This window comes from Triturus cristatus, chromosome 1_2 (assembly GCF_964204655.1).
Source record: "Triturus cristatus chromosome 1_2, aTriCri1.1, whole genome shotgun sequence".
NCBI lineage: Eukaryota > Metazoa > Chordata > Amphibia > Caudata > Salamandridae > Triturus > Triturus cristatus.
This window is the reverse complement of record NC_140580.1, coordinates 351,333,041-351,477,219: the sequence shown is the minus strand read 5'-3', so window position 1 is coordinate 351,477,219 and position 144,179 is coordinate 351,333,041. Positions and strand designations below refer to the sequence as shown.

Here is a 144,179-nt window from a genome sequence, read left to right as displayed (position 1 = left end):
CTCTTCGGTGATCTTGCTCCAGTTTCTAAGTTGGAGGCGTGGCGTAGGTTTGTGTGCAGTGAGTTTAGAGAAGGAGAAGTAGACGCAGTGGTGCTCTGTCCAGAGAGGTTCCATGGTGTGGCTGAAGCGGATGTTTGTGTGCAGTGAGTTTAGAGAAGGAGAAGTGGATGCAGTGGTGCTCTGTCGAGAGAGGTTCCGTGGTGTGGCTGAAGTGGATGTTGTTTCCTTCAGCGAAGATGGGGTCGAGAGGTGTCCCGCCGTGTGGATGCGGGTGGAGATGAGTTGCTTGAGGTCGATGTTGGCAACGTTGTCTTGGAGCGCGGTGGAAAGCAGGTCGCTGAGGTTGTCTAGGTGGAAATTAAGGTCTCCGAGCAGTACGTTGTCCGTGAAGGCAAGGCGCGGGGTGCGATGTAGTCTGAGATGTTGTTGGTGAAGGAGGAGCGGGTTTCGGGTGGTCTGTAGGTGAGTGTTCCGCAGAGTGTCGTTCTGGAGTTGGGCTGGATCTGGAAATGATGTGTTCCATGGTGGTCGAGGTGTTGTTTTAGATGGAGGTTGTCAGTCGGAGGGAGCTTATGTGGACTATGGCAGGCCTCCTCCGGGGCGGTTTGGACGGTCATTCCTCAGGATCTTGTACCCGCCGGGATGGTGGTTGCGATGTTGGGAGCGGAGCTGGCAGCTGTCTTTCCTCAAGATCTTTTACCTATCTGGGATGCTGGTTGCAACGTCGGGAGCGCAGCTGGCGTTGGTCCAGGTATCAGTGAGGAAGGCAACGTTGGGTGAGAGAGTGTTAAGGAGGTCCCAAACTTCTACTGCGTGTCTGTGCAGGGAGTGTACATTGAGGAGGATGCAGCTCAAGGGGTTTGGGTGCACTGGCGTCCGGTGATTTGACGGTAGTTGTCTGGGTCCGGAGGTGGGTAAAGGTGCGTCGGCAGTGTCGGCAGAGGAACAGGCCTTGGGAGTTGCTCGGTGTTGAGAGCTGGCAGTAGTTGTTGCGTCCAGGATTGAGTGCGTGGAGAGTGCTGGAGTCATAGCGGCGGGTGTCGGAGGACTTTGACGCGCCAGCGGCATGACCCCCCTTAAATAGGGGTCTGGGGAGAAAGAGCAGTTGGGAGGTGGGAGCGGAAACAGGGAGGGAGGGGCTGCGGGGGCAGCAGCGGCGGGAAAACAGCGAGAACGGAGGCAAAACAGAAAAGGGATAAAAAGCAGAAAAAGAGCAAAAAAGGCAAAAGACAGAAAAGACAGGCAACAGAAGTAAGGAACAGAAAAGGCTGGCAAACGCAGAGCGGACCAGCAGAAGAGCAGGCTCTTCCACCGGACCATCAGGGATGAGGTGCAGGCAGGAGCCTGTGGGTGGAGGAGGGCCTCGAAAATCTACCTGGAACCAGAAAGGTGCTGGGGGCAGAGCCTCAACCACGGAGCTGCGTGAGGGGAGAGTAGTTTCCCTGACCAGGAGGTCAGAGATCTTGCTCGCCCTGTCTCGCAGCGGCCGCCATTAAGTAAGACTCGGGGGAGGGAGAGCAGCTGGGAGGCGGGAGCGGGAACACGAAGGAGTGGAGGGGTCGCGGGGGCAGCAGCGGCTGGAAAGCAGCGAGAACGGAGGCAAAACAGAAAAAGGGAAAAAAAGCAGAAAAAAGGCGAAGAAGCCAAAAGAGAAAACATAAAGACAGAAAAGACAGGCAACAGGAGTAAGGAACGGAAAAGGCTGGCAAACATGGAGCAGACCAGCAGAAGAGCAGGCTCTTCCACCAGCCCACCAGGGATGAGGCGCAAGCAGGACCCTGCGGGTGGAGGAGTGCCTCGAACACCTACCTGGAACCAGAAAGTCGCTGGGGGCAGAGCCTCGACCACAGAGCTGTGCGAGGGGAGAGCAGTTTACTTGACCAGGAGGCCAAAGGTCTTGCACCCCCTGTCGTGCAGCGGCCGCCATTAAGTAGGGGTCAGGGGGAGGGAGAGCAGCTGGGAGGCGGGAGCGGGAACACGCAGGGGGGTAGGAGCCGCAAGCTTGAACAGCGGCAGCACAGTGGACAATGCCAGGACAGACCTTGCAATGGACATTTTACTTTACGTTAAAAAAAACCCTACAAATTCACACAAAAAAAAACCAAAGGTAAAAGTGACGTTATAGCTTGGAATTGTAAGACTATCTAACTTTATAGTAAAAAAACCTTAGAAATTCACTGAAAAAACAAAGGTTAAAGGGATGTTATAGTTAGATGAAAATGTCATGTAAAACATACCATTTGAAACTTACAAAACCACTGTAATTCACCAGTTATAGTTATCTCAAAAAACTATACCTTGGACCCTAAAGTACCTATAACTTGGGCCCTCGCCATGCACTGCTTTTATCCTTGCATATTAAATCACGCATGACATGTTCATTGACTACATTTATACCATCTCTAATCACATCTCAAATGACATCATTGTTAATAATACTGTACATGGGGCACAAGTTATAGTTACTTTAGGTTATGAGTTATAGCTATATGAGATAGGCTTGGGAGAGAGAGAGTCTTGCGATAGCGCCAGTTTAAAAATGGAGTGTTCTAATTTGCCCAGGGAGATTTTTTCCCTTGGGCCGATTCGCTCTGCGGGAGTCAGTGGGAGCAAGTGCTCTGATTGGATGCCATTAACATCGGAAACATGTTGGCAGCCATTACAGGATAACTTAGTCCCCTGTCTTGAACTTTAAAAAAAAAAGTGAAATAAGGGGCAGGCAAGGGAGACCCTGCACCCCTAGGCCCTTGGAGGGGACCCAGAAGCACCTCCCCCAGGGGCACATTTTTTGGGGAGAATGGCAATTTTTTGTAGAGATCCCGCCAGACTCCGGAGGGATTGGGGGAAAAAATGATGGTCTTTAATTAAAGGGAGTGGAGCACGCAGACCCTCCCTGAGCTGTTTGCGGCCCCAGGGTCCAATTTATTAATAAGGGGAGGGGGGCACAAGGCCCCCCAGACCTTTGATTAACAAAAAGGTCCCTAGGATATGGGGTCCCCAGAACCGAATAAGGATCGAGGAGAGGGGCCATGTGGCTTCCCTCCCCTTTAATTTAAAAAAGTGGCTCTGCTGGATGGGTCCCAAGGGCCTGACACAGCTCGGGGAGGGGGCACATGGCCCACATCCCCTTTATTTGTAGTTATGGCCTTGGGGGATGGGATCCTCAGGGCCTGGCAAGACTCTGGGAGGGAGGGCTATGCGTCCCCATCCCCTTTAATTTTAGTAGTGGCCCTGGTGGATGGGGACCCCGGGCCTAACCAGGCTCAGTGAGTGGGCCCTGCAGTCCCCTCACCTTTATTTTAAGTTATGGTCCTGGGGGGATGTGGTCCCCAGTTCCTAATGAGGCTTGGAGAGGCAGGCCACATGGCCCACCTCTCCATTAATTTAAAAAGAACTGCCCTGACACTAGGGCTCATGTTAGCGAAGAGGATTATAGCGCAGCTATGAGGAGCCTTGCAGCCACCTAGAGTCGAAGCATGGAAAAAAGATCTAGACTGGTGCATGTTCAGGGAAAAGACGGTTTATGTGGCCCGGAGCTGTCCCAAGAAGTGGTCTCGGATATTGAGTCCGTGGAACAGTTATCGAGGGGACATCTGCACCCCCCGCTGTGGGCTGACTAGGAGGAAGCCCCTACCCCATAAAATTGTCTCCATTTTGTGCTGTTGCATGAATCTACTAGAACCTGTACCTGCTATAAAGAGTAAACTGTCTCCTATGTTTAATTTACTGTATGTCGATGAATAGGTTTAATAAAAATAAAAAAAGAACTGCCCTGGGGAATGGGGTTCCCAAGGCCTAACGAGGCTCAGAGATGGGGGCCACGAGGAGAATGGGTTCCCAAAGGTCTAATAAGTGGGCCACTTGCCCCCCTTCAGCTTTGAAAATAAAGGCCCTGGGGATAGGGTCCTCTGGGCCTAAAACGGCTCAGGAAGGATAGCTCCCCTCCCATTTAAAAAAAAAAAAAAAAAACCTGAGGATGAGGTCCCCAGGGCCAAACAAGGCTAACAGATCCCCTTTAAAAAAACATAAGGCCCTGTGGCCAACCCCTAGAGGCAGGGGGTTAGCTTTATGTATGGTAATAAAATATTACTTTACGTAAAAAAAAAACGAGAATTTCACTGAAAAAACAAAGGTTAAAGTAACATTATAGTTAGGTATGACAAAAAAAACCTTTGAAATTCACTGACAGAACCCAAAGGTTAAAGTAAAATTATAGTTAGGTGAATATGTCAGTGACAATGTTAACTTTTTTCTTTTTTTTAAACACCGAACTTCACCAATTAAAGTTTGCAGAGCTCATTATAATGTGCACCCCTGCCATGCACTGCTTATGACCTCACATATGACATCACTCATTACATGTTCTATGACATTATTTATGACTTCACTCATGACATCATGGATAACATCACTGATGACATCATCCAATGAGCCTTTTAGCTGGTTTTATAGTTTACGTAGTGGTGGGTAACTACCATAATGCTTTTCTACCAAACTTGTACAGCCTGTGTCCAGCTACTCAGTATAACTGTTTATAAAATATATGTGCTCCTAATGCACCATAGGTGTTTAGAGGTATTGAACATGGTATGAATCTTTGTACAGAAGAGTAACTCTGTGTGGAGTTGTTAGTTGCATATAACACTGGCTTGCTTTACCTATGGGGGTTGTATGTATGATAGCAGTAAGGATGCTTCATATTGTTCTGAGCTATTTTGCACTTACTTTCATAGCTCTAATGGTATACCTGTTCAAAGAGCAATGTGGGGGGCATGGTCTGGCCACGTAGGAAGATGGCCACCTAACTGAAGAAACATTGTTTCAATACACTTCTGCCAGGCCCAGCAGTAATTTATGTTCTCTGGGTTAAGGTTAAGCTTTTTTTCAACTTCTTCAGTGAAATAAGAAACATTGCTTCAACACACGGCTGCCGGGCCCAGTAATAATTTATGTTCCCTGGAGCATGTGTGACTTGTATTCCTGCTGACTCCTCTGCTAAATGGACTAAGAATGGAACAATGTGAACCTGGATATAAGAAACAATCTTTATTTATGAAAAAAGGCAGCTTTACTTTTTGCTAAAAGTAATCGGTGTACAGACATGTGTTAAAAAAGGAAGTGAGTTGATAGCACATTATATTCACTGCTTACCTGCTAATTGGGCTACAAGTGTTGCAGGCATCAGTCCGGATGTAATATTCCCGGTCTCATATTTTATACATGAGGAATGACGACTCCACTTGAGGCTTAACATAATCAAAGTGCAGAACTGTGCAATCTGCATTTTTTTTCTCTCACATGAGGATTGTTACTGAAAGAAAGTGAGGGAAATCATTGTTGCAGTGATTTTTCCAGCATTCCCTGAATAGTTTAATGCTGTCTGCATGTACATCAATATGCATCAATGCTATTCATATAGCGCAAACTCCTCATTTCTTTTTCTCCTCACAACTTAAGTCTTTACAATATTCCATTTAGACATATGTCTATCAGCTTAGGAGCTCATTTTTGTTGGTCGTGCTTTTCATGCTCTACCACAATATTCAAATGATATCATCAATATTTATACGCAACCTATTTCTCTCATGATAATTTTCATTAAAATAAGGAGATTTTTCAGCTGCGGGTTTACTGGTTGCTTACTCTACTAATCTACATAAAACTGCTGCGATATTTTCCTCAATGCTTTTTGACTCCAATAGCACTTGATTATATCTTGCTTTGTTGAAGCTGGCTCATATGTCATTTAAGTGCTAATTCATTTAATATTCTGATAATTATTTATTTATTCACAAATGAAGATTACTCATCTTGGTGCCTTACATTCGCTCTACTTGAAGGGTTGTTTGTCTGCAGTTTTAAATGTTCCCCGACATTTGAATTTAGAAGTGAATGTCTAATAACAAGAGTGGAAACAAACCTTCTCATTCACTTTTATTTGCGGATGTATTAAAACAACCACGCAAGATGTCTGGGAAAAACTCCACTGCATCAACTTCTAATAAGGCACATAATACTTCCTCGGCGGTATCCAATGCTGCCATGGATCGTCTTTTCCAAGAAATTTCAACAATCAGCTGTCGGCTAACAGACATGGATATAAACATTTCATCTCTTACCTCAGAAACTAAATCAATACGAGCTGACATAGCACTATTCCATGCTAAAACGGAGGGTCTTGATCAACGTTTGACAATTGTTGAAAATAAAATCGCTTCAACGCAGTCTAGAGATAAAGAACTTCTTTTTTTGCAAAGTAAGTTAGTGGATTTAGAAGACCGCAGCAGAAGAGACAATATTTGTTTTTTTGGATTTCCAGAAAAAATTGAAGGCCAGAATACCAGAGCCTTTTTGTGTGATGTACTCCCTAAATTAGTTGGCATTCAGTTCGATCCACCACTTGAGGTCCAGAGAGCACATCGATTAGGTCCTCCACGGCATGGTAAACACACACGTCCAAGACCCCTTATTGCTTGTTTCCTAAGGCATAAGCAAGTTCGACAACTACTGATAGCAGCACGTACTCAGGGTTCCTACTCTTATGACGGTTATGAAATACGATTGGCAGCTGATTTTTCCTGTGACACCAATGAAAGAAGGAAAGCGTTTCTCTCCATGAGACCTCAATTGAGGAAATTGGACATTAAGTATGGTTTGTTTGATCCAGCACGCTTTCGAGTCTCTAAGAATGGGGACACCAGAGACTTCTACAATCCAGATGACTTACAACGTTTTTTGGTTGACATGATATCTCAAGACATGGACACGCAGTCTGCTCCTACCCCTGCTCCTTCTCGGAATCCTCAAACTATTCCCACATCTGTGGACGACATGCGTCGCAATCTACATGAATCCCGTCAAAGAGGCAGAGAATTTGAAACGGTCTATTCGCAGTCAAGATGATACATCTTCCGCCTTAAATACTGTCTCCACCTTAACTCAGGAACAACGTCGAGATAAGTCCCGTTCTCCTCTAAAGTCTGCCTCTAATAATAAATAATTTTGATGTCATGGCTCCTATATAACTTATTAAGCCATAGGTTGCAGCTACTTTTGCTTATGTCTCTCTAATTGACAGATATAGATGAACTCTGTGCTCTTTTACTGCTTAAATTCTCTTGTCCTTTTGGAATGTTCTATTTATTTTCCTGTATTCATGAATAGATAGTCACAACTCCGTAGCATTTTACATATATTAGTCATCAAAATGTCTCAGTATTAACTTTTCACGCTTATCTTTTATTAGGGCTATTATTTAGGTTATGGATTTTGATTATTCACTACTATTATATTGCTTGATGATGTCCTTTATAGGTTATTAGTGCATGATTTATCTATCACATGCAATATAGTTATTTTATCTATGATGTTGACTATTTGACCTATTCTTAGATATTTATATATTTCAAATCATATATCTTTATCAATATTTAGTTTACTATGACTTAAATCTTCTAATATATTTCCAAAATGTTATATTATATATGTTATGCTCTCTTAATATGCTATCTTTTAAAGGGCAGTTTTATATCTCTTCATATTCCTTACCAGCTTAGTTCATATTTTTTATTGTTACTTTTCTAGCTTCTCATATCAATGTTATTGGCCACTTTAAATTGCTTTTTTTTCTTCTTCTTTTTTCTCTCTTTAAATGTTCTATCCCTGGATTTTCCTTATTAATGGAGTCCCAGCCCAGAGCGGTGCTCTAGTGCGCCCAGACCTGCGGTTAAAAGTCTATTGTTATTCTATTATACTCTTTCTATTGTTCTTTTGTAGTCTATAAATCTTTCTTTATTTGCTTTCTATACTTTATCTTTATTTATCTTTCTTATTGGTGGGTGTTTTCCTTTCCTCTTCTATACCCATTTCCATCACATCTTTTTGCAAGTCTCTCTTTTTTTTTAATTTTTGTTTTTTTTAAATTTTATTTATTTATTTTTATTTCTAACATGGTCCTTGCTCATGATTTATGTGCTATATCCTGGAATGTCAATGGATTAACACACTATATCAAACGGAAGAAGGTTCTTTCCTATTTACAATCTAAAAAGGTGGTTGTGGCTCTTCTTCAAGAGACTCGTCTGAATACACTCGAGTCTGAAAAACTTCGTAGAGATTGGGTGGGTAAAGTTATCCACAGTAGTATCAGCAATGGGACTTCTTCAGAAGCAGGCCCTTCTCGAAAATGTGGGGTGCAATCCTTTTCAGAAAAACATTACCAGTTTGTGTAGTTAGAACATGGGAAGACTCACAAGGCAGATATGTTTTTGCAAAAATGTGCATTGGTAATATTCATTTATGTGTGGGTTCAGTTTATGCTCCTACTGGTGCTAAAAAAAGATTTCTTTCTACGTTTGAATTGTTTGCTGTCGGAGATTGATGCCTCACAATACATCATCGGAGGCGATTGGAACCTGGTGAGAGATCCAGTTTTGGACAAAACTGGACCTCTTGATAAGAATAATGCTGCGGACAGAGCCCTTATGAATGATATCATTGCAGACAACGGCCTTATAGATCATTGGCGCTTATCACACCCAACTGATTTTGAATATACATTCACATCTCCCTCCCATGGCACCTTATTGAGATTGGATTACTTTTTAATTTCTCAGAGAACGGTCCAATCGATCCAAGATTCTTGTATTTTGGAGGCATCCATCTCTGATCATTCTCTGGTCCTCTTGTGTCTACAGACTGGGACACCCAAACCAGGTTGTAAACCCTGGAGAATGAACATCCAACGTCATAAAACACCCCTTGGTAAAAAAGAATTGCAAGAACATCTTCATGATTATCTCACATTTAATCAAAATTCAGTGGATTCTCACAGGGTCATATGGGCTGCTGCTAAAGCTGATATTCGTGGTAGACTTATGCGAGATGCAGCCCAGTTCAACAAACAAAATATTGCTAAACAAAATCAATTGGAACAGGACATTACCAATTTCACACGTTTATATACTAAAATCCCTACTTTGCAAAATCAAAAATTACTGGAACAATCACGCACGGCATTAAATTCTCTTTTCACCTCTAAGGCAGAATATGCCTTACAAAAAATGAAAGGGAGGGATTATGAACAGGGTGAAAAAGCGGGTAGACTTCTAGCAGCACAATTGAAGCAAAGAGAGGTTGCTATGGCTATCCCTGCTTTACAATCCTCTAAGGGTTCCATGTTAACATGTCCTCAGGATATTGCTAATGAATTTGCCACATACTATAAATCTTTATACACTCCAGACGCCCATATAGATCAGGGTAAAATGTTGTCTTTTTTAAATGGATTAGAATTTCCCATCTCTTTCTGATGAAGATAGATCCATACTGGATGAAGACATTAGTAAAGAAGAGATTTCTCACGCTATCCTTAAAATTCCTTATCACAAAGCACCAGGAGAGGATGGTTTTCCAGCAGAATTTTATCACTGATCCGGAGATAAAATTATAGACCGTTTGCATGTGGCATTTCAAGAAGCCGAATGTACTTCCAACTTAGGTTATATATCTAATAGCAGTTTTACCAAAACTAGGAAAAGATCCACTTCTTTGTAGCAGTTATCGTCCCATTTCACTTCTTAACTGTGACATTAAAATTTTAGCTAGTATTCTTGCTTCTCGTCTGCGAGTTATTCCCTCTCTCATTCATAATACTCAGGTGGGCTTTGTACCTGGTCGATCTTCCAGAAATCATTTACGCTCCCTAGCTCACACTCTGCATACTGCTAAATCTTTGCAGGATGATGCTTTGGCATTATCATTAGACGCGGAAAAGGCATTTGATAGAGTGGAGTGGGATTATTTATTCCTAATCTTAGAAAAATTTGGTTTGGGAGAACAATTTATAAGAAAGATTAAATTATTATATGAACAACCCACTGCACTGCTCAATTGTGGAGTATTTACTTCTGATACTTTTACTATACAGCGAGGCACCCACCAGGGATGCCCCCTCTCCCCGCTTATATTTTTATTAGCCATTGAACCTTTAGCGGACGCTATTCGGCAATCTTCCAATGTGGTTGGTATTTCCTTACCGGTGGGTGAATCTAATCTTTATCTATATGCGGATGATATACTGCTCACTATTACTGATTTAAATAGATCTTTACCATCATTACTTCAAATTTTAGAGGAATTTTCTTCTTTTTCTTGGTATAAAATAAATTCGGATAAGAGTGAAGCACTTCCCATTTCAGATGGCACCTCAAGGGATGTGATACAGGGATATCCATTTCATTGGCAACCTTCTCGGTTAAAATATTTAGGTATCTTGGTAAATAAGGGATTGGACGCCATGGTATCAGATAATTTAGGGCCTTTAATCATTCAGATGCAACGAGATTTTGATAAATGGAAAGCGCTGGGTCTGTCTTTATGGGGTAGAGTTCAAACGGTGAAGATGGATACGTTACCGCACTTTCTTTATATTCTTGGTATGCTTCCTCTTCATGTTCCCTTATCCACATTGCGCCTTATAGATTCCAAAATTAAATCTTTCATATGGGGTTCTATTAAACCTCGTCTGGCTATACATAAATTAAATGTTCATCATTCCTATGGTGGTCTCAGTCTTCCCTCCATTGAACATTATACCATTGCCTTGCATTTATCTCAGCTCTCATACATGCTCCAAGATAATTTAAATACACCACATTGGGTCCATGTTGAGCGTCATCTTCTCTCTGCAACAAATGGTCTTGCAGTTTTATATGGATCTTGTCAGGTTGCAGAACTCCTCAGGATCCGGGCGATGATATAGGGGTCCACCTCCAGATCTCCCCGGACTCCAACCAAAGGTTACAGAGCCCAGAGGGGATCAGGCGAGGGAAAGGATGGGGGGAAGGGTCAGCAGGGACAAGATTCTGAAAAGACAAAACATAACCAATATTGACAACAGATAACAGTCTACTCTCTTTAGGTCTCACTAGTGCCGGTGATTACTAAAGGTATTGAGGGCGTAGACCTCACATCCCGTGATAACACCCACAATCATTCACCATACCAGACTCCTTTCAATGTATCGGATGGAGCCCTCCTGCTATTCAGTTACGGATCTTACATCAGACCCACGTAGTGAGTGAGTATCTCCTCGCTTACTGCGAAAAGATTAAAGACAACCAACAGTTGGCTTCCACGGTGAGAGCACCGCCGCCTGGAGACCCTACGTAGTAGCGCTCCTTCACCTGGTGATTATCAACACGCTAAGTTCTGGTGTAGTCTTCCCTACCTAGAGAAACTCTACCCCGCCCAATGTCTCGCTCTCCTATAGATGTGTATGGCTCCACGCTTTGGCAGACAAGGTGAGTCCCTTCGAATTGAGACCCCCAGTGATCGCGCTCCCCCAGCGCGGCTGTATCAGTTTTCTCCTCCGAGCTGGAAACATGAGTCACGCTTCTCTCAGCGCGGTTCTGTGGGTTAAGCTCCTATGGTCTGAAAATGAAAGCTCGCTCCTCCGAGCGTGGTCGCAACTTAGATAAGCTCCTCCGAGCTGCAAACATAAGTAGCGCTTCTCTCAGCGCGGTTCTGGGTGTTCAGCTCTAATGGGCTGAAAATGAAAGCTCGCTCCTCCGAGCGTGGTCACAACTTAGATAAGCTCCTCCGAGCTGGAAGTAAACTGGCACTCTATTCAGCGCGATGCAAAAAAGGCTCTACCGAGCCTAAGCTAATGTCACACAGGGACGGCTGTTCTCGAGGTCTGCGAGGCGCGGGCAGTTGAGCTCGTCAGTCTTCGGTAGCCGCGACTCCTCCACTGACGCTCCCCGCCTGGGCGCCTTGCTCCGAGGGACTGGGAAAGTGGATTCCTGCGGTCCGTCAGCCTCTGTGGTTTACTCTCTCTTCCCGCCGGGTCGCCAAGCTCCGAACGGCAGTAAAGGGATTCAGGGTTTCAAAATATTGCACGCCTTCTGCTGTGCGTGACGTCTTTTTATGAACGCCCACTTCCGGGTTCCGGGGTTTCTGGGACTTGTAGTGTTTACACGCAAGGTAGGCGCCTTGGATCCCGTATCCTCACAGTAGGTCACCTCCCCAAGCGCCTCCTAGATCCAGGCTTCTCCGGATGGCGCTCGTAGAACCTCCTCACCGCTGCCGGGGCGCGCACCGCATCAGCGGGCTTCCATGAATCCTCCTCAGCCGAGTAGCCCTTCCAGGATATCAGGAACCATAACTTGCCCCAACGATAGCGTGCGTCACGGATGCTTTTCACCTCGTATTCAAAACCCCCATCCACCCACACCGGCGGCGCGGCTGTTCTGCTTGGGTTTTCGGATCAGATAGAACCCGCTCATCAGAGCCTCACTAACCCAGCCAGAACGTTACCCCCTCCCTAGAACCTATTTACAATCCTGCAACCACATATATCTATCACCTAAGGACAGGGGATTCCTACTATACATACCAAGACCTCTTACAATCGGCGGCCTCGCGATCCCATACGGATCCAGACCTCTCTGCCCATACGACAGTATCACAAGTGGCGGCCTCGCGGTCCCATACGAACCCAGACCTCTCTACCCAGACGGCAGTCTCAGCACAATCGGCGGCCTCGCGATCCCATACGGATCCAGACCTCTCTGCCCATACGACAGTATCACAAGTGGCGGCCTCGCGATCCCACCCGGATCCAGACCTCTCTGCCCATACGACAGTATCACAAGTGGCGGCCTCGCGGTCCCATACGAACCCAGACCTCTCTGCCCAGACGGCAGTCTCAGCACAATCGGCGGCCTCGCGATCCCCTACGAATCCAGACCTCTCTGCCCATACGACAGTATCACAAGTGGCGGCCTCGCGATCCTATACGAATCCAGACCTCTCTGCCCATACGACAGTATCACAAGTGGCGGCCTCGCGGTCCCATACGAACCCAGACCTCTCTACCCAGACGGCAGTCTCAGTACAATCGGCGGCCTCGCGATCCCCTACGAATCCAGACCTCTCTGCCCATACGACAGTATCACAAGTAGCGGCCTCGCGGTCCCATACGAACCCAGACCTCTCTGCCCAGACGGCAGTCTCAGCACAATCGGCGGCCTCGCGATCCCCTACGAATCCAGACCTCTCTGCCCATACGACAGTATCACAAGTGGCGGCCTCGCGATCCTATACGAATCCAGACCTCTCTACCTAGACGGCAGTCTCATACGACAGTTCATCCTATGATTACCATAACATACAAAAAGGGAATCAGTCTCACTATTCATCAGATCACACAAGGATTGCCAGTTCGAGCATAGCCTGTTCTCAGGTTCGAGGGGCTCCTCTTTCCCTTATTCAGTTACCACTTACCTGATCAGGGTTAACATCTGTTCATGTAGCCGCAGCTGACTAGAAGAATAGGCTACCCTCTTATACAAGAACACGCAGCACATGTTGGTTCACTACAAACTGGATACTTTATTACTCATTACATACACAATCACATAACATTACGATATAACACATAACCTGCAAAGAAAAGTGAAAGATTAAGTTGTACACTCTAATAAGAAAGGGTCGACATCACCTTAGTTGTATGTAGCCTGCACTCAGTAGTCATCTAGGTTCCCTTCTCGTCTGTGCCTCGGCTCGCCTGGAATCACCCTTCTCCGAGTCACTGGGACCTCTTCCTTATCGGCCACTCTCTCCTCTCTGGCTATTCTGCTAGGAAAGCATCTGTCTCTTGGTTCTTCTCCGCCCTCAAGATGGCGTCTGTCTTCCCTGGAATAAGTAGTAGCTTTACTGCTAACGGCTAGATGCCGCCTACGGACTGAACTTGTAACTGCCTCAGACTTTCACTAATATAGAGGTGCGTTTCCTCATGGAAAATTCCGGCCCGTAACCTGCCGCCCACCAAATTCTTGTACCTCCCCGTACCAAGGACACATTCCCAGCCGGCCGGCCTGATGTAGTGTCTTCGGCATGAAGAAAAATACAATCCTTCGATAAGGGCCGGCCTGAACCGGTTCTCTCCAAGTGAATAACACCTCATAACTAAAACATTACATTTGACCTAGAAGCATCCCAAGCTGCCGGAGCAGAAAGAAAGATGGAGTCTCTCCCGTTTGAGGCCTACCAGGCCTGAATTCAACACAGCTCCATGAAATACCCTCACTACAGGACAGATTATCCCTAATACTAACGAATCTATCCCCTAGGCTATGTGTGCAAGCCCTGATCTATGGGGAAGAGCACAGAATCATGTCGAAGTGCCTAGTAAATAGGCTCCATTCACTACTCTAACCCTTAGACTTGAATGATAAGAGACTGAAGTCACATTCCATCATGGTGCCTCACAAGAAGGCCGGGAAAATCGAGCAGAACAGCGGCTCTTCTGGAGGCCGTCATCGCTGGCTTCAGCAAACTGCAATGAAAAACGGGGTAAATTCGCAGCGAACACGGCAGCTTGAGTTTGTACGCCACCGGATTTATCCTCCGTACAATCTGGTACGGTCCAATGAAACGAGGGTGGAACAAACTACGCAGCTTAAACCTGATGTGTCGGGTGGACAGCCACACTCGATCACCCACTTCATACGTCGGTCCAGATCTTCTCTTCCGATCTTCCCATGTCTTATATTTCCGTTTAGCCGCCCTCAAAGCCCTTCGAGTTTGCTTGTGAAGCACTTGCAACTCCCGCAGCCTGGACTGGACAGCCGGTTGGTCCCCCAAGTCCTCTGGCAGGGACACTGGTAGAGTTGTCGCTTCATACCCAAAATTGGCCTTAAATGGGGACACCCCAATTGAGCTATGCCAAGCCCCGTTGTAAGCCAATTCGGCCATCCACAGCAGTGACCCATGACTTCTGCGACTGTGACACGTAAGACCTCAGGTATTGCTTTAATGTTTGGTTTAGGCGCTCGGTCTGGCCATCAGTCTGCGGATGAAAGCTGGTGGAAGTAGCGGACTCGATCCGTAGCGCCTTACACCAAGTTTTCCAGAAACTGGCCACGAATTGGGGGCCCCTGTCTGACACAATCACATCTGGCAAACCGTGAAGACGTACCACGTTAGTTAAAAACAACTGCGCCGTCAGTCCAGCCGTGGGTAGGTTGTGGCATGGGATAAAATGACCCATCTTGGTCAGGCTGTCCACCACGACTAGAATCGCGGAATGTCCTCCATCCCCCGGTAATCCGGTAATAAAGTCCAAGCTAATATTCCGCCATGGTCGGTGCGGTGTGGGTAACGGGAGCAATTTCCCTTTTCGTTTCCCTCTTTCGCTCTTGTTCCTGGCGCATACTTCACAGGCCGTAACCCATAAACAGATGTCTTTGAACAACGTTTCCCACCAGAAATGCCTGGACACTGCCTCCGTCGTCTTTCGTATACCTGGGTGACCAGCCAATGGGGAGACATGGCACCATTGAAAAGCCTTGGTTCTGAGTGCCTTTGTTGGAAGGAACAGCCGTTGTCTGTGAAAAGGAAGCCCTTTTTTGAGGCTACGTTCTGGAGCCGTTCAGATCCAGTCTTTCCACTTCTCGGCAGAGCGGCTAGCTCATATTTCATCCAAAAACTCCTCGGCTCTCAAGACACAGATCACTTTCGCCGGATCGATGATGGCTAGAGGTGCTGACGTTACACTCCCTTCTGTCATGCTCTGTCTAGACAAGGTGTCTGCCTTCCGATTCTCTGTGCCGGGCCTGAAAGTAATGCTGAAGTCGTATTCTGCGAAAAAGAGTGTCCATCTCATTTGTCTCGGCGTTAAATGACGCGCTGTCTTCATGTACAACAAATTCCGATGATCGGAGTATACCAGTACGGGATGTTGGGCCCCCCACAGGTACTGGCGCCATTCTTGGAATGCCTTCTTTATTGACAGGAGTTCTTTTTCAGCAATTGTGTAATTACACTCTGCGGTGTCCAATTTTTTCGATAGATATGCCACTGGGTGCAGCCTGCCTGTGTCTTTATCTCTTTGGGACAGCACTGCCCCTATCGCTTCTTCTGACGCGTCCGCTTCCACGATGAACTGGACATCTGCCTGCGGATGTCTTAGAATCGGAGCCGTCGTGAACTTGGATTTTAACGCCTCAAAGGCAGCCGTAGCTTCCGTAGTCCACTGGAAGGGTACTCCTTTGCGTAGCAGTCGTGTTATGGGTACCGCCATTAAGGAGAAATCCTGTATAAACCTGCGGTAATAATTTGAAAATCCTAAAAAACACTGCACCTCTCTCACTGACCGTGGAGTGGGCCAGTCATGAACCGCCTGTACCTTTCTTTCCGACATACTCAACCCTTCAGGTGTCAACATTACTCCCAGAAATTCCACAGTGGTTACCCCAAACTCGCACTTGCTGAGTTTACAGTACAATCGATTGGCCCTTAGTTTCTCCAAAACCAACATAACATGCCTGGTGTGCTCTCCCACCTCCGCTGAGTAAATCAAAATGTCATCTATGTAGACTACTACACACATGTCCATATACTCTCTTAGTACTTCGTTTAAAAAATACTGGAACGCCGCCGGGGCGTTACAAAGCCCAAACGGCATCACCAAATACTCATATAAACCAAACCGGGTCTTAAATGCCGTTTTCCACTCGTCCCCCTGTCTGACCCTTACTAAATGGTAAGCTCCACGGAGGTCTAGACGAGTGTATATTACTGCCTCCCGTACTTGATCGAGCAGGACACTAATCAGTGGCAACGGATACCTGTTTCTCACGGTGTTTTTATTTAGTTGTCTATAATCGCAACACGCTCTCAATTCTCCGTTAGCTTTTGCTATAAAAAAGAGCGGAGAGGCCGCAGGGGAACGGGAAGGCCTAATGAACCCTAGCGCCAGATACCTGTCTAGATACTCCCGTAGATGGCGTGTTTCAGGATCGGATAATGCATACACCCTACAAGAGGGGATGATCGCCCCGTCTACCAGGTCTATACGGCAATCAAAAGGCCTATGCGGGGGAAGCCGTTCCGCCTGAGTTTTGTTAAAAACATCAGCATATCCCGCATAGACCTCCGGTAACTCCACATCTTTTTCTGCTGCCGTAGCCAGGCGGAATGGACCCGCGAGAGCCAAGGCCTGTGATTGATGTGCGCGCATGCATTGTTCGGCACACCCCCTCGACAAAAATCTGACAGTACGTTCATGCCAATTCACCATGGGATTGTGGCGTACAAACCAGGGCATCCCCAAGATCACTTCGTATTGAGGTGCGGCTATGATGTTGAACTCTATCACTTCCTGGTGTTGGCGGTCACCATCCCGTATTGTCATTTTTAGGTTCCCAGTGTGGAGAGTGATCCTTCCCGATTTTAGTGGTTCGCCGTCCACCGCCAGAACCTCCTCTGGAGCTTCCCTCGGTACTGCTTCAATAGATAGTAAACTAACCAGCCCGCTATCTATGAAGTTCCCCGTTGCTCCTGAGTCCAACATTACTAGCACCTGGTGCTCTTGTGCCCCCTCTTCCAATCCAGCTGGTAACACTATATGGGCTTCAGTGGCTGTAGACCTAGTATTGGCAACAGAAGGTATCCTCCACACTGTATTCTCCGGTGGCGAAGGCGAGACAAGCTCTGAGGGGCTTGTTCCCTTTACCAGGGTGGATACGGCGGCCTTCTTACCTCTATATTGTGCCACTGAATTTCGAGGCTTGGAAGGGCATTCACGCACAAAATGCCCCCTTTTTCCACAGTACATACAGAGCCCCAAAGTGCGTCGGCTTTCTCTTTCAGCCTTGGATAAGGGGGCTCTCACGGCCCCTACCTCCATAGGTTCGTTGGCCGACGAAACCAGGTTGGGTTCTCTCCGTGTGTACCTTGCCGTCACCCCGCTCCCCTTATACCTGTCTCCCCCTCTTTCAGCCAAACGACCGTCTAAGCGCAACACCAAATTCATCAGCGCCGCGCAGGTTGTGGGTTGGGGATCTATCTGCGCCACTACATCTTTTAAATCTTCACAAAGCCCTTGATAAAACAAGGACATTCTTTTTTCCTCCGGCCAGGCTGCCTCCGCAACTAACCGATTGAATGACGTGAGGTACGTCACCAAGTCACTCTTTCCTTGTCTCAAAGAGAGCAGCTCCTTGTCGGTACTGAAGGTGGTCGTTCGTCTGTCGAACACTCCTTCAAACGCGGCGCGAAAGGCGTCCCAGTCCGACAGGACCGCGTCATTGTTCCTAACCAAAGGAACTGCCCATGAAGCTGCGTCTCCCACTAAGAGATGGCAAAAGCTACTCGAGAATGGTTCGAGGGAAAAGACAAAGGTTTACATGAAAAATGTAACATCACCTGAGTAAGGAAGATCTGGATCTTTTGTGGGTCTCCCGCATATCTCTCTGGACTAGCCAAAGGGATAGGCGGTGGCACCGTTACATGTATCTGTTGCCCAATAGGTGACGCCACATCAAAGGGATTACGGGTCATCCTATCTATCCTCTCTCTCAAGGTTGCCGTCTCCAAGCGCTATGCCACCAGTTCCTGCTGTATCAAAGCCAGGGCCTGTACTACCTCCTCTAAAGAAGCCATGCTCTATACCCCCCCAGACCGGGAGGAGCACCTAACGTGGGTGCGATATTCTGTCAGGTTGCAGAACTCCTCAGGATCCGGGCGATGATATAGGGGTCCACCTCCAGATCTCCCCGGACTCCAACCAAAGGTTACAGAGCCCAGAGAGGATCAGGCGAGGGAAAGGATGGGGGGAAGGGTCAGCAGGGACAAGATTCTGAAAAGACAAAACATAACCAATATTGACAACAGATAACAGTCTACTCTCTTTAGGTCTCACTAGTACCGGTGATTACTAAAGGTATTGAGGGCGTAGACCTCACATCCCGTGATAACACCCACAATCATTCACCATACCAGACTCCTTCCAATGTGTCGGATGGAGCCCTCCTGCTATTCAGTTACGGATCTTACATCAGACCCACGTAGTGAGTGAGTATCTCCTCGCTTACTGCGAAAGGATTAAAGACAACCAACAGTTGGCTTCCACGGTGAGAGCACCGCCGCCTGGAGACCCTACGTAGTAGCGCTCCTTCACCTGGTGAGTATCAACACGCTAAGTTCTGGTGTAGTCTTCCCTAGCTAGAGAAACTCTACCCCGCCCAATGTCTCGCTCTCCTATGGATGCGTATGGCTCCACGCTTTGGCAGACAAGATGAGTCCCTTCGAACTGAGACCCCCAGTGATCGCGCTCCCCCAGCGCGGCTGTATCAGTTAGCTCCTCCGAGCTGGAAACATGAGTCGCGCTTCTCTCAGCGCGGTTCTATGGGTTAAGCTCCTATGGTCTGAAAATGAAAGCTCGCTCCTCCGAGCGTGGTCACAACTTAGATAAGCTCCTCCGAGCTGCAAACATAAGTAGCGCTTCTCTCAGCGCGGTTCTGGGTGTTCAGCTCTAATGGGCTGAAAATGAAAGCTCGCTCCTCCGAACGTGGTCACAACTTAGATGAGCTCCTCTGAGCTGGAAGTAAACTGGCACTCTATTCAGCGCGATGCGAAAAAGGCTCTACCGAGCCTAAGCTAATGTCACACAGGGACGGCTGTTCTCGAGGTCTACGAGGTGCGGGCAGTTGAGCTCGTCCGAGCTCCGATACCTCTCACCTGCTTCCTCTTCGGTAGCCGCGACTCCTCCACTGACGCTCCCCACCTGGGCGCCTTGCTCCGAGGGACGGGGAAAGTGGATTCCTGCAGTCCGTCAGCCTCTGTGGTTTACTCTCTCTTCCCGCCGGGTCGCCAAGCTCCGAACGGCGGTAAAGGGATTCAGGGTTTCAGGGTTGCAAAATATCGCATGCCTTCTGCCATGCGTGACGTCTTTTTATGGACGCCCACTTCCGGGTTCCGGGGTTGCTGGGACTTGTAATGTTTACACGCTAGGTAGGCGCCTTGGATCCCGTATCCTCACAGATCCGGTTCAAGCCAAATAGATCCACGTAACCCCCTAATTTGTCATTTCAGGTCTCTACACAACAATTACATCTCAATTATTTTCACACCCATTATCCTGCGATCTCCGACATAAATGGCAAACACGTATACAGACTTCTTTTTCAGATATGGAATGGATGAATATACTAGATGGTTTGGATAAGGGAGCTCGAGAAGCTCGTTTAAAGTTTTGCTTATTTAAAATTCTACATGACTGGCATTGGTCTCCGGTTAGATTATATAAGGCAGGCTTGTTACCGCATTCCAATTGTTGGAGATGTAATGCTTCTGGATGTGATATTGTTCATATTCTTTGCACGTGTCCATTGGTTAAACATTATTGGTCTTACATAGGTCTGACCTTACATAAGTCTATCTCACTGCATTTACCCCTTTCCACAGCTAATATTATATTACATGATTTCAGAAATGTTCCCACTCTTTCTAAACCACAATCTCGTTTCCTACATACCGAGCTTGCAACTGCTAAAATCTGTATATTAAGACAATGGAAATCTTCCACTCCACCATCTCAAGAGTCCTGGTTATCTGCTATGATTCAAAATGCTTCGCATGAAAGGATTATATATAATAATCAAGATCAACTAGTTATTTTCACAGATATGGAATCCTTTTTTACTTTCTTAACATGTTTGTATTTGTTATCATCTAGTTTTTAAAACTTGATTGTATATGCTTTTTCACTCTTTTTTTTTTATATATTGTTTTATATATGTATTGTCCTAGATAGCATAATATTAAATATTGTTCTATATATGGATTTACTTTTTAATTTCTATCATATGACCCTTACCCTTATTACTTGTATTTAAGTTTTCTTGTTTTTGTTTAATGATTCTGAAATGCTAATAAAAAATGTCAACACAAAAAACAAAGAGCAATGTGTACAAAAGAAGCTTGTATGATGTCATCAGTGATGTCATCAATGTTGTAATTTGAAATGTTATCAGTGATGTTATAAATTATGTCATAGAACATGTCACGATTGATATATGTGAGGTCATAAGCAGTGCTTGGTGACGGCGCAAGTTTTTAGTGAGCTCTGTCAATTAGAACTGGTAAATTTCTGTGGTTTTTTTGTTCAATACGGTATTGTTGTCACTGACATATTCACCTAATTATAACATTACTTTAACCTTTGATTTATTTCAGTGAATGTCTATTCATGGATAGATAGATGGATGGATGGATAGATAGATAGATAGATAGATAGATAGATAGATAGATAGATAGATAATGTATTGTTCTTTTTAATTACAAGATAACCTGATAGCAGACAGTCAAGCCTCTCAGTCCGTCCAAAGAGATTCTTGCAATAATCATTATAATGCAAATCTTCTACTCCTACGTTTTGTCAATTGGGGTAACCAACACGAGATCTTTCCCTACAAAGGTAAACTGGTAGAATTCATGTAACAAAATACCTGACTGCATATTTAAATAGTGCAAAAACAATTCACCCTTTAAAGGCCCATTGGCTTTAATGTATGTGATACATAGCAAATAAATCAGGACATCTCTCTTAGTCATACCTTTTCATGATGAACAGATCAGACCAGACCAATGGCATCAAAAATACCTTTTTCTAGTGAACCAATTAGGCCAGTAGCAATTGGCCTGTTACCATTGGCTTGTCAAAATAACCAACTCCGGCCTATTTAATCTTAATCGTTCTCTCTCACAAGGTAACCATCAGGCAAAAATTAATATTATTACAAAATTACAGTTATCAAAGTCAAATACTATGTCTCATAAGAGGGGCTAATAAGGATTCTCACAGTGCAAATCTTCTATCCCCACGATTTGTCAGAAGGGTTTTGTCTACTCTGGTTATCTGAGAGATTCCTGGTAACACGATACGTACCTACCTGTAAGCTTTAATACAGAGTAATAACAATACCCTTAAATGCCCATTGCCAGATGCTTTTCACAATTTTTATGTCAAGCCTAATGCTTTTATTGTAAAGTTTCATGATAATCAGGCCTTTAACCTTTATCAGTAACTTTTCACCATAACCAACTCAGAACTACTGTGTGGGGTATCCTGTGATAAAATTACAAATATGCACAAAATTACAGCTGCAAAACAATATAAAATATCTTTTAAGAGTGCCCAATGTGGATCATCAGCTTTTCAGTGTAAGTACACAATTTCATCCCTATCAAATCCTGTACTTAGGGGCACAAACATGTTGTTGGGGCCTCAGTCCTTCTTTCAGAAGTGCTCCAAGCTCTTTTTGTTCATCACATAAAGTCTGAGACAGATACTATGTCAACCCAGACCTTGAAATGCTTGTAGGTTGGTGTAGCCCTGAGCATTCCATACTGCTCTCAAACCTGCAATTGCACTTTGGAGTCTAAAGTTAATGATGGAAATGGAAGGGGAGGAAAAAACACCGTAAATGATCTACTAATCTAAGACACTTTAACAGTATTACAGTGCCAAGTGAGTGCTCTTGAAAGGTCAGGCTCCATTCCACTCTAAGCCTAACAAAACAGTCACAGCTTCATGGAGTGGAGGCATTTTTTCTGTGAAAGAACACAACTTCTGCCCGATCAAAAACATGTACTCCTGGCTACCAACATGTGGGCAGAGCCAAAGCCCCTCTCTGTAGTACTCCTGAAACCTCTTTTTAGGTTGATCACATAGGGTCGGGCAACAGCTGTGTTGCCAAGACAGACCCAATAACTGTGTACTGCTAACCTGTTCTCTCGAAGCCTTTCCTGCCTTGATGTGTTGATTGTTTTTAGGATCAGCCCACTATAACTGATTGACCCAAAAAACATAACCACAAAAATATAGTGTGTCCTTGAGGAATTACCACTTTTTCTAATACAAGGTAAGGCCATACCCGGACGTGTCACAGATTCTCCTTGAGGTGGGTATGTTGATCATGTATGTTGGTGGCGTAGGTTAAGATGTCACTGATGTTCATGAATGTGCCCGAACCGACAAGCCCTTCTCATATCAAGTTTTGAAAGTCTTCTGTTGCCAGTGATATCCTAAAGTCTAAATATATGACAGGACTTCCAGGGGGTTTTATAAAATTAACAATTTACTGTTTTCATGGAGCATTAGTTGGTGATATTCAGATCAAGTTTAGAGAACCATTTGCACCTTTCGGGTCAGCCATCATTCCTTCATTGTCAGTGATGTGGCCTTCATTTTTGTTAGTTTTACTTGCGAGGCCACTTATCCATGCTAATTTGCATAGCGCCTTGGCTGATTGGGTTTGGTTGTTGTTACCATGATATTTAGTTGTTAAACGGACCTTCTTGGGTCTGAGGGCGAATGGCTTGAGAGTTCTGTCAATGTGAGGTCTTACTCGTTTGGCTTTCAGGTATCCTAAGATGTTTGTAAATGCTCAGAATGTCATCAGTCTTGAATGTTTGTGCATTCATGGTGAAATGTTATCAGGTTCAGATCTTCTGGGGTGTAGATGCCTCTCTGTGTGTTGGTACTGCACCCAGGATCTGGAATGGCATCCCCAAATCCAACAGGTCTGCCCCAATTCTTCAATTTAGGAAAGAGCTGCAGACACACCTCTTTAAAAAGAATTGCATCATAATGCTACAAAAATCTACTTTCACTCTTAGAAATGAGCTACCCCTCTAATCACACTTTGACTGTGCCTTTGCCTTGGACCCTTTACGGTGATTCACTGCCTTTCGGCTAGGTGTGCACTTTGTAAATACAGTGCTTAATCTGTAAAAAAAAACATAAGCGCCAGGGCCCTTGTCATGAGGCCACTGTAGCCGTTGCCAGTGCTGCCAATGACAATATCAATACAACTGCTAACCATCACACTCCTACAAGTATGACAATTCTGACATCCCAGGCACCCAACACTATAAGAATGGCTTAGTTGGCATGTATTAGTCCCTTTTAATATATATTGAATGAATAAACTACTGTTGTTGTGCTCATTTTTAAATTAGTCAGGCAACCCCACCATGTGGCAGGCAGTTATAAGTGCCAATGTTGACATTTAAGTGCCAGTGCCGAGCACCGGAAACCACCAGCTCAAATTAAGCACTGTAATATCAGATACATACATGAAGAACTTTGTGTAGACACTGTCAACTCCATGGACTAACTGTTGAATGAAGGTGCCAGCCAGGATAAGTGGTTTTAGCTTTTCGGATGTATATTTCTTTTGTTTGGGTTTGTCCAGTTTGGGATGTGGCCTCAAGTCTTTGAATTGTTCACAATCCATGAAATGTATTGATGCTCCCGTATTACTAAGTGGTATTAGTTTGACCCACTGATGCCTTTTCGATGTGCCAATTTGGGGGATTGGAATTTTGTTCTAATAATATGATTAGGAAGATATCTTCCTCTTCAATTTTACCAGGATTATCTGCAGACTGGAGGCCTGCAGACAAAATGTGTGTGCTGTTGAGCTGAGAGACAGTCTTTTAATTTTTTTGATATTGTCAGTGTCTCTTTTCATCACCAATGTGGCATCCTGCAGGGGAGAGGCATGCCAAATAGTTCTCATGCTCATATGACAGTTACAGTTTTCCTTGGGCTGGTTAATGAGTGTGCATGGAAAGCACGGGTTCCACACATCTATTTTTTCATTTTCCAGTCTGAGTCGCATTGCCCTCTGTCCTGAGGGCTTGACTAGGAGGATTTGGTATGGCATTCCACAGTCACTTATCTACCTGCAAGCAATTTTTTGATAGATGGGCTTGCAACGGTGGAAACACCCTGCACCATCACCTACCAGAGCCTGCCATACTGGCCATCATTAGGGTTTTCTTACATACCACACTCATCTCCCTATGGTCTGAGAAAAATATGATCACATCACCCCCAACCTGATGGGAATCCACTGGCTCCCCTTGCCAGTTTACACCATTTTCAAAACCAGGAGCACCATTTACAAAAGTCATCATGACCTCCACCTTGCTAATCTGAGGAAGAGGTGTGGCGCCGTGGCCAGGGCGACTGACTCCGGAATCTGGGGATCACGGTTCGATCTCCGGTGGCAGATTAGCCCAGCACCATGTGACTCTGGGCAATAGCTTGCTTAATCTTCCCGACGTTCCCCAGCGCCTAGAGACCTGGGTGATTGTTCGCGCTTTACAAATGTGGATTATTATAATTATTATAATCTAGCTGACAAGATCTCGGGTGGCTGTCGGCAGAGCGTCAGCGAGGACACCACCAGAAGGGAGAAAAAAAGGGTAAAAAAGAAAAAACAGGGGACTAGGTGCTATCTTTATTCGGTTTAAAACAAGTCAACCATAAAAGACAATGAAAACATACTAAAATCATTAAGACCACAGTTACAAATCAAGATCAATATAACAATAAACACACAATAATTCCATTTCAGGGTGCTGCTAAAAGCAATGCAGACGTGCAAACAACCTTTAGGACCATTAAATCAGTCTAAAATCATTGAATTTCTCACTTTATTGCACAATTTAGAAAGCGCGCCACAGGAAAACTAATTCTGAGATCAGTCAACATCTGCATATGCAACAAGGCATGCCAGGATCGGTTTCAAATAGCGTTTACGTACAGACAGAGAAAAAGGACATATAAGGACAATGTGCATTGTATCTTGAGCTGAGCAACCATCGCACTGGCAAGGAATATCAAGTTTATTGTTTGCCAAGCCCTTGGGGACACGTAACAAATGTTGTGTTGGGTGAAACCAGAAACGAGTGAGCAGGAAATACTGGTTGATAGACAGCCCATGGGTGAGATAAGGCTCCAATGAGAGCGAAGATATAAGATCTCACCGAAAACATAGTCAAAGCTCTAAATTCTCTAGCTTCAGATTTTAATGCCATCAATGCCTCCCTTACCTAAATATTGTTAGCCTTAGTTATAGTTTCTTGGTAGCTGAAAAGGTCAGAGCGTCCAAGTTTGTGAAACCACTCCTTGACATAATTGAGCCATGGGATTCTGCTGGCATAGTCAAGGTTTAGACAATCTTTGACAGTGACTGTATTGAGCTCAAGGTCCTTTTTGATCCAAACAGAAAACCACAGGGACAAAGGGTAAACCTGACTTAGATCAGAAACACAGCCAACGGCTAACTCTTCGTGGACATTAAAAGAAGACATGCAACGAGGTAGTAAAAGTAAACACTTAAAAAAAAAACGATTCTCCTTTGATTAGCGTTAGAAGACAAACCTTTTTAAGAAGTCTTGCAGTGGTTTTTGACTTTGCTTCTAAAATCGGCCAAAGGTGCATGCCTGCAATGTTGAAAATATATCAAGCTAAATATCTCACTATTGCAACATATGGCTCTGAGATCTCGGTGTACACAAATGTATTACCTAATTTATGCTCCTAAGATCTGAAGCAACATCCCTGTATCCACCAGAACCACCTCAACCCTAATATACTTCAGGAAAGTATCAAGATGCAGTAGCAGACTCAAACCAGCTACCTCACTGATCACCTGTTGACAGTATCCTTGTCTTTGCCCCTGTATATAATGTTCCTAGACTATTGACTAGGTTTGCGCTATACAAATACCACATGCATACATATTCAGGAGTCCACCTTTGAGACGGGTTTGTGGCAGTTCCTGACTATTTGTAATCCTTCAGCAGGAATGCTGGGCGAAGTTTGGAATCTCCTGTCAGGGGAGACTCGGAGAAAAGGCACAAAGACAGAAAGCCTTCCCGACTGAACCACCTCTTAATCTGTGGACGGTAATACTTTGTGGAAGAATAACGCAGGAAGGTTCCCCTACACTATAGGGGAACACCCTGTCTCCTAACCTCCACACTGTAGAGTCAGGCCAATTACTGAGGACTACAGAAAGAATTTGGAGAAGCCCTGCAATGCACAACCCTGTCTGGGGTGTTCTCCAACCCTCTATCTTAAGTTCTACTCCAGTACAGGGAATCCAAATGGATTCCTGTGTGGAACCAGCCACATGTACCACGCACACTCCACACACAAACTAGTGCACACGCATGGAGTGCACAGACATGTGTCTCATTCACGTCCCACAAGGACGGACGGAAGGACCTATTGCAGGGGACTGGCAGATCAATCTGTACTATACTAGCCAGATGTGCCGAAACATGTATTGGCTTTTTCTCTTAATCTAGAAACTCTGTAAATACTGTAAACATAATCAAAACAGAGAAATACAAACGAGTAATAAAGAATCTCCATCAAAACAATTAGCTACACCATTTATATTCTTTGAACGCCGCACATGAATAAGTAGGATAGTGTCGATTTTCCTGTGACCCGCAATAGCCTATGATCAATTTATACTGTAAAAGTGCTGACTTCTCTTTTGTCCACATCCTCTCCTTTGCTACATAGTTAGCATCCTCTCAAGAGAATAAGGTCTTAGCAATGCACAGGACTGTCGACGTACTGATTAATAGGATTTCTCTTACAGCAGGGCATTGAAGGCAAGTAGCAGGAGCCATGGGCCTTCTTCTATTTCAAGGATTATAATGGATTTCAGTCTAAGTTCTCTCCGGAGATTGTCAGGATAGTTGAACAAGCAACTCATCAACATGAGGGATGCATGTAAAGTTCCACCAATGTCCAGTGCCCATACTTGATAAGGATTTGGAAATTGGCACCAAGAGACTCTGGAGGGCCCGTGCATAATTTAATGTGCTTCTACAAACATACGGTTGGTAGTGCACAGATAACTCTCGAGTGGTATTCCACTGTCCTACACAATAGCATCAACTTTCTCGCACTTCTCACCTTATAAGTAGTTAGTCATGGGATGCACAATGGACGCTGCACAGTCTGTGTTTTGGAAAGCTCTTGCATGAAAGTCCATGAATGATACCCTCCAGAATCACTGCAATCGTGATAAAGGAAGCAATACTGACAATTTGTGGCTGGGTAGACCTCCTTTTATACCCGGGCAACCAAAATTGATCGCTAAATGCTGGGAGTTGTACTTCTCCCTTCAGATCTTGCATCAGGCATTACATGCTGCCATAGCACCATCTCCCCTCTCCAGCTAACACTGCTGCCATTGGGGGACCAGCAAGTACTTCTTTCTATAAGTGCATGGTTTATGTGCTTCCTTAGCCCCTATAGCCACAACTTGAGCTGAGCATGTAGCACTGCGGGTCCATTGGTTGGTGCGGTGGCCATGAGTTCATGGTTGAGGATGACAGCGCACTTGATACTATCTTCTCATCTAAGATCCTTGCACACTCTACGGTTGAGAGGGAAACAAGAGCAGAAATTAGCCACCAGACATGGAGTGTGGATATCGGATACGCGCTCCCAGAAATCTTCCTCTAGTCATAAGAATTTCAAGAAATGTGAAACCAAAAATATTCACAAACGCAAATGGGATTTCAAGTTTTTGGCTGTGTCATACTCTGGATCTGGGGGACTAGCCTGGGAGGCACATGAACTGAATTAATGATCATGGAAGATTAGAAATACAGTTTATAGCTGACTGAACTGATGTGGGTCTGAACTGTCCACCATACAAATGATGGATGGATCCTGTTGCATGGATGAAAGGTTAAATTCTTGGTGTAAAGCCACGAGTTGGCATGGAGATGGCAAACCTAGCCTGGAAATCATTCACAATCAGCAAATTTCTAGTAAGCCGATTTTGATATTGCTTTGTTGTCCCTAGAACACAAGCATCTTGGAAAAAGCTTGACAGAAGGCAAGATGCAGTGATCTTTGCCATCAAATCCTAAAAATACAAAATGCTAAATAGAGCAAAAATCTGTCTGAGGAATCTGTTCACGCCACTTGCAGTAGCAAATCTGAGGCATCTTGGCCTCTACAGAGTCTTACTTTGTTAAGCTTTCTTCCTCCTTGGATCCTGTACTGACTCAATATGCACTTTGGCCGCCTGAGGATCAGTTGTCTTGTTTTCGAATTAGTTGTTGACTGGGATAGATAGGGACCTAGTAAGTGGTTATCTGGTTTAAGATGACGTGACTGCTTCACGTTGTGCTTCTGCATCTGTAATTCACAGTGTTGTTTGTACCCATCTGGGAAGAGTTTGTTAAAGAACGGGTTAGAAGTTGGCGTCAGCAAAGTTTCGTTGATGAAGAGTATGTTTAAATTGTTGATTGCGGCTAGGTCTACCCTGTGTGCTGCATGTTTGATGGCTGATTCATAAACATGAGCAAGAGTGTATGTGGACAGTATAAGTGATTTATTGGTGAATCGTGGAAGGGGATGTGGCTGAAGTTGTATCGCACATCTGTGTATGTTGGTGGTAGTGTCGAAGGACGGCATGCACTATTGAGACGGAAAGGACAAATATACAGCGGATTACCTTAGTGGAGTGGTGCAATGATCCTGAGCTACCATCGTTTCCCAGCACTAACAGGCCAAACAGGAAGTCGTTCTTTAGCACTTTTTGCCCATTTCATGCAATGCTTATGCTAGGATCTGTTGGGCGAAGCAGGTAACTGTGCAACAAATAATTACATCTCTTCTCTAGGCTTTAGAGTAAGACGATGTTTGTTAAAACTTGGTTGGGCTGCGTTTGGGGATGAAGTTGCTTCCTCTCAATACCCTCTAACAGTCAACTCGTTTGGCTGCTGGATGGTCCCCAGGAGACGTGTGATGGTAAAAAAAAAACGTTACTAATGAGCCAATACCTGAATACAATAATTGGAAGTGGTAAAGTAATTTTTAGGAGTATGAAAGTATACCACCACAGCTAAAAGAGTCATCTTTATTGTATCAAAACAAAAAAAAGCGTTAAACACCTACTAAGAATGGGATTACAGAAGATGAAAAAATTGTATTAGACAAAAAAAACGGATATTTGCAGAGACAATATACTTCCCACTCTACCCTAGAACCCACCACAACCACCCCACCCTGTCTGTTCCAGAACTTTGATTAAAATGGTAAATGGACCTTGGCATTGTGGAAAGTAATGAATATTGGGAATATTTAAATAAGAACCGGTTTCAGCACGTATAGATTCTGAAACAAAAACAGCCTATATTATTAATTATTTGTTGTCGGTTTGTTTGATTCTCTGATTGATTTGCATAAGTGGGATAGATATGAACTTGGATTGAAAATAAACCTAATAAAAATAAAGTCTAATTTTGCATGGCGTGATGTTGCGACAACGAAAATCTTTTGCATTGACATCTCTATGCACCACTTTTAAATCATAAGACAATGGTTTATTTGATTTACAGTCTCGATGACGGTCATTCAATAAAGACATGGCAGCATGATTCCAATGCTTGGGACTGTGCACATGTTCATCAAGCAGCATCAACATCTGGTAACGGGATCTTCATTAACAAAGGTTGTTAGGGACATCTTTTCTTCTTGTGTGGATCACAGCTCCGATCACTCGATGGATTTAGGATTTTCTTGTTTAAGACCAGAACAAAGTGAATGCCGCCTCCATGGTGATGTGGAAGTGCCAAAGGTGCTATTGAATGTCTTTATTGTCACATCTGGAGGGGCGATGGACCAGCAGCGCTCACAGCGTTTTCACCCCCGGCAAAATGCACAACATCTCAAACAGGAGGTTGGCACCCATCAACGCAGTGTTACCTAGAATGACAAATCTCATATCACCATAAATGTTGTACATTTTTTTTAGGCTTGTTCACAGTGGTCTACAAACCTTAAATGCTAAAATATGCACAGATTAAACACAAACATTCTTTTGGCAGTGCTTTTCTTAATCCCCTCAAAAAAATTCCATTTTGCTTTGGTCTATGGCTTTTACCATCCTGGATATATTTTAGCTTCTTGGTTAGAGGATTAGCCTCATAAAAGATCAGCACTATTCTTGTAAGCACCTGGATACCCTATTGGGTGAGTAGCCACGCTTAGCCGTGCTTTATAAATCTTGATTGATTGATTTATTGATATTGTTCTTCTGACTGGAAGCACGAAGGACGTAGTGGGCCTTCTTGGGACTTGGTCCTGTTTTCGAAAAGCTTTCATAGATTCTCCAGTTATGTCATGTGACTTAGGTCAGAGCGCATTTCTCTTGGTCCTTGAACTCCCTTCTGCAGCCCCACTCTGTTTGAGCCGTTCACCTACCTTCATGTAAAAATGTAACTCCCTTGCCACTTCCTTCCTCCAGGACGTCCCAACCAATCAGTGTGGGCGTATACCACCTTCTGACCCTTCCCGTATCCGCTCACATGCAATCCACAGTTTCTGCACTCTCCCCTCACCCCTTGCCGTAACCGAAGTTCCCAGCCTCTTATTGTGGTCCTCAATCTCCTTCCTCATACCAAGTCCCTCAACACCCCTTCTGATTTGGTACTACACCGTTTTGCCATTTCTTTCCCTTAATCACCCCACTCTCACAATAACCTTCAAACCTGCTTTGCTCCTATTGGTCCTGCAAATTCACATGGCTTTAAGGGCCAGATGAATCATGCATTTTGCTACTCGCAAATGGGCTGATTCACAGAATTTCTGATGCAGCAAACCCAATTTTGCGATTCAGTAACCTGTTATCGAATTGCAAAATGGGTTTGCCATTCGCTATTTTGGAAGTGGTAGGTTTAGGGCGTCCCTTCGAAATAGTGAATCCTAACGGTATGCATGAATGTTTTGTGACCCGGAATGCGGTTGCAAAACATTCACATTTTACCACCTACTTCAAGTAGGTGGTAACCCATTCTCAGATGGGAAGGGGTCCCCAAGGGACCCGTTCCCCTTTGTGAATGTTTGTAAAATCCTTTTGTAAGAGCAGACAGTGGTCCCACGGACCACTGCCTGCTCTTAAAAAATGAAAAGAAAACTTTTCTTTTTTTTATAAAAAATTATTTCCTTGAAGGAAAACGGGCTGCACTTGGAAAAAAAAGAATTGCCTTATTTAAAAGCAATCACAGAGATGGTGGTCTGCTGAGCCCAGCAGGCCACCATCCCTGTGATTTTTGCGATTCCTAGGTGGTCGCAAATTGCGACCCACCTCATTGAGGTAGGTCATTTGCGATCCCCTAGGAATCGGTAAAAGTTTTAAAAACACTTTCATGCATTCAGTTTTGCTATTTCCTAATTGGGAAACGCAAAGATTCGCAATTTGGAAATCGCAAAACAGGGCCTTCATACATCTGGCCCTGAGTCATGTCTTGTGGACTGCATTTTATGCAACTTAAGGCTTCCTTGCAAAATGCCAAATTAGTTTAGGACGTCAGTCCTAAGTAACCACGGTTAGGCCGTTAGAGGACCAGGAACTCCCTCCCTGCCACCCACTCTAGTTGAAGTTGCACCAAAGGAACAAAGGAGACAAGAGAGCAGGAGCTGCTGAAGATCAGGAAGGCAAGGGTTTTTGGGCATCCTTGCTCAAATAGTTCGTCCCATTTTCCAGGGTTACCTTCCCTAGACCACCTGCTTTGCCACCCAAAACGTCGGAAATGACTGAGGCATTTAACAAAGCCAACGAGCATCCTCGCATCTTCGCATCTCACCACACTGCACCTCACCACCTCATGTCACATCGTTCAAAACTACATCACAGCCCACATGCTACTTTATATAAGAATGTAATAGACAGACATCCTTATAATGCATCACAACATTCCATCAAAACACCGCATCTCACAATACACTGTATCTTACTACATCACAATCCATCCAATGATACACATTACGACACTGCTTATGACCATTTCATGCTACAACAGCCCACATTATAGGACATTACACTATACAATACATTCCATCATTCCACACCGATCAGGCTAGACCACATCAATTAAAACACAATAAGGCATCGCGTAACTCCTCCATAATACTGAACATACCACACCATCTATAATCAACTTGTCCCATAACACAGAACACAAGCTAACACCACATCAAGCAGTCATAGCATACATCATTATACCATAAAGCCTGCCAATTGGATACAAAACCATTGCACTTCACACCATACAACATTTCTCTAAGGCCTGCCATACTGTACACCTCACTATATAGTTAAAGAAAACCTCGCTCAATGTCAATTGCATTCGCCACAAGGCCACCCCAACTGCCAGGGAGCCACGATCCCCGGCAGTGGCACGGCAGACTTGAGGCTGCAATATGCTTGGTGGTGCCGCTGCGGCATCGCAAAGCATACTACAAAATGACTCCACACCAACAGTTTCATGGCGGTGACCCCGCAATGAAACTGCTGGTGATAAGGAAACTAGGGGGGCCCTACAGGGCCTCCTGTTGCTTCGGTACACGGGGGCCATGCAGGGGGGCACATGGTGTGTCCCTCTGTCTGTATGCACCCCCAGCGTCAGGAAGGCATGGACATTACAGTCCATGCCATGCTGGAACGATCTGTGGATTGCCTACGGCGCTGCTTTACTAAGGCTCTCCTATGAGCCATTGAAAGGCAGCGCCGTGGGCTAGCCGCCGCATGACCGCCCGCCGGATCTTCAATTGTAATCCGGCAGGCGGTGTGCGGATGGCTTTTGCGGTCCTGGAGTGGTGCTGCAGCATGGCGGCCAGCTCCAGGACTGCCAAAGTCATAACCAGGCCCTTAGTGTTCACATTATTCAGTGTGCCTTCTAGAAACTTCCACTGAATGGAAATCTACTGAGACACTGACATTATATTGTGTTGGGGGTGGTTTAGCACTTTCTCAACTTTTGTAACTCCCAAAGTGAAACATGCTAAAAACGTGCTAATACTCAGAAGGATGGCTCAAGACTGGATCAGAACATATTTCCTTAGACGCAGTGCTGGTATATCCGCACTGATGAGAGGGGTGGCCTGTCTTGGACACCTGTCATGTTGCTACATTTTTTCATCCATTCAGAAAGCATTTCAGCCTAGAAAAAGAATTTAGTGGCAGATCTAGAGTTTGGTGGAAGATACTCCATCCATCAGGGTGGCAAAGGACATTGTGTTAGCCACTCTCACCGACTACCGCCTTCCAGGTCGACAGATTACGGCTAGCCCAGCAGTGATCTCTGTCCCTTGGCAGGAACTGTTGTCATGGTGGTTCCTCCCAAGGTGCAAAATAATTCTGTGGGTGGCTGCCATCGGTTTTGATGGCCTTTCACACTTTAACAAACGTTTAGTTTTTTAAACTGATAAACAAAAAAACAACTGACTCGCCCGCCCCACACTCGGAGTTTTTTCCCCTGTGTGTGTGTGTGGGGGGGGGGTCATTGTTTTGTTTTTGCGGGGTCTCACCACCAGGTTTTACCTTACAGTGACGCACAGTAAGAAAAGGAGGTCCAATTGTCCACCTTAAGTTAGATCGGACTCTGTCAGGCCCTTCCTCAATGGCCCCGACTCTGGGGGCAGTCGGAGGAAGCTTTGTGGCTACGGAGTCCGTGGAGGCTCCGTTGAGAGAAAGCTGGTGGTCACCGACCCATACTACATACAAATCAGCCCTTTACATACGAGGCACAGATTGGCTGAGCAGTGTTCCATCACATTACGGTTTAAGGAGCTATGACTGAGATCCCAGTCCTGTTCTGCTTGTGCAGGCAGCTTTTGGAGATGAAACACTTCCAAAATGAGTAAATTGTGATAAGATAATAGTCATTTGATGTTTATTGATGACGAATACTTCTCATAAATGTGTCACTTCCCTCCTGTCCTCCTCTCTCTGGTATGTGAGGCTCTGTTTTAGACACATTTTTCCAGGAGAGTTAGTCCCTGTGTTTTGTGGAACAGACAAACTGGAGGATAGTGACAATGCAGAGGCGTGCACATTTAAACCTCACACACGATGTCTAGTTAAATGCTTCTCAGCTCCATGGCTTGGAGCCTTTCTGTTGCTATTTTGCATCCCATGTGAGAGTTGTTGTGTTTTATTTGCCATGTCTTCATTTGATGATATTTCTCAATTTGGAATCAGCTGAAAATTAGGGAAGTAATTTGAAAGTTCAGTGAAACTTTATTTGGGAGTCGTCTATTTTTTCTACCAAGTACTTAATTTTGGATAAGTTGATCTTTGTCACTTATGTATGTTTAGTACACTGCTGTAAATACCTTTGATGGGGGTGAAGTATTATATAGATGGAGTGGAGTGTATGTGTGATTTGGACTTGTCCGTAAGCTTAGCAGGAACTGGGGGAACAGTGTACAATTTTAATGCGCACAGTGCAGTGAAGGGTGTTTTTGGTCAGATGATAGCATGTGTTTAGGTGAAGGTGGTGATACGTTTGTTGATGGCGCAATGAGTTTTTATTGGTGGTGTGCCTTCATATTCCTGGTTGAGATGATATGCTTGCTTAATGGGTGTGGATTGGTGTTTTCTAGGAAGGTTGATGCGTGTACCAGTGATTAGATTTTTCACCTATTTTTATATATATACTGTAATTTTAGTATCATATTTGGTGTGGCTATTAGCTGGATTAGAGGGCATTTTTGAAGGGATGCGGAGTGTATGTTTGGCACGGAGGCCCTAATGGAATAGCTGGAGTCCTTGGTGACGTGGGGTGGGGTGCTGCCAAAAAACACAGCAAAACAAGCAATGACATATTACCCTCAGCCACAGTTGCTGATACGTCAACCAGTGGCACTAGTACCATCTCGGTCGCGTCATGTGGTCTAAATCCTGACCAATGTGCATCAAGATGCAGATGAAGATGTAGAATATTTTGGAACTGAGATGGAACCCATGCTCTCTTTGACCTTTGCCAGCCACGGCAATCCGGCAATAGGAAGCCAAGCTAGCAGGATATCTGGCCTGGTGGTTTCTCCCAACTCTATACCAGCTCATTTTAGCAGTTAAATGTATTGATTTTGCTACCATACTGTTCTGTGCATAAAGTGGGAGGAGGTCTGGGGGAAGAGATGGTCCCGCTAGAAACTCCATGAGAGGCCTTGGTTCTTTTCTGCATACACAACAGGTGCACGAGTCACACTGAGTATGAGTGGGAGTGACTCTTGGCCTACTTATGTGGCAGGTATTTTAAGCACCATAAAATGAAAGTTGGATATGTGGGTGATGAGCTTGGGCTGGAGGAGTGGGTGGGATGTGTAACATTTTGGAAGGTTTGTTATGTGCTTGGGGTAGTATATATTTTTAGCAGGATTAAGTGTAGAGAGTGTGTTGTGTGTTTTTGCTAAAATATGGAGACGGTGTGACATTTGTTCTATGTAATATCTATTTGAGGTGGAGATTGTCTTCATTTTTATGGCGTGTGTATTTTTGGCAACTAATGTATAAATGTTGTGGGAGGTTGTGTGCATGTTTTGCGGGGATGGGAAGTGGTTAGACAAAGTTGTTTTAGGAACCTGTATTATTTGTGGATTTTTGGAGTTGGTAGCGTAATATTCTTGTTAGGGACTAATGTTCCTTTTAAGCTGCTAGGTTGGCAAGTTAGACAGCACTACATTATGCTTGTTACATATGTTGCCCTCATTTTAATCAGTGCAGGTTTTTACTGTATTTGAACAGAACGTTTTCTCAAAAATATTCCATATACTTGTTATTCAATTAATAGTGATTAATACACACTCCACTGTTTACAGATTGTTCATTTAATAGCCGCTTCTGCCTTATTTTGACGAGCGTCATTGCAACATAATGTACTGTTTTGTGCCACACACTTTCTTTTGTCTGCCGCATAACTTTTAAATAAATGCAGCCATATCCTGGGGTTTGTTTGGGGATACCAGGCTTTAGGGCTGGGAGCTTAGACAATGAATTGATCCCAGAGGTTACACAGATTTTATAGACTCCAGCATTGAACGGCCACGCTGTAAAGGACTCGGACTGAGGAGATACTTGTCAGTTTACACATTCAGGCAACCAGTCAGCATAGCTGCCCCCCAGAAAATAAAATATTAACAGTCACCTTGAGCGGCAACACTACGCCACCCAATGTACCTCATTTTGCCTTGTGTCTGACGTACCACTCAGCCGTTGCACAAATGCCCGTTGACAGGAGGCGGCAATAACAGCTGCCTCATTAATATGAATGACTCGTTGCGAACGTCTGCAAATACAAAGATGGGTACCTGCGAGGGACACTAGACCTCCGTCCCTACACCTGCATACATGCTGCCTGGTTATTTGAGAGGCAGACCCTGCCTCTTAAAGGGACATGGGTTGTTTTCAAAATTAAAAGTTGCTCTTCAAGGAATAGTATTTGGGAGCTGCCTCACTCATAGACAACATCCACTTTGGCTCCATTACCACACCCGTTCAAATCAGAGTAACTCATCCATGGCTTGTGAACGCATTTGAAGTCACAGATCTTTGACAAATTTCACGCCATTACAAGCCCCCTTTCATGTAGGCGCTGGGATTGATGGCAAAAGGCACCTTTGGAGTCAACTCTTTAGTCCATTGTGACTCACTGATTTCAATTTGGAAAGCTTGTGATTTTGAGAATCCCAGGTCCTGTGACGCCCACAACAGTTTCGCACATCAGGCAATCGACCAGCAAGCCCCAAACTAGACAGAGTGCAGACCATACTTTGGCTAACAGTGCTATCTGCTTCTAATATGACAGAGCTCCCTTTCTAAACCGGACCTAGAGAGAGGCATTTTTGGACTCACCTGAGGTATCATACATTGGTGCTACTTCCACAAGGTCACAGCCTACAACATTGAGCCCATGGCAGCCACGGATGATCTCCAGTCCCTAGAAAAGAAGAGGCAGGGCTTGTTAAACAATTCATGAACAGACTATATTTTGTCAAGACCTGGGCTTTTTGACAGTGCTGGACCGGTGTGAACTTTCTAACTCTCTCTCTAGCACATTCTCCGCAGGGTGTTCCTCTGGCACCATTTCCGGGACACTAACTAAAACTAGTCATATGACTGCCCTTCCATTCCATGGTAGCCTCTTTTTTCTGTGAGATGTCAGTAACTACCACCTGTGTGCACTGCAATAAGTTGCCACTTGAGGCGTCTCTCCTGCCCTGCCCCGGGATACCATCGAAAGTTCATCCATGCAACTGAAGCATTCATTTCCAAACAGACTCATGGTCCAAGTCACCTCTCTGAATACCATGTCCATCCACATCTCCATGGAAACGTACTAAATGTGTTGGAAATGGGAATATGAACAAAAAAAGGAGAACCTTTTGGGTATAAGTGTATTCCATTATTAATGGTATCTTATGGGATACCATTTTGCCAGAATATGCCCACCTAGCATTTATTAGTCCATTAATTTGTTCAACTGAAGCAAAGTGATCTGTTTGGTCACCATCTGCTATATTGACTGTTGTAAGACTGCTTTGCTCTATGGTTTCACGAAGCAAGTCAACAATTTACAATACTGTTAAAAGCTTCCCGTAACTATTTAGTGGTCACCTGGCTCAGTATGAACTTTCTTACCAGAGTTCTTGCATGGGGTAGTGTCAGGAACCCCACCAGCTCATAACAATCCCTGCTCTAGGAACACGTTATGTGTTACAGTAAGCCCATTATTAACAAGTATAGTGCAAGGCCTGCAATCTCTATGCTTCCAAGCCTGGAACAAGGGTTTTTTAGGGGGATCCCTCCTTACCTGGCTGGGTGTGAGGCCAGCGATCTCTGGAGTCCCCGTTCCAGGAGCGAATGCCGGGTCAAGTCCATCAATGTCAAAGCTGATGTAAACAGGCTTGTCTCCCATCTGTTTCCTCACTTCTCCCATAAGTGGAACCAATGACTTAAGCCAGCAGTCTTCAGCAGGAACTACTCGAAACCCCTGAAGAAAGTGAGGTATGCATTAGTACACCAAAAGACCCCTTGGAGTGCACTAGAGGAGAGATGGGAAACTGGGAAATTGAGCGAAAACACAGGCACCGAAGCAAGGGATTTAGAGAAAGGAGTCATGGATGAGGCAGGGAAAAAACTAGAGGACTTGAGTTGCAAAGAAGACTAACTTGATTGGGATTGAATCTGAGATGGTTTCTTATGGTTTAGAAATGGTATCTGTGTTACTCAAAAGTATTAACGGCTTATGTTACCTGGTCACGGCTGTATTTATAAGGATCTGGTGAATAGCATGAACCTCGGATTCCAATCTGCACTACTCTTTTACAGTCCAAGAGTCTCTCATCCACACAACGTCGGAAGGGTGTCCCATGGTAGATCTTCTCGCCGAGGGCTTTGTCTCCAGTATCCGTGTGAGCATCAACATGCACCAGTCCTACTGGACCATACCTTTAAGCATGAGAGAAGTCATATTAGCCTTAGGCGACACTACTTGTGTACAAGGTCATTGCATAAAACCACATAACATATATCCTCCAAGTAACATACAGTAGGCCACTGGAGAGAGCAGGAAGCTCCAGTTCAAACATTATCGATTTTGGCCACCATCTGAGACCACAACATAATAGGTTACAAGGGCACATATATTTCATATAGAATTTGGTATATAACCGCTTAGCGCAAACTAAGGTGGCACCGTTTAATATAAGTTCAATAGGCTTTCATCAAGCATAGAAATTACCTTTCAGATGAACTAATTCATCAATAAGAAACCCTTCCTATTATAGTATACAAGCTAAATACCATACAGAATCAATGCAAAGTTAAAAAGCTATTAAAAATGTAAACATTTTACAACACACAACTTCATTTAGCAGGTGTTTAGAAATGGGGTTTCTGGTTGGCTAGGGTATACACCTAAGCCAGGCAGAACCCGCCACTCTAGTCAGGGCAAGGGAGTTACACGCTGAAGATAACCCCTTCTCACCCCCTTGGTAGCTTGGCAGAGCAGTCAGGCTTATCCCAGAGGCAATGTGTAAAGTATTTGCGCAACACATTCACACCACAGCGACACACTAGGCACACCACAAAAGAAACTCCACACAAGGTTATATATAAATAGCCTTTGTATTATCCATAAAACACATTAGCAAACCATCATATATATACACTGTGCCAGAATTTACAGGGATTACATAAATCATCAGGCCAATTGGGCCCCTGTCATAATCATTACATCAGAGTATAACATAAATTACTCCCTTTGCAGTATATACTGCAATGTAGCCCCACAGCCTAATCAGGGCCTGAACATGCCTGCCCGAATACCTTCCGGAGAACCAACTGGCCCCCAACACATGTAGGGCACCAAAGTACCGGCACCTTTACTCCAACTCTGCAGGTGCAGCCAGGACATGTGTGGCAACTCTGAATCCGGGCCCCCTACTGGGCTGGCCCCGTGATGTCACTCCAAAATGTCCACAACATCCAGTCAGCGCGCAGCTGCCCGTGACCATGCGGTGCAGCTGCAGCGATATAAAAAAAAGATGTGTGAATTACGTCGGTGCTACGAAAGCACCTGAGCGAGGTCATCCAATGGCCCCTCGGGGTCGGGAAACAACAGTACTGCCCGCTTCCGTGAAAGGGGCACTCCTGTCCCCAAGGCACTCATACGCTTTCACTGTGGCGGTTTCACGGGTCCCATGAGGTTCTGGTGTCTGCACCACGCCTCCACCGGCTGGACTTCAAGCGGAGTCCCCACCGGTCCCGCCTTCTCGCTGAGAATTCCCTTCTGGCCAATGACACGGCGGTTCTTGCTCTTGCCGGCTCCGCCCATGATCAGGCTCCTTCGGCACGGCACAGCAGCGGCGGGACATGGAGCGAAGGTCTCCGTTGGCTTTATCTCCCCCGCCCAGCCTTCTGAGACGCGGTCCTGCTTGGCCCTGCCTACAACCAGGCTCGGTCAAGCAGCTGTTTCCACCTGCCTGACTTCCGGCAGCTAGGTTGCTGGGCAACGCTCTAGGTTCCTTCGGCGCTTGCTCAGTTGACGAGCGCCGCGTTTGGCTTCCGTGAACGGCTTTGACCTCGGGCTACAAAACACAACGTTCATCACACACTGTCGCAAACAAGAGCACCTCTCCATGCTCTTCGTGTCAACCCACGGAAGAAGAAGGGGGAAAATTCTCCCGTCTCTGAACATCGCTCCACATGTACTTCGCCAGGGCAATTAGGAACATAAAGAGCTCAGCCTGTCTCCCTCTGGAAGAGACAAACAGGGAGCAGGCAGCGCTTTTCTTCCAGGCATCCACAAGGCAGAGCTGGGCACAGGCATGCAGGCACGCAGGGCCTCCCAGGAGAGGGCAGGCCCTCAAGCCACCAAGCAGGCAGCCGCTGAGTCCCACAGCGGTTCCTCCTGGCAGAGTGCTCTTCAGATCCAGTTCCCAAGTAAATACAGTTCAGCAGACATGGGGTCACAGCCCCATTACTTATAGTCCTTCAGTCTTTGTTCTCCCCCTGACACAGTTCAAAGTCCAAACCAGTTCCAGGGGCACTTTGTAAGTGCACAACAACCTCCATTGTCAGTGTAAGCCCTGTCCCCAGACACACCACAGGGGAGCAGAGCCATCATTGTGGAAGGCAGGTACAGCCCTATTCATGTAAAGGTGCTACTCCTCCCACCACTCCAAATGCAGGCCAGGCCTATTCAGCCTAGTGCTGACTCACCCAGACTCTCTGGAGCCACTGTACCTCCTCAGCCCCTGTCACTCCAAAGCTAGACAGTCAAAACACATCCGAGCAGAGGACCAAAGACACATAGCAAACAGAAATGCCTACTTCTAAAAGTGGCATTTCTAAAATAGTATTAATAAATCCGCAAACACCACTATGTAGCATTTACCACCACTATTCCAAACATACCAAACGTGATCACTCTACCCCTCTCATGTCGCAAATTACCACTGAAGCATATATCAGGGAATCCCCAATGCATCCCTATGAGAGGGCAGCCTCACAGCGGTGGGAAACCAAATACCTTGTTTGTCACTACCAGGACATGCCACACAGTTAAGGCACATGTCCTACAGTTTACCTACACCTCACCCTGCCCATAGGGCTAGCTAGGGCCTGCCTTAGGCGTGACTGATATGTAGTGAAAGGGGAGTCACAGATGTGGCAACCACTTTATGTGCCACGTCACAGCGGCAGTAAACTGCACACACAGCCCTGCAGTGGCAGAGGGCAGAGGCCTGAGACAGGTTTGAAAGGCCACTTTGGTGGGTGGCGAAAGCAGAGCTGCAAGCTCACCAGTAGCATTTAATTTACTGGCCCTGGGTATATGAGATACCACTGTACAAGGGACTGGCAGGTACATTAAATATGCCAAACAGGTGTAGACCAATCTTACAAAGTTTACCATAGAGAGCACATGCACTTTAGCACTGATCAGCAGTGATAAAGTGCCCAGAGTCATAAAACCACCAACAACAGGTCAGGAAAAATACAGGAGGAAGGCAAAAAGTTCTGGGATGACCCTGCAAAAAGGGCCAAGTCCAACAGGGTTATATAAAATAATTCATTACGTATAAATATTGGTTTTAATAACTTTATTCGCGGTAGGTGTAATGCTGGCCAGAAAAAAATGACGTGGTTAAAATCCTGGATTCCCTGTAAGCATAAAGGGCATGGTCTTTCATTTCTATTAATTTTATACCAAGCTCCCTGATTGGCAACAAAAGACCTGTAAATATTACCTGCCTTGGGCTGTAATGTACTGACCCGTGAACACTGGGTATCTTAGGCACTGAAAGGGAGAATGGCTGTCACTGACAACCAAACAGGAGAATTGAGAGCACTTTGTGACTTAGTTGAGAGAAAGGGACCCAGGCTCAGATTGCCTTTGGTTTTTTTAAGCCATTTATAAAATGTTTATTAATAGTCGTTTGCTGCTGGGAACCAGTAAAGCCCTATATCCTCTAGGACCGCAATTATAAAATAGATGCGTGTGGACCCCAAGTTATTTAGAGTGAAATCTCAATATTTTAAAACAAAGATATCTGGTAGCACATAATACAGAGGTTCTTGTTCAACTGATGCACACATTTTATTCTTGATTGTGGGATGACACCTTTGAGGATCTGGATAGGGTTCAGCCACAAAGTGTTCCAACCATGCTGCTGGTTGACCTAGGGCTGTCTAATGGCTTGTCCTATTGTGAATCCTTTCCATTCTGAGACAGTAGAACTGTGCCCTATTACTACGCGATCAGGACTGCAAAGATCTTCTGGTGTTATGTACCTCTGCAGGCCACCAGAGCACAGTGTTAGACCTCAGGACCTTTCTAGCTTTGGCCCCCAATGAAAAGCCCTTGAGCACTAGCTACACTAGCCCACAAGACACACACTGGTATTATGCCTACTGCTGTGCAGCAAAAAGAGACCCATGGACACTGGTTATCCATGTCCTGCAAAGAAATACGGGAACATTGGCAATCATTGCTCTGTAGAAACCCAGATTTGAGACTGCTAGCTACCAAAGAGTGGGATAAGCACTAGGCAGGGAGGTCCCTCAAGGAGATGCGCAGTAACAATGTATATATCCTGTCCGTCATAAGTGATCCACCAGGTAGAGACCTAAGAACAACCGCTACTGCGATCTGCAGAAATTTCATCGTAGGGCATACTCGCTCTCAACGTCGGTGTTTACCCCGAGGTGATTTCTGCTTTTTTTTTTTACCTATATGGGTGCCCTGCTGTACCCTCACTCCCCTTCGCACCTTACCCACAGGCAGTTTGATACCTAGAATTACAGTGCTGTTGAATTGGGTGCTGCTGTGCAGGCTGCGAAATGTCCCTTGACAAGAATGACGCAGCACAAAACCTGTATACATGGTTCTGCTTGGCAAGAAAGTGAGATCCATGAATACTGCACTGTGAAACAAAAGCAGGAAAATCTTGCACCTCCCACCCCCCAATTAGACAGAATGAGACATTGACTCTCACAGTCCACCAAAAGGGACCACAGAACACATTAGGACTGGTCACTATAAAAGTGTCCCCTTACCACCTCTGCCTACAAAATAGGAACTCTGGAACATTGGACTACGACTAGTCCAATAGGAAGACCTGCCCCGAAAAGTGAGACCCAGAAATACTAAAAAAAGTTTTATGAAAACATGCGTTGCCCTGGCCATCTGTTAGACTCCTGAACATGCAGGACCACTGTCCACCATAAGTGATCCTATGATGAGTACGATAGGAAGCCATCAGACGAATCCAGAGCACTAATTACCACTGGCCACAATCAAGCAAAGCCAGACCACAGCAATCCAGAACACTGACTACCTCTAGGTACCACCATCAAGAGAATCCCCAACACTGACCACCACTAGCCACTCAAAAGACACCAGAACATTATTTATAACTGACCGCCATAAGTGAATCAAAAACATAGGCGGCCACCGGCCAGCTGCATGAAAATCCAGAGCACCAACAACCACTGGCATTGAAAAGGAACTTCACCACAATTAGCAACCGTGAATGGGCATGGGACCGCAGACCACCACTGACCACCGTGAATAAAATCCATAATTCTGAAGACAAATGGCCACAATCTAGAACATCCAGAATACTTACTGAAACTAACCACCAAAGATGGAGATCATAGCTCTGACTGGCCACTGAATAGAGGATTGTCTGTCAAAACTTCAAAGTTTTTACATTGACTTACAGAAATACTTTACCCAAAATATAGACAAGCACGATAATGTCAAGGTAAGAACGCATAGGTAGGAATACATTTACTATTCTTAACTCCACAGCTGCTTACCTTGAAGATTTTTATATTGTCATGGTAAGTAAATGTGGAGTTAAGAACAATAAATCTATACTTATTTATACATTCTTACCAAGACAAAATAGTGGTACTTGATATTATGGATTCAATGTTGTCGTTGAGCTCATTGCCCGCTTGGGCTGTTTTGCATTTATTTACGTATGGTGGCATTGGTTTTTCCATTTTTCTTACTTGTGAGGAATGGGAGTTCCAGATAGGGAAAATGTGTGACCATCACCCTGCCCTAAAGGCGGGGTGAGCACCACTGATAACTGGTGCCCAGTGGCAGACATGCTGCCAGGTTAGAAATCTATGCCAGCTGAGGCTCAGCCAGTGTTAACCTAATATACTTCCTTTAACACCAAATACAGGAGAGGAACTGCAAGTTTGTCAGGCATGAGCATGACTGAGTATCCCTCTAAATCTTACTGAGCTGTTGACCAGCGTCTTGACTTAATATTCTTTTTAGGACCTAATGAATATAAATGCCCACCGTATTCAAGCGGAACCAAGAAAAATAATACTTACTTTTCTGCAACAGCTTGCAGTATGGGATATGTAATGGTGTGATCGCCACCTGCACAAGAGAAAGAGAGTTCATTAGGGAGGGATACTGCTTGCCTGCCTTCAATATTTGGATGACTTCTAATTATTTTTAGCTAAATTCTAGTAAAACATTACTTCTCTTGTTTTCTGTTCAGTCTTGTTCTTTTTTCCCTTTCACCTCTTTATTCTTATATCTGTGAGCCTAGAATCTCGTAAAAGTGTTTGTCTTTCTTTACTCATATTTTCTCTGTCTTCTGTACTTCTCTTCATCAGTTATTCCATTTACTAAAATGGCCCTATCTCTCCAAACGTTTGGCCCTTTACTCATATACTGTTGGCATGATCATTCCTGATCTGAGAGGTGTCAACATTGGGAACAGGAGAACACTTAAGGCTTATTACAATGTTGGTGGATTTTGTGGATTGGGAACTGCCCAACCTTAGGTCGATGGTTCCGACTGCATTATTTGGATGCAGCCACCCATAGGGCGGTCATAAACATAAATCTTTTAATGGAAGCTTGTGCGGCAGGCAGAAAAGTCCGACAGCACAAGCTTCCATTGAAAAATGTATGTTTTCAAACATCCCTGCACTGTGTGGCAGGCAACGAGACGTGCAGGGATGTTTAGTGGGGCAACACAGGTGCCCCCAGGCCCCATTGCAGAGGGCCAGGAGGGAAGGAGGCACTGCTAGGGGCCCTCAATGTCACTTTCCAACAGCCTTTTCATGTCGGAAAGGCCGACATCTAATGTCTATTGGAAACAAACATCATAATCCTAAAGGCGGTGCGTAGTCATAAAGGGCTGCTTGAGCCCACCGGAAAGTGTGGACCGGTCCCTCCGCCTGCTGTCTTCAACTACACGCATTGTAATGCGTCTGTCGGACCGCAGCAGCAGATGGCAGTCAGACTGCAACCGAAGAGCCGTCAGTTACATTCCGACCACCATTGTAATTGGCCTCTTAAATTATTAGGAGTCTTAAGAGTTTGCCATGTTGAGGAAGACAAAAATAGAAACAGGAAGACTTCCATTGACAATCTTTCACATGCATTGCCCTCTAAATCGCTGTCAGACATTCACTACTGTCTCCAGAAATAGTGTGTCAGCCTTATGCAGATAGCTAATTGCATGGCATCTCCAGTAACCCTGCATAAAGTCTTGCAAGGCTCTGTAGCAGCTGATCCTGGTACATCTTCCTGTTACCACTGACCCAGAAGTAATGGCAAGGCCAGGCCTCTTCTCCCGGGCCTGTATGACTCAAAGATTTTGACAAATATTGCTGTTGTTATCGTAAAAACTGGAACCAGGTTGTGCCGCAAACTCACTGATTTGCTAAGTAACTCCTCTTTATGCTGGCACATCCTGGGGGTAGCCTTGTCAAACTGTAAAGACTCACCCATGAAAGACATTGTGGGGTGTAGAATGATCAGGTGCGCCACCACATTTAGCACTCACAATAAATGTAATGTCTGAGGCATGTTATTCTTTTTGCGGAAAGGAACATTGGCGGTTTCAGTTTGAGGGCGCCAGGGCTTCGCCCCCTCTACGTTCACGGTCAAAAAGAAAGCAATGATAAAACTGCTTCTTTAAAAAAAAGTTTGTATACACAGTTGCTTAAACTGGGGGTGCTGTACACTGCCACTTACGTTGCTTGTGTTGACCGCGCTTTCCCTAAACTTGCTCCCCTGGGCAGGCCCAATATCTAGAGTGTTTGCCGGGCTGACAATTTCACAGCCCTGAGGCCTGCGAGGTCATCAGTTCGGCAAATACATAGCAACAAGGACCAGTCGCCACCCCCTGATGATGTGGGAGTAAAGTTAGCTCTGGACGTTTCAAACTCAAGTCCTGTAGCCCCAAGCCTCCACATCAATCAGAGAGTGGATAGCATTCTCATCGCACCCTTTCCCAACTTGTCACAGGGTGGGGTGGAGTATGGCCCACGAGGATGCAGATGGGAAGTAAAGAAATCGAGTCTGCGCAGTTTTTTATCAGGACATTTGTGAGACTCACTGCGCAGACTCAACTTGGAGTGTATGCTTCCCGCGCTTGAGTTAATGCTGGACACCATTTTACCTCCTGTGTGTGTTCAGGCAGACTTGCTGCCAGCTAGCAGACTTGTGACAAAGCTGGAGGTGCGAAGTTCAAGGTGTTGTGCGCTGAAGGCTTGTGTGTCTATGTGAAGGAGTCTGCGAGTCCTCACCTGGCTTGAAGCTTCCCTCCAGTTCACCAGGTGAGGTAAAAAAAAATGCCAGCTGGACTCAGCCCATTTGGTTAGTTGTAATTGGAGGCCCGTTAAATATTAATGGATTCCTGTTTAGTTGCTTGCTTGCTTGATTGATTGATTAATTATGGCCTTCATGCTGTTGGAAGGGTTTTGCAAGACAGCAGCTCTCTTTTTATTGGACAATGTTCGACGTTTGACGAGTTCCTTTGTTGGACTCTACAAAAAAAACATAAGGTCAGTGAGCCCGAGACCGAGGACATAAATACAATGCTTCGCTGGGATAAATGATTGGCCTGGGACGCTCCAAAAAGCAGAATAATGTATTGCACTCAGCGAGGAGTTACAATGGGTGGCTGGGGACATAGTCGTTAGCCATCACAAATCTCTTGAATTCTCAAACAATACATTAGCAACATCTCATGTTGCTAGGATGCGATTGCGATGCCTTCCTCAGCATCATAGACGAACAGTAACAGCTCCGCCATCACTTTGTTTAGTTCAAAGGCTCATAACTGCAGGCACTGTCCCGGTGTCCGTAGACCGGACCAGTGCGCCTAGAATGTAGCTCTTGTGAGCAGCGCTTGCCCTGGTGCGTGGCATATCCCAAATGTGAAGACTGCCCTCAGTCTGTAGAAACTGCCCTCAACCTGTGCGGTCTTGGCGTCGGCAGCGTGTGCTGTTTGACCTTAAAGTGCACAGACTCTTCTCGGTGCCATCGCCTTCTGTCGGCGTGCATGTACTGTCCTCATGTGCAGAATTTGTTGCAGCGTTCAGAACAGGGGCGTAGGATCCACTGGTGCAGCAGGAGCAGTGGCACCGTCACCGGGGCCCATTAGCCTGAGGGCCCCACTGAATCCTGAATAATGATGTATTTACCCTATTCAGTGTTTAGAGGGGCCCTCATGCCAATGGGCCCCGGTGCCACTGCTCCTGCTGCACCAGTGGATCCTACGCCCCTGTTCCGAACGCTGCAACAAATTCTGCACATGACAGTACATGCACGCCGAGGGAAGGCTATGGCACCGATAAGAGGCTGTGTACTCTAAGGACAAAGAACACACAACGTAAAGAGCAGCCTGAGGGGCATTTCCATCCTGGCACCAGACCCCATGACATACTGGCTTCGCCACTGATCAGTGCCTGCTGCGTGTGCGCTTAGTGCTCAGAGGCTTCCTTGGTGTGCATGTGTTCTAAGTGTGCAGAGTGTGTGCTTGGCATAGAGATACTGTCCCGGCATACGGAGGCCGCCCGCAGTGTGCAGATATGGTTCTCAGTGTGACGATGTTGTGCTCGTGCAGGTCTCGCCTTGTTGTGCAAGAGTCTGTACTCTGTAGGCAGAGTCCTCAGTGAGTAGGGAGAGTCTACGTGTTCAGAAGCTGCTCCACAATGCAAAGTTTATACTCAATGAGCCAGCCATGCTTCAGCGTAGATTGTGTGTGCTCTGTGTTGTCGGAGCAGGGGCAGGGAAAGGGCAGTTGAGAGTAGGGCCACGCTGGTGTAAGGACAGTAATAAAGAGTCCTAAAGTAAACCTATCGTGTCTGTCGTCATTAGCGCTGCGAAGACACGACATGTGTGCGCAGCGGGCATGCAGACAACTTGTCCTGCAACATGCCGGAAGGGCGGTGCTAGGTGCTGAGGTCACGGACTCACTTGTATAATTGTGTTTGTCTGAGAACAGATCAGTGTAAGAGAAGGCTGTGTAAACAGCCCCCCCCCCCCCCACACCACTCCCTTGACCATTACTGCGCATTCGTTCTTTGGTCTCATCCATACATGCCAACACTCCCGATTCAGGCGTGAGACTACCGATTTGAAGGCTAGTCTCCCGCCTCCCGATTCCTGCAAGCAAAAACCCGATTCCTCGGGGTTTCAGCTGACAGGGCTTGGTAATGTGTAACGTGCTAATTCTTCCAGCAATAGTCAGAATGGCGATGCAGGGGCTCTAGAAGGGGTGAAAAACCAACAAAGCCCCATTAACAATCGAATGGTCTTTCAAACACCTGTGAAGTACTGGGGGGGGGGGGCGGCTGTGTGTGTGCCCTGAAGCTGTTTCAGCCCGGGCTGACGGGGGAGGGAGGGGGGGGGGTGTATGCACTGACCACAACCTGCCAGGCCAGTGCACGACTCTTGCATCCCCCTCTTTCTCTGCCTGCCATTGCGCTCCATGCTTCTGAAAGGTGATAAAAAAAACACGTGAATTTGCTTTCAAATGTCCGATCCTGCAGCAGCACACTTCCAAAGTCCATACATGACAGAAACCCGCTTGAAGGCCCCATTCTCCCGATTTTTTTAAATTTTTTTTTTTAATCTCCCACTTTGCTGTTCTGAAATGTTGGCATGTATGGTCTCATCCGTGCACATTTGTCTCCTTGTCTCGTGCACATTCCCCTTTCATCATCTAGCTGTGAACAGTGAGCACATGTGAGACTTTCCTCGTTTGCAATGCGGGCCCCTAGGCTTTCGTTCTTTGTCGGACATGGCGGCTCTCTGGCAGGCCACATTTCAGTCCTTCTGAGGTTTTGTGTCTACGTTCATTTTGGACTCAGCTGAGGTCCCTGCATCAGGAGTCACCCGGCATGGATCACATAGTGCCGTTATCGGCAACTTCCCCCACCCACAGTCTGAGCATGCAAGAATAAATAAATACACAAGACAACTTTTGTTTTGGGAAAATATTGCTGCAGGTTTATTCCATACAAAACTATGCAGTATGGTGGGTTATCTTACGGGCGATCCAAGGGCGGGCAGCTGTACCAACTTATGCTGCCCCCGCCTGCCTGATGAGCCAGCACTGTGGGACACCTAGACAGTGCTACACCTTTTGGTGATCCTCTTCTGGATCACGCGACACGTTGGTCTCTTATTACTCACGCCCTTTTCGGGGCAGAGCATAGCAGGGCAAACCCCCGGTTGGTCAGGCCCCCAACCGCCCGAAGGACTAAAGGGGCGCCGCCGCGGTTTTCCAGGAATCTGCCCTGAGGCTCCTGGTCTTTGGCTCTGGCACCCCTACTGTGCCGTGCAGAGATACCCTTACTGTATCAGTCTGCAGCAGAGGTACCCTTACTGTACCAGTCTGCTTCCAGACCACCCTGTAACTCCGCCTGCAACACAAAAGAAAACATTAAAACATTCTTAGTACCTTGTCCACCAGCCCCTCCGCTGGGTATGAGGTGGGGTGGGAGACGGCGTGGCTGGTGCGACAGAGACCGCCAGGAGGGGCGGGGGAGGCATATATACCCTCCCACCACCACGGTGCACCGGATTTGAGACCCATATGGCGCCCTGGTGAGGGGACTCCTACAGGAGCCAACCACTAGAAAGGGGTGAGGTGGTGCCAAATGGCACTAAAGGGCCTCCCATCTGGAATGGCCACCTGCGGGGGTCGTGGACAGCAGCAGATGTAGCAATCTGCACAGGAGCACTTGCTCATTTCGCCCAAAGGCCCAGTCTGGTCATTTTTCATGCAACACAGTGCAGCAAACAGTGTTTCTGCACTGTTGCACAAGGGGGAAAACAGTGCAGCTTCATATCTACTGTAATTGGCCTGCTATCATCCCGTGCTCTGGCAGTCCAACAAGGTCGTCTTGCACAACGTACAGTGTTACACCATGGTGCAAAGGTGAGTGCCTGCTTTCTAGCTTATGATTTGAACTGGAAGCATACCCTTCCAATACACGTTCCAATGCCTAGACAAACTCAGAAGCATCCCACACAATGGCTGTGTCCTGTGCACTGCAACGTACATGCAGTGTTTAATTTGAGAAATAAACACATTTCCCTTGGTTATCGCCTGCTTCAAGTAGGCATTCGTTTTTAACGATCTGGCTATCGTAGTAGGTTGGTCTTTGCATCAAAACCTGTGATCATTAGCCCTGATCCGCCCCGTAAAACCCTCTTGATGCTGATTTGTGTTTTTTGTGCTGACAAAGGGCACTTTTTGGTAAAAAAACACCTTTTGTGCTGTACAGTAAATACCAAGTGCTACTTTGTGTCACTTTGCGCTAGCACAAGGCCTAAGCAAAGCTGTGCCAATTAATTCTGGGGTTGGGCAAGGATGTGGGCTTTGGTCTTAGCAGGCTCAGTTCTTCACAACTCCTCGTGCTGTACTTTAGGTCACTGCACCTGCTTTGAGGCTTTATTTGAGGCAGGGTCTCTACTGACACTTCTTTCTCCCCACTCCAGTGTGCAGCAATGCCTTCTTTCTCATTCCTACTGTACATTTCCTATCCTTGCAACGCACATATCCAGAATTTCTGCCTCTTGTTATTACCTACCGCTACATAGGTGTGCAGAGCGTCTTCCAAATAAATGGCAAACACTATATAAGCCATTGGGGTGTGCCTACATGAAGTACAGTGTTAGTTGTCCTCCTACCTAGAGGCTACTGAATTACAAAGATGGCTCCGAGCCCTTGGAGCAAGACAATCCAGTCAAAGTATATGTCCTCGGGTGTGCCACAGCTCCATGACAACCAGGCTGCAGCCGAACTGTCTCTCCGCTTATTTGGATTGTGACTTCTGGCCAATCGGATGTTGTTCCTAAGCTCTCGCCTCTCCAACAGGGCGCAGAACATTCCTCTATAAAGCTTGTGCTGCTTTGGTCAAGCCATTAGCCGAAGTCAATATTCAAGTGTTACTACCTTCAGGCGAGAGGATGACTTGCTGGAACAGGCTTAATCCAGATTCAGGAAGCACAAGGAATCTTTTCAGTTGCATTAAGTGGATCTGAGTTCAAAACTAGCCGCATGCACTTGGCTTTACAAGGTTTCAACAGGGACAAAGAAAACAGAGTGCTGGACAGGAAGTGAAAAGGGGGAGGCAGCAGCACTGAGCTCTATGGCACTCCCGACAACCTTCGGGGCTAAATATATCCGGGGGACCCAACATGAGTACACTGCCTCATGTACACAAGCACTCTCAGGCACATCACACACAATCCATGGAACACCTCCCTGGCACAGAGAAAAGAAACGCAGCGATTTGCACTGGGTTGCTTTACTTGTGATTTATGAAGTCACTCAAGGCCACGCAAGGTGGCCTTGCGTGGCTTCATAAATCTCTTTTTTGAGTTGCATCACTCTTGCACAATGTTGCGTGGTGCAAGAGCGTTGCTCTGGGGTTGTAAATATGTCCCTGGGTGTTGAAGGGCCAGCACAATAGATATTCTCCTTCTTTAGTGCATCTCAGCTCTGGGCAAATTGATCTTTGTCCTTCTCCACCTCATCTAAAAGATTGATCAATTCAGACTGCAGACCTCCTTACGGCTCTGTATCACCCATCAATGTTAATGCTATACTCAGATCCATGAAGACCTCCTGAAGGCCTGCCATCCATAACATTAAGAGGCATTCTTGATCAACTACCAGCACAATATAGGAGGAACATTTAAGAGGTTAAATGAGGTTTGGATAGGAAAAGAGGAGAGAAATAGAGCAACATGTAGAATAGCAGAGCAAGAGAACCTGCAATAGTCACTGGGGCCCTAGAGGTCCCAAAACCCCTTATTCCATAGGAGCCTGATACCAAGACCAAATCATCAAGAGGTCATGTCATGACTGAATTAGTAGAGGTTTTAGAGTGAAAGGGCACAAACCACTTCTCAAACTGTGCCCCCCCCCCAGGTCACAGAGTGTACTTCCCTATTTCCCAGACATGGGCATTATTCACAGGGCAGTGGCTCACTTGACAGGCCCAGAGCATCTGGAAGACAGCCCCCATGGAACTTCCGCCTGCCCCATCAATCCTACGTAGCAAGTAAGCACTGTGGAAGGATCACTGAACAACATTAATCAGAAAGTATGGGTTATATACAGACTTGCACTTAGCATTAAAATATGACATTATAAGATTATAAGATAAGCATATGTTACATCTGTATTGTGCATTCGTTATAGACAGTGGCATTACTGAAGGTGGTATACTGACATACGGCTTGTGCATAAGTGATATTTAGGTTGATATACAGATAGTGATCTTACCAATAGTGAGTGGGATGCAGTCAGCATCTACAATTTCCTTGTATTTCTGTCGGATCCTCTGGCAGCTGTCTGGCAGATTGTATAGGTTCACATTCACATCCCCAATATCTGCCACCATGAGGGTGTGGTAAGGTGCTGCGCCGGTGCTAGCATTGTGCCTTCTCACCATAGCTGACTCTGCACGGATATGACGGGGACCGAACCTGTAATAGATGGTGAAGCAATTAAACAATGCGCTTGTGACTTAGCATGCCTGACCTCTATCTGTACTGGTACAGTCATCCCTTGGATGGTCTCCTTAGACTAGCCTTCAGGGAGGACTCCTCTCACCTTTGGTGGTTTCTATTGATCCTTCCACTAAATCTGCAATTTGATATCCTTGCATGCTTCTCGCCACAAATTGGACTCACTCATTCAGACCCATCACACCAGGATGGGTTCCTCGGGCGCTCCCCAGCCCACACTGGCTGAGGTCTCCTTAGATGACGTTGCCTCACGTAACTTTTGTAATCAAATATTATTAACAAACACACCAAATGAACTTTCACCCCAAAAACAAAGAACCCTCCCGCTGAAAAAGAAAGATGACCTCTGGTTCTCGATAGAACTTGTAAAGCTAAAACTTGAGCTTTGCCACCTAGAACGTAAATGGTGTGGAGACTATTCTTTGCATTCCAAGCTCGTATAGTCCTCCAAAAACAATAATATTCTCAAATAAAGGAATCAAAGAAAGCTTACTTCTCATCCAAATTGCAGAATGCCTATAATTTTGTAAAATAACTATTCTCAATTATTAGAAGATTAGCACCACCAGGAGATTAGTACTCAAGCACCTCATAGGATATTTTATATTGTTTCCCTTGCACCTAAGTTCACTAGAAATGGTGCATCTCATTAAAATAATCTCAAATAGTCGGCACTCTTGGTCACCGCCAGATCTTATTTCTTCAAAATATATGCATACATTTGTTGGTGGGCTGCTGGGTTACCTTGTTCAGCTCTTTAACTGATCTTTGAGGATTGACCTGCTTACCCATGTCTGGAAGAATATGAATATAAATTGTTTTTTAAAACTACCAACCGTGGACCCCTCTGACACCAATAATTTCAGACCCATTTTCCTTTTACCCTTTTTCTAGACATAATTGGAGTCATACATCTTTCTCCAACTCTAGGACCTTGTGAAATCTAAAGAAATTCTTGATTCTTTTCAAGATTGTTTCATCCCTGGAATCAGTGCTAGAGTTGTAGTGATCTCAGCTTTAGACAATCTTCATAGGTGAATGGATGCAGAGGGACCATGAGGTCTTAGTCCTCCAAGACCTCTCTGCAGCTTTTGACACCACTGACTATAACATCCTATATAACATATTGAAAGATAGCAGTATGAAAGGTCTAGAATTAGCCTGGCTGAAGGACCTTTCAACCTTACGTCAGAAGATGGTTATGCCTCACTCTTTCTTTTCCGAACCAAAAAACATTGAATGGGGCATACCACAAGGTTCAAACTCATCTCCCTTACTCTTCAATATTTACATGAACCTGTTGACCTACCTAATCAGTTTTATCAGATGAATGCAAAGTACTATATGTACGCCAATAACGCTCAGCTAAACTTTGGTATATCCTTTCAAACAAAATTGGTCCACTGCCTCTCTTCGAGTGTATGTCTATAACTGGATGGTGAATCAATACCATCTTTCTGAAACTGAACGCTATCAAAACTGAGATTCTGTCAACCTACCCTAAAATTAGGATACAAGATCTTAATAGGCCTTCTTCTTCTGGTCCTCCTCATATTAATAATTCACATGTAAACAATCTCAGAACCTATATCGATTCAAAGTACAGACTTTATTCTCACATATCCAAAGTGTCCAAAACCTGCTGCTTCCACCTGAAAACCATTAAGAAATGTTTTCCTTTCTTCGATACGGAACTCAGGGCTCTGAGTTTCTGGCTCCAGCTTATTCAAAATGCTGCTGCCAGGTTGCTCTACAGTCTGAAGAAATACAACTCTATTTTCCTTATCTTTACAACATTGCAATGGTTACCAATACAGGAACATATAGGTTTTAAAGTTTTGTCCACTGTGCCTAAAGCTATCTTCACTAATAACCTGGGAATATCCGGTATAAGCCTTCCAGGCAGCTTTGCTTGGAAAATAAAGTTCTCCTGTAAGTTACCAAACGAAGAAGAGCGACTATTAGTGATGGTTGTATGATGTTACAACGCATTCCGTTGCAACGCATGCCTTTACCATGCATGCATTACAACGAGAATGCCATTAGTACGCATAACCTTTACCACGAAAATGCCTTAACCACGCATGCTTTTACAACGTTTTTCGTTGTTAAACCCTGCATGTTAATGGCATTTTCTTGCTAAAGTTTATCTCCGATCCCTTCCCCATTTCCATATACTGCTCCTATTCCCACCCACAAACCCTTCTATTAAACACCACTCCCTTTAACCCTAATATTTTACCCCTTCTCTACACAACACCCTCATCCCTTTTTTTTTTTTTAAATACTAATATCCCCCTTAGCTCTCCTCTCCAAGTTCTTCCGATGTCATGTCGCACGTCGTAAAGAGGAACCGGAAGTGTCTTTCCGGTTCCTCTAACGACGCCGATTTTCTACACATAGCGACTTCAACTGGTGAGGTTTTTGTTTGGGATGGGAGACCCCCCCAACTCCCCTTTTTTTCGCCTGTTTATTTATTTTTGGGGGGAACCCCTCCCAATCCCCCTTACCTTTACCACACATGCCTTTACTACGTATCTCGTAGTAAAGGTATGCGTGGTAAAGGCTATTCGTGGTAACCACGCATGCGTTGTAATGCATGCGTTGTTAATGTTATGCGTGGAAACGGCTGCGTTGTAGTGGGCGTTTCCCATTGGTGATAAATCATGGTCACCAAGACCACATTTTGGAATTCAAATCCTCTGCATTTAAGAACTCAACCATCAGTACTTATTTTATTTTTAGGACAGTAATATCGATCTTTTTTTCAATACCTATCTTATGCCTACTCTTTGCTTTGACAAACCTTCTCCTCTTCATCCACCTTACAGCGGCAAGAAACTTTGGCAATTGTGCGCTAAATAAATATCCACTACCATCACCACACAAGGATGGGTTTCGTTCACACTCGATATGTCTTTTTAAATCCCATTACTTATTAAGTAGGTACCACTAGCCACAGCAGCGGCCCCTCCATTAGGGCAGAAAGGCGCCGCCCCCCCAACCACCACCCACAAATAAAACGATAATAAAACAGGTTTTAAACCCGTTTTATTATCATTTTGTTTTGATCCCCCTGGACCCGCCCCCAGGACTCTGACGAGTCTTGTGGGTGGGTCCAGGGGGATGACACTGTGGTGGGGGAGAGGAGGGCACTCCTTTCACTTCGCATGGCCGGCCAAACCCTCATGCACAGTGAAGCTTTCTTCAGCCCCAGTTGTCTGACTTTTACCATCAAACTTTATATGGGCTAGGCTCCTTTATGCCAACCAATACCTCAGATTTGGCTCCCACAATCCTTATGAATGACTCCTGGAATCCTCTCCTTTGCCAATAAGATGTTTTGCTCCCTAGGCTTCCTCGTCACCTCCAGAATGGGCTCTCTCAGTCCCATAAAATGAAGATTAAAAGGAAATAAATCTCCAGAATGGACGGTTATGCGAGTTTTCCCACATCCCTGAGGGAAAAGAATTTTGAACATCAGGCATTATACTCCTAACCTCATGCATGGGTCAGCTGTGGAAGAACTTAGAAAGCACTGGAAGAAAGGGTGAGATGGTAATATGGGAAGGTCTGCAAGTCCTACCTGGTTATCAGATCTGGATAGCGTTAAGCATATAGAATGTTGTAGGTCACTGTGGACAGCATTGCCTGAATGCTGAACCTCAAAGGGAATCTGATGCATTTTGTAGCAGATGACAGTAATGTTCTGACAGAAGAGGAAAGAATTAGTACCCGACGAGGCACATCATAAACATTCTGAAGCTTTCACAGCAAGCGCCATTTTAGGTTTAACGGGTCCATGCACTCATAAAATAGTGTATGGACACCAACATATTTGGGGGTCGTAAAACAAAATTCAACTTTGCTCTAATAAAAAAACTTTACTTAGGTGATTCCTGGCATCAAATTAAATTCTGATTTTGGGGGAAAGGGGATCAAAAATAAAGAACTCAATTCCTCAAATTTCTTCAATTTCTAAAGTTCGAATTTGGTTCCAAGGACCTGACACACTTAACAATGAGGGAAGGACTTTCTCTGTAGTCTGCGGAGCTATAGCAAGGTCCATGGAGTTTTCACATTTTAAAGAGCGTTCTGAGCTTTTTTTTGGCTAAAAGATCAGGTAATCTTCCGCCACATCAAAATGTTCCGTAAAAAGTGCCTTTCTGGTAACCGTAGACATAGCTGCCATTTTGGCAGGCATTTGGGGTAGCCATGTATGCCACATAATCACATAAATCCATTGGTCCACACCATTGGCCATTGTTTTATCAAAACCTAAACTATCTAATTGCAGTCAGTATCCATTGTTATTGAAGAGAACAACTTTTTCAAGTTAACTACCCTCAATTTAACATTTAATTTTAAATATACATAACAGGCAATTTGTGTAATATGGTCTTATGGTTCTGGTAAGATTTAAAAACAACTCCACTGCAAGTTTGGGTAGGCCATGTTGGCCACAATGTACCAACAGAAACGAAAATCAATAAAATGTGTTAAAAAAAACAAAAAGCCCTTAGCTTTCGGCCTTGTTGTTTATGATGCCTCCAGAACCCCTAGATATAAAATATAACCAAATTAAACAGTTACCCTTTACGTATCCTCTCTCTCTGTCCATATACCACACATACAGATATGTATGTGTTTCCTCGACACATTGCGTGTGGCCTGCCTCTTATCAGCAGAATGGGCCATATTTGTTGTTTGCAATTGGTGGCATTGGCTTGGTTCCTGAGGCTTGTGCTGATCCTAGTCAGTGAACGCCGGGACAATAGTGGCTCTCTGGAGAAGGCCAGACAGTATTGGTAAATGAGTGAGGGATGTCATAGGCTCAGTCACTGAGTCAATGACAGCTGGTCTGCACCAGGACAGCCAGAATGGGGTCAGGGAGTGCAAACCTATGCTGTAAAGGACCGGTGGCCTATGCTGGACAAGAGGAACTGCTTCGGGTTCGGTGTGACATAATATAGGATAAGGCGAATAAGGAGTCCAGTGAACAGAGCACGAGGACGGCTGAGTCCCTCTACCAGGTCAAGGAGCTTACATTAATTATTATATTGTCATTAAGGTTTACAGCCAAAGGTTTTTACAGAGGTATTTTAGAGATTAAAAAGTGAAGTATTTTGTTATTGGCAAAGTGCAGCCATTTTCTTGCACACATTTACCTAGCAGGCACGAGGACAGCATTTAAGGTAGACCCTGCTGTAATAGCTTCGAAACATATGTCATATCGAGACAAATGACATTAGGGGACACGTATGTAGAAGTGTTGGTTCATGCTGCTCTGCTGTTTTGCAGTGGCCATTCCCTCAAAACACTGTGCAATCAATTAAGTTGGTAGCATTTCCCTCTTTTTATTTTGGGTGGAATTGGATCTGACACAATGTGGAATGTCTCCTCAGAAAAGGAAGGAACACCTAGTAGTTGGCAGAGGACTGCCAGCCTATCAGCCTACACCAGTTTGTCACATAAATTAAATGCAAAGTAATGTATCCAGCGCTCAGCTAGTCCTAGGTGTCTCGCCTCCCAGCTCATAGAAAAGACCACACATTTTGAACAAAAAGCTATGTTTTCAATCTTTTATGAAAATGGTGATCGATTCCACTGAGCGGAAATCTTGATGGAGTTTATTACAAGCTAACGGCTCCAGATAGGAAAAAGCGCGCCCTCCTGATTTGGCGGGCGCATCTTGGGTACACTTGCCAGCAGCCTGTTAGAGGAACACAGATTCCTGGTGGGAAGATACAATTTGATTCTGGAGCCCAAGTATCCCGGCCCACTGTAATGAAGCACTTTGTGAACAAGGTCCTAGAGCTTTAAATTGAACCCGCTTCCTCATAGGAAGCAAGTGCATTCTCAAAGGCAGGTTGAGGAGTAAAGGGGCTGTGACCTTCTGGACCACCTGGAGTCTGTTAACCAGGTATCCGGCAAATCCATATACAGGGCATTCGCATAGTCCAACCTAGATGTTACGAGTGCGTGAATAACTGATTTCCTGGCTGAGGAGGAGAGAAAATGCAGATTTTTTTCAAAAGGCGGAGCAGCCCAAAGCAGGAGCCCACCACAAAATGAATTTGTGGTTAGAAGGATGGAAAGTTATCAATTTTGACACTGAGATTTTTGACTCCTCCAACCTGCGGGCCCGGCAGGGGCATCCAGAGGCTGAGGGAGCTGGTGTTAGTGGCACCACTTGTCTGCAAGAGACTGGATGTCATCAGTGACATGGAATATGTTATTTCAAGTTAGTATGCTATGCATGTGCTCATGTATGTATTTATTTAGTTTCTTATTTAACACACATTTTAATAAAGCACTCCTGTCCCAGACAGTTTTAGAGTGCTTTAAAATTGAACAGATATATACACACAGTGGTGACCACAGCGTCTGGATACTATAGATAAGCGATTAGACGTATTCATTCAGACAAAGCCAGAAGTAATGGACTTTTAAGTGATGTCTGGACAATACAATTTTCATCTAATTACAAGCAAGTTCTGACATCAGAATTTTATTTTGGAAGAAAATAAGTCACTTGCTATTAGTTGGGAGATTATACTCTCCCATGTAATTCATAAAACAATATGTCTTTTCCGTCTGGCTAGATATGAAAGCAATGATAAGAAATCAATCAATTGTTAAGAAGTGATGGTGGATAAGTACATGATGGTGTGCGTGTAAGGGTGCACATCAGTGTGTGTCTCTGTATGTTCTGGTCCAGCCATGGCTCGTGCAGGTAAGAGCGTGAGCCGGGTGGCGGGGATTTCGACAGACGTCGAAAAAATAAATAAATAAAAATTAATTTGCCCTCGTCATCTGTCGAATTCCCCCCACCGCCCCCCTCGCTCTTACGTGCACAATCCGCAGCTGTTCTTGTCTGTATGTGTGCATGAGGAGTGGATGTATGCGAGTCTGTCCCTCAGCATGGCAATATCACTCATAGCAGTCACTGTGATCTCACCTACCCATGGATTCTGTTAATCCCCCATAACCATATTGCAGCCAAGTCTGATGTGGCCCGCCTCTCGTGTACTGTTGCTTATTCTTGGGATGGTGGTGTTAATTCTTGTACTATGGTATCCATGAAATTATGAAGCCAACTTCTAGCATAATGCTGATCCTGAAGAAATCTTAGTTCTTCTTGGCATACTGTGGATACACCTGGCAGATCCCATCCAGCTTTGGCATAATGCTGGGCCTAGCACAATGGTGGCAATTCTTTGTATACTGTGGTTATACATGTCATATTAGAGTTCACCCCTGAAATAGTTCCGGGCCAAGCATAATGCTGATTGTGGGCATCCTTGAACCACTTCTGTCATGGCATTATGGGTGCAATTCGAGGCATACTGTTGGCATTAATTCACATGCCTTACTAGTCACGTACAAGTCAAGCTGTTACTAGTGTTGGACTGGGAAACAAAATAGTCTGTGACACCAAATAAAAGCGTACCCCATTAATGAATTGGAGAGCTAAAAAAATAGGCCATGTTTGCACTTTTGGGAAGTTTTGAGCTTGTAAAATCACGCTGCATAAGTCTTTTGCAAGGTATGGAAGACTGAATGGATTTGACTTGCTGCAGGCAATATTTGTTTTAATAGCAGGGAAACCAACAGTAACAAGCATTTGCAATGCAATAGGTCTCGTATTTATGCGAGTTTAAGCTTTTGGCATTGTAGATGACAGCCTTTTATTTATGTTTTGAAAACATAAACAAAAATAAAAGGCATTATCATTTGCAATGTCAATAGCTCAAACTCGCGTAAATGCGAGACCTATTGCATTGCAAATGCTTGATGTAGCATGCCAGCCTGCCTGGGTGGCCTGATCCTATAAATGGCCGTATGGCTGACAGTCTTGTGACTGCATCGCACTTACTGGGGAATAGTACCAGGAGATGGGGAAGATGGATGGGTGGGACGGAGAAGCAATGGCCAAAAAGAAAGGTGAAAGATTCAGCTAGGATGATTTGTTTGAAGAGGGAACCTTAACCCTTACGTCACAGCTGTTAACAGACCTCGAACCCAAGCAGACCATTCACAATTACTCACATTGTAGCCAATGGCGCACTGCTTGTTCAGATTACAGCGAGAGCAGCCGACTTTGAAGCTGGGTACCAGGTTTGAGTCTGGGGGTAGGCTCCGGGCAAATCACTTAGGGCCATATGTAGGTAGGGACACATTTACCACTTCATAAATACCGAATTTTACCGATTCGGTATTTATGAAGTGGTAAATGATATGTAGGTAATTGGTCGGTAAATATTACCGATTCGGAATAATTCGGTAATTACCGAATCGGTATTTACCGATTCGGTAATGAGGCATACCTTCCCATTGATGGGAAGGTATGCCTCATTACCGAATCGGTAAATACCGATTCGGTAATGGGGGGAACACATGCAAGGGTGGCAGGGTGTCACATTGACACCCTGTTGCACCCCTGAGACGGCCATGTGTGCACATGTGGCACACATACATGCCCTAAGGGCATGTATGTCTGCCACATTGCACACTTCTAAGCGCTTTTATAACGCTTAAACACATCCATTCATTATTTACCACCAACTAATAGTTGGTGGTAAATACCGACTCCAAAACACACACACACACACTTCCCCTACATCTCATTTCTGTATTCGGAATTTACCGAATCGGTAAAATTACCGATTCGGTAATTTTACCGATTCGGTAAATTACCGAATGCAGAAATGAGCCCCCTACATCTCAAAAGCCAAAATACCGGTCGGTAACGGTATAATTACCGAAAATCGGCCGTTACCGACCGGTATTCGGCTACCTACATGAGGCCCCCAATCTCCCCATGCCTCAAAAAAGGAGTGTGCCCGTCTGTAATGCAATCGGTGCTCCTGTAAAGAGTTTTGATTCCTGCGGGTCAATTTCGCGCTACACAAAACTGCAAAAAAACAAAATGCTAAGAGTGATTCCACAACTCCCAGAATGCAACATTGCTGGTGGCTATTAACCAGACAAACCTGTCAGCAAACTGGGACGTGTCAAAGCATATGTATGACTCTCACACCCAAAGCCGCTCTTATCAATTGCGAGACATCCATCTACCTTGTGTGTTTTTCTGTTTAAATTCTAGTATTTTTCGATGTAATATCTGCTGTTCGAATTCAAGAGTACTCAGAAAATTTGACTGTCCTAAATACGGGATGGAGTGCTAGAACCAGGTAGTCAAGAAATTACCCGGATTAAACGAGCTTCCCGCGACTGACATGGGAGAAACATTTCTGTATACTGCCGGCTGCATCCTTATGTACAGGATGGTGTCTGGCCCCATGTGATGAGCAGTGTCTCAAGTTTACTAAACTCCTGGGGGAGTGCCACATCCCGACCGTGCTTTTTCTGTGCATTCTGGGAGTCGTAGTCCTATTATAAAATCAGCACCACAAGTACCAGAATGCAAAGAGAAAACTTGGACTGGATGGGCATGAACTTGAAAAACGTGAGCCGCGTACATGTGGGGCAACTTCCCATCAGTGAAGTTTAGGCATGAGCAGAACTGATACGTGCAGGGCCCATTTGTAACGGTCAGAGGACACTACAAATCCCAGCATGCGGAGCACTGTTGCTTATACACCCATTACTAGCTGAATGCTACGAGCCTGGACAAGGGTATCTGTTATAACGCGCATTGCGTAATAATGTTCATTGCATTTTTTTCGTGTTGGGAACCTATATTTCTGTTGCGATACTTCGATATTAGAAAGCATCCTTTTTGCCAGTCTTGTGCTTGTCATATCAGATCCAGCTGCTAATTGTCAGCGTCCCTCAGGGGAAGCTTTAGAAGCTGGGGAACCGGGTTCGAGTCCAAGCACGGAGGCTCAACATTCCGTGATTGTGGTCAAAGCACTTAATCTCTCCCTGCCTAACAAACAAAAATTAATATGTCCGTCTGTAACGCAACTGGAGCTCATGTAAAGCGCTCCGATACCTTCGGTTCAAGTTTGCGCTATAAAAAAACTATTACAAAATAAAAAGCAATCTCTAGGCCCGTGTGAAGACTTTGCCACTGCTGGACCAGGAAGGGCCTCATTCCACTTACAACAATGGGCCGTTTTGTGGAACACACCCTGATATGAGCTGCTAACATCTGTTCTATGTGTCATGATGGCAGGGTGTGGATAGTTAGTGGCTGTTAATGTGTGAGGCTGGTGTTGGAATTTCCTGTGTGCTGTTCATGAGGTGCTTGGAGAGGGCCGAAATTGCTTGCTGCGGTACATGGCCGGGGTGGGGGTGGGGGGTTTAATTCACAGCATCCAGTCCGGCGCTGGTGCATTTTATATGATCTTGGCCTGAGATGGTCTAAATCTAGAGTGTCATGTCTACAAGATTCGCCATTAATATAAAGTAAAACTTACAAATCATGACTCATGGAATCACGTTTTGGAGCATGAAGTTGCTACGCACACATTTATAGAGAAGAACCATAACCTTATTACTCATGAAATGGTAAACAGTTCGAAGACAGGACGGGCACCAGAAGATATTAAAACTCACACTTCCTTTAACCCAGGGTGCTGTGTTTGGGCAGCAATAAGCACAATGTATTTAATAAATAATGCAACTGCAGCATCTTAAAAACAAGCATTGGCCATGCGCCTGAAACTCTGCAATAAAAGTCTGGCTGTTTCACTTGCGAGAGCGAGCAGCGCCAGGAGCGATAATTGCTACCATACGGCGCCGCGTGCTCTCGCAAGTAAATCTCCACATGTGAACGCGTTGCCATTGAAGGCAATGGAACGCGTGCACGTTTTTGGCTGAAAAGCCAAAGCGACAGCTAAAGGTCTTTTTTCCTATGCAGCGCATGCGCGCTGCTAGGCGAGACCTAAAAACCGGCCCAGCAGACCATAAACAGGCCCTCAAGCTGCCAAAAAGCAGCCAACACACTGACCTTTCTGTACCTGCCTGATTGCTCTACAGGGCAGCCCGACCAAGGCTTCTTGAATCTTACCCTGCTAACAGAGTGATGCAAGAGATCTGGACAACATGGAAGCAGCTATTAAAAACATGAATGTAGCTTTGTAAACTCCATGTCTTTTATCAGGCTTTTAATTTCATTATTTTTAAGCTCATTCGCATTTTTACTGAGGCAGTAAGACTGAATAGAACTGTGGCACTGTCGACATAACTTCCAGCTCCAGTGCAGTCTCTGAGCGATGAACATGGTTCAAAGACCATTCAAATACCCACATGCTCAATGCCCTCATTGTTAGACCTGTGGTGTGAAATCTCTCTGTAAAGCTACAGTCATCAATCAATCAATCAATCAATCAATCAATCAATCAATCAATCAATCAATCAGGACATTTGTATAGCGCGCTACTCACCCGCGAGGGTCTCAAGGCGCTGGGAGGGAGGTGCCGCTACTGCTCGAAAAGCCAGGTCTTGAGGTGCTTCCTGAAGGAGAGATGGTCCTGGGTCAGACGAAGGGGGGTGGGGAGGGAGTTCCACGTCTTGGCCGCCAGGTAGGAGAAAGATCTTCCTCCGGTGGTGGTTCTGCAAATCCGTGGGATGATGGCGAGGGCGAGGCTGGCAGAGCGGAGCTGGCGGGTAGGTGTGTAGAACGTGAGGCGGGTATTGAGGTATTCGGGGCCCGCGTCGTAGAGAGCCTTGTGTGCGTGGGTGAGGAGTCTGAAGGTGATCCTCTTCCTGACGGGGAGCCAGTGCAGGTCTCTCAGGTGAGCAGATATGTGGCTGTGTCGGGGAATGTCCAGGATGAGTCGCGCGGCTGCGTTCTGAATGCGCTGGAGTCTTTGCTGTAGTTTGGCGGTGGTCCCAGCATAGAGGGCGTTCCCGTAGTCTAGTCGGCTGGTGACGAGGGCCTGGGTGACTGTCTTCCTGGTTCCAGTGGGGATCCACCGGAAGATCTTTCGGAGCATGCGGAGGGTGTTGAAGCAGGAAGATGTAACGGCGTTGACTTGCTTGGTCATCGTGAGGGAGGAGTCAAGGATGAAACCCAGGTTGCGTGCGTGGTCCGTGGGCTTGGGGGCGGTGCCCAGTGCAGGGGGCCACCAGGAGTCGTCCCAGGTGGAGGGGGATGGTCAGAGGATCAGGACTTCCGTTTTGTCTGAGTTCAGCTTCAGACGGCTGAGCTTCATCCATTCCGCAACGTCTTTCATTTCTTCCTGGAAGCTGGCTCTGGCAGTGGCGGGGTCGTTGGTGAGGGAGAGGATCAGTTGGGTGTCGTCGGCGTAGGAGATGATGTTGAGGTTGTGTTTGTGTGCGATGGCTGCGAGGGAGCTCATGTAGACATTGAAGAGGGTGGGGCTGAGCGAGGATCCTTGGGGTACGCCGCAGATGATCTTGGTGGCCGCTGCGCGGAAGGGCGGGAGACGGACTCTGAGTTCTGTCGGAGAGGAAGGAGGTGATCCATTCCAGGGCCTTCACTTGGATCCCGGCGTGGTGGAGACTGGTGGTCAGGGTGCGATGGCAGACAGTGTTGAATGCGGCAGACAAGTCGAGGAGGATGAGGGCGGCAGTTTCACCGTTGTCGAGCAGGGTCCTGATGTCGTCGGTGGCTGCGATGAGGGCGGTCTTGGTGCTGTGGTTCGCTCGGAATCCGGACTGCGATGGGTCGAGGGAGCCGTTCGTCTCGAGGAAGGTGGTCAGCTGTTTGTTGACTGTTTTCTCGATGACTTTAGCGGGGAAGGGGAAGAGCGAGATGGGACGAAAGTTCTTGAGGTCTGTGGTTTCCACGTTGGGTTTCTTCAGGAGGGCGCTGATCTCTGCATGCTTCCAGCTCTCCAGGAATGTGGGGGATGTGAAGGAGTTGTTAATGATGTCCCGGAGATGGGGTGTGATGATGGAGTCGGCTTTGTTGAAGATGTGGTGTGGGTAGGGGTCGGCTGGGGAGCCGGAGTGGATGGTGTTCATCATGAGGGTGGTGTCTTCCGTGCTGACGGGGTTCCAGGTGCACAGGGTGGTGGTGGGGGGCGTTGGTTCGGTGGCTGGGTATGTAGTCTGAGCGCCGAAGCTGTTGTGTATATCGGCGATCTTTCAGTGGAAGAACGTGGCGAGTGAGTCGCAGAGTTCTTGCGATGAAGTGATGTCGTTGTTGCTGGCGCTGGGGTTGGAGAGCTCTTTGACGATGCTGAAGAGTTCTTTGCTGTTGTGGGTGTTGTTGTCCAGTCGGTCTCTGAATGATGTCCTTTTGGTGGTGCGGATCAGCTGGTGGTGTTTGCGGATGGCATTCTTGAGGGCTGTCATGTTTTCTGTTGACTGGTCGTGGCGCTAGGCTTTTTCGAGGGTACGGCAGGATTTCTTGGAGTCTTTGAGATCGTCGGTGAACCATGAGGCCTTCTTGCTCTCGGGATTGCTTGGAGGGTTCTTCAGTGGTGCAAGGGCGTCGGCGCAGTTGGTGATCCACTGTGTGAGGTTGCGGGCTGCTTCGTTGGGGTCCGTAGTGTTGGTTTTGGCTCAGGGAGGTGGTGAGCTGATCGGTGGTGATCTTGCTCCAGCATCTACGGGGGGCTTGCTGCGGGCGGAGGTGAGTCGTGGTTTTCCTGAAGTTGAAGTGGATGCAGCTGTGATCGGTCCAGTGCAGTTTGGTGGAGTGGCTGAAGGAGATGTGGTTGCTCAAGGAGAAGATGGGGTCAAGCGTGTGGCCCGCGTAGTGGGTGGGGGTGTTGACCAGTTGCTTGAGTCCAAGGTTGGCGAGGTTGTCTAGCAGGGTGGTGGTGTTGTTGTCCTTGTTGTTCTCCAGGTGGAAGTTGAGGTCCCCTAGGAGGATGTAGTCGGAGGAGGCGAGGGCGAGCGGGCTGATGAAGTCTGCGATGGCTTTGCTGAATTGTGTGCGTGGTCCCGGAGGTCTGTAGATGAGAGTCCCTCTGAGGGTGGTCTTGGGGTCGGTGTGTATCTGGAAGTGAAGGAGCTCGGCGGTGGTGAGGGTGTCGTCGGTGTTGGTTGTGATGCGGATGGTGTTTCTGTAGGCAATGGCGATGCCACCTCCGGCTTGGTTGACGCGGTCCCTCCGGGTGATCTTATAGCCGTCCGGGATGGCTATGGCTATGTCAGGGGATGAGGAGGCGTTCATCCAGGTTTCCGTGAGGAAGGCGACTTCTGGCGCTGTTGTGTCAAGGAGGTCCCAGAGTTCGACGGCGTGCTTGTGGACGGAGCGGGTGTTGAGCAGGATGCACTTGAGGTGGTTGTTGTTGGCGCCTGTTCTGGCGGGCTCGGTGCAGGTCCGAAGGCAGGTGAACTTGCAGGCGTGACAGGTGAAGATTCCATGGGTGCGTTTCGGGGTGGCTTGGTAGCAGGCTGGCTGTCGGTCGGTGTTGAGTGCGTGGAGGGCAGCGGCGTCGTTTCTCCGTCGGGTGGGTTGGCTCTGGCGAGGGCCAGGGGTCCTGGCACTGAGCGCGGACCAGGCACGGACGGGCGCAGACGGGCTTGCCTTTGGCGCACTTTTGGTGCGTCTTTGGCGCGCCCGCTGTGCGTGTCCGCCACGCTTCCGCGCGGCGCCCTCCATAAGAGGCGAAGTGGGAGGGAGGAGCAGCTGGGAGGCGTGAGCGGGGCAGCCAATGGGCGAGGGCACAGGGTACAGAAGGAAAAAGGGGGCGGGGTCGCGGGGAGCAGCGGCGGGAAGCGGGAGGGAGGCAGGAAAAAATAATAACAACCAGAAGTGGGAGAAAAATGCGGAGCAACAGAACAGAAGCGCGAAAACAGGTACCAGGGGCACACCAGCGGCAAACCCTAGGCAGCAGCAGCAGCAGTAGGGCAGACACGGGCACCAGGAGGAGCCGTGCGGTGTGGGGAGTGACCCGAGGTCAGGTCACACTCACTGCCGCGCGGCGCCCTCCATAAGAGGCCAAGTGGGAGGGAGGAGCAGCTGGGAGGCGGGAGCGGGGCGGCCAATGGGCGAGGGTACAGGGTACAGAAGGAAAAAGGGGGCGGGTCGCGGGGAGCAGCGGCGGGAAGCGGGGAGCGGGAGGGGGGCAGGAAAAAATAATAACAACCAGAAGTGGGAGAAAAATGCGGAGCAACAGAACAGAAGCGCGAAAACAGGTACCAGGGGCACACCAGCGGCGAACCCTAGGCAGCAGCAGCAGCAGCAGTAGGGCAGACACGGGCACCAGGAGGAGCCGTGCGGCGTGGGGAGTGACCCGAGGTCAGGTCAGATCTAGAACATGAGTTAGGACTGCATGAGAACAGGTTTACTGATCCATTTCTGACACCATCCCACACACCTACGTCAGTGCAACAAACCACAAAACGACATCCTTACAGTATAGTATACCACAAATGCTCCACGAAGACATCAGGAGCCAGATGTACGAAATCGCGTGTTTGCGATTCCATAATAGAGAATTTTAACGATTCGCTATTAGGAAATCACAAACTGCAATGTACAACAGTGTGCTTGACACTGTTAGCTATTCGCAGTGGCTCGCAAATGGACCTGCCTCGTGAATATTCATGAGGCAGGTCGCAATTTGCGACCCATTGTGAATGGCTACAATCACAGGAATGGTGGCCTGCTGGGGTCAGCAGAATACCATATTTGTGATTGCTGTTTAAATAAAACGTTTTAAGAGTAAGCAGCGGTCGTGGGTCCACTGCTTGCTCTTAAAAAATGTTGGTGCCCACCAGGGCCGGACTGGAAACCGAAACCGACCCTGGCAAACTGCTCGGCCAGCTCCCTTGGGGAGAGGTTGGGGATGTGGCCGAGCTGTTTGCCAGGGCCGGTTCCGGACGATTTTGTTACAGGGGGCAGAAATTGCTAGCCCCGGTAACAAAAACGGACCCCCAGGGGCCCAAAACCGGCCCCCACCCTTGCAGCTCACCGGGGAAATGCCCAGTGCTTGCTACGGCCAGTCCGGCCCTGGTGCCCACATTCATAAAGGGGTTGGGGACCCCTTCCCCTTTGCGAATTGGTTACCACCAGCTTAAAGTTGGTGGTAACTGCAATTGTTTTGCGATTGCATTACCGGTCCCAAAACATTCCTACATACCAGTGAGACTCGCTATTAGGAAGGGATGCCCCTTCCTAATAGCAACTCGCAAACCCTATTTTGCGAATTGGCAATAGGTTACGACTTGCAAAATAGGGTTGGTACACGCCAAAAAAGCATTTTACCGATTGTAAATGGCCCGATGGGCTGTTTGCGAGCTGTAAAATGCTTTGCACATCAGTCCCCAGGCAACTGCAGCTGAGAGATTCCACTTAATCCGTCTTCCTGCCTTAAAGGTGTTTGGAAAGAAGCGTTAGTTATCTATAATATATGGTCTCTCACATGGCTACTGGCTTGGCGTATAGGACTATGGCAAACTGATGCTTCAAGGAAGAATCATCGATAGTGAAAAGTCGCTCTGTACCTAGTTGACAACTGTTCTGCACAAAGGTAAGAACATGGTGTTAAAAGCCCACAGGCATAACAATAATTGATATTTTCTCAACAGGAGAATAAAACATTGAGGAACCCCAAGTCAAGGAGCCACCCACATCCGTTAATAAAGCATTGATCCAGCTACTTCTTTGCCTGCTTTTAGTGTTCACCAGTTAGCCAATGTTGCTGTGTAGTTAATACCAAAGTGGTAGGAGGGCTCCATCAATCAGGTAAATTCCCTCAAATCAGACTGGGGCGCTCTCTACGTCAGGGGCATGACGCAGGCCCCTGTGGCAAGGGGGGTGAGTTGTTGGGGGAGAGGTAAACCCTTCAGGGGTTGCGTAGTCCCGTTTTTATATATCTACAAGCAGGGTCGCACTGAGATACATTATAGGCCCAGGCACAAAGTCAAAGTGCCCCCATTAACGAATCTGACAGCTATAAAAAGTGCTAATCGGGACAATTCAGAACTTGTACAGACACGCTGTATAGTTTTTTTGCAAGGTATAGGTGACTGCATACATTGGTCATTGCTGCAGACACTTTTAATGGTAATATCGAGGAAATCCAAACATAAACCTGCACTACCAGACTTTGAAACAGGCAAACAACCAGCCAAGAATCCCTCACATGCACCACCAGATTGCCGTATTAAATAGTTTGAACCTGCCGACATGGTACTGGAGACTCAATGGCCACTCACCACATTCTGCAGGAGGCATCACTGGCCTACATGTCCCGGAATTTATTACAGAGGGGATCAACCCAGCGGCGGCTCCTCCACAATGGTGTAGGAGCATCGCCCCACTGGCTCAGAGCCAGCAGCCGAAAAATAATCGATATTTTATTATCATTTTATTTTTCAGCTGCTGGCTGAGCAAGCGTGTGCAAAAAGGGGCCGGGCCATGGGAAGGGAGAGTAGCACTGAGGTAGGAAGAGGAGTGGCACTTGTGAGCGTCTTGTGTGACTGAACACCTAAGAGCGTAGGGAAGAAGTGTGTGTGTGTATAAAATATTTTGCAATGTAGGGAAATTTCAAAAGAAAATCTAGTGCACCCCAGGTGTTGTCAATCTTAATAAGTGGAGATGTTGCTTGGAAATGCAATAGAGTGATCCTCTGCAAATAAGGAACCAAGAAGATATTGCTGACCTGGAATATTGTGCTGTGCAGAGATTGAAACCAAATCAACCAAAAGTGGCTGTGAAATAAAGTTGAGATTTTGCCCGCAGCTACCACCAATAAAAAAGGTGGTTCTTTTCCAAGAGCTAGTGTCATAAGACTTGAGAAATATATCACTAAAAGAAAAGAGTAACTGCGCCTACTGTAAAAGAAATATGACTCAGGAAGATTGGTGAGCACTAAAAGATCTTCAGAATGACAAGATATCGTCATCAAAGCCTCTGATAAAGGAGGGAACATAGTGATTATGGATACGACCAAATATTACAACGAAATTAGAAGGCAACTGCATAATTCAAGTCACAATGGGAGGCTAGAGGGTGATCCTATGGAAGGGATCATGAAGGTTTTTCATGCAAAATTAAGATTCTGGCATGATAAAGGACTTCTAGAAGATGAAGAACGGCTGCATTTGAGAAAGCACCATCCGAATAAACCTACAATTTATGTGCTACCAAAAGTCTGCAACAGCTTAGAAAACCCTCTGGGTCACCCGATAGTCAGTTCCTGTGGCTCATTGCTGAAAAACGAATCAAGATTTGTGGATATCTTCTTGTTTCCCCATGTGGCCAGTCTCCCATCCTACTTAAGGGATTCCATGGATTTTTTAGGTCTCGCCTAGCAGCGCGCATGCGCTGCGTAGGCAAAAGACCTTTAGCCATCGCTACGGCCAAAATCGTGCACACGTTCCATTGCCTTCAATGGCAACGCGTGCACGTTTGGCGATTTCCTTTCGGGAGCGAGCTTGACACCATATGTTTTTAATTAACTTACAAACACATGGTGCCCCTGCTCGTTCCCGGAAGGGAAACAGGCGCAGGCCTCCTCCTGTCTTCCCTCCCCCTGCTGCCTCCTTCTTTAGCGCGAGCAGACCTTGTTAAACAAAGGAACTTTCAGGGACATCTCGTGTTAGTGATTATCAGCAAAGCAGGAGAGGGTTAAGACCAGTTTTTTTATCCCCTCAAAACTGGATGGTCCCTTAAAGTGTACGTTTTACTTTACGCTACCTCTGGTGGCAGCGACACACTCTACCGCCTCCCAACCTCTGTCCCTGGTGAGGCGGCGCTATCAGCAGATCTGCCCGGCTTAGCTTTCACAGCTTAAGTAAAGGTTGCTATGTACGTTGAAACCCAGCCCTGAAGCAACGCATCTTGTGTTCCCTTACTGAACGGCGTGCAGGACACTCCTGAGCCGTGCCCCACTGTGACCTTCTTTTCCTATTAATGAAAGACGAGGCTGTCGCTGGGAGCTTAGTCTGGCTGCGCGCATGTTGTGTCTGGGGCCTGTAACTGACACTGATATGGCTGCGCTCTCTCTTGCAGCCGGGAGCTGTTGGCTGCAGCAGGGGCGCAACGGCCGCTGCCAGGTGCTCTACCGGACCGAGCTCAGCAAGGAGGAGTGCTGCAAGACCGGGCGGCTGGGCCATGGCAGTGGCACCCTTTCTAAGCATCTGAGACGGGGGTGGGATTGAAGGGTTTTAAGAAAATTGGGGACTTGTAGTGGTGCTGCCAGCAACCCGATCTATCTTTGATGGATTGCATATGGAAAATTAACAACGAACAGACCCCTTTTCATCAGTCCTGGAGTATTTACAGTGCCTGTAAGTCCAAACTGCCTTGCAGTTATCTTCGTGTGAAAAACGTTGGATAATGTTTTTAAGGCGGAGAGCTGCGTCTATCTCAGGTTGCATGTTTCACGCATTTGTAATTTAAACTAGTAGCACTCATCGTTTGGGGACAGGTGGAGGAGAAGGCTGCAGTATACCAGAGGGATTCCAGTGGATATAGTTAGATAGCTTGTTTCACCAAGTAAAGCACAGATATCACAAAATACATATCACCAGCATGGGAAGTACAATTAAAGGTACTTAAGTCGGGTGTTGCCCAAAAAAACTGTTCCAGCAGCACTGGGGGTGTTGGGTGTCCAGGAATCCGAACTGATACCTACTTAAGTACCTTCATTTGTACTTGCCATGCTGGTGCTAACTATATGCAAATGGTGGATACAAAGGGCGTTTGCAAGACCCCACTTTTGAGACTGGGGTGTATATAGCAGATTTATTTTGTAAAAAAAACACTCAAACCCTAAAGCTTCTCTCTGGAGTTCAATAAAAGTGTGACTCAGTGGGGTGTCCACCCAGCCTTGAAGCGACTTTCAGACTTTATAAATGTTCTCTGCAGTAACGTGGTGTTCCTTTCTCGTGCAAGGGTCTGTCTGAGTCCCATTGTCGCTGAAGATGGTAGCGGGGTACGGCGAATCTGCATTTTGCATCCAATACGCAGGCCTTTGGCCCCGCCTGCCGCTCCCGTTCTCCAGGAATCTTTTGTGAGTTGTGAGAATGACTGCAGTTGTTAGGGGCGGGGCGCCTTCACAAGCAGCCTTGCTCATGTATACCCGTCAGCAGCTCACACGTGTCCCCATCGCATTCGCAGGGCCATGGCTGCAGAGCAGCGTTTGTGGTGATGCCGCTGCTAGGAGGAGGCTTCACTGCAGGTTTCCGGCTCGGCTCGGTGATGGATGAGCCTTGTTTGTTGTGAAGTCGCCGATACGTGTGTGCTCCGGCCAGGCAGGTTACTCAGTAGGATGTCAGAGATGATTTAAAATGAACATTCAGGCAGGGCAGATACATCATTCTGTCTACTGCATCCAGTTTTGTGACTGACAAGAAAACCAGCAGAAAAGTAGATGGATGGTTTCTTTAGGATTAGTGACAGCTGCCATCCACACACCAGTCTGCAAGGGCACAGTGCCGACCCTTACCGCTACCACACTCAGTTATTCAGGACATCTTACATAGTGCCAATATCGGCAACAGTTGTCACAAAACACATAAGTACATAAATAAACCACACAACACTATTGTAAGTGGAGAAATATTGCTGCAGGTTTATTAGCATAAACAATATGCAAACATGGTGGGTTATCTTATGGGCGATCCCAGGGCAGGCCAGCCCCTATGCCGCCTGCCCGTCTGATAAGCCTAGAGTCACCATGGCAACGCCAGATGGTGTATACCAACTATTGGGAGGGGCCACCCCTACCATCCGTGGACCCCCAGTCCACTTGCTTCACACGCCCCCGCCCCGTGAGGAGTGGGCGGAGCATACATGGCAGCCCCCGGTTGCTCAGACCCACAACCGCCTGTCGGCTAACGGGGCGCCGTCGTTCTTCCAGGGGACAACGCTAAAACATCCCTGGGTATCCTGGCTTAGCACCCCGCGGTGCTGCTGCATGATGTACCCCTTGGTATGTGCAGACCCTGGATCGCCCTGTAACTCCTCCTGCAACACAAAGTAACATTGTTAGAAGACCTAACCCCCCCTTTGTACCTCCGGACGCTGGGTAAGCGGAGGGGCGGGCAAGGCGAACGAGAGGACAAGAGGGCGAGGAGAGGGCGGGGACAGTATAAATACCCCTGTCTCCTCCCCGCCCGAAGCAGCCATCTGCTGGGGTCTCCCCTGGTGTACCCAGGGACTAGACCTCCCACCCCTGTGCCTTCCTGTGGCACTAAGGCGGCCGCCCTCTTAGGGGGGGGGGCCGCTGCGCAACCCCCCCCCCCCCCCGGGCAGCCTTACATAGTGCCAATATCGGCAACAGTTGTCACAAAACACATAAGTACATAAATAAACCACACAACACTATTGTAAGTGGAGAAATATTGCTGCAGGTTTATTAGCATAAACAATATGCAAACATGGTGGGTTACGGGCGATCCCAGGGCAGGCCAGCCCCTATGCCGCCTGCCCGTCTGATAAGCCTAGAGTCACCATGGCAACGCCAGATGGTGTATACCAACTATTGGGAGGGGCCACCCCTCCCATCCGTGGACCCCCAGTCCACTTGCTTCACACGCCCCCGCCCCGTGAGGGATGGGCAGAGCATACATGGCAGCCCCTGGTTGCTCAGACCCACAACCGCCTGTCGGCTAACGGGGCGCCGTCGTTCTTCCAGGGGACAACGCTAAAACATCCCTGGGTATCCTGGCTTAGCACCCCGCGGTGCTGCTGCATGATGTACCCCTTGGTATGTGCAGACCCTGGATCGCCCTGTAACTCCTCCACAGCCTTGGGAGTGGCCACCGTCACTACCAGGGCCCCCCACCAAGGTAGACCTTTATTACTTACAACCTGCTGCAGCCAAAGCTTCCCCTAGGTCCAGTAGGAAAAGGTCCATGCCTAAACTAGAGAGGTGCACCCCATCTCCCTCCAGGCACCCTGTGGACTTGACGTGTAAAAGACCATGCATGAAGAAGCCAAGACCTCTTTGCTCTGCGCAACTGCGCATGGCTCCCGGTAGGCCTTTTTTCCTACAGCATGCTGATACAGGGCTTCTCCCAGGTCCAGCCAAAACAAGTCTACGCCTAACCGGACCAGCGGCCAGCATGCACCATCAGGACAGGTTCCCCCATCCTTTCTAAACTCCCCCGGGATATTTGACTGAAATGACCTTAAACCTAAACTAGGCGATGGTCCAAAGTTGCCTTTGCATGGCTGAAGAACAATCCCTTTGACAGGACTCTCCTGCCTGGCCGTGCCAATGCGGGAGGGGGTACGAGTTGACAAGCCCGCCTTACTTCCTCTTTCACTCCGTTGGAGTGCGTCCATCGCATTCCATCAGTAACCACCAAATGTGAAGCCTTGCCCTCCCAAAATTCTGCTAGTATACCAGGGAGGGACAGGACAGAGTGACCACAGAGGAGAACCAGCGTGTAAAATTCTTCTCTATTTTGAATACTGGGGAAGACAATTGTTCTCCAGCTAGTTTCTAGCACAAAGTGTCACCCCGGGGAATCCCTTAATCCTATGGACCATCTCGCCCCCGTTGGAAGGCCACTTCCACCACCTGCCTAGCTGCCAGCCAGTGCTGGAGGGTGAGAGAAGTTACCCGGTACAGGTACTCGCATCAATGGTACCTGTTTCGTCGAACTCAAGGACGGGCTACTGAGTGACCAACCAGGCTCCGCCCTTGATCCAGGATCAAAACCAAGCCCCTCCAAGTTCTGCTGCTTCACCTGCCTGTTAACACGAATCCCAGGGCAGACCACCGGCCTATGACCCATGTTTGGCCATGCCTGAGCTAAAACACCTCTGAACAGCATGACAACAGGCTAACCACCAGCATTGCATTCTGAATGTTCCTGACACAGTCAAGAAACATGCGCATAACTAAAGCAACTGGCACCATGCCATAAAAGATCAATTCAGCCTTCTATGAATGCAAAATGTGCTCTGTGGCGATCCGTATTAGTGTTCCCTCCAAACCAGCCGCCCTAACCAGGCAACCCGCACCCTCTTGGCACTGGCACACTCCCGCCCCAGCTGCCCTAGAGTGCCTGGTTGTGTGTGGCCACAACCTACGTTTTATCACTGACGTTATATTGGGGTATGATGACACTCAACTAACTCTACTGCTGAGTGCCCCTTGCACCATCGCAAGTATGTCTTTGCCTACTTAGTGGCTGGATGTAAAGTTAGATGACATTGGCAGCCCAGTCCCGGGCGAACATAGCAGCTTTACAGTTTCTGGTGCTGTAGACCGTACATGTAGCTTGCGAACCGAATGAAATTCCCTTGCTCCTGTTGAGCACGAAACCCACAACAATTTCTCACCATGGTTCAATACCTTAATGCTGCTCATCATTTTCTAGCAGAATGTTGAAAAATCTATGTTCTGCAATGGCACTACTTCGCAGCCTGCACCATTCTGCCAGTGCCGAAAAGACCTTTGTCCTGCTGCCTGGCCTAAGCAATCTTGCCCTGTTCTAGAAGCGCCCGCTTCAGCCCTGGAGCAAACAATTCGCCAGTAACCCCAAACTGGCCCTGATGCGAAACAAACCATGCCAAGGCACACAGGTGTGTGTAATAACTAATAGCAGGTCTAACAGCGTCAACAAGCATCCTCAGCTTACAATAGGCGTGAAGGAGTAGGGGTTTCCAATGAGAATAAGATGACAGCAAATACAGCGGGAGGAGCGGCCAATGACCTGCCCAAAGACTCTTCGAAATCCTCCTACCGAATGATGTGGGAGCTCGCCACCAACCTCTGTCCCAGCCTGCCAACCCCACAAGTATTTGGACCCCTATTGCTCCAAGGATTGGAGGGGGGGAGGAGGGGCAGTCCGGTCTGAAGATGTGTGTAATGGAGGACATGCGTCCTAGAGTACCTATAGTTGGGTTCAAACGAGTACCTGATGTGTTTAATACTAATAACAGTAGTAGCAACTCAATCAGCACAGGGCTAGTTGCCACCCTGTCTTACAACCGTGTGAGACACACAGGGAGATTAACGGAAGGCTAACCCCAGTCCGACACAGAAAAACCCACCACGTGGCTGTGCCCAAAGAAAACACCATCCCACATCAAACCGACCCGATGAAAAGACAACAAGCGCCTAACGCTCTACACCCGCGGATGACCCCGGAAATAACCAATCGTATAACAATCGAGAAAATAACAACGGACATCCTTTCAGCATCTGAAGGCCTAGCCCTTCAGAAGTAACCTGGGAGCCCAACGCCAGGCATCAGAACCGGCCTCGGCACCTGTGGCGTGTGTGATCTTTGCCCACTATTGTGTGAGCCAGGGCCCCCGTTGCATAAATTTTTTTTGATTGCTGAAGCACACGTAAACCACCCTAGCTGTTCCTTGCCGCTAGGTCATCCTACCCTCAGGAGCCCCAAAGAACGACCAGGTAACATTAACACTCACGCAACCTAGGCGTAACTCTTTGCTTAGCCTAGGTGCTGGATGCAAAGTGACACCTCCCCCTGCTCCCGACCATAGTGGTGAAGTGTCCCAGGATTGCTCGGCTAATAAAAAAGACCGACAGAACCGAGGGAGCCCTGCGCAGCTGCACGTGTTTTCCAGAGTAAAACTGGTCTGCAGGGCTACCAAGCATGCTCCGGCACTGGCTATGGCATACAGACCGGCCACCAACACACCGCGCATTTAATAGGTGTTCCAAGTCCACTCGGCCTAATTTGCCAATGAAACAAAGCATTGCAACCAAGCCCCCCAAAACCAGGCCCAGTCCCCCGCTGCGGCAGGAATACTATCAATCAACCTCCCATCTCTCATCATCAGTACTGGCTTGACTATGCCTCTTTGGTGCATAAGATAAATGAGTCATCATCGTGGCTAACAGGCATATCCTCTTGAAAAATGCCTCCGTTCAGGCATGGTAAGGCCGGGTCACCAACACTACTAGCCAAACTTACTAAAGTTTTACACTCCCAAGCCCTTGCAGTGTAAATATTATTTGAATCAGAAGGCACACGGGATACCTACGGGCCCCGAGCCCATCCCGAGAAGAATGTGCATTACCAACAATGAGAGCCGTAGTCATTACTGGTGACCCAGGCAAAGTCAGGCAGATCATTGCTTCCCCAGGTCTATTTACAACATTCACTGCGATACCCAATACGTTAAGGGCATCTGCAATGCATAATCACCAGAATACGATGTTGGGCCGGTGGCGATGAACGACTTACACAAAAGGCTGGTAAAGCAGAACTCTCACAATAGGTCAACCTGCCTGGCCCAACGCCGGCAATAACCGGGAAATCCCACCTCCTTCCTGGACAAGGGACGTTGACGGACACAACAAAACGGGCCCCTCACCCTATGCCATTGACCGACTCGGGCCCACGAGGTAATCTACTGTGGCGGAGGACAACTACCCTCTGAAGGATGCTGTTAACACATAACCCCTTCAGGACATTGCCTCCAAGGTGGCCGACTCACCACGTGCACTCCGAAAGTTTTCAGCCCGGTAGAACTCAAGCAACGTCACCCAATCTCTAAGACAGGCAAGTGCCATGACATGACAATGCACGGGAGGAAGGCAAATCAACCACCGCAAACCCAAACCGCAACAGGGACATATGACCTGTCTACGAAAGCACAGCACATGTGATAAAACAAGTTGTAAAGGCATATTTATTGTCCATTCACCACCAGCACAATAAATTAGAAGAGAGGCACCGTAGACTTAAACAGTTCCTTAATTAAAGGAAAGTGTTGAGACAAAGTCGACGTATAACCCCAAGAGCATCTGGCCATCTTCCACATGCAAGTAGAAGAAGCTGCGCATCAAGTTTGCCAAGCGGTCAGGTGCTTCACTAAAGGTCCCAAAAGAGAAGAGCGAGGCCATGTTTTGTATTTAATTAAGTTCAACATATGGCTCATAGCAGCTCTTGCTGCATATAGACAAAGTTCTTCCCCTACTTCTTTCTTCACTCTCCCAGTATTAAGGACTTTATGGAAGTTTGTACAAGGTTTCCTCTCCAAATATGTTGGATTCTCCCAGGGATCTTAACAATAAGCTATTTACACGAATGCCCGCCATATATCACATTTCACAAAAAACAAGGTGCGCTGGTTCAGGTGGTTCTTGCTACCCAACTCACTGGTACTCGATATATCATCCTCCCAGAGCTGGGGGCTGAGATTACCCCCGGGATTGAAGCATGGGACCCAGAAGTCAGACACTGCTTCCCGATCGTCGGTGATAGTCCCCCACCACCAGACGTGCCAACCTAGTGCCGCCCCCCCACAGTAGCAGGCCTCCAATGAATAACAATCAGCCGCCTCTGCTCTAACCAATGTGATGAATACAGACAAAATGGAGCAAACCCGCCCTGCAGATGTTGGAGCGCAATACGTGCGGACCAGATACCTTACCACAGGAAACGGACAATGAGGTGGCCACGGGGAGGATGCAGGATATGCCCAGAATTACAGGATTGTCTAGAGCGCATTCATGAGCACCGTATTTTCATAACACATTCAGGCACAGGAGCGTAAGGGATATGCCCAAAATAATCGAAATTGAATGCGACCCCGAGGCTCGAACCCTGGACCGGCACCGAAGTCAGCAGTGCGAACTCGACAACAAAACAGGGATCGATTTCAGTCAAAGCCTACACATTGCCCAGCGGGTTCCGGGCTATCCCTCAAATCCCCACCTGTGTGCATGGCAGAGGCCGGTGGCGGTTCACTGTGCGGGGCATCGCGAACCCCCCAAATCCCCACAGAAACTAACAGCTCGCTACAATGCCCGGGGACCGCGTCATCACGCCCCCTTCCTTCATTCCAAGGCCACCCCAGCATGCAAAAGCTGGAGCAGCGGACCGTCTGTGCCAACGCACCCGTGCGTTTCTACCTCCACTCCGGGAGGCCTGGCGACCATGGGAAGACGAGGTAGGCGCCGCCCCGCAGCCCACCGCAAAGCGGACCTCGCAGCGCCCGGCATTCCTACTGTGAAGAAACTTTTAAATGACTCCACAGTCGCAAGGAGCGGGCAGCGTGGCGCAATCTAGCGCAAACTCGACCCGAAGGATAGGGGCGCTGTGCATGAGCACTGTATTCACATTACAAATTCAGTCACGCCAGGCGCTCCACACACCCCCCACTGCCGTGCACCGGGAGGCCCGGCGACCATGGAAAGCTGAAGTAGGCGCCACCCAATACAACGTGGAGCTCTCGGCGCCCAGCATCCCCACTGTAAACACGACCCCAAGTTCACTCAACATAGCCTGGAGCGGGCCACGCGGCGTACCCAGCGCGAACCGACCCGGGGACAGGAGCGCCGTGCATGGGAACAGCACAAACACTACACAATCAGTGATAGCGACAACAAGTGACTTGCCCAGAATATCGGGAAATGCAAACACGACCTCGAGGCTCAATCCCCCGCCTCCCGCAACAAAGTCAGCAGCCATACCTCAGAGCACACGCAAGCCAGCCGCTCCACCCCCTCAGCTTCCGTGCAATGCCCAGCCACCCCGGGAGGCATGGCAACCACGAAGCTGAGGTAAGCGCCGCCCCGCCGTCCACAGCACTGCGGACGGTTCGGCGCCCGGCAACCTCACAGAAATGACCAAACCTGGACGGCTCCACGGTCGAAGGGAGCGGCAACTCGGCGACCAATGCGCGAAACTAGGCCCGAAGTAAAGGAGCGCTGTACGTGAGCCCGCATCCACATTAAAATTCAGTCACGGGGATACTAGGCGACTTGCCCAAGGCTCACCGGGCGGACGCCAACACGAGGCTCGATCTCCGTCACCTGCCCCGAAGCCAGCCGAACGCGCACCTCCCCCCCCCCGGACGCCCAGCGACCAAGGGAGGCCGAGGCAAGCGCCGAGTATACAGCGCCACTCCTACCAGTGTGGGGCGTCCGGACACTCCGCATCGCACACAACTTACGCAGAGCCCATCAATCATATGCGTGTGAATCAGTGTATCGGAAATGCTACCACAGCCCAAAGGACGCAAGGTGTAGGAGTCTCATGTCATCCCCACTGGTAGGCAATATAGTTTAAGGTTGCTTGGTGTGAAGAATCACAAGCTCAGAGAGATTTCTAGCTCATTAACCCTTTTGCAACATTAATCAATGTTCTAATAATGTATGCTTATCGGTGTGCATGCAGTTCTAGATGAACGTTTGTAGCTCACTGTAGAATATCAGGACTCCAAGCTATAAATTGCAAGTAACAAAAGGATGCCTCTTTTGAAAACAGTAACCCGCTGACCCACTTACATCACACGCACTCTGTAATCCACTCGGCACACGCTCATTGCAGCAGGCACATTAACCCTCTGCACGAACTCCACCGAAGTCAAAACCTCAAATATAAAAATCCCGCTCGCTCTCCAGGAAGACAATGAATCACACTCACAAGCTCAGAGTCGAATTCTAGCCACATTAACCCTTTTTGCAACATTAATCAATGTTCTAATAATGTATGCTTTGCGGTGTGCATGCAGTTCTGGATGAACGTTTGTAGCTCACTGTAGAATATCAGGACTCCAAGTTATAAATTGCAAGTAACAAAAGGATGCCTCTTTTGAAAACAGCAACCCGCTGACCCACTTACATCACACGCACTCTGTAATCTACTCGGCACACGTTCTTTGCAGCAGGCACATTAACCCTCTGCATGAACTCCACCGAAGTCAAAACCTCAAATATACAAATCCCGCTCGCTCTCCAGGAAGATAATGAATCACACGAGTTATCTTGACATTTATGTGAGGCCTGGTAATTGCCGCGGAAACAATTCTCTCCCGCAGCACAAGCCGCCTCACACAATATGCCCGAAATCGGACTCGACCAGCGGCACAACGCGATTCAGCCCCGGAGCCGACCAACACCCGTCACACCCGGGGACAGCGCGACAGAAAATTAAAGGAGAGGCTCCGCGCCTCGCAATACGGCACAAACCACGCCGCAACACACTGCCCCCCCCCTCCAAAGGCAGAGGCAGGACATGTCCAGAACCACGTGACGAGCCGACAACGAGACCCGCTCTCGAACCCCACGACCAACACGGAAACACCCGGATCGCCACGCCGGGCCTGGCCAAAGTGGGAGAACCAAGAGTGAGGAAGGCAGAACTCGGCAATGGCCCGCACTCACCGCAAATAAAGCCGGACCCGACGACGACACACCGCAAGGCGAACAAGAGGGCGAGGAGGGGGCGGAGACAGTATAAATACCCCTGTCTCCTCCCCGCCCCCGCCGGAAGCAGCCATCTGCTGGGGTCTCCCCTGGTGTACCCAGGGACTAGACCTCCCAGCTCTGTGCCTTCCTGTGGCACTAAGGCAGCCTTACATTGGTGTTGGTAGAAAGATCCCTAGCCTAGCTTGTGGTGCCTTTGATTGTAGATTCTTATATGAGGTAGTATGTACTTTCCTGCAAGAATGCCTCTTACTTTGTCTGTTATCGTTATGCATCCTTTCTCTCACCCCTTGTTGCCTCAGATTCACGCATAGGTAAAAACAAGGTGAGTTCTCATGTCCGACATCAACACCATCCTTGAAGGCCACATGACAAGCTCTCCCTCCCACTCTCCGCGCTTCCACGGAGCAGTCTACTGCGCATTTAAAGCCCTTCAGCGCCTCATCAAGAGTTAAAGCTGCTGTATACATTTAGTTAAAATACAGCGCAGTGTTTATTTGCTAACAGGCCCAGAAGCTATCCTGAACCATCTGAGACAAACATTGGCAAATAGGCCTACTTTTGTTTCTATACTTTATGCAATGCAAAATATGTTCTGGCAATCGCTTGGTACATTATTCGTATGTGTATTCGTTTGATTCGGTACTACAGAGCAGAACACGTATCCTCTGAGATATGTGGGGTGTGGAACTAAACTTGCCGCAAAGGAGTGCCTGGTAATGTGTTCTTTGAGGACATGGTTGGAGGGTACAAGTTTCAGTTCTGGAAGAGGGTAAAAGTGGAGGGAGGACAGTTATTGCGTGGTATGAAATAAGCCAGATTTCATGAGCGATTGTAATCTGACAAAATGTTGGGTGATTGCCAGTGCTGGGTCCCCAGAGCCTTTCTACAGAAGGTCATGTGCGGAGGGCAAAGGAATGTGAATTCGATAATGGATCTCATCAACTTATTTGAGGCACATTTCATCTGTGATCATTTTTTCTGGTGAAGGCTCAGCCTTTCGGTCGGATTTAGGAGTTGGTTTGACCTGGCGTGAGTTTTTGCTGAAGCCTGTACAGGTGGTACTTCAGCTCCAACATAACCAGGCACCACAACCAGAGCTTTTATCATCTCTGGTCGGTAACTAGTTAGTAGCCCTCTCTTAATCCTGGGAATTGTTTACATTTGGAACTCTGAACCCTCAATCACCAAACTTATTTGGGGGTGAAGTGGCAATTCGAAGCTGGTAGCCATGTACATTTTAATGCAGAGTTTTCTTATTTTTCCTTTTCCTAATGTAAAGGCTAACAAAGGTAAAGAGAAACTTGGAAGTGAAGGATTACTAGATTCAGAAGTGTTGCTGTAACTGGTGTGTTAAGAATTCTGTGCACTAAAACAATAACAGCCTTTGCAGATTGCAAAAGCATTGACAAAGCAAATTGTTTTGGCTTTTTGTTAACTGAAACAATAATATGAAGCGTTAACAAAACGCACAGCATTCTTACAGCCTTGGCAGAAGCAGTGCAAGCAACCTATGCGCCAATTACAGACAGAAGTAGCAGTGCTGGCTTTTATCATATACAGTGAGCAAGTACGCACAAGTAGGACAGTAAAAATGTCCTTCACACTTATACAGATACCCTCTTTGGGTTCAACACTTACAGGTGAAATGCATGCTTCAATTCAAAACCATAGGACAAGTACAGCACTGGCAGCAGCAGTGCAAGCTACTCTGAAACAGGCTGAAAAGGTACGGTAAATGTGCAGTAGAGCCCTATTTAACACACACAAAACTGAAACGCCAATCTTCATAACATAATAAACCTTTGGATGGATAAAGAATATTATAGGGGTCGCCCACAGATCTGCAACTGGTAGTACCACACACACAAGATACTTTCACCTACGGTTACAATCTTTTCCATATACAAAAAAAATAATTGTTTTTTTAGGTCTCGCATAGACAGCTCATTTCCTGTCTCTTTGAGACATATTGTTTACATTATATTGGGCTACAGCCCACCCATAGCTCACCTTTGGTTAGCTTTAGAGTGGCTCTAATTTGCTTCTTTTTGATTTGCTAGGGAATTCATGCGTCATGTTATATGTTGAGTTGGGCCCTCCACTGGAGCAGGGACCAATCACTTGTGTCCTTCCACTGCTCTCCTTTTTGGAGCCACATTTTCCTTTGTTTTCCAGCACTCCATATGAGTGCTTGTGTTATCAGGCAGTATCTCATATCCCGGTCAATGTGCTTCTTTTCCCTCACAACCCACTTCCCCTGCCTGTTACTTCACCCCCTCACCTCTGTTTCATGGCCCCCACCCATGCCCATCCCAGTTTTATATCCCTACACCCGCCCTCTTGTAAGTTTCTTCTTACCACAGCCGCTCGTCTCCGTTTGTTGTTTGTCTTGCCTCACCCCAACACCCCCCCCACCCCCCACCCCCAGCATCTAACAGGCAGCAGCATTCTTGGAATAGCAGTCATCCTTCGCAGCGGAATGTAGAAATGCAAAATCACATTAACAAGTGTATTCTAGTTTGGCTACCACGTTTTTGCTAGTGAAAGGAGAATTTTCTGTGTCTCAACCCTCTATTTCACTTCGCTGTCCTTTAATTCACATTTATCTAGCTGCTGGGCTGTCGTAGCCACCAGCCACCCAGTAGGAACAAGCATTTGCAATGCAATAGGTCTCGCATTTATGCGAATTTGAGCTATTAACATTGCAAATAACAATGCCTTTCATTTTTGTTTTCAAAACATAAATAAAAGGCATTGTCATTTACAATGCCAATAGTTTAAACTTGCATAAATGCGAGAGCTATTGTATTGCAAATGCTTGTTTTAATTGAATCAATGGCATACCTTGGAAAAATTAATACACAATGGTGACAATGCATGTGGTGTCCCTGTACACTTCCATAACACATGAGGATGGTTTAAGAAATTGCAGATATTTCTTACGATCCAGATCACTAAGCTTATTGGAACATACCGAAATGTTGATGGAAATCATGGAATTCTGCTTATCGAGCAATGTATTCCTCTTTGATACTTCCAAAAACAGGGCAGAGAAATGGGCACATCTTTTGCCCCAACATATGCCAATTTGACCATGTGACAGTGGGAAGCAGAGATTGTGTGGAAAGAGGAAAACAGTGAAACACTCAAGAAAGTGATTTTATGGGTCTGCTTTATTGATGACTTGTTTTTAAGCTGGGAAATAGACAAAGAGGAGCTGGTTTTATTTTTTGCAATCTTTGAACAATGCTCAGAAATTGCAATTTACTTCTGAAAAGTGACACTAGAATAAATTACCTGGACAATGAAGTGTACAGAGAAAAGAACAAGATATGTACAAGAATACATATAAAACAGACCTGCTGTAATAGCATTCTGTTTGCAAACAGTGCACATCCAAAGGCACTGAAATGGAGTGTGTCATATGGAGAGTTCTTAAGAGTGAAAAGGAACTGTTCTGATACACATGAATTTGAGATTCAGGGCCAAGAGATGTTCCAAAGATTCAAGAGATAGGGGTATCCAATTTCAGTACAGGAAGATGCACTTAAAAGAGTTAGGTTGAGAAACTGTATATTCCCAAGACATCTAAAAAATCAAGGAAAGAAACAACAATGAGGTACCTAATGGATTTCAACCTGACAGATGGAAGAATCAAAAAGCTGTTAAATAAGAACAGAAGCATCATAAGAAATATGACGATCTAAAACAATGGGTTTCTGGCCACCCCAATATCACATATAAGAAAACAGCTTCGCTTGTAGATATTCTGGTCCAAAGCAATTTTTCTGATTATAAAGCTGATGCTACGAACTGGCTAAAAAAACTGGGCCTTTTTAAATGCCAGAACTGTGAGGTCTGCCAGCATGGGCGTAGCACCACATCGTTAGAATCATCGGATGGTAAGATCAGAAAGATCAAAGAATGGCTAGATTACGAAACAACATATGTGAATTACATATTGGGATGTGAGTGTGGCAAAAAGTATGTTGGCAGCACATCCAACAAGCTAAACCTCCGCATACTCCAGCATTTGAGAGCTATTTTCAACAGAGACTATGGTGAATGACCTAAATATCGATTCCAAAATATAGAATGGACAGAATATCGACTCCAAAATATAGAATGGACAGAATATCGAAAATCAAAATATAGATAGGTCAGAATATTTGGGGTACAAAATATCGATATCCATAATAGAGAATGTAAAAATATAGAATTCCATAATATCGACTTTAAAAATATAGAATCCCATAATATCGATTTTTTTTTTGTGTTTTGTATGGTAGTATATGTGTTAAAATTATGTATTATTTTTGTAATGTATGTTTAATTTTTTTAAACTAATGAATGTTATGTAATTTAATTTTTGCGTAATTTAATTCCGTAGCGGGTTGTAGGTTTATAGGGGAATAGGGTGGGAAGTAATTTAATTATGGTAAATTCAATATTAATTATATTTATATGTTTTGATAATTAATTGATTGAAAATTAATTATTAATTGGTCATTAATTTTTATTAATTGATTATTAATTTATATTAATTGATTAATTGATAATTATGTTAATTTTGATTTTGATTATTAGCAGCGGGTTGTGGGATTATAGGGGAATTGGGTGGGAAGTAATTTAATTGTAATAAAGTAAATATTAATTATTTAATTTATGTGTATTGATAATTATTTGATAATTAATTATTAATTGGTAATTAATTTGTGTTAATGGGTAATTAATTTGTATGAATTGCTAATGAATTTTTATTAATTGCTAAATGATTTTTATTAATTGATTAATTGATAATGTTAATTGTATTTTTTACTATTGTGAGTGGGTTGTGGCTTTATAGGGGAATTGGGTGGGAAGTAAATTAATTGTAATAAAGTAAATATTAATTTATGTGAATTGATAATTAATTGATAATTAATTATTAATTGTAATTAATTTTTATTAATTGGTTATTATTTTTTTAACAATGGTGATTAAGTTTTAATAATTGTAATTAATTTTAATTAACTTTTTATTGGTATTGATAATTAATGTAATCTTATTTGAAAATTAAAGCATTACTTTCTCTACTGTTGCACTCTCAGGAGTGGGAATAGTTTTTTTACCCTCCCTCTATCCAACTCTTTCCCTACTGTTGCAGTCACTGGAGTGGGAATAGTAATTTTTACCCTCCTGCTATCCAACACTTTCCCTACTGTTGCACTCTCTGGAGTGGTAATAGTAATTTTTACCCTCCCGCTATCCAATGCTTTTCCTACTATTGCACTCTTTGGAGTGAGAATAGTAATTTTTCCCCCTACGCTATCCAACTTTTTCCCTACTGTTGCACTATCAGGAGTGGGAATAGTATTTTTTACTCTCCCGCTATCCAACTCTTTCCCTACTGTTGCAGTCACTGGAGTGGGAATAGTAATTTTTACCCTCCCGCTATCCAACACTTTCCTTACTGTTGCACTCACTGGAGTGGGAATAATAATTTTTACCCTCCCGCTATCCAACGCTTTCCCTACTGTTACACTCACTGGAGTGGGAATAGTAATTTTTACCCTCCCGCTATCCAACGCTTTCCCTACTGTTACACTCTTTGGAGTGGGAATCGTAATTTTTCCCCCTACACTGTCCAACGCTTTCCCTACTGTTGCACTCTCTGGAGTGGGAATAGTAATTTTTACCCTCCCGCTATCCAACGCTTTCCCTACTGTTGCACTCTTTGGAGTGGGAATAGTAATTTTTACCCCTACGCTATCCAATGTTTTCCCTGCTTTTGCACTCTGAGGAGTGGGAATTGTATTTTGTATCCTCCCGCTATCCAACTCTTTCCCTACTGTTGCAGTCACTGGAGTGGGATTAGTAATTTTTACCCTCCCGCTATCCCTCACTTTCCCTACTGTTGCACTCACTGGAGTGAGAATAGTAATTTTTACCTTCCCGCTATCCAATGCTTTCCCTACTGTTGCACTCACTGTAGTGGGAATAATAATTTTTACTCTCCCGCTATCCAACGCTTTCCCTACTGTTCCACTAATTCGAGTGAGAATAGTAATTCTTACCCTCCCGCTATACAAAGCTTTCCCTACTGTTACACTCTTTGGAGTGGGAATAGTAATTTTTCCACCTACACTATCCAACGTTTTCCCTACTGTTGCACTGTCTGGAGTGGGAATAGTAATGTTTACCCTCCCGCTATCCAACGCTTTGCTTACTGTTGCACACTTTGGAGTGGGAATAGTAATTTTTACCCCTACGCTATCCAACGTTTTCCCTACTGTTGCACTCACTGGAGTGGGAATAGTCATTTTTATCCCTAAGCTATCCAACGTTATCTCTACTGTTGCACTCATTGGAGTGGGAATCGTAATCTTTCTCTTCCCGTTATACAATGCTTTACGTACTGTTGCACTCTCTGGAGTGGGAATAGTAATTTTTACCCCTACGCTATCCAATGCTTTCCCTACTGTTGGAGTCACTGGAGTGGGAATAGTAATTTTTCCCTTCCTGCTATCCAACGATTTCCCTACTGTTGCACTCTCTGGAGTGGGAATGGTAATTTTTACTCTCCCGCTATTCAATGCTTTCCCTACTGTTCACTCTTTGGACTGGGAATAGTAATGTTTACCCCTACGCTATCCAACGTTTTCCCTACTGTTGCACTCACTGGAGCGGGAATAGTAATTTTTACCCCTACGCTATCCAACGCTTTCCCTACTGTTGCACTCTTTGGAGTGGGAATAGTAATTTTTACCCCTACACTATCCAACGTTTTCCCTACTGTTGCAATTACTGGAGTGGGAATAGTAATTTTTACGCTCTCACTATCCAACAAAATATCTACTTTTTTTTACTTTTTTTTTATTATGTTTACATTTTAAGCTTTTTTCTATTATATTATGTATGTTTTATTTAATTGTTTTTAATATTTAATTAATTTTATATTATTTTTAATACATTCAAAAAATTCGATATTTTGGCTAACTATATTTTAACATTCTATATTTTGGAATCAATATTTTAGTACTTACCTGTTTGTAGATAGGGAGTCGATATTCTGTCCTTCTATATTTTGGTGTCGATATTTTGTGCATTCGATATTGTGTCCCTCGATATTTAGTCACTGAACCAGAGACTCTACCTATGTGATGGCAAAGCATATCTGGGAGGAGCATGGAGAGGATAAAAGTACATTAACTGTTATGGAATCCAACATGTACGTGTCAAACCCAGAGGAGGAGATCAGGAGTTGGCACTGAGGAGATCTAAATCCAAATGGATCATCACAATTGGTACTGAAATGCCATGAATACTCATGCTGAGCTACATGTGCTTTCGTGATGCTATCAACTGTATTTGACTTATGAGGTCCCTGAATGTGCTTCTGTGTGAACCAGTATCAGTCAGCATATGAGATCATGAAATCCACACAAAACTGTATAGGTTCTCTGGCTTTTAACCCATCTCTCAAGAATAGGTATGCAAGCCTGTTACTCCTCCTTGGCCTTTATGCCTGTTTTACTACCCCCTTTTTTCTCACTTCATCACACCTCCTTTTTGTATATACTTCTTTTTTATATACCTCCAATAACATTTTCAGATATCACCTCTCCTGTCTTCTCCTTCCTTTCCTATCGATTTTAAACAACTATTTTATAATAGATGGAGACATATAGGATCTAAGAGTCTTTATCTTTGGGGAAACAGGTAGAGGGAGAGGAGGCACATGAGATATTGGAATAACTGTGAAGATCGGACAGACATGAATGTGCAGGAACTTGTTGATTTATTAACTTGATCCTGCCGGATGGAGAAGTGTTGCAGTGGTTTCCTAGTAATCTAATTGGGATTGGAGGAGATAAGGGAGGTCTTGTAAATCAGCACTTTACTCAAATGCACTTTAAAAGCCTGATGCACCTTGACAGTTTTGATTGTGCTGCACTTTGGAATAGTCATATGATTAGAGAATGTAGGGGAAGGATCATTGATTAACACTTTATTGAACTGCACTTTATGGACTTAAGTGAACTGCAATTTCAAATTGGAAATTTAGAACAATTGTTCAGGGAATGTATTGAGAATAGTGTCCATACATGTTTCTCCAGCAAAACAACATAAAAAGAATGTTGAATGATTAGATGGGTATGATGACATGACCAAGTTTGTCACACAAATAGGACTATATATGCAGTGACGGTGCGTCCATTGGGGCGTTGCCCCACTAATGCCACGGCCCCATCCATCGATCATTTTATTAAATTACAAATTAGAAACACAAATTCTTCTTTCTACTGCTGATGCTTATTCCAATCAGGACTCCTGATTGGAATTAGCGTCAGAAGTAGAACGAGGGACGATGAAGGGAGTGGGACTGTGGCAGCACTCAGGGTTTGAGTGACAGCACACTGGACAGCAATAGTGTGCATGTTCGGTTTTGGGCTGGTCATTTTCACGACCAGCCCGAACATGCGCACTAGCCTTCCCCTTAGGAGAGCGAGGGTTTCTTCATGCCGTAGCACCCGGTCTCCTAATGGGCGGGGAGTATCACTGCTCAAGCCAATCCTGGCGCTGCTGGAGCAGCATCTGGATTGGCTGAGAGGGGTTGCCAGCCACTCCAGTGACGCAGAAGACGTTGAAGGCGCCAATGCGGGACCCCCACAGCAGAGGAGGCGTGGGTCAGGTAAGTTTTCTTACTTTATTTTTAAACCCTCCTCCCCCCCCCCCCAATATTGCGAGCCGCGACTGTATGGACCCCACTCCCCACAATGTTTTCATTTTCAGCAAGACATGTGTTTGCATCTTGAATCTAAGAGTTCCAGTAGCTCAACTGTTAGTTGATTGCATGCTATCTGCAAATAACATCTGAATCCCAAAATATTGATTAGCTTTTGCCAGTTATTTCAGACACGTATTGTAGTGCTGCGTTTGGAGAGGCAGCGGCTAATTAAGGCAGCACTGACATCGTGTTGTTCAAATTGATGGACCGTACTGCTTTAATGTGACTGTCTATTAGGGAGACCCTGTGATACTCAAACAGGCCACTGCTGTGCATTGTGCCTGGTGCTCCTGCCCGGTTCCAGAGGTGGGCTCAGGTTATGTGTGTTACCTCCATGACACCGATTCCAAAAACACACAGTAAAAAGCTATTGGTAGCGAGACAGCGGGACCTAAACAGGGTTCATCCACTTTAATCACGTGGCGGCGACAGCATTGGTTACTCATTTGCACACACCTGCACAGTGAAGCTCATAGAAACATATTTATGTTCCATCATATAGTCTGCAGCATTCAGCTTACGTCTATGAGCTGCAGCGAAAGTCTAATGCTTCCATGCGTGAACGTGCGGAAGAACGATGGGGATATGCACGCGCCGCACTCCCATAACCTCACTGACTGTATGTGACTCAGCAGAGGCCGCAGGCCTGCTCTGTGAAGCAAACATTAAGAGATGGTCACGGCTGAGAGCGCAACAGCAGGGGCTTTACTCCTCACTCGGACCCGATGCAAATCGCCTAACGGGCTCGGAGTGCGAGTCAGCTCTGATCAGGCACTCAAGTCATGCTCACACTCATTAGCTCCCATGACACATATCCGTCGGATGACAGACAAGGGCTCCGATTACCTACACACAACCAAACTACAGATTACATACTTCGGCTCTGGTTACATACACAAGGTCCAATCATGCGCACACCCCCATCGGCTGCAACCACACACAAAACAGCACCAATCTCTCTCTCTCTCTCTCTCTCTCTCTCTCTCTCTCTCACACACACACACACACCACCCCCCCTTGATTATAAGCACAAAGATAAGACTCACAGACAAGGTAAGATGCACTTCAGAACAAGGTACTTAAGCGCAATAGAAGTGCCCCCTCATCGCGCATGGTTCCTGGTTGTCTGTTATGAAGATCTAGGAGCAAGAGGTAACCAGCAGGCAGTACAGGCGGCTTGTTGGTGTATTTTCTACTTGCGGAGAGAGAGGAGAGCAAGCAGCCCTAAAGTAACAGAAGGGAATTTGTTTGTGTGTGTGTGTAAAGGGCATGCGTACACTACAGTATACATTTTCTTGCCTGGTATGTTGGACAGCAGGGTCCTGGGAACGAGAGACTGAGGGAGAGTGGGGGCTTGGAGTTGGAGGAGAGAAAGGTTGAGGGACAGCCGAAACTCAGATGTGAAAGAGAGAGAGCGTGAGGGAGAGCAGAAACTTGAAGGTGGAGAAGGGAGAGAATGAGAGAGAGCAGAGCCTTTGAGTTGGAAAGAGAGACTGAGAGAACGCAGAGCCTTAGAGGTGCAGGAGAGAGAGGCCGAGGGATAGCTGAAACTTGGAGGTGGAGGAGAGAGAGCAGAGGCTTGGAGGTAGAGGAGAGAGAGGCTGAGGGATAGCCAAGACTTTAAGGTGGAGGAGAGAAACGATGAGGTGCTTTATTAACCTTCTTGCTTTCTCAGATTTGCTTATAAATATACCATTTTCCAACAGTTCTTTCAAAATGTTCATAAGGTGGAATCTCCCTTATGCCAGTCGGGCTCGCTTGCTACGTTCGCCACTCATCCCCAACATTTACGCCTCTCCACTTTCAAATGTCACCAGCCGCCACTGATGGATGTGCAAAATTTGTGTAATTTGCTTTTGCATAACTATGCACATTTACGTAAAAATTAGGGGAAATGCCGAGCTAGCATTTGCCGCTATATTTTAGAGAAAAAAGAGTCCTTGAGCCTTCTGATCAAGGAGGCATTCTGTCATTTGCACGAGAGCATGAACCCATGAAAATGAAGGAATGCCTTTGCCCTTGCGCTGGTGCTGTACTACAGTGGGTGCATGGGACATCACGTCATTTGGAGATGCACTGATTGTGTGCCACCTTTAAAAATCGCCACCTCCCGCTATAGTTGGCATCTGACCTCCTTTTCGAGGTCCTTCTCTTTTGCATGTCAAGTGAGGGATTTCTCCCTTGAATCGATTGTCCATCTCTGGTTCACTCTTGATTAGGCTTCTGTTGTTGAATTTTGGATACCCTCTATCCCAGCAACTCTCTCTAGCAGGATACCAGGAAGTCTGGTCCAAGGTACAGGGTTGGAAGGTAGAGAGGCATTTCTGACTGGCAGAAAGACTGTAAACTGGAAGGGGGGACAACTGAGCCCGATGATATGTGTAGATCATGTGACAGCTGTTGAAGTCACAAAAGTAGATGACTGTGACATAAATGCTAGCATGACGTGAATCAAGATTTGATTGGGAGCATCCCGGCATTAATCAGTAGCTAGGGAACGTAAACAGAGTTGATTTCTTCAGCTCTGCGAAGTCTTCAGCTCTGAAAAGAGAAACACACCGGGAACTGTGTTCAATGCGGACATAGTTGGGGAATGACTTCGGGGTTGTGGAGTGTCTTTCACTGTGGGCCCAGGCAGGTCCAATCAGAAGGATCTTGTCCCAAATATCGGGTGTCTCTAGACCTGAATTGCGTTTAATGCCTGAGGGAACCCACCAATTATATTGAAAACCTATATGTGCAAGATATGAGTTGAGTTGCTGTTTAAAAAGTACAATGAACACCCTCAGGCATCTTGGCACTGAAATGGCTAACAACATCAGGAAAAGCTATGAAGATAATCAATAAAATAGATCAGTTTTGAGAGCCTTCTTACACATAAAATGGCCCTCTATTTTACGCAGGTCAAGATGTTGTGCATTCTAAAACGACAATAAAAGAGAAGGAACTTTGAGGGTCATTATGATTTTTTATTTATTTATTTTATTTTATTTAGTGCATTTTTATAAAGCGCGGACATTACCCAAAGGTGTCAGAGCGCTGTACAATAGAGCTAGTTACGTTACAAGAGAAAAGTGGTACAGAATATAACATTACACAGACTAAAAATGAAGGGTACACAAACACAAAGTCCAACACAGCACACAGGGGTGAGGAATGTAGAGGAAAAAATACAAATTTACAACGAAGAGCGAACTTCCAAGAGGGGCCTGAGAATAAAGAGTGCACAAACACAAAATCCAACACAGCACGCAGGGGTGAGGGATGCACAGGAAAAAATAAAAATTTACAATGAAGAGCGAACTTCCAAGAGGGGCCGGAGTATGAAAGTATTAGTTCTGAAAGTGTCTTTGGAAGAGAAGAGTTTTGAGTTCATCTTTGAAAATCCGGGACGAGGAGGTGGCACGGAGCAATGGGGGAAGCGAGTTCCATATTCTCACCGCATTGCCTGAGAAGGATTGTGCCATTGATCTTTCCCTTTTGAAGACGGGGGGCTCAAGCAGAAGCTTTTCCGTATTCCGAGAGGGTCAAGAGCCTCCGGACAGTTTCAATTTATTTGCCAGGTAACGAGGGGAGGACGTGTGCAAGGCTTTGTGTGTGATGCAGGCAGTTTTGTAAATAGATCTTGCCTCAATCGGAAGCCATCGAAGAGAGGACAGGATAGGAGTGATGTGGTCGCTTCGTTTAGACCCTGAAATGTAGCGAGCTGCTGAATGGAGGATGGATTTGAGAGGGGAGAGGTGGGATTTGGGTAGGCCCGTCAGAAGAGAATTGCAATAATCCAGTCTTGAGAGAACCAGCGAGTGTACCAAAGTTTTTAAGTCATTCTCCGGGAAGAACCGACGGATCCCCCATAGAAGGCGCAACTGGTACCGTGCGTTCTTGGCAATAGAGTTGATGTGGGAGATTACGTTGAGTCTTTTGTCAAGAATGACACCTAGAGATTTAGCGCTGTCGACAATGATGGGTTTGTTGTTGAGCAGGTTAAGCTGATCCATTCACGATTGAACAGGAGGAGGTGAGAGAGAGGTCGAAAGGAGGAGGAATTCAGTTTTGGCAGAATTAAGAATGAGTTGGTGAGCTAACATCCAGTTGTGGATGGAGTTGAGAGTAGAGTCGAGTAAAGATAGATCGTGTGCGGAAGACACCTTGAGGTAGATTTGAGTGTCATCCGCATAAAGATGGTAATGGATCCCAGATTTGCTTAGGAGGTTCCCTAATGGTTCCAGGTAGAGATTAAACAGAGTGGGTGCCAGGATAGAGCCTTGAGGGACACCTTGACCTACAGCCAATGGAGATGAAAGACTGTTCGCTATCTTAATCATTTGGGATCTGTCTGAGAGGAAAGAGGCAAACCATTTAAGCACTGTGCCATCCAATCCCATTCTCTGATGAAGAGTGTTGAGGAGGGTGTTGTGATTAACAGTGTTAAAGGCTGCAGAGAGGTCAAGAAGAATCAGAAGACAGGATTCCCCGGAGTCGAGTATATGCAACGCATCATCAATCACTTGCAGCAGGGCTGTTTCAGTGCTGCAATTTTGAAAGAAGCCAGATTGGAAAACATCGAGGAGATTATTGTCCATAATATGTAGGGAAAGTTGTTTCGCAACACATTTTTCAGTGATTTTCAAAAGAAAAGGGAGGTTGGTGATAGGGCGGAAGTTGTTGAGGTCGGTTGCATCAGCGGAGGGTTTTTTTAGAAGAGGGGTAACCTGTCCTGATTTAAGGGCAACAGGGAGGGAGCCTTGACTGAGGAAGAGATTAATTAGCCCGGTCCAGTAAGAGAGAGTATGGGTGTAGAAATCGATGGCGATGATGCTAGGGATGGGGTCAGAGGAGTGGTTGGATGGTTTGGTTTCAAGGATGCATTTGAGGAGGTCATCTTCTGAGATGACGTCAAAGTATTGCCAGGTGACTAAGGATTTCCGCTCCTCAAAGGGGGTGGGATGGGCGACTTGATCCACCAGTGCTTTGACCTTTTCATCAAAGAAAATGGCGAAGTCGGCTGCTTTCTTTGTGGAGTCCTCAGGCTTAGTAGTTAGGGGAGAACAGTTTGGGTTTTTAATGAGGTCAAAGAGTTTTTTGGGTCTGTTTTTGGCTGAGTCAAGGAGGGATCTGAAATGGGATGCTTTTTCATGGAAGATGTGGTTGTGTTATTTGGATCTTTCTGAACGTAGCAGAGAGAGATTGAAGGTAGAAGGAGATTCTAAGGTTTTTCCTGTCATTGTAGAGAGCTTTATTGAACCAAGGTGCTGAGGGGGTGTGTCTTTTCCTTTTGCTTTGGAGTGGAGCGACATTGTCCATTTCAACTGCTAGGACTGAGAGGCACTGAGTGGTGAGGGCGTTGACATCCACGTTAGGGTCAAGTCTAGGAAGTGACCGCATAGCAGAGTCACAAAAAGTGTCAAAGTCAATGTTTTTAGTGTTGCGGAACCAGGTAGTAGCTCTTTTAGGTTGGCCGAGAGTTGTAACGTGCGAAAGATGAAAACGGAAGGGAACGAGGAAGTGGTCAGACCAGTCTACATGGATGGGGGGAGCAGTAGTCAGCAGGTCTGCTTTGGATATAACAAGATCCAGAATTGAGCCCTTGGAATGGGTGGTTTCTGAGCAATGTTGGAAGAGATCGTTGGCTGAGAGAAAGGTGGCAAGCTTGTTGGCAGCCGAGTCTTCCAAAGAGCCCCAATGGAGATTAAAGTCACCCAGGAAGATCTGTTTGTCACTTTGAGAAAATTGGTCACTGATGAAGTCAGTGAGTTCCTCCACAAAGGAAGAGCAGTTACCGGGCGGGTGGTAGATAGCATGGAATCTAAACGGTAAGCCATGATGAATTTGAAGTTCTAGGGGTTGGCATTCGAATGTACGGAAAAGGGTGGTAGGGAAGGCTTTCATTTGAAGAGAATTCCTGAGGATGATAGCGACACTGCTCCCAATTTTGTCTGATCTGTCATTTCTGAGGATAGAGTAGTCAGTGGGTACCAGAAGATCAAACAGAGTATGAGAGGAGTCATTAAACCAGATCTCAGTGAGGAAGAACATCTCAAGATTCTGGAGGGTGATCATGTCAGAAATTTCCAATTTGTGTTTGATTGCAGATCTGCAGTTGTGTAGCAAGCAGTGCAGCTCTGACACATCTGTTTTTGTGATGGGGGTGTTAGGGCTGTTAAGGTAGATAGGGATAAGATTCTTGAATGAGGTTGCCCGGTAAGGGGGAGGCTGGTAGGTTCTGACAGAGGCGATGGTCTGAATAGTGCACTGCGTAGAGTTAATGGGAGATGAAGGTAGAGGGGGAGTGACGCTGGTGGTCTTGTAGCTGGCTAATAAGTTGGAGATATCTGTAGAGGACAGACTGTGGTTTGCTTTATTGGGGCACGGGAGCACAGAACTCCTCGGGAGGGTATTAGGGAAGGGGGACATCTTAGCGCTTAACAGTGAGATTGACGCTACGAGCTGGGAAATGGAAGAGATGAGAGAATCAAGTTTATTTTCTAGAGAGAGGAGAGCTGAGCACGGAGTGTTGGGTGGTTTGATGGAAAAGGGTGGGAGTGTGGAGGGAGAGGGGGGACAGGTGGGGGAACGGGATAAGGGATGATGGTGGTGAACCCGCCACCGACAGGCTGTCGGTGGCAGGTTCACCACCATCGTGAGGCCATTTTACGCCCGCCATATTATGATGGTGCGCGGTACCGTGGCGGTCAGAAACACCACCTCCATGTATCCGTGCTGCGAGGACCTCAGCATGTGATGCATGCCTGCGGTGCCTAGCAGTCACCGCTAGTCAGATTACGCTGCTGGCTCCCCACCAGCCTTTCCATGGCAGTTCACCCACCATGGAAAGGCTGGCAGGGATGGCCTATAGGGGCCCGTTGCGGGCCCCCCTTGTGCAGGGGCAGTTGTTTTTTGCACTTGGGGGCACCGATGGTGTCACCCTACATTTCCTTGCACCATGTTACAGGCACCGCGTGGTGCCTGCCACGTAGTACAGGGAAAACAAAACCTGCCTTTTTTTCTATTGCGGCGGGAGCTGCAGCCAGCAGCACCCACCGCAATGCAAAAATTGCCTTTAGCAGCTGCCGCGGTGGTGGCCGCATTGTAATATAATATGTGGGTCCGCCGCATTAGATGCGGGCGGTCTCTATGCCTGGGACAATGGCAGATGGACTGATTCTGTCCGCCATCGTAATCAGGTCCTTGGTTACAGGCCACAGTGCTATATTCTGAATTCCTTGAAGTTTGTAAATAGCTGATTCAGGAAGGCCAATGTAACAAGCATTGGTATAGTTACATCTAGAAAAGATGGTAGCATTAGCAACACAAGATTTCATTTGCCAAGAATAAAAGGAAGGTTTTTCTTTCATATCTTCATTTGGAGGTAAAAGGACGTCACAATTGCAACAGCAAGATGTGGAAAGTGGAAATGTTGTCAGTGTAATCTTGGCTTACGTAATTCAGTACTGTCACATGGGTAATCCTAGTGCCTACACCTAGTTTCAAACTCATCTGGCTAGCATCTTATAACTGGTGCTCTTTAAGCTGTTTCGAAAGGTAGGAAGCCAGAACTTCTCACCAATTTTATTGACTGCTGGTAGTTAGCTTCTGCCCTGAGACCCAAGTTTGACATCCTTAAAAGGAGTTTCATGACCCCATTCTCCCACCCACTAATGACAGAGACAGATGAAAACAGGTGTTAAGGATAAAGGAAAAAGCATGTGTAACATTTTGTAATACTGATTGGACATATGTCTTCTGGGGTACCTGACTTTAGTCAGGTAAACAAGGAGTAAACCTTATTTCCTTAACCACAGAGGATACAGTTATACGAGTGACAAAAAAGGGCGAAGGCTTGTAGTTACGCTCTATGAGACAGTATGACAGAATAAGCTGGACCATACAGTCATGAATGGCCTTGATCTCGTGATCTTCTGATAGAATTAGAGGAAATAAGATTGCCACAAATAACTTGGAAGGGGAATAGTTATTATGACGCACAGCAGATTGGTGAGATTGGATACTTCCTGGAATAGAGCCCATAAGGAACTAGAGGCCTGAGAAATAAAAGGTGAAATAATAGAGCTCTTAATAGTAGTAAGAGACCATTTGTAATGGCTGAGTTGTTGTAACTTGTGTGGAGATTTCAAAGTCTGGTATATATCTGTGTACATACAAGTTTGTGTTTTGGTAAATACAAAATTGTTTATAATTTACATACAAAGGTGGAGGGGATGCTGTCCTTTTTTCTTTCCCTGACCTCATCCGGATATGCCTCAGCTACCTCCAACCTGCAGTACTCTCTAAAGAACAATGCTTTCCTGTTTATCAGATCATTCTTGGCACTATATACCTCGTGCTGGCCGATTCAAGGCGCCCAGTGCAAAGACAAAGGTTAAACTACGGGCCTCATTAGGAGTTTGGCAGAGTGGGAGCACCAACATAACACTGTGGAGTTTCACCTACATCCACTCCCTGTTTCCCCGCTGTTTTTAGAGTTGGCAGAAAGGCCATGTTTACTCTGCTGAGCCTCCGCCACCTCTGCTGATGTAAACCTCTGATCTGGAGGTCCATCTGTTAAATGACTGCCTAGACACAATGATGGTTGCCCCACTGTATTAGTGTGGTGGTACCTTCACTCATTTACCCTGCCAGAGGTGTGTTGAATACATAGAGGAAAACTGTAGAATGACTCCCACTAGCAGGGAGAAATCTCTCTGCAGATGAGGCCAAATATGATTTGTATTGAGGAAACAAACTCCTGATTTGAGAGTTCATTTTCTCAATACAAAGAAGTTTGCCCAGTTTGTGATTTAAATTTTGTATTCGCCTTAAAATATACAAGGTGCAGTAGTAAGATGAGCACATGGCTGGGGAGAGCATGTGATGCTTCCCAGTGGTTTGTTTCAAGTTTGGGAAGGGGTTTTGTAAAGGTCCAGCCTACAATGCAGCCTTTTTCCAAAGTGATTTTACCTGATGGGTTTTCCGTCCAGTATATTTGGATTCATTGTTCCCGCACCCAATTAATCCCTGTGCAGAACAATGGACTCTTAATTCTGCGGAATAGAATTCCACATTGGAATTCTGCTCTGCACAGTAGCCAGTTAGGGCCCATGCCATTTATGGGCACTGTGCAAGTGGTCTAATTAGGCAGCAAGAGCTCAATACCATGAGGTACGAGAACTTGAAAAAACAAACAAAGCCTCCTCCACCTGTAAATGGCTGTAGGATTACCTGAGTTTTCGAAGTGGGCAGGATCTATTGGGAATGGTATTCTCAATCTTTTTTAATTTACAATAACTGCTCTTGCTTTTTATTAAATAAACAACTGTTTCAGAACAGATAATGCCAACCTTCTGGTGCCTCTCGCTAAAAGGCAAGGGGGAAGGGTTCTTCTGTTCTGTGAAGCCAAGGGAGAGGGAGGCAGAGAAAGAAGAGACAGGCCTTCTTGTCCGGGTGCCTTTTATCTGAAGCAAATATAAATGTGTGCAATTGATTAATCAGCAAATCTAAAGGCTGCTTAGGAGCCAATATGTCTGGGTGCCTTTTATCTGAAACAAATATAAATGTGTGCAATTGATTAATCAGCAAATCTAAAGGCTGCTTAGGAGCCAATATGTCTGGGTGCCTTTTATCTGAAACAAATATAAATGTGTGCAATTGATTAATCAGCAAATCTAAAGGCTGCTTAGGAGCCAATATGTCTGGGTGCCTTTTATCTGAAACAAATATAAATGTGTGCAATTGATTAATCAGCAAATCTAAAGGCTGCTTAGGAGCCAATATGTCTGGGTGCCTTTTATCTGAAGCAAATATAAATGTGTGCAATTGATTAATCAACAAATCTAAAGGCTGCTTAGGAGCCAATATGTCTGGGTGCCTTTTGTCTGAAACAAATATAAATGTGTGCAATTGATTAATCAGCAAATCTAAAGGCTGCTTAGGAGCCAATATATGGCTTTAGTTGATGAGGTCATTGGAGGCTTCTTGGAGTTAAAATGTATTCTCTTTTAACTGCAATTAAAGCGTGTTTCAGCTGAGGTCTAGGGTGCTCCCCTCTAATGGAAACATAGAAAACAATTGGCACTAGGTACAGTTTAATTGTATATTGTTACAAATATACATTTTAACACACTTGTTTTATGCTAAACATTTAAGGACAGATTTACTAATTTTTCAAGCAACCAAAGTTGCTGTGCTGCTCTGCGTGAAAGAGAGAGCAGAATCTTGCCATATCTATTAAGATATGGCACTGTTACCCTCTCTCCCTGTGCTGGTGCACTTTAGGCTGGGTTGCACCAAGCACACACCCGCGCACTGTAGTGCAGGCGTGTATGTGTGATGACAAGCATAGGTTTTTGTTATGGCTCAGGTTGTTCTACAATTTTACTGTTGGAACACTACGATCACTACCTATGTCACTCACTAACTAGGTCGTTGGAACATTACCTATGTCATGGATGACAGCGCAAAGTTCTGAACACCAACTATTGGCTGGTTTTGAATATTGTCAGTTAATCACTGTCTTGCAGCTGCCTTGCAGCTGCCAGTGCGGGTTGATGATTTATTGTAATGTACTGCAAAAACAATCTATTTAGAAACATACTCTGAGTGTCTTTTCTGACTCAGAACTTAAAAGTTTTGTACTGGAAAAGGCCAATAAATAGAAAAACGATGCTCTAATACCTTACCCAGCCTGTACGTATGTCGTGTAGTGCAGCACAGGTGCAAAGTTGGTAAAATGTGGTGACCTATTTCATTTGCCTCACTGTTACGCCTGCCTTGACGAAGCATATGTTTTTAGTGCAGATCCCTGTCTACCGATGTAGTTGATTGAGATTTGTGACAAAACCCATGAGTGGTTGTATGGCAACACCCATGCCCCATCTATAGTATGCCACCTTGATGCAAAGTAGTGCATTACAAAGCAATACTTTGCACTACTTTAGGAAACTTTCCACCACAATTATGATTTGCTTTGGATAGTAAATCCCTCCACAAAACTTTGCGCTGGTTTTGTGTCACTTTTGTGGCCCAAATCCAGGCAAAAGCGTTAGTAAATGTGGGCCTAAATCTCTTTGTATCTTTTTGTAACAGCGTATTTTATACTGTAATCCCATTTTTAAATAATGCCTTAAATATTCATAGTGCTTTCAGTCACCAGATGGGCCTCATATCACTTTACATTTCACTATTCTCTAGTGCACCAATCAGAATTCAGTTGTGTGACTGGTTTACACAAAAAAACATCTGCAGTAGTCGCATTAAACCAACTGAGTTTTCATAACATAAAATAATGAATTCCCATCCATTACTTTAACACAGTTCTCATGATATTCTTATTCATTCAGCCTGTGGATGAAATGCAAAATACTGTGAACGAGGCTGTCACTGGGGCCCCATTTCCAGCGGCGCCCAGCACACATCAGCACACACCAGCAGCCCAAGATAAGTCTCATGACGGGCTGGAGCTGAAGCCCTTTTAGCCCAATGGGCGTTGCACACCTATTCCGCTAACCACAAGTTCCTCGTCTGAATTCTATGGCACGTGTCTTGAACTCCTTATATATCCTACCAGGAGTCTGTCATGGAAGCTCCGCCATCTGTGCTTTGCTGTTTCACATAACATATGCTTGAAGAATAGCCCATGCTTTCTGCTGAAAATAATGTGGCTTTCTGGACTTTCGAATCCCATTTCCAGGAACACAAACCTAGCCATCTATCCTTCACAAGTCCATAAAGTGGGAGGCATAAACTGAGATATAGTAAAATCTGCTTTTATAGACCCTGTAACAGGCAGAACCAGTGCTTAATTTGAGTCGCATTTGCAGGTATGGTCCACCAGTGCTCATTTTTTGGGGGTCGGCACTTATTTTTTAGGTTTTGCCTGTACAGCCCTTTTAGCTGTGCTTGCCACAGCTCTTGTAATAGAAATAAAATCTTTAAAGGGGCTTAGAATCCACTAATTACTTATCTTTATCTACCATTTGGTCCCTTTAATTTCCAGACTTCTGATTGATCCGCACGTTGTCCGCTTTCACTTTGCACATCTTCCTGCCTTGCCTGTCCATGCTGTGGAGCATGGCCCAAGTACAGCTTCTGGTCACTGATCAGTGGCTAGTGGGCAGTGTTCTCCCACTGGCTGCGCACTTCTGAGGGTACTTTTTTTAATTTGGTTTTTAAGAGTTCCTACAAGTGCATCTGCAGGCTGTCTCCTCTCCTCGCCGGTGCCCTTCCCACATTGTTGTTAGCCCTCTCCTCGACTCACTATTGCAGCCTCATTATTGCTCGCTCCCTCCATCCTCATTGCTTGCCCATCCCCCACTCCCTCCTGCCTTGCTGCTTTACCCATCTCCCCTCTCATTTCTCCCATCGCTTCTGGGCGCTGTGGGAAGAGACATGTGCTAAGAAAAAGGTCTAAGGCCTGGCCAATGCTGGCCTCATCATATCATTTTTTGTTTTACTTTAAGCCATGTTGCACAGCAGCTAAACTGCTGTGCAACATGTTAAAAACATAGACAAAGACAATAGATTTTGCATAGGTGAAACCTATTGGCTTTGCCTATGCTTGTCCTGATAAGTCTTTCACCCAGAACAAGGGAGCAAAAACATAAAGGGAGGAGGGAAGGGGAAAGAGAAAGACAGAAAAACATTGATAAAGACACGATGCAGGGATGAAAAAGAGTGTCTGGTGGTGGATGCAAGAGGTATGAGCTGGAATCAAGATTACATAGTCTTGGTATTCAGCACTTCAGACATTCGATAGAGCCAGCTGCAGGCCTCTGAGCAAAACTTTGGCCTCTGCACTTATTGTTTAAAATTAAGCACAAGGCAGGACTGATGTATAAACAGAGTTCTGTGAGCAGAGGGCGGTTCTGGCCTTGGACTCTCATTTCAGCTAGGAATATTTCAACTTGAGTTGCACTGCTCACCGGAGAATCTTCCTCAACCAGCACCGCAAACCCAGACAAGCTACCACAGACCTGCCAACTTAAAAAAAGTGTCATTGTGTGAAGAGTGGGTGTGGCCTTGGAGGCAGGGCCAACTTGCTGAGTGCAACCTAAGAGGCACCTCTGCCCCCTTCCCCCATCAAAATAAGGCTGGTGCATATGGCCTTGGGTGGTTTCACCCTCCTTAAAGGACATCGGCTGTTCATAGCCTCCAAAGACAAGCTGAAAATCCACTCTTTGTCCATGCCGCTGTGTGAAGGGCGCTGATATCGTGTGACACACGGTGGGACTGTATGAGTAGGCAGCTCCGATACCAGATTACAAGACAGCTCCACGGATCTGAACAGCCTGCACACAGGACAGAAGCTTCCCATCCTGTCCCTGGCAGTTTGTTGCTGCACGGATATTCAGTGCTTGTACTCTATGCACTGTACTGTCAGAGATGAAGGTACCTGAAATGCCTGCCTTCAGAGGTCAGCAAGCAGAACGCCATCACACTGGGCAACATTAACACCGGTTACTTGCAGTGCTTAGAACCGACAGAAGTGCTTTTGAAGCTATATAAGAAACACGTTAATAGAGGCTGTTTGCCCTGTATGCAAATTCTCTAAGCTGGTTTAAAAGAAGTGAGTCATACAAACCACATGTGTAAATGCAGGTGCTAGTTTGCCAAATACAAATTTCAGAGAAAACATCCAAGTGTTGAATTCTGCATTAGATATGAATATTAGTTATACACATAATGGTCCTTATCTAGGTGAGACGGTGTACGAAAGTTACCAGAGCAAAGACTGTAAAAACACACTAACTTTAAAAGCAGACTAATGAAAACACAACAAAGTGTAAAAAAAATATGTAAAAAGCACATAGATCATCCGTTATTAAAAGTGCACAAATTCTCTTTGAACCCTTCTAATGAGCTTCTCTACCACACCTCCCTTAAAGTGTTTATTAGATCAGATTCACTCTTATAAGGTAAGTGGTACCATAAAGCAACATCAAGAAAATGATCACTTCATTGCAGAAAAAAAATAAGACTTAGGGGGCCCATTAGCATGACGGGCAGATTGCCACCACCCGAACGGCGGTGGCAATCCGCCCGCTAACACACACCACCGGATGGCCTTTTACACCCCACCACATTAACATGGCGGGGGGTACCGCAGCGGACGGAAGGACCGCCCGCCGGTAGGCAATTGGGACGATTGCCTACCGGGCGGAAAAGGCCCATAATATGGTGCAGATATTAGCATGTGGCATTTTCAATGCTTTTCCATGGCAGAGACTCCGCCATGGAAAGGCATGTGGTTTTTGCCCCGTTGTGTGCCCCCATGGGGTTTGGGGGGCTGCACTTGGGGGGTACCTATGGTACCCCCCAACATTGGCATAGACAAGGTGGCAGGCACCGCGCGGTGACTGTCACGTTGTGCATGCCAATGCACAACATGCATATATTGCATTGTGGCGGGTGCTGCTTACAGCACCGCCTGCCGCAATGCAATATATGTGGGATGCCACAGCCACCATGGCGGTGGCATCCTAATTGCCATTGCGGGACCACCGCACCTCTTGCGGACAGTCCCGCTTGCCGTTGTCCGTCCGCCATCGTAATGGACCCCTAACAGTCCACCCCATTAACCCCTTCAGCGCGGCACGGATTTCCGCGCCACGCTGAAGGTTCCGTGCGCGGGCGGGGCCATGACGGAACGGTTCCGTCATGCGCACAGCGCAACCGACGTGCATGACGGAACCGTTCCGTCATGCGCGTCGAAGGGGTTAAAAAAGATTACAGTCAGTTTTGAATACAACTGAAACTTTAGGCTTGCTCAGCTACCTGCCACCCTTTAGCCCGAGCTAGAGGACACGGCTCTCTTCCAGAGTCCCACAGAGTGAGACTCGCAGAAGTTTATATAGAAAGTGATAAATAAGTTCTATGACATAATATAGATGTCAACAATATTGTAATACACATATATCATGAAAAAATGTTGTGGCACTAAATATCGAGTGTTGATATTATAATGTAAACTACAAAAATATTGCCTGAAAATTTTTGTGGAATCAAACATGGACATTTTATAGGAAAGTATATATATTTAATCGTATTCAAAAATGAAATAATTAAAAAAATAACAAAAAAATGTAAATAAAGAATTATATAACAAATTATATACAGTGCAATAAATGATTTTTTACACTAAATTATATTTTTACAAAAATTAAATGAAATGCTGATACTAGCTCAAACATTTTCAAATGAAAAATGTATATCATGTACATTTAGAATAAAAAGGATAACAAATAAAACTAAACAATATAATAGATAATTAACATTTAATTTTACAAAACCATTATTAAAATAAATATCACTCAAAAACGTATTGAATAAAGCAAAAATATTGAATTACAATACAAATATATAGTACAATAATAAAAAATAATTAAAATACGAAAAGCAACTCAACAACAATTAAAACAAAAAATATGCAAGATCAAAAAATACTCGCTTGCCTGCGCGCCAATTCACTGCCGCATCAACATGAAACAGGATGCAGCAGCGGCCGCGCAGCAGGCGCACCACTGGCATGCCCAAGGCGTGCCTAAGTCAAGCCCGTCTGAGCCCGTCTGTGCCCGTCCGTGCCTGGATCGGGCCCAGGGCCGTAACCCCTGTTCGTCACCCACCAGATTCAGGGCAAAAACTAATTTATTCTATGGCCAGTCTTCTGAATCTTAATAAAACTACCTCAAGACCTCTCTGCCATCAGCTCGACCTAAAGAACCTAGATCATGTCCTCATTGCAACTTAAAGCTCAGTTTCACAAAGACGAAGACATGCACTAATGAGATGCATGATTCAGGTGAGCAAACACTCCCCCCCAAGTCGTTCATAGGTCTGCTCAGTAATACGCGCTCCCTGATCAAACACAATGTAGAATTTGCAGAGCTGCTGACATGGACTTTGTCACTGAAACCTAGACAAATAGTACCTCTGATCATGACCTGTCCCTAGCTATACCTCAAGGATTTACAATCATCAAAAATGACAGACTAGACAAACGGGGAGGAGGCATAGCGATTATAGTCAATCACTCTCTAGCTATAAAAGGGTCCCCGGCAGGTAGCTGCGCTGATTGTGAACTACTTTCCTTCAGAATCACCTTAAGTCCTAATTACACTTTCACTGGCACACTGCTATAGAGACCCCAGGGGCAAAAAGCTAATTTGAGGAAATTATCAGTCCAATAATAGAATCAAGCATGGGTTCAGAAGACTACTGCATATTAGGTGACTTAAACTACCACCTGGAAAATTCGGAAGATCATAACACAGCATCAATAATAGAGCTGATGGCCAACTCCTCACTGGAACAGAAGGTCATGCACCCTACACACGAAGCTGGTCACACTCTGGATGGAATATTTACATCCAATCCCCATCTAAAATTACAAGAGGTTCTGTCAATCCCCTGGTCAGACCACAGGGCTATCCTGTTCACAGTAACCACCACACATCACCTCCCGAGCCAGCATATTCCACATAAGATAACTAAAGGACGCAACTGGAGGAGCATAGGCCCCCAGCAGAAGCAATCTACTCTAGCAGCCTCTAAACCTGATCTAAATCCTGAGGCAAACCTGGCAACAGATAGTTTTACTAATTGGATTAAATCCGCAGTAAACTCACTAGCACCAGAAAACATTGTACTAGCAAGCGCACAAAGAAATCAGAGCCCTGGTTCTGTGACGCCTTGCGCAAACAGAAACAACTCTGTAGAAAAGCTGAGAGACGCTGGAGAAGCAACTACTCAACAATTGACAAAATCTCATATTCCCAAGAACTGAGTTCATATAAAATGTTGATATTGGGTAAAAAAAGCAGTTACTTTTCCAAAACAATACGTCAGGCAGGTAATTCTAGCAAAGCTCTTTTTGCAACATTAAAGGAATTAGTCAAATTACCGGAACCACAACAAAATGATCACAGTGTTGCATTCTGTAATCAACTTGCAGGGTATTTTAGGGATAAGGTGCAAACTATTTTTGACTCCCTCACAGCCCAGGATAACAGCAAGACAACCACCTCCGTTATTACCCCCCCCCCAATGCTCCATCACTGTTTTGAATTCCTTCATGTCACCAAATACAGAACAGATCACAAAGGTGATTAAATCAATAAAATCTGGAGCACCCTTAGATCCCTGTCCTCCGAAAATATATCATATGGCACAGGATAATATCAGGGAACAACTCACTATACTTTTTAAACTGATCATCACTTCAGGTATTTTTCCAGATGCGTGGAAGACTGTTTCAATTCTTCCTCTGTTGAAAAAACCTAACTTAGATCCCAGTGACAATCGTAGACATAGACCAATTGCGAGAATTCCCTTCCCAGCTACAGTCCCGGAAAAGATTCTCAACTCCCAACTAACGACCTTCATTTCCTCTGCAGTCTTGTTGGAATCCTCCCAATATGGATTCTGACAAGGGCATGGCACAAAAACTGCCCTGATCATGGCAGCAGAGGGGATACGGGCAATACTAGATACCGGTGCCAAGGCCACCTTGAAACTGTTGGATCTATCGGTGGCATTTGACACCGTAAATCACGATATTCAAATCAAGAGACTCCAAGGGGTCGGAGTCAGGAACTCCGCCGTAAAGCTGATCAAATCTTATCAGAACAACAGGTACCAATATTTTCAGATTGGTATCTCCTGCTCAGATCAGTTCAGTCTGCCATGTGGGGTGCCGCAGGACTCCTCATTGAGCCCCACATTGTTCAACTTATATGTGACCCCTCTAGCCAATATCATCAGGCAGTTCGGCTTCAGACTTATCTCCTACGCAGATGGCACCCCAATTGTGGTGTCATCTAGCAGCCCAGAGGAAACAGCTGACCGCTTCAGCCAATGCATGTCCCACATAAACCAATGGATGGGAACAAATTGCCTAAAGCATAACAGGACTAAAACAGAGGTTCTTCTATTAGTAACTGATACTTCCTTTTGGTCACGGAACTGGTCGCCCCCCTGTATGGGAGATCACTCCACCCCAGTCCATAAAGTGAGGAATCTGGGCATCATTTTGATGACAAACTGACCTTCCAACACCAGATCAAGAAGGTCATCTCCATGGTCTTTCTAACTTTAAAATCCGTGAAATACGCTCCCCTCCCCCCCCCCCCCCCCCCTCCCGAAGCAGTAAAAACACTAGTGACGGTTCTAGCCATGGCTAGACTGGATTATGGACACGCCTGATACCTAGGCCTTCAAAAACAACATTTGCTTCAACTGCAGCGAGTGCAGAACGCAGCTGCTAGAATGCTGCTCGACATCTCCAAATGCCAGTCCATCTCAGAAGGTCTAAAAAAACTCCACTGGCTTCCTGTGAAGAAAAGGATTGGATTTAAATCCCTATGTCTGGCGTACAAAGCAATGTTTGGAAATGGACCAGTGTTCTTGAAAAAATACATTACATGGTACCATCCATCCAGACACCTACGTTCAGCACATAATAAACTCCTCCAGACACCAAAATGTTAAGCCCGCTGGGGAGGAAGAAGCTTTGTCCTGGGTACAGAGAAACTTTGGAACTCACTCCCGTTAGATATTAAAAGCTGCCCAACGTTGCTCGGATTCAGAAGGTTGCTAAAGACATAGCTATTCTCAAACTAAGCTACACCATCTCCATCTGAATCCCTGGTACAGTCCTCTGCACAGCGCCTAGATGCCCTTGGGCATTTGTGCGCTATATAAATCCCATAATCAAATTATTGTCATTTTTGTATAAGTGTTCCAACACAAACTAACTGCAAACAACAGAATCAGCCGAATTCTACTATTTGCATTCTGTATGTATGTTTAGCATTCTCTGTGCAACTTTTTTATGAAATTGCTTGGCAGTATAGAATAGCTTGCTGTTTGCTACACATTGTAATAACGGATTACTTGGTGAGTATTTACAAATTTGGGCAATTGCATTGGCGCAACAGATTGTGATGCAAAAAAATAGCATCAGTTTACTTTTCTTTTTAAAGACCTGCTTGCACAGTGCTAAATTGTGTGTTATCGTGTGAGAGTTTGTGCAAACTGTAGTGAATATTGGTCCTTCTCCTAGCGTCTACTATTTTCTCTTAAGTAGTGAATGAATGTGTGTTCCTGGTTCTACCCAAGACATGCCGCAATCGTACCCACTAAACGAAACTGCTGCAGGACCCTCCACACACCAGACACTCACTTAGTTGGATACCCACTATGGTGGGAAGTCGATGACAATCCACATCAACCCTGCCAGCATCAATATCCTGCACGGTTGAGGGATCCAGACCTTCGCTTAAGTTTTCAAGTCCCAAAGAACTTTTTTCTATCAGTTACAAACATTAGCAAAACAGCCTTGTATGCATATGCACTCATGAATGGTATTCCTGTGTCTTGTACCAGGCACACGTGTGTTCACGAGGTGTATTGTGACAGACACCATTTGAGTTCTTTAGGTTTCTGGAGACAGCACCCATGGGTGCTGTTCAACTATCTTGCAAGGGACCCTCCTGGTGGGCTCATCATATGTTGTTGAAAGGAAGCCACAAGAGCTGTCCAGTGACAGACAGGCACCTGCAGGTGTCTGGTGACAGGCACCTACATGGGCATTCTTCAGGTGTCTTGTGTCAGACACTTAACTATACTTAGTAAATATGTTTTGTTTAGTTTAGTTTAGAAACAAACTTATGAACATTCATTATTTGTCGGTAAAAAGATAAAATAACATTTACGTCTACAGCTCGTAATAAACACTAGAATTTGAGTCAATGGATTTCTACCAATTCAGGGGCTTATTTACAAGAAATTGAAGCATCTCTGCGTTAGAACAGGGATGTGTCAGTCTCCTTGTGCAGGGCAAAGAAACCCTTGCGCCACCATGGATGCGTTGTATTTACAATATGGCACACCATTGCCCAAGGATTGACAGATGCGTTAGAAATTCTGATGTATCTGTCGGCGCAAAAGTCATGCATTGCTGGAGTAGTGTCGCCAGCATGACGCAACTCCAGCAATGCTTGGGGGAGGCCTATACTAAATACACTGCGTCGCTCCTTACGCCTGCTCCAAGCAGGCGTAAGGTTTTGACGCAGTGGAGTCCCACAAGTGGCGCAGTGAAATCTTGTAGATTTCACTGCGTCACTTCTATAAGGCTTTCCTGCATGGGAACGACAACCCTGCATAAGCAGGTATAATGTGGCGCAGGGCATTACAAGCTGACATATCTCCTAAGATGAATCACGTTGTAAATTGGCTGCAACATGGTGCATTGCTTACACACACAAAGTGACGCAAGAGCAGCGCAAAAGTGGTGCACGGGGCTTGTAAATCTGCCCCTCAGTGTTTGGCAGCCATTCCTTAATATTATTACACCTTTTCTGTTACCCAGGGTTACAACAATACGGAGGGACATGCTTGGTTAATTATTAGTTATAACTTTGACTCTCTGCTAAACACGATCCATGCACCCTGAATCCACCGTTCAGGAATGTATTGATATCCGAAATCCAGAATGCAGCATCTGGCACTAAAAGATTATTTTAGATTGGTGGATCTGCGGAACTCGGAAATTTGAGTGGCAGATATTTATATATTACACTGGCCATGAATGATTTCATGTTAAGCCAAACGTTTTAGAGTGCTTTACATCTGCAAAGTAGTAATTTTCAGATTCAGTTGCAAAGTGTTGGTTGCAAAAAAATATGAACCGTTTCAAGGGATAGATACTGTTTTTGAAATGCTAAATCCATGCTCCTGTAACAGCCTTGGCTCAAGAAAAAAAAGCTCAGATTTCCTAAGGCAAAAACAACAGTTGATGGACAGAATGCAGAACAATGTCATACATTCACCCCAGTACAGAGATCTGGGCCTAAATCCATCGTTTTTTTGCTCACCATGCCATTCCGGTTTGAACCCAGCCATATGCAAATGAGTCTTGACCCTGTGCCTCATGGGAACAGTCCAGCCCGAACTGCCAAGCCAGGTCCTCCCTTGACTGGAACCAAGCATCCTAGGACCGGTTTCGGGGTTTCACCCCTCTTCAGCCAGGATAGCTTGATTTCAGCAGCATGTAGAGCACGGGACCCACGTCTGAGCATAGCCGTCCCACTCAGGGTGACAAATGCAAAAACAACAGTTGATGGACAGAATGCAGAACAATGTGATACATTCACCCCAGTACAGAGACCTGGGCCTAAATCCATCGTTTTTTTGCTCACCATACCATTCCAGTTTGAACCCAGCCATATGCAAATCAGTCTTGACCCTGTGCCTCATGGGAACAGTCCAGCCGAACTGCCAAGCCAGGTCCTCCCTGGACTGGAACCAAGCATCCTAGGACCGGTTTCGGGGTTTGGGCTGGACTGTTCCCATGAGGCACAGGGTCAAGACTGATTTGCATATAGCCAGGTCTAAACTGGGATGGCATGGTGAGCAAAAGAATGATGGATTTAACCCAGATCTCTCGACTGGGGGTGAATGTTTTGATTTGTTCTGCATTCCGTCCATCAATTGTGTGTCTTTTGCTTTCTCGCCCTAAGTGCGCCAGGTATGTTCAGACGTGAGTCCTGGGTTCACTGTGCCACTGGAATCAAGCTATCCTGGCTGAAGAGGGGTGAAACTCCGAAACCGGTCCTAGGATGCTTGTTTCCGGTCCAGGGAGGACCTGGCTTGGCAGTTTGGGCTGAACTGTTCCCATGAGGCACAGGGTCAAGACTGATTTGCATATAGCCAGGTCTAAACTGGGGTGGCATGGTGAGCAAAAGAATGATGGATTTAACCCAGATCTCTTGACTGGGGGTGAATGTTTTGATTTGTTCTGCATTCCGTCCATCAATTGTGTGTCTTTTGCTTTCTCGCCCGAAGTGCGCCAGGTATGCTCAGACGTGAGTCCTGGGCTCACTGTGCCACTGGAATCAAGCTATCCTGGCTGAAGAGGGGTGAAACCCCGAAACCGGTCCTAGGATGCTTGTTTCCGGTCCAGGGAGGACCTGGCTTGGCAGTTTGGGCTGGACTGTTCCCATGAGGCACAGAGTCAAGAATAATTTGCATATAGCCAGGGCTAAACTGGGGTGGCATGGTGAGCAAAAGAATGATGGATTTAACCCAGATCTCTTGACTGGGGGTGAATGTTTTGATTTGTTCTGCATTCCGTCCATCAATTGTGTGTCTTTTGCTTTCTCGCCCTAAGTGCACCAGGTATGCTCAGACGTGAGTCCTGGGCTCACTGTGCCACTGAAATCAAGCTATCCTGGCTGAAGAGGGGTGAAACCCCGAGACCGGTCCTAGGATGCTTGTTTCCGGTCCAGGGAGGACCTGGCTTGGCAGTTTGGGCTGGACTGTTCCCATGAGGCACAGGGTCAAGACTGATTTGCATATAGCCAGGTCTAAACTGGGGTGGCATGGTGAGCAAAAGAATGATGTATTTAACCCAGATCTCTTGACTGGGAGTGAATGTTTTGATTTGTTCTGCATTCCGTCCATCAATTGTGTGTCTTTTGCTTTCTCGCCCTAAGTGCGCCAGGTATGCTCAGACGTGAGTCCTGGGCTCACTGTGCCACTGGAATCAAGCTATCCTGGCTGAAGAGGGGTGAAACCCCGAAACCGGTCCTAGGATGCTTGTTTCCGGTCCAGGGAGGACCTGGCTTGGCAGTTTGGGCTGGACTGTTCCCATGAGGCACAGGGTCAAGACTGATTTGCATATAGCCAGGTCTAAACTGGGGTGGCATGGTGAGCAAAAGAATGATGGATTTAACCCAGATCTCTTGACTGGGGGTGAATGTTTTGATTTGTTCTGCATTCCGTCCATCAATTGTGTGTCTTCAGATTTCCTAAGGTTCATTGCCAATGCAAAGTCACACAAAGTGACACAAGTCTTGCAAGAGTATTTACTAACCAACATAAATTGCATTTTGCATTTGAAAGGAGCCTCTTTTTCAGTGAAAAAAGTACTTTATGAGACACAACCTGGGACATCTATATGAGTTCTCAGTAGAAAGGGCTCTATGGGAGAACCAGTGGTGACCTTATCGCTGGATGCCAAAGAAGTGGTTTGACTCGCTGGAGTGTCCTTATCTCATGGTAGTTCTGCTAAAGATGGGGTTAGGGAGAGCCTTCCTGTCCTGGATTCGATTATTTTTTCACGGCTCCTATGGTCTGGTTCTGGGTCAACGAGATGCTGTTGAGACTTTTCTGGCTGCAAAGGAGAACATGGTAAGGGTGCCCACAGTCGCCCTTGCTGTTTGTGCTTACTTTGGAACCAATTGCGGAGTGGGCCAAGAAGGATGTATTACTGCAAGGTCTACGCTGGGACTCTGACTGGAAAGATATAATCTCTCTATATGCCAATTACTTATTATGTTACTTGGCTAACCTGATACAGTTCATCTCCCAGGTGTTAGAGATACTTTGGGGGTGATTACGATGGCGGGAAGTCCGCCCGCCACCGTAGTGGTGATTTGGACTGCCTGCCAGACATGCGGCGGTCCCACCACTGCGATTAGGATGCGCCTGCCATACTGGCGAGTGCATCCTGGGTCTTTAACATTGCAGGCGGTGCTGCTGGCTGCATCACCGTCCGCGATGTTAAAGGTGCTTGCACTGCATTTCCCTGCACCACTGCCACTTGGTGCAAGGAAATGCAGGTACCCCTCAGTGCAGCGACAACCCCCCAAACTAGGGGGGCCCGCAACAGGCCCCCAAACCCAATCCCTGCCAGCCTTTCTATGGCGGCATCGCTGCCATGGAAAGGCCTCTTCTAGGACAAATCCTAATATGGCGGACGGTGCCTGCTAGGCCAGACATGCGGTGGTCCCAGCACTGCGATTAGGATGCGCCTGCCTTACTGGCGGGTGCATCCTGGGCCTTTAACATTGCAGGCGGTGCTGCTGGCTGCAGCACCGTCCGCAATGTTAAAGGTGCTTGCACCGCATTTCCCTGCACCACTGCCACGTGGTGCATGGAAATGCAGGTACCCCTCAGTGCAGCGACACCCCCCCAACAAGGGGGGCCCACAACAGGTCCCCAAACCCAATCCCTGCAAGCCTTTCCATGGCGGCATCGCCCCCAGGGAAAGGTCTCTTCCAGGACAAATCCTAATATGGCGGACGGTGCCTGCTAGGCTCCGCCACCATATTAGTGGCCCTTTCTGTCCGCCACAGTACCCACCGCCATCCTAATTTGATGGTGGGTAATTCACTATGTGATGGCGGAAGGACCTTCCACCATCATAATGAGCCCCTTAGTCTCTTTGCAACATTTTTGGGAATCCATATATATTGGCATAAATCAGTAGCGTTCTCTCCACAGGGTGAGGCATGCCTGATGCTTGAAACTGCCCCTTACAGTGGGTCGAGATGGGTTTTAAATACCTCTGTATATATATCTCTAAGGACCCTGGCCGTTTCTATGCCCAGAATCTGGAGAGTATTCTGGGCCAATGTAGAGAGGATTTAGCTAGATGATGGAAGCTGACACTATTTCTGATGGTTAAAGTGGCGTTCTACCAGAGGATGTATTTGCCCAATTTCCTTTATATACTGCAAAACAACCAGTGTGTGAACCCAGATGCCTTTTTCTAGGCAGTGCAAATGATGACGAGGTTGCTGCTATGAGATGGGTCTCCCTCCAGGATAGCCTTAGATACCCTAAAAGCTGGACCTGATGATGTGGGCATTGTCCTACACAATCTGAAACTGTATTACTGGATGGCACAGCTGCTCATAATCAACAAATGGACTTATGCTGACCAGCATGATCCAGCCTTTATGATGGACATGAGAACTCTACCAGCAAGGGGATACTTGAGGGCAATATCCGGCAAGAGGGTGAAACCGACAGGGATGGCATCCATGATGGTAGGGGTGCAAAATTAGCGGAAGGCCACCAAAGCAATAGGGTGGGCACGAAAAGTCACCATGGAAACTCCACTGTGGGATGCTGACTCACTGGCAAGGGTACGTGCAATGGCGGTGTAATGGCAGTGGGATCTAATAGATTTGACAAAAGTCAGAGACCTATGGAAGGACTCAGGATGGTCTCCTTAGAGTGTCTACAGGATCAATATGAGATGGCAGTAACCCAAAGGTTCTGATACCTGCAGGTTCGACATGCATTAACCAAATGTTTCGGTCATTTTGATGTAATGGAGGAAAAATCCCCTCTAGAATTTAGGGTGCTGGCTGCACCGCTCCTCTGTCGCAGGATCTTGCTTATCTATGCCACTCTAGTCAGAAACTTCAGGACACCCCTGCTTAAGCTGAAGGCCAGGTGGGAACGGGACCTTGGAATGCTAGAAGATGAGAACTGGTAGGAAGCATGTAGGTACCCAAGGGAAGTGATGAACCAAGCAGGTTTCCGAATGGTACAGCTCAAGATACTGAGCTGGGCATATTATACAAGAACAAGGTTCTATACAATTAGTAGGATCCCCGATGACAAAGGCCCATAGGGTGCGGGTGACCTTGGTACATACTCTGTGGATGTGTCTGAATTTGGGATACTATTGACGAACAATTGAGGGGCTCATGGGGCTGATGACAGGCAATCCAGTAGCCCTCCCGGCACAGCTGGTAGGCCTGGGTATACGGAGAGAGCAGACATTACAGAGATACTCCCTCCTGTTAAATAATATTACACTGACTATAGCCAGGAGAGACATCATACAGGCATGGGCGTCAGACACTGCACCGAGTGCAAATCAGTGGGTGCAGAATATGGACTGGCGTATGCTAGCAGAACAAATGGTGTATCAGGTAAGAGGATGCAGAAATTAACAAGGAAAAGTATTCATTTCTCAAACAAAACATGCATTCAATGTGTATCGAAATACACATCACACGCAATGCATGAGATACTTTTTTTATTGTGTCTAGGCATAGGAATTTACACTGGAAGGGTATGCTTCCAGGGCAAATTTTATACTAGACAGTGCACCCTCATCTCTGCACCATAGTATGAGCTGTACATCGTGCTAAGCATCCTTATCAATTTGCCAGGACAAGGGGATGACTGCAGCAGCAGACCAACCTTAGTAGTTATGTATATGTGCTGTTTTTGTCCCCTAGTGCAATGCAGCACAGCAAATTTGGGGGTATATTTACAGGAAAATGACGCAGCGCGTGCTGCAAGCCATCTTTCTGCACCAAGCTGCAACATCATGAAAGTGCAGGGATGCGTCGTATTTACAGCAATACGAGGTATCCCTGTGCTTTCCTCTGCAGTAGCGCACAATTGGCTGCCTAGCACCAATGTAGGCACCCAAGCACTGTGGTGCAAGGGTGCCTGCATTGCAGGGATGACTGGTTTTGGGCAGGAAGGGACACCTTCCTGCACAAAAACAATCACTGATGGCGTTTTCCTCCTTCTATGTGTGCTGCAAGCTGCATTCTGCAGCACACATAGAAAGAGCAAAAACAAGGAGAAATAAAGGTATTTCTCCTCGTTGTGCCACTTAACCCCTTGCGTGCGCATGACGGAATCACTCCGTCATGAGCCACGGGCAGCGTGTGCTCATGACGGAGTGGTTCCGTCATGCTGCGGCTGCTCCGCCCACGCGTCGCTGATTCCCCGCCTGTGCGGGCGAATTAACGAGTGGGCGGAGACGTGACGGAACCACTCCGTCATGAGCACAGCTCGCCCGTGACTCATGACGGAGTGGTTCCGTCACGAGCATGGCGGCGCCGAGGTCACCCCGCACCCCCCCAGCACCGCGGCGGAATTCGCGCCGCGGCGAAGGGGTTAAACGCCTTACCTGTGGAGGTGTTAAAATCTGACGCATTCCCAGGTTAATGAAATCTTGAAAATCTGGGAATGTGTTAGTATCCATGGGTGTTATTTGGAACACCCACAGCAACACCCATGGAATGCCCCTTTCATGCAGAGTAATGAGTGAAAGGGGGCCATATCTATAAGGGTATGAAAAGCAACGCAGGTGACTTTGTTGTAAATATGGCTCAGCATTGTGTGCCACTGAAGCGTCAAAAAAAGTGATGCTCCGGTGGTGCAGGGGCCTTGTAAATATGTCCCTTGGTTGCTGTGCTGCATTGCATAAAAAATATGTGAAGCTGATTTATGTCCTAATTGTTTTCAGAAAATGGCTCTAGAATTTGGAATTCCGTTTGAACATTCAGACATTTGCGCAAACCTCTCTTACGAGACATTCAAAAAGGATATGAAACATTACTCTCCAACATTATCACCACAGATAACCCCAATTCACTCAATCAATGAGGTTTACCCAAATATTAAAAGAATTTCAAGCATAAGCATTTCACCTCGTTGTATATTTTGTCATTTCATCCTGTAATTTTGTCACTGTATAGATTACTCTAAATACAACGAGTAAATATATCAACACATAAATTTACTCTGAAAAGGTGCAAAAAAGATTGTCCATTTGGCACCATCTGCTGTATTTGTTTTAATGTAGTTATGCTTGGGTGCTCTTAGGTGTGTACCCCACTCTTGTTGGCCATACCCAAGAGTGTGGTACGAGCTATGTAATCTGTATGCGTATAATACGTAAATAAATTAACTTTGCTTTGACCAACTGTTTGCGAAGTAGATGGTTTGCCAGGCAAACACTGAGTCAGCATGAATAATTCCTGAAAGTTTCAAACTGCAGCCAGCCTGGCCACCGAACTGGCAGAAAGCAAGGCCAGCTTCAATGCAATCAATTCCAGTAGCTACTATTGTTGCAGGCATTGGAGCTTATCCCACAAAAGGCCTTGAATGTTTTCAAGCTATATACTGAAATTGCAGGTACCATGATAGGGTTTCATGTCTGGCCAATGCAGTGCTTAATATGTAAATTAAAACAAGTGCCAGAGCTCTGGTCAGGAGTCCACTGCAGCTTGCAGCACACATTGCCCCTGTCTGCTCTGCCAATGATAGTAACAACACAACTACTAAACATCACACTCCTACAAGTGTGACGATTCAAACTATTCCAGGTCCCCAAAGCTATAAGAATGGCTTGAGCGGCAGCTAATAATCATTTTTAACGTATACTGAATAAATTAATACTCGACTGTTGTTGTGGTCATCTCAGACAGCGCCTCCTTGAGGCACACTTCCACAAGTGCTGGTGTTAACAATTAAGTGCCGGTGTCAAGCACCGGAAGTTACCGGCTCAAATTAAGCACTGGGCCAATGGCAACACCCTGACATCACCTGCCTTCCTTAATGTGGCAAAATATTGACTTCAAACTTTACAATAGGCGGTGACTGCTCTTCCACAGCACTAATGACTGCACAATTTTTTGAGGTGGACCAAAGGGGTTTAAGCAGTGCTTAATTTGTAAAAGAATAGGTGCTAGTGACCAAAGCTCTGTTCAGAAGCCCATATCCAGCGCTAGTAAATGGCAATGCACAGAATACCAAGGCTGCGTAGTCTTTAATCTACCTCAGGTCTCTTTAATCCACTGCCAGACACTCTTCCCCCCTTTATTTTACTCCTGCGGGTCTCAGCTTTTCTCCCTTTCTCTTCCTCCGATTTTCCTCTTTGAGTGTTTTTGTCTGTCTTGGGAAATGTCTTTCAAGGTGGGACTGGCCTAAAGGGCAATCAGCCAGTGCCTGAAGAGCTGGTGTCACAGTACATAGTGTGGGCCGTTTTTAGGTCGAGCCTGGGCAGTGCATGTGCTGCTCAGCGAGTCATGCTGTATTGGTGTATTTACTTGAAGCCCCGCCTACTCTCCGCCCATCTTCGTCATTGGCTTGTGTCCTTGTCCTTCGTAAATGCTGGCTTCTGATTCGTTATTAGGCTTGTTAGTCCCTCCTTAGTACCGCCTAGTCTTCATTTGTAACCTCCCATGAGGACTGGCCCCTTTACTTCAGTTGTTACACGGTATGTCTTCTTTAGTCTGTAAGCACTATTTTCTTTAATGAGTTTCTCTTACTGCAGGTGGGTCTCTTGTGCACAGTTGTGACCACCCGCTTATTTATTTAACTCGTAGAAAATGGGGAGCTCTCCAGGGGCCATGGGAGACAGAAGGGGCAACTCAGCAATGCCTTCATGCATTTGGAATGTAATAGGCCTCGCATTTGTGAGAGTTTAAGCTATTGGCATTGTAATTGACAATGCCTTTTATTTATGTTTTAAAAACCAAAACATAAATACAAGGCATTGTCATTTACAATACCAATAGCTCAAACTCGAGTTAAAACTTTTTTATTTTTTATTTTTAATTCCTGAGAGGGAAAATGGCTGCTCGGAGCTGCTGCTCCGTAGTCACCCTCTGTCAATCGTCCAGAGCTGCACTCCGCCGCATTGCTTTTCCTCTTAAAGCAATTGATCCCACTACCGGAATGGAACTGGTTCCCCTGGAGTTTAAACTTACCTTTCTCCGGTCGATCATTGCTGAGATTTTCAGTGCAGACGACAAAATCGGTACTGCCGGGCTCTTCTGCACCGAGTCAGCGGAGCAGTAAACGATCTGCACCCTCGCTCCCAGTGAGAGAAGCAAACACCCAGGAGTGACACGGCTGAGGTGGATTGAGAAGCTGGCCGGTACGGATGAGGGGCGCCCTACCCGGGGTGAAAATAACATCGATCCCAGGAGGATCCCACCCGCCTCTGATGATGCTCACCGTGAGTTGTAAGACGGTGAGCAGGGTCATTGGTGATATCGCCGAGAGCGCTGCGAGCCTCATTTGAAGTGCCCGGTGAGGTTGGGGGGCTCCCGACACTGTCTTCTCAGTCTATTAGGGCAACGTAATTTGTATTATCCGAAGAGCCCTTCGGTAAGGTTCCTGTCCCCAATATGGCGCCTATGGAAGACACTCGCCAGGGACCTTAAGCAATATCCCTCACTATTGGGTCCCCTTAGCATCTACAATGCTGAGGCTGCTAATGAGACTGAAAGAGTAGCAACAACTCCGATCTCAAGGATAGTCCTGGATTCTCTTTTTAAGCAACCTGGAGTGATCACGGAGGTGCCCCGCCTGATCCTAATATGGCGGCCGTCTCTCCCCCGAGCAGGTCTAATTCAGAAATATTCCCATCTCGGGGAGGCAATCGGGCACTGGCCCTGTCCTTAAGCTACACCATTGCACAACAAGCACCCCCCTCCCACTCTCGGTGAAAGTACAAAATGGGGGCCGGCTGAATACTACACCAAGGACTCAATCCCTTACCTGACCCTAAAATGGCAGCCACAGCGGTCCCTTCCACGCTGTGCTACTACATGGGGACAAAAACATGACTCTGAACAGAACTTGATCCTAACCCCCAGCTGGTCTACTCACCTAACCATTGAACCTGTGATCTTTCCCCTGACCGCTGAGACCTAGCCTTTTGGCCAATGTCCGGTGGAGCTACACGACAGCTATAGAGGAGATGGGCTATAGACTTTCCCCTCTGCCCTCACCTACCGAGGCGGACTTTAGGCACTTTCATTCGTCTAACCGTCGTTCTCTCCCTCCTACCTTTTTACCCTACCCTTTCCCCTCTACGATCCACTCTTCCCGTTCTCCTGCTCTTTTAATGTCTTTCCACCAAGACCTTCCTTTCTGGCCGATGCCCGGTGGAACTACCTGATAGCTATAGAGGAGATGGGCTTTGGACTTCCCCCTCTGCCGTCACCTACCCAGCCGGTCTTTGGGCAGACATTCCTACGTCTCTCTGTCCTATCTCCCTGTTTCCCCCTACCCTATGCCATTACCCTTTTACTTTCCATTTTTATCGTCTTCCCTTCTCTTTAAATGTTTTTCGCTACTGATGTATCTTGATTCTAATGTACTTTGTTATTTTATGGAACCTTATGTAAAGCGCTCTGATATCACCTATTTCATCTCCCCCCCCTCTCTCTACCCCCTTGGATGTCTTATTTCTCTGTTCACTCTGTAGATAAATAATGTACTATCATTTTTAGCCTAATCGTTGTGAAAATGGAATCCTGAGTGAATTTACTATTTACATAGTTTTAACTCTAACCACTAGTATATGTAGTAGTTCTTTGTACTTAATATCACTATTCTGTGATTCTGAGCTTTCCCATTTGCTTCTCTCCCCTGACTGACTCTACAACATACACATTCCCTTTTCTGCTATCTATATCTCTTTCTTGTGGGACTCTTCAACTCGCTGACTCCCTCCCTTTGTTCTCCCTGACCCCTGCCTTTTGGGGATCCTGTCTTTTTCTGATCGCTAATTTACCCTGGTATTGAATGTGTTATATTTCTGTAATTAATGTGATTTTTCTTTTGCTGTTTGTTCCCCCTCTGTAAACCTACCAGTTCCGATCCGCCTCCTAGCCCCCTGTTCCTTGTTGCCCTTGACTAAGCACTCCTTCTCTCCTTGTTGGGGAAAGATCCAATATGCATACCCTGGAGTCTCAGTGACCCCTCAGAGAGTCCACAGCGTCTAGGGAGCCACGCACAGTTGAGGTATGGTATGGCGCCCCTTGCCAAAGCACTTCCTTTCCCCTTGTTGTGGAAGGATTCAGTAGGTAGGCCTTGGAGTCTCAGAGACCCCTCTGAGAGAGTCCACTGCGTAAAGGGAGCCTCTCGCAACGGAGAGGGGGAATGATACCACTCCCCCTGAGATCACAGCTTACTGAACTTTGGACGTAGCTTTTACTAGTCTACCGGTTTGTGCCGCCGTCACCCTCCCCCTCCTCTTTCATGCTGTGTCTCGCTCCCTCCCCCTCCTCTTTCCCTCCTTCATTCTCTGTCTACTTCCCCTGCTCCTATCCCCTTTCCCCTGAATTAATCCCCTTACATGATTTTTCCCTCACGTGTATGTCCTTATTGTTTGTCTCAACCTAACATGTAACTATGTAGCTATGCTCTAAAACTGTGTAACCGCTGTAACAATGTAGCCTGCAACTGTGGTCTGATACTCTTGTAAAGCGCTCTGATACCTCCGGGTCTTGCCAGCGCTATATAAAACCTTTCAAATAAAAATAAAAAATAAACAAATAAAGAATGCGAGACCTATTGCATTGCTGATGCTTGTTTTAGCAGTTTGTGGGCCTGTTTTAGGGCCAGGTGGGACTTTTTTCCTGATGATTTCACAGATATTGCCCCAGGCATAGCCTGCAGAAAACACACAAGCACACAGTTTCCCTTGACTTGCAAAAATCCCAAACAGCATGCCTTTACAAGTGCAAAACTGAACTGATTTGCAAACGTGGGCCACTTGTTCAGCTATATTATTTGCTACGGGGGCTGCTTTTCTTTTGGTACCCAGGCCTATTTGTCATCCCAGTGCGACCCTGATGTCTGATGAGGAAAAATATGTGCCGGTCTCCGAAAATGAATGGGGTGACCCCCACCGGCAACCACCAGTACATTTTCAGCACTGGATTCAAGCAATATTCCTGTCTAAGTTCAACTACTTGTCTTTCCAACTATTTCCAGTTCAGTATTTGTCAAAGATAGTTTTTTTGTAGCTTAATCTTGAATTAATTGCGAATGCAGTATCACTCCAAATAATTTACCGTATGCTGTAAACCCATGAAAAAGGGGCCTCATTATATAAAATGGCTTTATTTGCATGCGAAACACCCATCGATGTTCACAAAGTGTTGATGAAAGGCACCCGCTGGGGTTTTTCAGTGTCTTTTGCTAGACAACCAAGGATGTTCTTCAGTTGTTGAATAAAACACTCATAGGTGCTAGTCAGACGCTCATGTGTGCTCTTCGCGTGTCACGTGAAAAGCACTAAATGCTTAATCGATTGAGAGGTCGAAGTGGGCCTGATCTGAGGGGTAATGATGTGTGCATATTTTTTTAATTAAACAAAAACAGTTCCCCTTCTTTTTGTTAGATGAAAACTGTCCCGGAGAGGTTAATATAGGCAGGTGAGATGCCATGACTGAAAGGGAAGGGGGTCTCCTGTACTGTGGAGCCAAGGGAAGATCAGAGAGCTTAAGAAGAAACACGCTTTCTTATCAGGATGCCTGCTCCCTGAAATAATGTTTATGTGTGCTATTGATTAACTAGAAAATGTAAAGGCTGCTTGGCCCTAGAGCACTGATCAAGTACTTGTGTCCATCCCATTCTGCAGCAGTTTTGAGAGCTACTTTTTTACTTGTGTTTATGTACTCTATACGAGTGCTTGTGTTTTCACTAGCTGCTCCTCACCAATATACCCCACTCCAACAACTCCAGTCTACCCAAACTACCCCACTCCATTCTACCCAAGTCTTCACCAATCTACCCCATTCCAACTACTCCAGTTTACCCAAACTACCCCGCTCCAATCTACCCCAATTTTCACCAATCTACCCCACTCCAATCAACCCATCCCCAAGGCACCCCACCCTATCTACCCCAAGGCACCCCACCCTATCTACCCCAAACCACCCCACTTCAATCTGCCACAATCAGCCCCACTCCAATCTACCCCACTCATATCTATCCCATTCAGCACCAATCTACCCCATTCCAATCTGCCCAACCCAATCTACCTAACTCCAGGCTACCCCACCAAATCTAACCCACTTCAGTCTACCGCATCTACCACCCTCCAATCTACCCCATTCAAATGTACCCCACTCTACCACATCAAAATCTACCCCACTCCAATCTACCTCATTCTGCACCAATCTCCCCACTCCAATCTACCTGACCTCAATATACCCAACCCAACCTACCCCAATCCACCCCATTCCAATCTGCCCCAGTCAGCCCCACTCCAATCTACCTCACTCCAATGTATCCACTCCTGTATACCCCAATCCAATCTACCCAACCCAACCTGCCCCAATCTACCCCACTTCAATCTACCCACCCAATCTAACCAACTCCAGTCTACCCCATCTACCACACTCCAATCTACCCATTCCAATTTACCCCACTCTACCACACCCAAATCAACTCCACTCCAATCGGCCTGACTCCTATTTACCCCATTCTACCCCACTACAACTACTGCAGTCTACCCAACCTACCCTACTCCAATCTACCTCTGTCCAGTCTACCTCAACCTACTCCACTCCATTCTACCACAATCTGCCCCATTCCAATCTACATCAATCTATCCCATTCCAATCCACCCCATCCCAATCTACCCAACCTACCCCAATCTAACCCACTCCAATCTACCCCAATGTACCTCACTCCAATCTACCCCACCTGATCCCTCCCACTCCAAACTACCCAACTCCAATTTACACCAACCTACCCCATTATAATTTACACCAACCTACACCACTCCAATCTACCACACGCTCCCCACTCCAATCTAATCTACAACATTTTAGCCCAATCTACGCCACTCCAATTTACCCCAATCTACCCCACTCCAATCTACTCCAATCTACCCACTACACTCTACTTCCATCTACTACAATCTACCCCACTCCAGCTACTCAAATCTTCCTCAAACTACCGACTCCAATCTACCCCACCCAAATCAACACTGCCTAATTACCCCTATCTACCACACTCCAATCTGATCACCTCAATATACCCCACCCCAATGTACCCCAATCTACCCCACCCAAATGGGCCCCAATCTACCCCAACCCAATCTCCCCCACTAGAGTCTGCCCACCACAATCTACCCCACGCAAGTATTTTCTAATCCCAGTCTTCCTTAATGTACTCCACACCAAACTTCTGCACCGCAATCTACCCAAACCTCCCCATCTTAACCTTCCCCACCACAATCAACCACAATCTACCCACCCCATTCTACCACACTTCAACATCTCACCCCAATCTATCCCAATCTTAACCCCATTCATTTTTAGGCATGCTGAACAGCAGCCACACTGGTGTACAACATAGCTAAAACACATTGTCAAAGCCAACAGCTCTTGCTTGATTGACCTATTGGCAATGCTTGTTTTTAAAATGCATCTTCCTTTATTGGAGTCTCAGGCGTATTCTCAAAAGTATTCTTTTCTGGCCAAGTCCACATTTATTCTCCTTTGACGTCGCTCTGGTGGGTCATGCCCTTCCTTCGCTTCTGTACAAAAATCCCTTTGACGCCTGTCTTTCTGCTTTCAGAAATGGAAACCCTTAACGTTTCTCACTCACAGCATCTTACCTCAACTACTGGTTTCCAATTCTAATTTGTCATGAAAGCAGTCACTGCATCCTAAATTGCATGCGTGGAAGCATTAAGTAAATGACATCCCATGTTCTAGGCATGACACTCCTGTCCCGGATAGTTAAGTACAATTATGACCCCACACCCCTGCTCACTGTTACCTGGCTCCGGGGCGGTTGGAGGTGCCGGTGTCCAGGGGTACCCCGATGAAAGCTGCATCCAAGCCCTTTGGTGACTCCTGGAAGGGCAGCTTCAGCATGGTGCAGATCCCTGCAGGGCGGGCCACGGTTTCCGCACTCGGGGGCATGTTGAGGGATAGGCCCGAAACGGTGCGATAGGGTGCAAGAGGCCGGAGCCCCCTTGGGCTTAGGAGACCCGGCCTGTCAGCTGAGGAGAGTGCGGCCTGAGGCACGGGCTCCCCGGCAATACGCGCTGCTCCTCTGCCCAGACACCTGCTGGAGAAGAGGGCCCCCGACACCCTCAGAGCGCAGGTGGGGGGTCTGAGCAGAGGGCTGAGCCGAGCCATGCCGATGCGTGCCATGCTGAGCGGCTTCTTGCTCTTAGGCCGAGGCTCAAAATAGCGCTGTCCGGTGAGGCCTCTCAGCGCGCGGCTCCTCCCCCTGCCGTGCCTCCCCGGTGCACAGTACCTTGTTTCTCTCTCTCTTCTGTCCGCCTCCGTACTCTGCCAGCGTCCCTAGGTTCAACCATTAACTCCCTTTTGCACTCTCAGCGCCACCCGCACATACCACCTTTCCACAACCACTCAAACATCAGCACCCACGTCACTGTCGCCTCAATAGCACAGACCTCTGCACGGCTCCCCTGATAAACTTCTCTCTTCGGAGCCTAGCACTGCCTCCTTCCCTCACTACCACCCCCACCTTGGCTTTCCTCCCACCTCAATCAGTGCCATTTCCCCAGCTACACACTCCCAACCTTTGCACAGCCCGCCCACAGCACAAAGCTCAACACTCTTCCCACTAACGAGTTACACGGGTGTTCGTGTGCAAGCAAGCACGGTAGTGCACGAGAGAGTTGTGGAGCGCGCTCATCCCTTACTCCCTTAAATGTGGGACTGGACTGAGAATCCAACGTCGACAGACAAAACTGGTATATCAGCCAAGGACGTAGGATAAACTCGTATCCTTCGGGGGTGAAGAGGGTGAGGGTGTTACACAGAGCCCTGTGGTCTGGCTCGGCTCTCATAGCTAAAGCACGAGCTGAGCCACAACCGCCATGAAAAATATCACGAAGGACTTTAAAATGAAAAAAAAATCTTTAAACGTTTTTGAGTATCTCATTTAAATAGATATGATTATATTATGGAATGGAGCGACATTTTTGAAATTAATATTTTTTTAAACATCAGGCATTCAATAATATCCCCGCCCATGCTGTGATTACGTCACCACTATTACTTAAAAAGGTGTCAGTTCGCCACGGTCTCTTTTTATATCTTTATATCTAATATTTTATATTAGCGGCAAATAAATGAGGTTTTTGTAGAGCACATACACTGAAATGTGCTCTCAGTGTGGATGGTTAATAAAAAATATACATAGTGAAGTAAAGCGATGCGCTGTGGATCACACAATGTGTTCACGAGGGAACAGTGGAATTGAATGCCTGTTGTGCGGTTCTGAGACTGCAAGTGTTGGCACAGAAAAGCAACTCGCATGGTGATAAATATTTAGCCCTGCCCTGAATGCCCCAGCTACAGTGATATCTGGATCCTTGGTGACAATTTTTGGTCATGGGTGTACATGGATCATACATGAGAGCTATGCCCTAGGCCTGTCTCATGCACTGCGATCTTCTTAGACGAGGAGGGGCACCCAAAGAGCTACCCTCAAATGGTGGAAGGCTATTGCTTTCACCAGGAGTTAAGTAGCACAAACGCGGTGATAGCAGCATACAGTGTTTCTAGTTTTTGCTGCTTATAAGAGTGAACAGGCCTTTTTGTCTTTGTCACATGAATGGTACCTTCTGTTAATAATATGTTAATGTTAATAAATGTATTAAGCGCAACGGTTACCCTGGGGTGTCCTGGCGCTGTTACCAAATCCTATATAGCTCGGTTACCAAAGAGCAGACTGAGGAGTATGCAGGTTTAGTGGATAAATAGCCATGTTTTTAGTGCCCTTCTAAAGGACAGCAGATCTGACAGATTTCTGAGCTGAGCCGGAAGAGCGTTCCAGACCTTAGCTGCCCCCACGACAAATCTTCTGCCTCCCCATGAAAGTTTTTTTATCTTGGGGATAGTGGCCAATTTTGCCCCTAGTGATCGCAGATTTCTAGAGGGTATATACCACTTTAGATGCTTTTGCAGATAGTCAGGTCCGGTCGCATGAAGCGCCTTAAAAACCGTGCTTAAAGTTTTGAAGAGTATCCTTTTCCTGACTGGAAGCCAGTGAAGTTTCTGGATTTCTTTAGAGATAGGTGCAAATTTAGGGATCCCAGTAAGTAGTCTGGCCGCTGCGTTTTGTAGCCTTTGTAGTTTGTTCAGAAAGCGTTCCTGGATGTTTAAATAGAGACAGTCTAGACATCACCAGAGCCGAGATCACTGTTTTCTGGCTTCCTGCTGGCAGGAAAGGCATAATTTTTTTCACAGTCTGAAGAACAAACGACGTAGAGGAGGAGACTGAATTAATTTGGGCCCCCAGATTCAGCTTGTCATCTACAATTACTCCCAAATCTTTTACTTTTTGAACTGGGACTGGGAAAATCCCCATGCTAGCAGGCCACCATTTAGCATTCCAAAAGGTTGGGGCATTTCCAAACACCATGACCTCTGTTTTATCGGAGTTCAGCTTTAGGCAGTTATCCGCCATCCAGTGACTCCTTGCCATCATACAGTCATGAAATCTATTGACCAAGCTGCCCTCCTGACCTGGCTGCAAGGATACCACAATTTGGGTATCATCTGCGTAGGATGTTAAGTCAAAACCAAAGGTCTTAATAATGGAGGCCAATGAGGACACATAAATATTAAACAGGGTCGGGCTCAGAGACGAACCCTGAGGGACTCCGCAAGGTAGAATAAATGGTTTTGATTGGAAGTCACCCATGGAAACTACCTGGGATCTGTCAGTAAGAAAGGATTTTATGAGATTCCAGGCCTTGCCCTGAAGTCCGCATGCCCAGAGCCGATCCAACAAACGTTGGTGGTGGACCGTGTCAAAAGCAGCGGATAAATCTAATAATATCAAGGCTGCCCTTCCTCCCGAATCTACCGCTCTTCTGATCTCATCCGTGGTTTTCAGCAGTGCCGATTCTGTGCTGTGGCCACTTCGGAAACCATACTGCGTTTCATCTAACGTCTGAGATCTGAGAAGAAAGGCCGCCAATTGTGTATTTAGGGCCTTTTCCACCATTTTGGCTGGTAGTGGGAGCCTAGATTTTGGACGGAAATTTGAGGGTTCCAGTGGGTCTAAGTTGGGTTTTTTAAGCAAGGGTAAGATTGAAGCCTTTTTCCAGAGCCTGGGAAAACATCCGGTCTCAATCATAGAGTTAAATACTGGGGTCAGAGCTTTACTTAGAGGTTCAGCTACTGCCTTTGCGATGGATACCGGGCAGGCGTCATAAGGTGATCCAGATCTTGCTGTTTCCAGGAGAGCGCGTACTTGGTCAAGAGGAAGAGCCTTACATTTTTCGAGAACTACATTAGGGACAACGATCCCCCTCTGACCATCCTCGTCACTTCCCTCAGACGAAGAACCATTCAGGGCCGAAAAGATCACTTCAACTTTATTCAAGAAAAAGGATGCGATCCTTTCACAGAGTTCTGCGCTTGGTTGCAATCGGACAGGACGCGGGGAAGACAGGTCCAAAACAGTTTTAAAAAGAGTTTTGGCTGAGTCTTTAGCAAGCTCAATTTTATTAACAAAGAATTTCTGTTTAGTGACAAACAACAATTGTTTGTAATTTGCGAAGCCCTTCCTATACGCCATCCTGTCAGATTCCTTGTACTCTTTCCTCCATAAACGCTCCAGCCGTTTACAGGTATGTTTACCTTGTTTCAGTTCTTCGGAGAACCAAGGAGTCAACAGAGTGAGTCTCTTGGGTCTAATGCTCTTAGATGGAGCAAGTTTGTTACAGGCAATATTAACCCATCTCGTATAGGAGATTGCCCCTTCTTCAGCTTCTGAATTTGCCGGAGTAAGGGAGACCGAGAGAAGATCTTGAAGATCCCCTGTGTGTATTCTATTCCAAGGACAGAACTCGATATGTTTCATGCTCTTAATCTCCACTAAGACGTGTCCCCGACTAGCAAGGTCAAACAAGATGGCCGAATGATCAGACCAAATCAGAGGCATATCTCCTAGGACCTGCAAGCCGGGGTGATTGGAAAAAATGCCGTCAAGCGTGTGTCCTGCCAAGTGAGTAGGATCCATAACCTGTTGTGTAAGATCCACGCTATTCATAATATTTAAAAGAGTGGCTGTATCCGGATGTAGGAGTACCTCCAAATGATAGTTAAAGTCTCCCAAAACTGTATAAGAACTGTGACAGATACTATCTTCCAGCAAGTGACCAATCGCTGAAATAAAAGTCTGCTTATTATTCGGGGGTCTATATAATAAGATGCCTTTGAAAGTGTGGTGACTCGATATATTAAAATTAAAGGCCAGTGCCTCACACCCCTCATTGGCTATAGGGGGAAAAATTGCCTTAAAAAAGCAGGGGTAAATTATAGCCAGACCTCCCCTTTTTTTCTCCCACCCCTGTTCAGTACGTAACAAGCAAAGCCTGGCGGAGTTGCGTACCTTCTGACCCTCTCTAGTAAAGTTCCTCTGCTAGGTGCTTAACTCACCCTTGCCCTGCATTGCATTGTATGCAGCCCTGGGATGTGAGTGTCTGTGGAAAGGTATAGTGCGTTAGAAAATGGCGTGCATGGCTGTTTGTGCACGCTGGAATACACGTGCGTCTGTAGAAAGATACAGTACAACAGAAAATAGCAAGAATAGTTGCGTTTGCTCATGAACTATATGTGGGTTGTGAGCTGGTACCTAATGTAGGCGATAGTGCACGGTGTTGCATGAGCGCGTTGGGACGCATAGATGCCTGTGCAAGAGTACGGTTCATTGGAGGTTGTGCATGTTTGTATGTGGGTGCACAGTATTGTGTGTGTGTGTTTCCAATGGACTCAACACATAGAAAACACTGAGTTCCATTTTGGAGGCCCGGGGCTTGCTGGAGGAGCAGGGAGAGGAAGAAGTTCTCCCTAGACACATTTGTGTATTGCTGCATTCCTGAGAGCTGGGTGGGGCACACATCGGAGGAATGCAAGAGTAAGGCTCTTCGATGCACATTAATAGGGGCTCTTTGATTCTGAAAGGAGGGCACTGGTCAAAGGGGCCTGTACACATCTGAGGAAGGAAGCAGGGCTGATAAGAGAATCAAAAGAGCAGGACTCGGGCCCTTTGGCAAACCTTTTGATGCACATATCACTGAGGCTGACGTCTAGGTATGACCCTCTAGTCACTCCCATGGCCTGTGTTAGGGTCTATCAAGACTGCAGATTGTCCTACTGTGATAGACTGCTCTCCGAAGGAAGAGCACAACAAAGGAGTGTTCACTTAAAAGGGGCAACCCCCAGAACATGAACTTTAAAGGCAGAAACACAAGTGTGACTGGAAATGGATGATTAAAATGGGAGCTTAAGATTCCCAAATTGCCAAACTGAACCTCTACATCAGCATGGAGACGTTCGGCACGAGATATGCCTGTCGAGACCAGTACTGGGAACCAAGGGTCTTTCAGTCTTCCATGCTGGTTGACGGGCATCACCCAGGAGAATCAAGAACACTCACATGGAGTGCCAGCTTCTGCTTGACTCAAGAACAATGGATCCTGTGAGTGGAAGGATACTGCCTGGAGAGAGCGAGGTCCAGTGGGGATCCTTTCGAAAAGACCCCAGGAGTGAAATGAGAGATTCTAGTCTGTCAAGAACAGTGTGCCAATCAGTCATCTGCCCGTGTGTGCTGTGCAACCCGTATATGCCAGGTGGGGGCCGCTGAGAGGACTGGACTCTAGCACTGTTCAAGTCATCTGCACATGTTCTTTGTGCTCCCTCCTGATCCAAGGAGGGTGCTGCTGCTGAGAGAGCGAGAGAAGGCCACTGCTCTTATGCTGTACTGTTACAAAGTGATGACAGCTCGTAGTACTGGGACCCAAAGAGTGCCGTTGCCTAGTCAATGTTGCTAAGCGATCCCCGTATGCCCAGAGAGGATCATGGAGAAGACTAGGGGCACTGTGTGCGCTGTGAAGACCCCCACCATAGTCCAGGAAGAGGGGCGTTGCCCTATTTCAGCATGCAGTCGTAATCACCTAACACATTGTGACCTGGGGAGTTAGAACCATTTATCACCTGTCAAGTTTTGGATGACCCAGCATCCAACCCTGGATGAAGCGAAGAAGAAGACTTGCCACCGGATTGGAGGAGTACTGCCACCACATCCTCAGATTCCAGAGTTCTGCTCACGGCCCTGGGCACTAAGGGCCACCATCCCAGAGAGTGTGGGTTAGACTCATACTGGGCTGGAAATACACATTCCCGAATGGTTGTTAAAACACAGGCCAGGACAGGAAAATGATGTCCCTTATGGCATGGAGTCATCAATAACCTTTAGTTTTAAGCAAGTGTGTGGGATGGTGTTTAATAAATAATAGTTCAATCCAGCACACCCACCAAAGCTACTGCGCTGCGTTTTGTGCCACGAGGAGAGAGTATCCCAAAGCCATATTTACAAAGCTATGGCACTGCAGATTTCTTTCCTATTGCTGGTGCACTAGCACCACACTTTGCATGATAGTGCAAACCTGTGTGTGTGATGTCTAGCATTGGTTTTGTACATGAAAGGTATCCTTCCAGGACAAAATATTATGTCTTGACATACTTTAAAAATGTTCCCACATTTTATGTGTTCTCTACAGTGAAGCACACACACATCATAGGAAAACGTAGAAGGAATGAAAACATTTCTGCTCAAGAAGGCAATATTTTGGCACAACCCCTGTCTAGCATTTTTAGCAGATATGAGTCTGGGTAAAAAAATATGGATGCACGCATGGGAACGCCCATGTACCACCAAAGGGATGCCCCTGTGATGCAAAGTATAGCCAAGCAGAGTAAGTCACTATTTATATAATTGTGAAGGCTACTTTCCAGCACAAAAGCAGTTTTGTGCTGGAAAATAAATAGGTTATCAACACTTTGCACTGGTGTGCGTCACTTTTGAGACTTTGGATAATGTTACATCTAAACAAAGAAGGGCTGCCCTGATAATGGCGCATATCTCTAAAGACCTTTTCTAAGGGGACTGGCTAGCCCACTCCACAATAAGATCAGAAGCTGCATTTTTATATTCAAGAAAGTAATCCTCCTCAATTTGCAAGATGGCGGAGCATGGCTGATGGCAGCAAGGTTACAGAAGGACTCGCTGTTGATAGCAGCTGCATCATGCAGTTTGAAGAGAGATGGCTGTCAAGAATGGAGCGGCCATTACTGAATTCATCTAGACTCAGCAAACCTTATCTGTTGCAATTTTGGTATGTCTCTGGTCTGGAGTTGTACCAATCTGTTTTGGCTCCAGCAGTGTCTTCAAGCGTCTGCTGCAGCTTGCCTACATTTCTCCCTTCTACGCCTGTTGATGTTTGGCTGGGTTTCTCACTTCCTTCGGACCGGCATCAGCTGCTCAATGTGTTTCTTTCAGAGGTATGGCAAACTGGAGTGGATAGGTAACTAACCGGACTGCTGTTCTGCGTGCCCCATATTGCACACCTGAGGTCTGCATTGCTTGTCAATGTGTTGCATTGGTCGCAGTGGGTGGTCATCCAAATTCTAAGGCCAGATTTATAATTGTATTGTGTTGCTCTTGTGTCACCTATGGCGTCGCAAGGGCAAAGCAGTAGTTCAGTCAGATTTACCAAGCAACGTAGGGCCACCTCGCATGGCCCTGTGTTGCTTGGTAAATCTGGAGTAACACAAGGCAGCGCAAGTCACAGCCTTGTGTTAATCTGGCATTCCATGAGTTGAGCAAGGGTGTTCCCACCATCCACTTTTGGATTTTGGTGCATTCCCAGATTTAACAAGACTGGTAAACTTGGGAATACGTCAAAATGCTACATGCAGGGGAGGTGCAACGAGGAGAAATATCTTTATTGATCCTCGTTGTTTCCTCTTTCCGAGTGTGCTGCATTCTGCATTAGAAGAAAAAGCCCCTAAGGATTGTTTTTCGTGAAGGAAGGTGTCTCTTCCTGCACAAAAAACAATCCCGCCTGCAATGCAGGCACCATTGCATCTTTGCCCACGGGTACCTGCATTGGCGCTAGGCAGCAGATTGGATGCAGTGCAGGCAGTGGGCAGGAATGTGCCATATATTGGTTAATATGGCACATTCGTGTCCTCTCCCTTTCATGAAGTTCAGCACAGCAAGTTGAGCTGCCGCATTGCATGAAATATAGATAAATGTGGCCCAAAGTTCGCAGCTCATTCCACAGGCTCAAGTGGTGATAACTCTGCAGTCCGAGGAGTCTTCTGAGGTGGCAGAGCAGGAGTTATCCTTGGTAGTGGGGGATAGGAGCATTGCAGGTCCATGGAAAAAGGTACTCACTATATTGTTACACTCAAAATTATCTACTCAGAATGGTACTTCTCAGAAAACTCCTTATGAATTTTTTCTCCCACAACAAGTGCCTTCGCAATTTGAAAATAAACATGGTGGGTTTATTTTTCTGTACTCTAGGGGCTCTGAATGCGTGTTACTGGCTGCACTGGGGTTATCATGGGTAACTAACAGCAGATTTGGAGCTTTGTTAAGCAGGAGGAGGTTAATTTTGGCCTAATAGGACAGCTTTTACTAAGGAAGCAAACTCCAGATTTACCTTCAATCTAGAGGGTTCAGAGCAACAAATGTTCCCATTCTGATAAAGCTTCCTATGATTGCTTTGCCATAGGCCGTAGCTGATATCACAGCACTCCCTCAGGGCAATCAGCAAACACAAAAGTCTTTGGAAGCTCTCAGACCCATTGGAGACAGGCAGTCTAACTACCTCATTGGGGTCGGAGTCTGAAGTCGAGTCTGCATCAAGTAAGGAGCAGACTATTATCTTGGTACTGCCCAAACATAACAATCAAGCTATTAAACTGGCATTAAAGATAAAGACCAAGTCTACTTAAAAGTGATGATTGGAGCTAAGAGTGGAACAAGCTGGTTACTCAAATTTATTTTGGAAGTGATCTTGAACCTTGCTAGTCGGAAGTTGAGGAATTTTCCTGAGACCCAGAAGGAGTTGCAGTCACCCCTACTAGTGCTACCTCTGCTGACCTCGTGCAGACTTCTCGGCAATCCACTCTGGTCTCAATAGACCTTTCCCTCTTCCCAGGCCACAACAACTAAAGATTATGCTGTTGATTGCTCAACTAAAGCACCATCATTATTTTCCATCTATGATCTGCTCCAACTTCATAGGAAAGAATATAAGAAATACTCTTTTGCCTTGTAAACCTCTCAGCTTAAGACTCAGGTGATTTTTCAGAAAATTTCTAAAATATGGATAGAATTCCCAACAGCCTGCATGGCATTGAATCTCATTCTGCCAGCTTAATGACGATGGTTCATGCAACCCAAAATCAAATGTGGCACATGAAGAAAAGCTAAAGAGTATAGCTTCTAAAATAGAGGATATTGAGAATAGTGAGCGACAAAACAACTTAATGGTGCTTAGCATTCCAGATGGAAATAACGGTGATGATGCCAGAGCATACATTGTTCATTTATTTAAAGAATCGTTTCATCAGTTTGGAGGCTGGGATATTAACAGCCTCATACAAAGAGCCCAGATATTCCCTTTCTGCTAATAAAGGTAGTGGAACAAAATACACTTGTGCTGTACTGATCAATGTTTAGAGCTTCATATGCAGGCAACTCATTTTTCACCAGGTCACATACTCCCTATTAAATCACATTGTGTGGAGTTCGTTTTCAGGATGGATATTTGTCAGGAGACTGTGGAGCGCTGCTGGAGACTGAGGGAGCTCATACCTGTCTTTCTGGAACCTATAGATTACCTGTAAGGGTCAAACATTTGAAATGCCAGTTCTCCACAAAGGCACTAAAATTGATTATATAATAGCACTATAATGAAACACCAACTGAACATTAGAGTTAGAACCAAACCGCAATTTAGATAAAAATACAGATAAGTAAAAGGGGAAAGAAGTACGGTTTACAAGGAGAAATTAGATTGGAGTTGGGAGGTGGGGAGATTAGTTGGAGTTTAGTCGATCAGCAATATCCAGTAATTGGTTTATAAGTAGTCATATCATTTTACACTTAGCGGCGGTTTGCTCATAGTGACTGCTCCATTCTTCTTCTTCTTGAGTTTGTTTTTCTATTGCAATTTCTTCTACTTAATTTTGGTTCTTTAGTCAGCTAGAACTGCTGCCATAAGTAGGTGTCTTTTTTGTATTGGTTGCTATTGGCATTTGTTGCAACCAGTGTTTTGGGATGTCAGGACTTTTTTTCTCTCTTTTTCTTGGTTACATAGGTCCTTATTTGTTTGAACTTTGACAGGAATGGAGGGAATCGGAGGGGCTTGGTGGCTGAGGGAGGTGGCTCCTGAGGGGCTTAAAGAAAGGGTGTTTGGGCTTCTGATGAGTTTTATTTGCTATTGGGGTACAGGGACTGAGAATGCATAGGAGGAAAAGTAAAATGATAGGAAAGTTTTAAGTATTTATGTTAAATGTTCCTTCATACATGTAAGCAATATGACATCTAATGACTAATTTTGCACAGAGTAGTAACCAGAATCTACATATACTTTGCTTGACTATAACTGCCATCAAATACTTTATGAAAATTAAATATATTAGTGAGCAATTGCATACACTTAGATCATGCATTTAGATCACAAATTCTTCGCCTTCAGCAGACACACCTGACCTTCCAAGAGTCTTATAAATTGTTCAATTTGGGATGTAAGATAATAGTGGTGTCTGCACCTATTACTGTTGTTTGGGATACCCTGAAAGCTTTTACGTGAGGTCAAAGTTTGAGCTTCCCAATTCAAAAGGTGCGGCTTGAAAGAATAACAGAGGCTTGTCTTCACTCCAATCTTCTTTGATTAGAAGTATATTGTACTAACATTGGAAGTCAACGGCCACCACAAAATTCACGCCACATTTTTGAGCCATTAACATTGTTACAAATGCTGCTAAAAAAGAATCTGGGACAGGGCAAGTGGCAAGGCATGGGCTTGTCAGAGCTCTCACTTTGAGAGCAGTGAAGAAATGGGCCAACTAATGACATTATAGATAAAGGATAGAAACAGCAGGAATTCAATACTGATCATTAACCCCTTCCATGCTGCGCAAATTCCGCCGCTGTGCTGACGGAATCTTGCGCGGGCGTGGTCATGACGGAACGGTTCCGTCATGAGCACAGCTCAACCGTGGCTCATGACGGAACCGTTCCGTCATGAGCACCGAAGGGGTTAAAAATTCAGCTACGGGTGGTAGTTTTAGATCAGCCAGATATACGGGCGGTACTCCATCGGTTTTCTTCTAATTTGTACAGAGAAGACTGCCTTGCCTCAGAAAAACAGGTTGATAGCTACTCAAAGATGGCGTGTGTACAAGAGTTTACAACACAGCAGCGAGGTTTTGTGGATTCTCAAATAATTTATGTGATACAGAGAAGTCAATACCTCGACTGCCAGGTGACAAAGCTGCAGGCTCTGATTTAACTCCTATGGAATGTTACATTTTCTTCAAGATCTTGTTTCCTTTGGTACATGCTCTGGTTAACTCTGCAGCATTTTAGAACTCCTTACCAATGTCTTCTGGCGAAACATACATATGTATCTTACCTTAAAAAAAAAAGGAACCTCTGGAGTGCAGCTCGTATCAACCAATTTTGCAGATTAATTTAGATTTTAAAATCTATACAAGAATTCTATCTAATCATCTTGCAGTGGTTATCGCCATGTTGGTAGATCCTATTTAACATGCTTTTATCCCCGCCAGGGATACAACTTCATGTTAACATGCCGGTGAGAACTCCTGAAGTCGCAATAGGTTCGGGGGTTGTCTGCTGGAATGATCCTGTTGGACGCCGAAAAGTCATTCAACTGGGTCTTCCGGTGGTTCTTTTGGACTGTTTTGACTCTCATGGTCTTTGGTCCTGATTTCTTAGGTAGAGTTAGTGCACTTTATACATCTCTCACTGCTCCAATTGTATGCATGTGTAATTGTATGCATGTGTGGCCTATCGGATATCATTTTTATTACATGTGGTACTAGGCAAGGTTGTCCATTGTCTCCACAGCTATTTGCTCTTTATTTACAGAAATCTATTTTAGATCACTGGCTGCTTTCCCCTCACTACATCTACATAAACTAGAATCAGACATTTAGCTTATGCTGATGATATAGCCATCTTATTGTCATCTCCTTCTAGCTCTCTAGTAGAAATTGAAGATACTGATTCACAATTTGGCAAAGAGTCTAGTTAAAACTAAATATTGAAAAAACAAAGATTATGAATAATCCCTAGCAAGACCAGACTTCCGATATATTAAAACAGCATCATACCCGGGTGTTCAAGTGTTCATGAGCCCTGAGGATATTATCAGACACAATTATGATACATTATACTTAAAATCTCTTGAGATATCCAGAAAAAGGAATAAACGTTGTCTTACTTCAATTGGCAGATGTTATGTCAACAAGATTTTCATTTAGCCTCAATATCTGTGCCTGTTGAGATGTATCCCACCTGACCTCTCTAAAGCATATTTAAAAATTGTGGAAGCAAGTTGGCAAATGTAAATTTTGCAATATAAAAAACCTCGCTGTGGAATCCCCTTTTTGCAACTCACCCGTGACAAGGGTGGAATGTCACTTCAATCTCTTTGGCTTTATCATATTTCTTTGTTTATCTTCAGATTGTTGGCCGTTATGGGCAGAGCTAAGTGGCCTTTGGGTGGTTTATATTCTGAGTACCAAGGCTGTAGCCAACTTTTTATACCCTTGAAAGGCCTTGTTGGCGCTGCCCAATTCAAGCATACCAGATTTAAAAGACTTGTAGTACATCACAAAATCTGGTTGAATATCCAGAAAAAACTGTTATCTATCCAGTTTCAATCAGTATACCTCGAACGATTATAATCCTAATATGCCATTAATTGTACATGAAAATTATGTTAGCTGCTGGCAACATTTGTATTTTGAGACCATAGGTTAAATAGCTAATGATAGTGCTACACTTTCCTTCCATTAATTGCAGACGGAATATTTAATGCCCAGTCTGAACTTTTTTATATATCTGCAGCTGAGAAGTTTTATTCAGCATCTTCTACCCAATGAGACTGATTTAGCACAGAATGAATTCTTTGAACTTTTTAATAAGGGAAGGTGTGTATTTATATATATATATATATTTAATAGATTCAATAATGACAATAGGGCATACAATTTCGTTCATTTGCCTGCTAAATGGACATGCAACCTGGGTGTTGATGTCCTTGTAGAGGACATTCGACAAAGTAATATGCTCTCTCAATCTATTCTTAACGTTGCTCATCTTTAAAATAACAAATTATTTATATTATATGTTTTATAAGTTGAATAAATGGGGCTTTAGAGAAACTTCTGAGTGGGTTCTCTATAATTGTAAACAGGCTGGCCCTACCATTATTTTCGCCTTATATCCAATCATCACTCCCTGTTGGAATCAGGTTCTTTATCAATTGAATAGATTAAAGATGATCTATATCGCTTGGGACAGTAAAGTGATTTTACTTGGTCACCACCCCACTATTCCTTCCCTTAAGTCAGTTATCTATCCCTTTGCTATCGCTGTCACCAGATTGGCAATTGCAAGTGTCTGGCTTCAAAAGGATGCTCCTGGTGATAACGCCTGGTTGGCTCGAGTTTGTTACTTTGTGTTTTGGAACTTTCGATTATTCAGAATGATCCAAAATACTGTAAGCTTTAAAGAGTTTGGGATTCTACAATAGAATGGATGACCACGCTCATCTCTGGTTACACTCTTGAAATAATATGATACAGATGTTCTTTTTATTGTCTTTTAATGAATATTTCTATGTTATAAAATCTGTTATATAATGGTATAACACACAATGCCTTGGTTCTCCCTGTAGGTTAACTGTTTATGATGAAATGTAAATGTATCTATTCATTGTCACTTATGCTTGATAGTTTGTTAATTAATTAAAAAAAAAGAAAAGGAACTTAGGTCGGTAGAGTAACACAGTTACAGAAAAACATATTTAAAAGTTTGAAAAACCAGCAATGTCTGATTATGTTTTAACTGTGTAGTTGTTTTTCCTAGCAAGTCACCCAGATATTCTGCACAGATTAAGAAAAAGAAACAAGCATTTGCAATGGCAATAGGTCTGGCTTTAAAGGAATGTTGTACGGTAATGTCAAGTATTACAAGTAGATAGCATGGGAATGGATCCCTATTTTGGAGGAAGCAAAGAAATGTAGAATAATATTGGTTAAGGCTAAGTTTAAAAGGTTAGGTAAACTTTTAAGCCAGACCCAAGCATCCAAGTAGGTTTATAATGGTTATTGTAAGTGTCATTCACATACTTACCAGCCCACACCACAGCCATTGGTTGCTGTAACTGTCATTCATAATGTATGAGGTTTTCGCTTAACCAGTTTTCAGCGGTACAGCAGGTGGGTGACTTTGTACAGAGAGGCCATTTTGTTTACTTTACTGTGCTGCATTGATACTATTTGCACCTATCATCAAGTGACAGAATCTGAGGCTGAGAGGCAGTGCCCCCTACCTTGGGGCGGGTGGACCCATTGATTTGATGGTGAGGGGGAGATCAGTGCTGCTTTATAGGTGGCAATTCGCTACTGAATCCTGGGGCTGCCTGGAAGGGAGAGAAAATAGGAGTCGACGTGGCTTGAAGCCAGCGTCGTTACCTCTGGAGGCAGGGAGGCAGGGTGTCGGTGGGAAAGCAGAGCTGCCTCAGATCTCTGGGTCGAAGGCGTTTGTGGTCCAGCTGCCACACTCGAAGAGGTGCGGATCGTCAGGGAAATAAATACATTGAGGTAGTGTTCCCAGGGCTACCAGCAAATGGAACTTGCAGTCACCTTGGTTTACGAGCAGAGGGAGATAAAAGGTAAGAAATTCTGGGCCAGTCAAAACATGCTACAGTTTATGAAAATGGTTGCATTTGATATGTGGCATCACCAGCCCCTGTCCCCCACGAGACAGTTACTGTAACATCGGTCTCAGCCAGCAGGCCTGCTTCTAGGACACCATTGACCAGCCTGTATTATATTGACGTGACCCTGTAGACAATTGCACAATTGGTGGTGGGATTTGTGTGTGTTTTGGTCATGTGTTGTTTTGTGTGCGTTGACCACGTGAGTTCTCACACACTTTGATGTGATAAAATGCAGGAGAATATACAGGATTTATCCTAATGGGACAAAAAGCACGGATATTATTAATAATGATGTATGTGCCTTATAACTAGTGTCTTACACAGGGGCGACTCCTCCGTAATGGCGGAGGAGCGTCGCCCCACTGCCAGCACTCCTAGCAGATGATAAGTAAAACCACAATAACACATTATTATCATTTTATTTATCTCTGTAGGAGTGCATTACGTCCAACAGGAGGAGTGGTGCAGAGAGGAGTACCATGCACTTATGAGTGCCAATGTGTGTTTGGCCATTCTAGGTCGGCCCAAACACACATGCACGATTATGTTTCTCCAACCTGGCTGTATTGTACAGCCGAGTTGGAGAAAGCCCACAGGCTCCCAGGCACCATCTAAGTGGCAAACAAGGCCGCTCAGACCATTGCTGGTGCTGCTCTCATGCTAGAGAGGAGCGTCTAGATTGGGTGGGGAGCCTGGGCCCTGAGGGACCATCTCCTTCTGGCTTCTGGGACGTGAGGAGCAGGAGGGACACAGTGGCCGGCAGCGGGAGCAGAGCGGAGCAGCAGGTAAGTTGTTTTTATTATTTTATTTTTTAATCTCCAACCTCTCCTCTTTCACTCTTTGCCCCCGCTGCCATACCGATTTTAAGTGCCAGCAGCCACCACAGGCCTTACAGGTCAAAAGGACCAGAAGGGGCTACACCAAACAGGCACGGTGTAGGTCTCTCCTTATAACTACTTGACTAACCTGAACTATGCAACAACACTAATGTAGGCATAGTGTTAGGGAGGGAAGGGACACTCTCCCTCCCCATGAACAGTTAGAATCAATAGGAGGAGCGGGGTAGAAATCTCCTATGTTTCGGCACATCTTTGCAGTGCTGTGAGCTAAGCCTCAATAAAAAAATCACAAGCATTGGCATAGCCAACAGGTCTCGCCTTTGGGACCTTGTAAGAGTTTAGCCATGCAGCACATTATTCTGGGTGCTGTGCCGCTAGGCATTGCAGAGCTATACAAATCTTATCTTGCAAGGTCGAATAGAAATAACACACCACTGAACAACATTTTATTTACCGATTCTAGCAATTGATTAAAAGAGAAATATGTAGTAAGGCCCCTAGCGATATTCTCCTTGACAAAGCCTTTCATTCATCCAAGGCAGAAAAAGGGAGTATCAGGCACCAATCATTCAAGCTCGACCCAAAAATAATCCAAGCAAGGAATTTTGGGGGAGCTGCTCCACCCTAGGTGGGCCTTAGACAGTAGCTGAGGGAATGAAAACAGGATGGGCAGGCAGACATTAAACACCAATGCGCCCCTGTTTACAGTACGCTTGCATCATATGGGTGTGTGTGTGTGGGGTGCACGGCTAAAGGATTGGGGATCAGGGCCGGACAGGCTGTAGCGGGCACCGGTCGATTCCCCGGTGGGCTGTCAGGGTTCCCTGTGGGCTGGTAATATCGGCCCCCTGTAACAAAATCGGCCAAAACAGGCCCTAGCAAACTGCTTGGCACAACAGCCCCCCCCCCCACCCCACAGACGGGGGCGTCAGAGGAGTTTGTCAGGGCCGGGTACGGTCCCCAGTCTGGCCCTGTTGGGGATGCCCAGGAGATATTGGTACTGTATGAGGATGGACATATTAAAGCAAAGGCTTGCAGTACAAGATGTCATCCAAAGAGGGGTGCAGTCCAGAGCAAATGTAGGGACCATTTTGGTGGCAGAGCACAAGGAGGAGGGCCGCACAGCCAACGTGCACCTTATACAGCGAGTGGTAATGTGTAGGGACAGAATAGTAGGAGGTGCACTGTCAACGGAAAGGGGAGAATATTGACCTGGGACTATAAGGAGGTAAAGGCATGGGGGAGTACAGTACACAGTGAGTAGAAACAATACACTGAGAGAGACACAGAACAGCGAAGAGGCACTGCTTAGGGTGGGGACATGCAGATTGAATAGGTACAGGGAGGTGGAAGGGGGATGAATGCATAGGCTGGGGGCCATGAGTAGCAAAGGCAGTTAGTGGAGAAGGAAAGATAATGGTCTGCAAGGAACGGTAGTGGAAGAGAAAAAGAAAGCTGATTCTGTGCTGGAGAAGTGGATGTGTGGTGCATGAGGAAGTGGATGTGAGGAGCTTAAGGATGTGCATTTGCGGTCCACTCACATACACTGTTAGGAACCCTTATGGGATGCCCTAACGCACCCACGCTCCTTACAATATTTACAATGCTGAACTCCAACTGAGCTTAATAAGACAGCCCGCAACAACTGATGATGGATTGTGAAGGGGATGATTGGATCCAGAAATTATATTGTGAAATGACTATCACTCTGTTCCCGTGCCATTGGCTGTGTACAGATCCATGGTGTCCACCCGGGTGGAGGGAGGTGTCTCCCAGAGTACAGAGAGAGCAGCAGAGAATGACAGCGGCTGGGGAAGGAGGAGTCAATGTGATTTCACCAAGCTCTGCTGCTGTGGAACATTAAACCACAGGCCATCACTAGAGGTTCCCGGATAGGAATATATAGCACTGGGTGAACTATGTATGGAATACACAACCTGGCAGGGCACAAGGAGTCATAAGCACACAGAAATGTCCACTTCTAAAAGTGGCATTTCTAAAATAGTAATAACAAATCAGCTTTCAGCAATAAGCAGGATTTATCACTACTATTCCAAAAATACCATACATGGCCGCGCTACCCCTTTTATATCAGAAAT

At 45.9% G+C, this 144,179-nt stretch overlaps 1 protein-coding gene across 1 annotated transcript; it reads right to left on the bottom strand.

Annotated features, from left to right (window-relative positions):
* Positions 1-25,087: 25,087 nt before the first annotated feature.
* Positions 25,088-127,052, bottom strand: AGMAT (agmatinase (putative)). The gene is made up of 7 exons (XM_085604143.1): positions 126,190-127,052; positions 53,048-53,250; positions 44,829-44,877; positions 38,723-38,918; positions 38,281-38,460; positions 37,323-37,407; positions 25,088-30,391 (listed from the first exon to the last, which is right to left on the bottom strand). Exons 1-7 carry the CDS (start codon positions 126,567-126,569, stop codon positions 30,318-30,320), a joined length of 1,167 nt encoding a protein of 388 aa, XP_085460269.1. The 5' UTR covers positions 126,570-127,052; the 3' UTR covers positions 25,088-30,317.
* Positions 127,053-144,179: the final 17,127 nt, after the last annotated feature.

Excerpts from the sequence above, each read along its gene's own strand:
- AGMAT (XM_085604143.1), bottom strand. The coding sequence starts at position 126,569 with ATGGCACGCATCGGCATGGCTCGGCTCAGCCCTCTGCTCAGACCCCCC. Across the intron at positions 38,919-44,828 it reads CTGCAAGCTGTTGCAGAAAA|GTATGGTCCAGTAGGACTGG; the intron begins GTAAGTATTATT and ends TCATGCTTAAAG. Across the intron at positions 37,408-38,280 it reads CTGGCCTCACACCCAGCCAG|GGACTGGAGATCATCCGTGG; the intron begins GTAAGGAGGGAT and ends CTTCTTTTCTAG.